Source organism: Vipera berus (genome assembly GCF_964194415.1).
Source record: "Vipera berus genome assembly, chromosome: 2".
NCBI lineage: Eukaryota > Metazoa > Chordata > Lepidosauria > Squamata > Viperidae > Vipera > Vipera berus.
In genome coordinates this window covers 156,515,469-156,637,081 of record NC_138203.1, presented here as the reverse complement: position 1 = coordinate 156,637,081, position 121,613 = coordinate 156,515,469, and the positions used below count along the sequence as shown (strand labels likewise).

The 121,613-nt window shown below is 42.2% G+C and overlaps 1 protein-coding gene across 1 annotated transcript; it reads right to left on the bottom strand.

The window, feature by feature from the left end:
- Nucleotides 1–17,753: 17,753 nt before the first annotated feature.
- On the bottom strand, nt 17,754–78,782 carry LOC308662845 (ATP-binding cassette sub-family A member 9-like). The gene is given in 27 exon segments (XM_081318989.1): nt 17,754–19,001; nt 20,251–20,306; nt 23,465–23,544; nt 27,569–27,723; nt 35,135–35,219; nt 35,553–35,719; nt 36,218–36,307; nt 36,507–36,641; nt 37,620–37,832; nt 51,137–51,250; nt 52,097–52,273; nt 52,603–52,719; nt 53,337–53,474; nt 57,876–58,003; nt 59,130–59,293; nt 61,047–61,135; nt 61,340–61,458; nt 61,946–62,085; nt 67,989–68,079; nt 70,510–70,620; nt 71,806–71,864; nt 72,217–72,349; nt 72,352–72,387; nt 73,103–73,242; nt 76,791–76,981; nt 77,911–78,049; nt 78,587–78,782. Coding segments are annotated over 27 exon segments (3,339 nt in total). The 5' UTR covers nt 78,760–78,782; the 3' UTR covers nt 17,754–18,902.
- Nucleotides 78,783–121,613: the final 42,831 nt, after the last annotated feature.

The window sequence follows — 121,613 nt, the reverse complement described above, 5'->3', positions numbered from 1 at the left end:
CAGAAGCACATATAAAATATGCATGGGGAGCAGTTGTAATGCTAGTGAGGAAGCTCTGCTCCCTTTTCATATACACACATTTATTCTTAACCCCAAAAGGCATCCTGAATTCAGCATACTGGTGTATGGCAGATGGGAGGACACTTTTTAAAAAAAATGCTTTTAGAACCACCCTTATTCCTAAAGCATTACAATTTTAATTTTGAGACTCAAAAGATTACTCTATTCTCCCTATATTGCACAGAAAGGAAAGCTTTTGAATGGGTGGCGTGTACTCTCTTTTTGGTTGTAACAAAGAAATGTTAGCAGCTCAAGAAAGTTGCTAAAATTCCTTTAGCAAGGAGTTAAAGATCCTTTAACTTTCCTTTCTTAAACTTATTTATTGGACTTTTTGGCCTTCACATTTACAAACTGATTTTTCTTCTTCTTCTGTCTTTGTACCCTGGAGGTCCTCCCAGTGTGAGACCATTCCTGCTATGACAGTGTACAGTCAAATATTGGTGTCCATCACTAAGCTGAAGCTGAACCCGTTCCATCTTATTCTGTGCCCTTATCTTGCATGAACAGTTCTTGAGACATCAAGGACCGTTAGCAGAGTCTGTTGCTGATCTAGAACCAAAAAACAGATGCTAGTTCCCACATGAGTACCTTCTCCTCTTTCCAAAACCAGTTATATTCATCAAGTTGTACGATAAACACAACACAAATCGTCCTTAGTCCAATTTTTGGCATTAGATTCACAACTTTCATCCTTTAGAAACAAGAGAAAGGAAACCAGAAGAAGAGGAGAAGCTCAGAGGAGAGGAGAAGTGGGGGAAGGAGGGGTGTTTTCACTGAAGTGAAAGTTGCTGCTTGGCACTTGCCTGAAAACTCTGCATTCTCATCCTCCATTTCAGAATTATATTTTTCCACAAGAGCACTGCAGTCTGTCGGCAGACGCTTCTTTTTCGCATGTACTCCATCTGCATGGTAAGGCTTGCTTGAAATAAAAATAATGATAAAAAAATCCACCAAGAAATCTTAACATCAAGCAAGCTGTAGTGGGAGGCACAAGTTAAATATTGCAATGCCCCTCCTTTCCTTGCTTATGGGGTCATGTTCTATGCATGTATTTATTTCCTAAACAGATCGATATAGGTTAAAGCCATGCAGGGTTTTGACTTGGAATTATTTGACCAAGAGTATTTGAGTATATCTCTTTTTCTTTAGCTAAATACAATAGGACAGACAGACAAAAAACATGAAGCAATCTAATCTCTCTACAGTATCCACATCTACTCCACTGCACTTAGCATTTCCAGGTGTCCAAGCAGAGGTCCATATTAGCATCCAACAATGCAAAAAGCAATTTATCCATAATCTTTAGACCATGCCAATAAAAAAACAATGTTCTAAGAAACTTCACTAAATAACTTTCTATTAACATAGTTTAAGCTGACACAGCTTTACTCAGAAGCAGGATCCACTTCAACAAGATCCAGGGAAGGCATATATGCAGATTGAGTCGAACTGAATTTATAGTAGCTTTCAATGAGTTAAATTGCATTACGCTTGAAATCTAAATATAGTATTCTGTGTAACTGGATTATTGTTTTAACGCAGTCAGGAAAAAGTAACAAAAGAAAACCTTACCTTAAGCAATTTGAACAAAAAATGGAGGAGAGGAATTAAAGATAGCTACAGAGGTAGAGGACAGGAAGGCCTGAAGGAACATTGTCCATGGGGTCGCGATGGGTCGGACACGACTTCACAGCTAACAACAACACAATAGAATCAAACCAATGTGCATCGAGAATGTGATTTCTTTGGAAAAAAAAAGTCTACAGCAGCTTATTTTTTTCATGTCTTCATTCCTTCAATTCATTAAACCAGACAAAAAGCCACAGTCTTTCACAATACTTTGGTGTTCTCATTTTCCCTCCTCCTATTTTTCCCTCTCAGGACAGCTGAACAGATTTCTTTGTTTTGAAGTTTTCATCAGTGTTCACACAGCTGGATCTCTGAGAAAGAACTCAAGTTATATTCCAGAGTTTGAGAGAGACAAATAATATATTAACAATTACACACACACACACACACACACACACACGTATACATATACATTACATACATATACATTACATACATATACATATACATACATATATATATATATATATATATATATATATATATATATATATATATATATATATATATAGGTAAAGGTAATAAAGGTTCCCCTGCACATGTGTGCTAGTCGTTTCCAACTCTAGGGGCCGGTGCTCATCTCCGTTTCAAAGCCGAAGAGCCAGCGTTTGTCCGAGGACGTCTCCGTGGTCATGTGGCTGGCATGACTAGACGCCAAAGGCGCATGGAATGCTGTTACCTTCCCACCGTAGTGGTCCCTATTTTTCTACTTGCATTTTTACGTGCTTTCGAACTGCTAGGTTGACAGAAGCTGGGATGAGTAACAGGCGCTCACTCTGTTATGCGGCACTCGGGATTCAACCCTTTCTGAGGTTTTCGCGGGTGTTTGTATGTAGATCTTTGGTGGTCATTCGGGTTTTTTCCCCACATAGAATTGGAGGTATCAGGGCAAAGTTTCGACAAAATCTCATCCGTCATCCTCAGGCTGGTGACTTCAGCTGAAGTATGTATGTAATGTATATGTATACGTGTGTGTGTGTCATAAAACTTTTAAGGAGCTATCTGTGAGTTCTAATAGCTAAGTGCTATTAGAAGAGCATGATAGAATACAGAAATGTCTTCCTGTTATGGAACTCCTAGTAAAAACTCATTAGAGCGATGAAGGAAAAAGAAGATAGACATTTCACTTCCTTTTTATGATTGAGTGGGTTTTGTTCTATGAAACAGTTTCAAAGAGACACTCTGCTTCAGTCTGTGTTGAATCAACAAGGCTAGTAATTTTCCTTTTGTGTCATTGAAGAATTTGAGATGAGATCCTATGGCAGTGTCTCTCAACCCTGGCAACTTTCAGATGTGTGGATTTCAACGGCCGGAATTCCCCAGCTAGCATGAAGTTGAAATCCACACATCTGAAAGTTGCCAAGGTTGAGAAACATTGTCCTATGATGTAGCAACTATACTAGGAATAACTGCAAGTTGAATCCCAATCGGCTTAGGAGTAGCCTCATATGCATGAGGAATACATTTATCGGGGGGGGGGCGATGTTCACAAAAAATGTTGCAATATTTCTTTGGACATTTCCTTGATATGTTCATCCCTAGACTAAGGGAGGGATCTGAAATAATGCAATAAGTTGAGGCTGGAAGGAGTCTTATTCTCATACACCCTCCCCTGTCACCCTGTCATCAGAACTGCAGGCAGTGGCTTCTGGAATATAGTGATAAATGGTAGGTTGATCTATGGAGTCCTTGATACTCTCTTAGCTTGGTGGTTTTCTTGCAGACATTTCATTACCAAACTAGGTAACACCATCAATGCCAGTAGGTAGAATGGATACAGACGGATACCTGCTGGGGAGTTGTGAGAGGGGAAAGGAAGGAAACCCCAGACAATAGAACAATAACATTCCCTGGAGTTTCAGTTTATGAGCTAGGATTATGCCATCTATTTTGTCAGCCAACCCTCAGGAGTTTTATTTTTGGAGAAGGAAGAATCTTTTGTTCTTTTCCTCCAAATTTGAAAGAAAGGAATAATGATTTGGATCATCTCCTCCAAATGGTCTGTACAAGTGGATCTAGAACAACAGGCCACAATTGCTAAAATCAGGGTTCTGATAACATCAACCATGAAATCTACTAATGAACTCAAAATTCAGGGTGTGAGAGGTGAGGTGAGAAAAAGTTCTTGTGAATGACAAGGTGGCCCATCCATGAGATCCTCACAGGTCCAGGATTGTGTCTTGCAAAATTGATGGTTTTTTTTTAGTAATTTGTGCTGTTCCAATGTTCCTTTCCAACTATGCAGTCACTATGAAACAAAAGTTCTTCCACAATTTTCAAAACAAATTATAAAACAGGATTGTCCAGTGAACTGCAAAATCCCCCCAAACAACCAAATTCTTACTTTATAATGGCATCTGAATGAGTATTGCTTTGAATTTTAAAGAAAAGTTTAAATGGTCCAAAGTACAATAAATGTTTGTTTTTACTGTCTGTTGCTAGCCATAATTCCTGTCCACTCAAATGGTTTGGTCTAACAAGGCAATAGATTTGGCTCAGATTCACAGCACAGCAATGGAGGTGGTGTGGGGGGGAGTAGAGGGATTTTATTAAATGGAACACAACTGCAAACATATACAGAGTAAAGGTTACTTTGTGTCTTCAAAAACAACTAAAGTTATGCCAACAGGCAATGCCAACCCATTGCAAATAGAGAAGTTGAGATAGTTGCAGATTTTATCTTTCAAGAGTGGCTCAATCATTCACAGGGACAGTGATTGTAGCTCTGAAATAGTAGCTAGGAGAAAGGCTAAGACAAATCTGGACAAAACACAAAAGGATGAAAAAATCAAATTGTCATATGGCCATGAAAGCTCATCCACCGAGAGGCTGAATAAGGAAAATTATTGATAATATTTGGACCACAAGAACAAACTATTCAATACAAGATGAAGTAAGACCAGGTTGCTCACTGGAAGTACTAATATGAAGCTACAACTTACTTAGTTTGGAGACATCATGTGAAGGCAAGGGTCACTGGAGGAGACCATGATGTTTGGAAAAATCAAATGCAATTGAAGGTCATTTTTAAAAAGGGGGCCAAGAGAAGACAAGATTACTTGATACTATCACAAATGGCACCAGCCTGGGCATTCTAGGGCTCAGGTAATTCCTGGCCAATCATCTGGATAAAATCATGTCCATCACATCTCATAAAGTCAGAAACAACAGAATGGCTGAACAGCAGCAAAAAGTTGTTAGCCACCCAGAGTCACTGTGGTAAGATGGGTGGCCATATAAATTAAATAAATAAAATTAAAAATGACCCTTGACCACTGAGAAAAGAAAGGTCAAACAGAGACACGAGCCTTGATTTTTTGTGCTTAGTCAAAATCACCCTCAGTAAAAATTAATTTACAGTAGATATATTGAAGAAAGTATAGAAAGTATGGCATCACTGATTATTTATCCTTCAAACCAGGTAATATTGAAATACTGTATTTTCTCATAAAGTTAAGTACGCACACGCTAAGCAGAATGCCATCATTCATTGTAGCACACACAGAAGTGAATGATATGAGGGTGCTTCAAAGAAGGCTATGTCCAAATGACCAGATGGTCAGACAACAATTACAGATTGTTCTAGCATAGGACCTTTCCTAGTTTAAGGCTTTGATGTCTCAGAAGCTGCACCTGTACACACCAGGAAATGATAGAACAGGCAGGCTGTTGAGAAGTCAGAAAACAATTCAAGAGACCCTGTTTAGATTGCTGTTCCATAGAGATGTCAATAAACTTTTTGGAAATATTTAAAAGAATGGCACCAATTTCTATTTCCGCTTCATTAAAATCCCATTTTTTCCCCATAAGACATGAAAGCAATACAAAAACAAACATTTTCCTTGCAATTGCAAAATGTTCAAATATTGCAGTACAGATCAGTATGCACTGTTTTAAGCAGACAGGAGATCACAGAAATGGCAGGGAAGGACCACTTTCCATATATTTTAAGTTCAAAAACCATTAAGGTATTTGCATAAAACTTTCCAATTTGGTGTCTGGAAGGGGGCTTTCAAACTACATCATGTTATTGGTTTAGTCCAGGGGTAGGCAACTTTAGCTCTTTGGCTGGCTCAGGAATTCTGGGAGTTGAAGTCCACAAGTCATAAAAGAGCCAAGGTTGCCTACCCCTGGTTTAGTCAAACCAATTGCCTGTTCCAAAGTGTTCAAAGAAAGGCTGTACTGCTCAAGACTGAAGCAGTGTTCTACTGCATAAAAACATACACCACTTCATTTAAGCCTTGCTTGAAAACCAATTTGCTTTTCTTCCCCTGTGCATGCACTACCTATGTCTTTCTCTATCCATTCGCTTGAGATGATGCCTCCCCATAATTTTGAAGGTAGCCTAGCCCCTGGTCCAAAGTGCACATTTTATCATGGAAGATTTTTCTTGTCAAGAGAGTCATAGGAAGCTGGGAGCAAAATGTTCAAGATTTAACAGTTGAGTCCCTACTGAATTATCCGCATTTTACTTCTTCACCCAATGCTTATTTAAATCATATACTGTACACTACAGCAACTATATGGAACTAAACATTTGCAGCAGGTAAACTGGGACAACAAACAATGACATGGAAGTGGGCAGAAATTCATGTAATTCCAGGCCTACAGCTGTTCCAGAAGTCATTAAAAACACGGCTGTGCTCTCAGCCCTGGGGTTAGCATGGATGTCAAGTCTTTGTTAGTTTTTTGCAGCTTTGGTATGTTTGGGTGTTCCTCGCTTCCAGATGTATATGTGTGTTTTAATTATTTGGTTTTCTGTTTCTTTGTCTCTACTGTAACACACGGACACGCACTCCAGGATCTTGTAGAGGTTGTGTGGTCTCCAAATGCAATAAGTAAATAAATAGGCTCAAGTGGCTAGTTTAAAAATCTGCTAGGAAAAATGCTAGCAGTCGTGAGGCATCCTCATTTCTGCAAAGTTCACTAGAACTCCCTGGACATCAGTGTTAGAGAGGCTATCAGGTGCTTTACCTCTTGCAGCAATACTTCAAAAGTCTTCATTTACGAGCTTATTTGCCTATCCCAATCCAATAAAAAAAATTAAGTCACCAGAAACCAGACTGTTGAGCAAGATTAACCTTATGGCAATGAAGATTCTCAGTCATCCGGGTTGTCTGGAAGTTGAGTCATGGCTACCAGAATCCTTTTCTTGTCAGTTTGAAACATTTCTCTACTTATCCAAATGGAACTGAAGAAGCTCCTTATATGAGCAGCAAAATGTTTTGAACCAACAAGAAAAGAACCCCAGTTGCCATGACTAAACTACCAGACGATTGACCTAATGGATTAATTTTGGCAAGGACATTGTGAGTGAACCTCTATAGATGCCCAGTATTATTGCCCATGTCTTGTGATTCATTCCTATCAATATTTTTAATTTTCAAAGAAATTTTGTTTGTTTCCCACCTTTATTACTTTTATAAATAACTCAAGATAGTGAACATACCTAATACTCCAAGAGCCTTGGTGGAGCAGTGGGCTGATGCCTCCTTAAGTAACACCAGCTGCCTGCAATTAGTGCAGGTTCGCATCCCACCAGGCTCAAGGTTGACTCAGCCTTCCATCCTTCCGAGGTAGGTAAAATGAGGACCCAGATTGTTGGGGGCAATTAAGCTGACTTTGTAATAATGCCGCTTGGGGTGTGTGTGTGTGTGTGTGTGTGAAAGCCCTAATAAGCAGGCATATACATAGAATGAAGGCTACTGCTAAGCTTGTAAGCCGCCCTGAGTCTTCAGAGAAGGGTGGGATATAAATGGAAATAAAATAAAAAAAATAAAATAAAATACTCCTCCCTCCTCCTACTTTTCACACAATAACCATCCTGTGAAGATTCTCAATAAGCTCAATCTCAGCTAGCCGGCTTTCAGAGATAAGGTGACACTAAAACTCAGAGTCTCCTGGTTTCTACATCAGCTTTTTAACCACTTCCAGAGATCATGTCTTTTTCTACATGCTAACCTTACCTTGCTACTTTACCTTGTTGCTAGATCCCCTGTGAAGCATTCATAGCTACACTTAGGTAATTTGTACTGACAAACCACATCAGGGGAACTCAAGGTAGGTATTTTAGGGACTTTTGAATTGTGACTCCACTCCTGTTTCATAGAATAATGACCATTAAATCAGGGTTCTAGTGTAGTATTTATAATAATAATAATAATAATAATAATAATAATAATAATAATAATAATAATAATAATAATAATAATAATAATAATAATAATAGGAAGGGACCTTGGAGGTCATTAGTCCAACCCCCTACTCAGGCAGGAAACCCTATACCATTTCAAACAAATGGCTGTCCACTCTTTTCTTAAAAACTTCCACTGTTGGAGCATTCACCGCTTCTGGAGGCAGGTTGCTCCACTGGTTAATTGCTCTAACTGTCAGGAAGTTTCTCCTTAGTTCCAGGTAGTTCCTCTCCTTGATTAGTTTCCATCCATTGCTTCTTGTCCTGCCTTCGGGCGCTTTGGAGAATAGCTTGACTCCCTCTTCTTTGTGGCAGCCCCTGAGGTATTGGAACGCTGCTATCATATCCCCCCTCGCCCTTCTCTTCATTAAACTACACATACCCAATTCCAGCAGCCATTCGTTATATGTTTTAGCCTCCAGTCCCCTAATCATCTTTGTTGCTCTTCTCTGTACTCTTTCTAGAGTCTCAACATCTTTTTTACATTGTGGTGACCAAAACTGGATGCAGTATTCCAAGTGTGGCCTTACCAAGGCATTGTAAAGTAGTATTAATACTTCACGTGATCTTGGATTCTATTCCTCTGTTAATGCAGCCAAGCACTGTGTTGGCTTTTTTTGGCAGCTGCAGGAACTGCTGGCTCATATTTAAGTGATTGTCCACTAGGACTCCGAGATCCCTCTCACAGTTACTACTGTTGAGCAAGGTACCCCCTATACCAGGGGTCAGCAACCTGAAACAGTGAAAGAGCCACTCGGAACCGGTTCCCTCACAAAAGGAAAAACTGGGAGCCGCAAAAAATGTGTCCGCATGCGCAGAACAGGGTTTGACTGAAGAGTGGAGCCAAGGCAAGATATGCACCTACCCTGCATATTTGAATTGATTGGTTGAACTTTTTTAGTCCCACTATTTTTTTTTTTGGACTGCACATGGCAGAGGACTGGGAGCCGCTGGAGACGACTGAAAGAGCCGCATGCGGCTCCGGAGCCGCGGGTTGCAGACCTGTGCCTATACTATACCTGTACATTTGGGGATTTTTGCCTAAATGTAGAACCTTACTTTTTTCACCATTGAATTTGAATATTAGTTATACAATATAATTACACAAAATAAGGTAAAACCAGATTAACAGACATTCAGATTCCATAGATAACCCCCCCAAAAGTTTCATTAAATCATGATTTACATGGTTGAATGAGATTCCAGCAGGAAGTTAAATAGAGAAGCCACAGTTTTGAGCTACATTATATCCGTCCATAGTCTTCCACTAATGTTTCAAGGGATTAGACAATCATAGGGTTGAGTTTAGTAAAATATGGCAGAGTTCCAAAGATAAAACTCAAGTATTAGTGAAGTCTAGATCAGAGTTCAAGTAGATGCAAAATACAACTAAATGGCTCAAGTTGTTTTAGCAAGACTCCATCAATTGAAGAACTCTTAAATATCTTAGTCCTCTGTAATTCTTCAGCCAAGGCTTCCCATACTGTGGTGGGCATACACTTCTTGGCACCCTTTCATGGAAATTTACTTTCAAGTAGCACCAACTTGGCCTGGACTTTTACAGAGAAAAAAAGGAAGAGATCACATGCAAGAGTGAAAGCAATCAAATGTCTCAGACAGCCCAATTGTTATTAAAGGTGCTATCAGATATGTACCAAATCTTTAACATCTGTACATCTGTATCTGATTAAAAAAACACTGAACTGGTTAATCCAGCTGCTAAGGTCTTTATTTTTAAAAAGAGAGCCCTTGGAGTTGTACAGCACAAACAATTCTAAAAAGAAAGTAGAAATGACAATGTTTGATCTATTTCTTATACTACAACTGCAAACAAATACATAAAGAAAATAAACAGCATGGTACTGTAATAACATAGTGCATTGTACCAGGAAATAGTAAAATATCTTGTAGCTTTCATGATTAAAAGGATATTTTTGGCCATACCAATCTATGGCCATAAGAACAGCATCCTTCATTATCTCCTTCACATCTTAGCGCGGGAGTTCAGGGCCTCCATGACGGCCATGGACCTGACCCAGATAATTCAGGGCCTGACCCATGGAGGGGGCCACACTCTCGACCTGGTTTTCCTATCTGGGCAGTGGTTTGATGATCTGGGAGGGGGTACACCAAATATTGTCCCCCTGTCATGGTCCGATCATTACCTCCTACGGCTGGTCTTCTGATACGCTACCCCTCGCCGTTGGGCTGCGGAACCGACCAGGTGGTTCCGCCCCAGGCGCCTAATGGATCCTGAACGGTTCCAGACGGCGCTTGGGTCTATACCTATCTCCCTCACTCACAGCCCGGCTGATGCCTTGGTGGAGGCTTGGGAGAGAGCCGCCACCGAGGCGCTTGACCAGATTGTACCCTTGCGACCCCTGATCCGGCACAGATCCCGATGGGCTCCATGGTTTTCTGTGGAGCTACGGGAGATGAAGCATCGGAGACGGAGTCTGGAGAGCTGTTGGAGATCCAGCCGGTCTGAATCTGACCGATTGCGAATAAGATCCTTTACTAGGTCTTATCTCGCGGCGATGAGAACGGCGAAGTCTAATTACTTCGCCACCCTCATCGCGTCCGCAGATAATCACCTGGCCGCCCTGTTTAGGGTAACTCGCTCCCTCCTCTCCCAGGAGGTGACGGAGGAGCCCTTGCAGGGGCAGGCCGAGGAGTTTAGCCAGCATCTGGCGGACAAAATCGCTCAGATTCGGACTGGTTTGGACTCTGACTGGGCAGAGTCTGATGGGGAGGAATCGAGCGGTCTTGAGAGTATTATCTGGACTGAGTCTGATCCTGTGACTCCCAAGGAGGTGGACAGGATTATGGGGAGGCTGAGCTCTACCACCTGTTTATTGGACCCGTGCCCTTCCTGGCTGGTTAATTCAGCTCGGGAGGAGACACGAGGCTGGTTCCAGGCAGTGATATCTGCTTCTTTCAGTGAGGGTGTCTTTCCCGCTGCTTTGAAGGAAACGGTGGTGAGACCCCTTCTCAAGAAGCCTGCCCTGGATCCAGCTATTTTGAATAACTATCGTCCGGTCTCCAACCTTCGCTTTTTAGCGAAGGTTGTTGAGAGTGTGGTGGCGCATCAGCTTCCTCTGTTCCTGGAGGAAACCGATTATCTTGACCCGTACCAATTGGGTTTCAGGCCCGGGTACAGCACGGAGACGGCATTGGTCGCGCTGATGAATGATCTCTGGCGGGCTCGGGACAGGGGTTGTTCCTCTGTCCTAGTCCTATTAGATCTCTCAGCGGCTTTTGATACCATCGACCATGGTATCCTGATGCGACATCTCAGGGGGTTGGGAGTGGGGGGCACTGTTTTATGGTGGTTCTCCTCCTACCTCTTGGGCCGTTTGCAGTTGGTGTTGACGGGAGGGCAGAGGTCCGCCCCAAGGTCTCTCGTTTATGGAGTTCCTCAGGGGTCGGTCCTCTCTCCCCTCCTGTTCAATATCTATATGAAGCCGCTGGGTGAGATCATTCGTGGTTTTGGGGTGGGGTATCATTAGTACACCGATGATACCCAACTTTTTCTTTCCACCCCAAACCAGCTCAGTGATGGCCTCGACGTGATGTCCCATTGCCTGGAGGCGGTTCGGGTTTGGATGGGGAGAAAAAGGCTCCGACTCAATCCTGCCAAGACTGAGTGGCTGTGCGTACAGGCATCTCGAGTGAATCATCCTATTCCACCTTTAATGATGGGGGGTGAGGTGTTACCCCCCCGTCAATAGGGCTCGCAACTTGGGTGTCCTCTTGGATTCACAGCTCAGTTTTGAAGATCATATAGGAGCCGTGACCATGGGGGCTTTTGCCCAGGTTCGCCTGGTGCACCAGTTGCAGCCCTATCTGGACCGGGATGCCTTGCGCACAGTCACTCATGCGCTCGTGACCTCCCGGTTAGACTACTGTAACACTCTCTACATGGGGCTGCCCTTGAGAACCACTCAGAGGCTTCAACTGGTGCAGAATGCGGCCGCGCAAGTTGTGATGGGGGCTCCCCGATACTCCCATGTAACACCTCTGCTCCACAAGCTGCATTGGCTTCCGGTTGCCCTCTGGGTGAGATTCAAGGTGCTGGTGATGACCTATAAAGCCCTAAATGGCTTGGGTCCGGGATATCTAAGGGAACACCTGCTGCCGGCGTCAGGTTCCCTTCGTCCTGTGCGCTCCCACAGGGAGGGCCTTCTCAGGGTGCCGCCGGCAAAGGATTGCTGGAGGGTGACACCCAGGGGGAGGGCCTTCTCTGTGGGCGTGCCTGCCCTTTGGAACCAGTTACCCGTAGAGCTCAGGACTGCCCCAGATTTTCGTTCGTTCCGCCGGGACCTGAAGACCTGGCTCTTTGAGCTTTCCGGCCAGGACTATAGTAGTAGTGACTGGTAGTCAACCGATCAACAGATAGAAATTTCAGACAGGAAATTGGTAGGTGGCAGTAGAGGAACAGCTTGATATTTCCATGATAAATAAAGAGAAGAATAGAGAATTTATTAACTCTTGGCTCCTGGTGTCGCTACTAATCTGGAACTATACCTTAACCATCTGCTATTATTTAATCATCTTACATTGGCAGCATTGAAATTCAAGAAAACAGACTAGCACATGCTATATTCATATTGTAATTCAGTTACTGGGAATGGCAGAACGTTTACAGGGGAGAATCAGTGCTAATTAATGAGGGAGGAGATGAAGATATTTCCCCTCTTTTTTCTTCTCTAGTAATTTTCCTTGCATTTTCATGTTAATTTAACATCTGTTAAAATGATGGAACTGCTTCTCAGAAATGTATAGTTCTAGATTTATATGCTCTGTTGGAAGAAATGGAGAATATCTATTATGTGATTGCCAAGAGCTGACACAAATTTGATGGCACATAATGAATTATAATTGTGTATTTTGTCCAAATATAAAAATAGTAAATAGTGAAAATGAAAATAGAAAAAGATTTTTTTTTAAAAAAGTAGCTTTCAATATTCTTGACAGCAGTTATAAATACATAGTGTGTGTGTGTGTGTGTGTGTGTGTATACACACACTCATATATATATACCTTTCTCTCTAAAGCACAGATCGGAAACCCATGGCTCTGCAGCTGCATGTGGCTCTTTCAGCCTTCTACTCTGGCTCCCATTCCTCCTCTGCCATTTGCAGAGAGGGGGGGCACTTGCGCTTCCTCTCTCTCTCTCTCTCTCTCTCTCTCTCTCTCTCTCTCTCTCTCTCTCTCTGGGTTCCTGATTGACCCTGCGCCCAGGCGCCCCGCCCCTTGGGAGAAGCACAGCCAGGAAATCCCTTGGGAGCCACATGGGGGAGCCCTGGGATCCCCCCTGGGAGCAGCCTGCAGGAGCCTCTACTGACTGGGCCAGCCCTCCCACAAGCCGCGGCCCCGAGGGAGCGCAGCCCCAGAGATCCCCAGCTGGCACTACCATTGGCCCCGCATCCTTGGAGCTGGCAAGAGGCAGACAGAAAGGAAAATTTGCTGCCTCCCACCTTGATCAGTTTTGTTCCCCTCGGTTCCCTCCTGGACATCATGCGTGGACCTGAGCAATGTTGCTAAAAAAAAAAAGCCCCATCGTAAGGGATCTGCTTTTTCTGCTGAAAGGAAGTGCCGTCAAGGTAAGGTCGAAGCTGGCGTTGGCTTTTTAAGTTTCCTCTGGCTTGATTTCTTGGTGCAGAAAAGCAGATTTGTTGGGTTGTTGTTGTTTTTGCAGTATATGCACAAATCGAGGCCAAAAGAGAGAGAGAGGGAGGAAGGGAGAGAGGGAGGAAGGGAGGGAGAGAGAGAAAGAGAGAGAGAGGGGGAGAGAAAGAGAGAGAAAGAGAGAGCGGGAGAAAGAGAGAGAGAGGAAGGGAGGGAGAGAGGGAGAAAGAGGGGGAGGGAGGGAGGGAAAGAGAGGGAGGAGGAAGAAAGAGAGAGGGAGAGAAAGAGAGAGAAAGGGGGTGGGAGGGAGAGAGAGGGAGAAAGAGAGAGAGAGGGAGGGACAAGAGAGAGAGAGAGAGAGAGAGAGAGAGAGAGAGAGAGAGAGAGAGAGAGAGAGAGAGAGAGAGAATTCATATATGTGGTTGTCCTTACTAGAAGAAGGACAAAGAATGTTTAATGGAATATTTTTAATTGAGAGATGAGATATGGGGGTAATTATTCTGTATTTAAAGATTGTAGATAAGCTACTAAAATTGTTTTCACCTGTTGGGATAAAGGAGAAAGCGTTTTTCCCCCTCTTTCTCCTGTCCTTTTCTTTTTTACACCCCCCCCTACATTTTTTTCTTTTCTATTTTTCTATCTATTTGCACCAGCTTTTTATTTCATAAATATAAAGAGGACTCAAATAAATATTGAGTATTTTATTTGAGAGTAACCTTTGACCCAGCATCTTTTTTTTTTGGAGTTCAAAATGTTTTTGTTGCAAGCAGAAATAAAAATTTGTTTTCTCTGTAACAGTTCATTGCTTTCATAAATGCAACACACTATAGTTTTTTTATACATAGCATAAAGCTAAAAAATGATATATTCATTGTTTTATCTTCATTTTAGATGTCAAAAGGGTTTTGTGGCTTCCAGTGTTTTCTTTTCGGAAACGGGTCCAAGTGGCTCTTCGAGTGTTTAAGATTGCCGATCCCTGCTCTAAAGTTACTTCATAAATTCCTTCTTTCCATAAGCTTTCCTTTCTCACCTTAAAGCCCACAAATCAAAAGTTCATTTTTTCTCCACTTTTTAGCAAAAAGTCTATAAGGTGAGAGTTGACAAGTCTTCAGCAGATCATTAAGAAATGTATGAGTCTGAGAAAGCTTATTGTCCACTGATAGATTTAGAGGCTCTTATGAAATATTTTCAGTTGATTGTTGAAAGACAGTGGTATAGGAAGGTAACAAAGCATGCGTAAGAAAGGATGGGATGTTTGACAAAAAGGTCCAACATTGAACAAGGGAGTATAATAAGGATGTGTAATATCCTTTGGATGTATAAAATTATTCATGTTAAATGTGTAAGGGGGATGAATATGGTGATATTAGAAGTGTATTGCTTGGGAATGTGAGTGGTGGAAAACCTGAAAGATTTGTGCTATTAAATACATTGAAGTTCGGCAGTTTGGCGGGTCGAATCCCGAGTGCTGTGTAACAGAGTGAGCGCCTGTTGCTCGTCCCAGCTTCTGCCAACCTAGCAGTTCGAAAGCACGTAAAAAAAATGCAAGTAGAAAAATAGGGACCACTGCAGTGGGAAGGTAACAGCGTTCCGTGCGCCTTTGGCGTCTAGTCATGCCGGCCACATGACCACGGAAGACGTCCTCGGACAAATGCTGGCTCTTCGGCTTTGAAACGAAGATGAGCACCGGCCCCTAGAGTCGGAAACGACTAGCACGCATGTGCGGGGGAACCTTTACCTTTTTAGATATGAATGAATGAATGAATGAATGAAATATAGAGTGAAAATCTGAAAATTAATGTGCCATGTTTCGTTTGGTAGGGGCTAGGGGGGGAGAATTAATGAAATTCATCATTTGTTATAATGACGAAGTAGGTCAGGAAGAAAAGGCTGTGCTTTCATGGGAGTGTGTTTCATACAAATATATTAAATAAATAAATGTTTACTAGAGGTGAAAAATGGATGGAGACGTGTTAAGATGTACAAATCCTAATAGAATTACAGTGGTTATTATATGTTCTATAATGAGGAATAAATGTTTGGCAAAAGAAGCCAAAATAGCTTTTGTAAGCTATTCAGGAGAATTGAATGGTTAAGTGAACCATAAAAATAAGTTGAACACTGTAGGAGCAGATTACTTAAGCCTTTTGTTTGATTAAAACAAAAAGAGATAGGATGAATAATGAATGGATGGGACTGGATACAAAAATAAGTGGTCAGTATGAAAGAAATGCATTGAGGTGATTTGTCCATACAGAGAAAATTATTTAGGATTGAATAAAAAAAACAAATATGAGGGAAGAGGGAATGGGTTGAGAGAAAGAAAACCAATAAAGTTGTGGTTTGATGGAATTGAAGAAATTCAGAAACAGAAAGACATCAATAGGTAAAAGCATAAACGGTATGTATGCAGCTGTGTATTGATATGGTGAAGGACGGCTTTTAACTATAGATGTGAAAAGGTGAACAGGGTGTATAGCAAACTAGTTTTAAGTATACTTTTTTTCTTTTTTGCCTTTAATGTTTAGGAAAATTATTCTTAACTACTTTGTGTATTCATTATAACACAGCACTGGTTACAAAATTTGATTTCTGAAAATAATTCAGCACTTCTTTTTTTGCAAAAGCTGTCTTTTTATAAACGCAAATTCTTCTATTTCATAGATTCAAACAATGATTATATTTAAGTGTGCATATCATATATTTATATACTGTATTAAGGAGGGAGAAGACCACATTCTTATGGTAGATGTTTGTTTATCATAGTATTTATATACCATTCTTTACTGTAGTATTTATATCCTCTTTGGAAAGCAACTTTAAGTAATGAGATTTGCTTTGTTATTCATTTCCAGAATATATTTACTTGTTTTGGAGAGTTAACTAAATAATTATACTGAGGTTTTATGAAAATAAAAATATTATTATTATTCTTTTACCTACTCCCACCAAAAAAGAGTTTTGACAGTGGAAAAGAAAGTGTGATATGAACAACTCACTCGCTGAAAAGAAAATGCAACTCACCAACCTCAGACTAAGGAGCAGACTAAGAAATCAAGTTTACAACTAAGACAACTTTTATTGAGATTGGCCATAATAATCAGAATCTTTGGAGCCTGATTATGTTGTACTTCCTATTACTTATAGTCAAGTGAATTAGGGAGGTGTTTCAGCCTCCTCCAGATCTGTCTGTATGTTGGGGACTTAAGATATGTTTTAGCCCTCATCGCTCTGGCAACAGATTTTGCATATCTGTGTCAAGGTCATTTTCTTTATTCTCTGCAAGTGTTGGAAAGACATCACACAAATGATGAGGTCTAAATGATGAGATATATAAAAAACATAAGAAGATTCATTCTCAACTCCCATGTTGGAAGGTACCATTATGAAATCAAGACTCAAATAAATTTAAATAAGAAGTTTTAATGCATGAATTAAAATGAATATAGGATATATCAATATAGAATCTTGGAAACCATGTTAGAACCTCCAATTCTTTTTTATAAGTCATAGTTGCATATCTGAATTTAAGTTGAAGAATTGTATAGAATGCATTGTTGATAATTATGTGAGGTTAAGACTTTATGTACTAATATGCATCACTTTATACATATTATTTTATAGTCAATTTTTAATATAGAGTTCCTCTAGTTTAAATATACTGGAAACATGCTTAATTTTCAACACTTTCAGTTTTCATTTTAATTATAATCATTGAACAGAATAAGTGGTTACTGTTCTGTACCAGCCTGCTACCGGCCCTGCAGAAAAGGCAGGGACAACCCCTTTACAAACGGCAAGAGGCTGGAACTAAGCCTGCCAAATTTATTAACATAAAACAGAGCAAAACAAGACACGAACCATGAAACAGGAGCTATTCAAGCGGTTGCCTTCAGCAAACCAGCCCACCCATGCATTCCCCTTTTATACAGTTCAGGGCGTGGCTTCTCTCTGCCTCCTTCCGAGGTGCCCCATTGCCTTCCTCTGTTTACTCCTGATTGACTGCCTCCTGCATCGGGCGTCCTTGAACAGGGCCAGCTGTGGGTCATCTTCATCCACGCTGTCAGACTCACACAGCTGGGTCTGTGTCGTGACCAGGTGGGAGGGGCCTGGCTGAGGGCTCTCATCAGCAAGCTCTCCAACCCCCTCAGCAAGCTCTTCAACAGCCCCCTCCTCCTCCTCTGAGTCGTCCGACCCAACTGCCGAACCCACAGGCTGACCCTGAATAACAACAGTTACATTATAGAGCTCCTCTTTGGCTCAGCCTCAAAAAAAATGTTTGATTCTACATAAATCCTGGTAGGTATTGAAATTCTTATTAGTTAAGATACCCTTAATGTTTAATTCATAAAAAATTAACATTACTAGCTAACCATACCCTAAAAATAGCCAGTAAATTCAATGATGGCTATTTCCAGCCACAGCCAACATTAAAACTACCCAATTAATACTTCCATGTTTCAATTTAGGGAAGAGACAGAAAATAACTATGGCAGACTTCAGTTGATCTATTATTTCTCCAAACTAGACAATGCTGGAAGTATCTATTTTAATGTAAACTCTACATGTGACAAACCCTGAGACTTGTATTATAATTCAAGATAAAAATGTTCAGACTTTTAGTTACTTGGGAAACTGTACTTCATATAAGAAAATGATTTGATTGACTTTGCGCTTTCTTCATTTTCAGTAGGATTTAAGAACTGTCATTTGCTTTCCTGCCTCAGGCACTGACATATATTAATCCCAGAGTCACCTCTGATGAACAAAATAAACAAAATTTTCTATGCTCTCTTCTTTTTCTTAGTATTGCTAACAGTATGGAGAAGGGGCATCCCCCCCCAAAAAAACTTCCTTTTTTCCCCTCTGCACTGTTGATATTTCTGTGTTCAGTTTTTCACTGTTGTAAGTTTGAAAACGTAGGATAAAGGAGAGAAAAATGCTTAGATATTTAGAAAACAGCAAATTATTTGTCATATTAACATTGGGTATACTGTAAATATAATATCTATTAGAATTAAGGCATTTACATATTTTAATCTGAAAAATATACCATCTGTTCACATTTTAAAAAAACAGATCTCAATAATATATTTGAAAATATTATGTATACTTTAATTTACACCCACAATAAAAGGTGAAATTTACTTTCCTGAAACATGAAATAATGCAGAGAAACCCATGCTTCTTCTTGGTGGAAAATTTCCTGAACTGTAAATTCTCTAGATATGGCTAATATAAGGGTTAGTCACCATGCTTTTTCCTTAAAAGGCTTCCATTCTAAGCAGCAGATTATAAACTCCATTATCTAGAGATTATTCTCTCTTCCAGATCAAGGCATCAGTGTTTGCGTCAGTACTGTTCAGTTTTTAAAATGCGTTGATGAACTTTAGAGATCAGCCTCCTGAAGTTTCTTCCAATCAAAAGTTGTATTCGGAGCCAAATCAACATAATCTCGCTCTTGCTCTTTGCAAAGTTCTAGGAAAACCTACATAAAGCAGACAATATTTAATAGGTTAGTTGATGGTGGATGGATGGTATAAGAGATAACGTTTGCCTAATATTTATCTTTCCTTGGAAAAGATTAGTTTTAGTTTCCCACACTTTGTTAAACAAGGATTTTTTGGGTGAAGAATCCTTGAGGGATTTCTGATTGATATCATTTGGCCATTGATTTTATATTCCCGTCCAAGTAGTGTCTTTGCTATAGCGTACCCTTCCTGTTTATGGAAGCACTTCCACTCCTTCTTCGCTTTTTGTGGCAAAAAACAAGATGATCTTTTGAGTGGAAGTGTCCGGCTCCACTCCATTTCATGCCTAAGATATCTAAATGTAGTTGAGTTATTTCATTTTGTATTGTGTTGAGCTTTCCCATGTTTATGCTTCTTATGTTCTATATTAGTTCTGTCTAACTAGATATCCCAAAGGCTTTAATGTAACTGAATTATAGACATCATTAATGCTCTGAAATATTTTCAGCTCTTTCTCAGTAAGATGGAGTGTCATCCAACCACTAGAGTGGGGAGGCAAGGAATGTTGTGGGTCCTTGTCCCCTAAGGAGGCAGGACTCAGAAGAAGGGCCTTCTCCATGGTGGCTCCTTCCCTCTGGAACATCATCCCTCTGGAAATTAGATTAACCCCCACACTTTCGGAATGTGTGGGTTGGAGCCCATTAAATGGCTGGTATGAGTGTGTGTTGTCGCTGGGGTGGGGGGATGGGGGGTTATTATTATTTTTTATTATTTTTTATATTTCTTTTATATTGTGTTTTATCTCCTGTAAGCCACTTTGAGTCGCCGTGAGTAGGCGGTAATATAATTGTTTAAAAAATAAATAAATAAAATAAGTAAATAAAAAAGGGGCCTGTCATCCAGCACTATATCATCAATCATTTTATCTTGTCTATCCATATGGTTTTCTTGATAAAATACATGAATGATTTCCCATTGCCTTCTCCCATGCAGCAGAAAGTGATGCCGTTGCCATGGACACTAAAGAGCATCTCCTTCCAACATCTTCCTAGTTTACTGTGGCCAGATAAAGGTACCTGGTTTGGACTGACCTTCATGCTTTGAGCGACCCTATGGAGAATATAGGGTCACTATGGAGAATATAAATTCTTCCTGTCCATCGCAAGTGCTCATCACTTGGACCCTTTCTGCCATGATAAGGCTGCAAGACCTGGGAGGGGGTGTATTAAGGGGGGGTTGTATAAGCATATTATGTAAAGAGATTACCTGTTCCAAAGTGTTCAAAGAAAAGCTGTACTCCTCAAGACTGAAGAGTTGTTTAGCTATGTAGGGGGAAAAAAGTAGGCTTAATTGATTTAGGCTTTGCATGGAAAAATTGTCTTCTGTGCATAGCATATTCATTGTCTACTCAACACCCATATAGCCATTACCTTTAGAAAGGTCGATATATTTATTTCTGAAAATTCATTGGAAAGAATGGAATATTCTGAGAACAAGAAGGGATGTTTATTACATTGCAGAAGAAAAGCAAGGACATTCCATTCTTATGCCTTGAATGACTAACTAGTTTCAGAGAGAGGGAGGGAGGGAGGGAGAGAAAGAGATCTGGAAAGACGTTCAACATCCTCACCCACCACATGCTCACTGTGGAAGTAAATCAACTTACCAGTTTCCACGATTCTGTAATCTTATGTCTTTTTCCTCACATTAAACATGGCTGATGAAACGATATGGGAGTCTAACTTTCTTAGTTACTAGTAGGGGTCAGATGATAAGTTTATCTTGACCATTGTGCATTTGGCATAAAATAGAGAAGGTCATTCTCAGCCAAAGCAAAACATTCAAGGCATACCAATAGCTATAACCATCCAATAATTAAATATTGATCTTTACTACTTTTACTGATTAAATTATCAGGAATTGATTCAATTCAGATACACTACATATACAAAGGCAAGATAAACTAAAGTGCTCTTCTGACACCTGGGTCATTCCTGTAATAAAACTATCCATAACAGATGACCGCAGGATGGTCATTAAAAACTCTGGTGAGATAATTGTCTAATCCTGATACATCACCATTCTGGAAAGGTGGCAAGTAGTGACAATCAGGCTAAAGATTAGGGCTATATATACTTTGAAATTAATTTGGCACATATGCTTTAGACCTCACACAACTATGAACACCCAACTCTGTGCTATTCATTAAAGCAGTTTGGCTTCTTGGGTCTGAAAAAAAATGCTGCTTCTGAGTAAGCATCACATTAATGAGTCAACTCTTTAAAGTAGCAGCATCCCTCTTTCAGACTTGTGCAGCAGCCTGAAAATAATGGCTGAGTTGAAGTCTGGGAGTTGAAGTCCACAAGTCATAAAAGGGCCAAGTTTGAAGATCCCTGTTTTAAAGCATTTCAAGGAGGTGCTATTCCATGTAAGGCCCAGTTTTCAAAACATTTCCAAAAGACTAGTAGTGCTTTTTAAATATGGTTGGGCTGCTGTAGCATTACTTTGCAATGTTTCATTTCTCTGTCTATTCATCTGTCTTAACATGATCATAACATGATCAGAAATCTAGTCATCCTGAAGGCAAGTTACTAAATAAAGTTGACCAAATAAAGTGAACTGTAAGAGTTGATGATTTCTCTCAAAATAAGGAGCATTCCTCAGAATAGACTACATAGCAGTAGGGACCACATAGTAGGCATAATAGCATAAGATGTCAAAAGGGAATGGTAAAACATCATGCCAATAAGGAGTGAACCAGGGAGTTTATAGCTGGGTTTACCTCAACAATAAGGATAGAACGCCAAATATAGATATATTTGGTTTCCTAAAAGTAACAGTTTCAAATCTCTACAAGGTGGCCCTTCCAGTACTGGCGGTCTGCACACTGTTTGTTCATCTCCTTGACTTGCTTCAGTTGACTTTTGTAAACTCGCCGAAGGGCTGCATTTCTGAAATAGGCTCTGCCATGCAGATCTAGTGCTCTCATTCCTTTGGGCTCAAACCAGAAATTTGCAGATTTATTTCTTCCGATGAAAATTGCCACCAGGGACCGTAAGCTTTGGACTTACAATGGAAACTCACACCTGGTTTGGGAAATCAGCTCTCAGCTGCAAAAATTGAAAGGCGCCGCAGTAAACAAAATATTTCAGCTGACATCTCCTGAGTATTATCCATACACATTGTACTCAAATTTGCTGCTGTCCTGAAGAAAACCACACATAGTTCAACCTTGTGCTTTTTCTAGCACAAGGACTCTGAATCATTTATTTCTCTCAGGGATACCTTCGTAGTCCAAAGAGAGGCAGGTTTCCATCGGGTTACCAGAAGATGAGAGGTTTGGGATGGAAGAAAATATGTGGTGGTTGTTTTTTTTATTATTATTAACTCTTCTTAATTTTCCATTCTTCATCAGTTTGAACTAATACCACATTCCTGGGTGGTGACTGAAAGCAGAATTCATAGGTAAGGAGAAAAATAACTAGTTCCTGACCTTGATTGTGAGTGGTGACCTGAGATCAGCAGTTCGGGGCTGTTTCTCAAGTACTTAGAGATAGTCCTCAAGTTACACCCATTCATTTAGTGACCATTTGAAGTTACAATGGCATTGGAAAAAAGGTGACTTGTGAATGTTTTTCACCCTTCTAACCAGTGCAGCATCCCTGTGTTCACACGAATAAAAATTCAGACGCTTGGCAACTGGCCTGCATTTATGACGATTGCAGTGGCCTAGAGATGTATGATCATTTTTTGCAAATTTCTCACAAATAAAGTCAATGGGGAAGCCAGATTCAATTAACAACCGTGTTACTTGCTCAACAATTGCAGTGATTCACTTAACAACTGTGGCAAGAAAGGTCGTAAAATGGGGAAAATTCATTTAACAATTGTTTTGCCTAGCCGCAGACATTTTGGGCTCAATTGTGATCGTAAGTTGGGGACTATCTATATTTAAGTCAGCGGAATATATCTGTATATTATGTATTAGCATTAAGAGTGAAGAAATATTTTATATTTGTCGCACTAACTCTATTATAAATTCAGGGCTTTAGTTTCCAGTGTGCAATTTGTACTGTAAATGCCACTTTTGCAATTTGTAGAGAATAGAGCTAAGAGTCTGAATGTTAACTTTAAAGAGGCAACAGGAAGAAAGATATTTGACGAGGCAGGTTAAAAGCAACAATGTGCTCTTGACATATTGAATATTGGTTGTTCTGTACCCATTCCTAGGTTGGATAGAAATTGGCTAAGCTCATTATTTTACACCATTTGTTGATGGGTTTTATTATAGGGTAGATTTTTTTAAATTTTGTAAAACACACAGAGATATTTATGTGTGAGTTGGGCAGCTACATAAATTGGTTAAATAAACAAATGAATAAATTCAAATTTCACACTGTTGATGGATGTTCAGAGATGCTAAAGATTTTTTTTTATTCTGAGTTTATGTGTTCACATTTCATAAAACTTTCAGACGTACCTTTTTCTAGCATGGAAAAAGCTTTAGAGAGAGGCAGTGCATCTTCCATTGGAATCTTGTAGACCAACAAAGTGGATATCCTAAAAGGAGGTGGAACCATACATATCCTAAGTGGAGGAGAAATAATAATATCACCTCTGCAACTGGTTGTTCCAACTTGAGTCGGCCCATTCAAAATTATCTTCCTTGGCAAAGTTATTGGTGGTTCCTCACTTTCTGGACATGAGTGGGGTTGAGACTATAAAAATGTGTGTCTCTGTGATGGCCTCAATATTATGGAATAGCCTGTCCTGGAAACCAGGTTAGCTTTTTCAGTGATAATGGGGGAGTATCACACTGGAGGTGGTTGATTAATTAAGACCTCCTTCCTATCCGGCTCCGCCCTTCCCCATCTTGTAACTATGATTTAACTTTGATTGTACTTTCATTTTATCCCAAATGTTTTTAATGTCTTGATGCTGCAAGATGCCAAGAGTCAGATCAAAAAGAGATGGCAACAAAAGATTTTAATAATAAATAAAAACTAAAAATTAAAACTTTCTAGAAAGCAATTATACCAAGATTTGCTTGAGGACCTTCAAGCCTTGATAGTTCAGTGTTTCTAAGTGTTTGATGCTGGTATTGATCATTATGTAATATCTTTTGCTTATTGACTCTTTACTTTGTTTATTTCATTATTTATATAAATACTTGTATTATTTTCTTCTTTTGTATTATGCTTTGATTCATACAATGGACATTTAATTCATACTTTATTTTATGGTTGTTAGCTGCTAGGAAGCCAGAAGAATTCAGCAGCATACAAATACAATCAATCAATCAATCAATCAATCAATCAATCAATAGATAATACAATACAATACAATACCATGATAAACAATAAACTGTATCACTGATAATTCTGACCCACAAGACTATTGGGCAGAGCAACCCAATTTGTATATACAGAAACTTTAAAAATAAAGGTGCAAGGAGGAGTAACAAACATTTTATTTATTTTATCCCACCTTTATTATTTTAACAAATAACTCAAGGTGGGGAAACATATCCAGCCTCCTCCTATTTTCCTCACAACAACAACCCTGTGAAGTGGGTTGGACTGAGAGTGAGTGACTGGCCCAAAGTCACCAAGGCTAAGGCAGAACTAGAACTCACGATTTTCCACTTTCTAGCCTGGTACCTCAACCGCTAGATCAAACAGGCTCTCCACATTACATATTTCTCCGTCTTTGTCATAATAATGGCAATTAATTTTGAGAAGCAACTGAATCCAATAAGCAAAGCATACAGATAACCATCTGGATCAAGAGTACAAATTTGTCCTCAGAAGCAAAATCTTCCTAATTGGAAATTAAATAAAAGAAGGTGTAATGTATTGGGCTTTGTTTTACTAAGTGTATCACGTGGGTTTAAGTGCTGGAAGGTTGCTTAAGCAGGGAGCTAGCCAATGGCTCCCATCTCCTCAGACAACCTGTCTCCAGCGCCGCCATCGGCTGCTTCTAGGGTGGCAATAGGTTGCTTTAAACCTATTGGCCGCCACCTAGAGGCCAGGGTATAAATAGCTGCATTCGCAGCCCTGTTCCCCAGTTCGGTTCCTGCAAGCAAATAAAGAATGTTTCTGACTGAACTCACTTGCCTCGTCTCTTCGCTCAAGCAAAGAACCCAGTATACAACACTGGCGATGAAGGTGGGATCCTGCTTCTCCAACAGAGCTGAGAGTCACTAGGGGAGAGGCCAGAACACGCCTGGTGGGAAAGCAATTCCCCCCTCTACGGTCGGCCTAGCACAGCCACGTTAGCGACCACGCGCCCAGAGGATCATTCCCTGGGCACACAGAGAAGCAGGACAAGAAGACGATGAACTCCAGCTGTGAAGACCAACCCCAAATGGCGAAGGTCGGAAAGCTGGAAGAATTTGATATAGCTCTATCCAGGGTCGAGAACTGCCTCTGCGCCAATCAAGTCACTGAGGATGGCCTGAAGGCCGCTACACTCCTGTGTGTTTGCGGCCCAGCCACATTCGACATTGCAGAGAACTTGTTCGCACCAACGCCATTGGAGTCCATAATGTTCATGGACTTGAAGAAACGAATTGGCGACCACTTCCAGCCCAAGCTGTCGGTAATTGCTTGGCGCCACGCGTTTGAACAGAGGGTTCAACAGCCAGGTGAAACAGCATCCGAATTCATCGCAGCATTGAGGCAAGCTGCATGCCTGTGACAGTTCTCCAACGTAGAGGAGAGGCTCCAGGACCGACTCATCTGCAGCCTCTGGAATCGAGAGTTGCAAAAAAAGCTCTTTGCCAAAGAGACCCTGTCATTTCCAGACGCGCTGAAAGAGATCATGGCAGACAAAGCCACCGGCAGGGCCGTACAAGCTATGCAGCCCACCAAAACAGCACAGCATGAGGAGGCCATCCAGCACAAGGAGGCCATCCACCATGAGGATGCTGAACATGATGAAGACTCCAACGACAACACAGAAGTTGATAAGCTCCAAAGGCATGACAACCAACAACATCGCAGCAACAAGCAACAAGGGACGACTTACAAGGCAGGTCCATGGTGAACAAGGCTCCCCTTATACATGATCTTATTGAGGAGGAGAACGCGGACCTGGCCTGCATCACGGAGACCTGGTTGGGCCAATAGGGGGGGTCCCCCTCTCAGAACTATGCCCACCGGGCTTCCAGGTGCTTCACCAGCTGCGGGCCCAGGGCAGGGGTGGTGGTGGCGGTTATTATTAGGGAGAGTCTTTGTCCGCGAGTGGCCACTGTCCCTCAGATAGGCAGGTGTGAGTCTCTCTTTTTGAAGTGGGGTCCTGGAGTTCAGTTGGGCCTATTGATTACGTACCTGTCTCCCAGCTGCATGTCATCGGCCCTGCCCAAGCTCCTCGACGTCTTGCCTGGGTTGGCGATTGAGTTCCCCAGGCTTATAGTTCTGGGGGATTTCAATCTGCCTTCCACATGTGAGGCGTCTGAGTTGGCTCAGGAGTTCATGGCTTCCATGACAGCCATGGACCTGACTCAAGTAATTCAAGACCTGACCCATAATGGAGGGCAAACACTCGACCTGGTTTTTATCTCTGGACAGTGGATTAATGATCTAGGTAGGGGGGGGGATTTAACCATCCAACCCCTGTCATGGTCCGATCATTTTCTTCTCTAGCTAGACTTTCAGTACACCACCACCCACCACTGGGAGGCAGAACCGACCAGGTGGTTCCACCCCAGGCGCCTGATGGACCCTGAGAGGTTCCAGATGGAGCTTGGGACATTACCTGCTTCCCTTGCTCACGACTCTGCTGAGGCCCTAGTAGAAGCCTGGGAGAGAGTGGCTGCTGGGGCCTTGGATCGAGTTGTGCCTTTGCGGCCTCTGACCCGGCACAGATCCCGGGTGGCCCCCTGGTTCACTGAGGGTCTCCAAGAGATGAAGCGCCAGAAAAGATGCCTAGAGAGCTATTGGAGGTCCAGCAGATCTGAATCTGACTGAACACAGCTAAGAACTTATCTTAAGTCTTACCTAGTGGCGATGGAAGCGGCAAAGCATGTTTACTTTGCCACTCTCATTGCATCCGCAGATAACCGACCAGCTGCCCTGTTTAGAGTGACCCGCTCACTGCTTAATCAGCAACCAAGGGATGACCTCTTGTAGGGTATGGCTGAGGAATTTGTACAGTATCTGCAGGACAAAATCGCTCAGATCCGGACTGGTTTGGACTCCGACTGGGTGGAATCTGGAGGAGTGGAGAGGACAGGTCTTGGTTTTACCATTTGGGGTGAGTTTGACCCTGTGTCTTTGGATGATGTGGATAGGATAATGCGTAGACTGAGCGCTACAACCTGTCTATTGGACCCATGTCCCTCCTAGAGGCCAGGGTATAAATAGCTGCATTCGCAGCCCTGTTCCCCAGTTCAGTTCCTGCAAGCAAATAAGAATGTTTCTGACTGAACTCACTTGCCTCGTCTCTTCGCTCAAGCAAAGAACCCAGTACATAACAGAAGGAATTTTCTTTTTCATTGTTAAGCCATCCCAAAAAGCACAAGGACTTATATTTCAAACAATTTTAAGCGTTCTATCAAGTTGTAGGTAAATATTGCTGTTACCTTTCCTGACGAGCTGCCTGTGGGAACATTTTTAGAATCTGAGTATTCACAAGATCCCCTTGTTCTTCTCCTTTTACTTTTATTTGCAGCAAATAATTTTTTCCAAATTTGCTTTTCAGATACTGAATTGAACCCAGGCACCTGCAAATAATAATAATAATAATAATAATAATAATAATAATAATAATAATAATAATAATAATAATAATAATAATAATAATAATAATAATAATAATAATAATATAGAACCGAAGCGTACAGTTGATTGATATTGCTGTACCAGGAGATGCCAGAGTTGAAGAAAAAGAACTGGAAAAAATTACGAAATATCGTGACCTGGACATCAAAACTGCACGATTATGGATGAAACATGTAACAGTGATACCCATTGTCATCAGGGCACTGGGAACTATGTCCAAAAACTTTGCAAAATACTTCAAGAAATTGTAGCTTCTTGCAATAACTCCAGCAAAGCTACAAAAAACTGCGCTACTCGGAACATCTTACATTTTTTTTTATTGAAAAGTTTTAAAATACATTTTATCTTTAACAATCCCCCCTCCCCCTCCCCTACCTATCCCTCCCTACCCCTCCCCCCCTTTCCCCCCTCCCCCCCCCCCGACTTCCCAGAGCTAAGTACAGGGTATAAAAACAAAGAACAATCATAAACATCCATATGCTACCAACAATAAATTCTTAAATCTATCACTCTCTAGCTCATATAAGATAACTACAAACAATACTAATATTTCATATATATAGAGAAAAAAAAAGAAAATAGAAAGGAAGACTTATTCAAATGCTAAATGAAACTTTTTAGTCCCGTATTTCTTCTGGATATATTCAATCCATTTTTTCCATTCCATAATATAACGTTCTTGCGAATGATCTTTCAAATAAGCCGAAATCTTTGCCATTTCTGCCAGGTCAGAAACCTTTAGAGTCCATTCTTCTATAGTCGGCAGTTCCTCCTTCTTCCAATACTGACCTATTAAAAGTCTTGCTGCTGTAACTAAATTTAACATCAACTTAGTGTCCACAACAGTAGCATCTGTAATTATACCCAACAAAAAGAATTGCGGACAAAACTTTATCTTTTGCTTGAAGATCTTCTGCATATTCCACCAAATTTTTATCCAAAAAGCCTTGACCTTTTTACAAGTCCACCATATGTGAAAATATGTTGCATCTTCACCACCACACCTCCAGCATTTTGGCTGATAGTTCGGATACATACTTGCAAGCTTTTTAGGATCTAAATGCCATCTATAAAACATTTTATAAAAGTTCTCTCTTAAGTTTTGAGCTTGTGTAAATTTTACGTTCCTCACCCAGATCTTTTCCCACGTATCCATTGTAATAACTTCTTGGATGTTCTGGGCCCATTTTATCATACAGTCTTTAACCAGTTCTGTTTCTGAATCAATTTCTATCAATGCAAGATATATCCGTTTGATATGTGCTGGACCCTGATTTCTAATTTGCTTTATCAAATTTTCATCAGTCATTGCAAAACCAGTTTTCTGATCTTCTTTCCACCTGGCCCGTAGTTGAGTATATTGAAACCAGGTTTGAACAATCTTCTCATCTCGCAAGAAATTATACGATTTTAAACACCATACACTTCTTTCCAAGCTTAAAATCTCCTTATACGTGGTCACGTCATGTCTGAAACCAACATTTATGTTTTCTATTGCGTGTTTTGGAATTGCCCACAATGGTATCTTACAGTCTAACTTGTATCTATACTTCTTCCAAACTCTCAACAATGCCTGTCTTAAAATATGCACTTTGAACACATTATCTACCTTCTTATCATACAACAAATATGCATGCCAGCCAAATAACAAGTCATGGCCCTCAAGATTTAATAATCTCTCTTGTGTCAAATTAATCCAATCACTTATCCCTGCTAACGCAGCAGCTTCATAATATAATTTAAGATTGGGCATTTTAAGACCACCTCTTTCACGATTATGGATGAAACGTGTAACAGTGATACCCATTGTCATCAGGGCACTGGGAACTATGTCCAAAAACTTTGCAAAATACTTCAAGAAATTGTAGCTTCTTGCAATAACTCCAGCAAAGCTACAAAAAACTGCGCTACTCGGAACATCTTACATTTTTTTTTATTGAAAAGTTTTAAAATACATTTTATCTTTAACAATCCCCCCTCCCCCTCCCCTACCTATCCCTCCCTACCCCTCCCCCCCCTTTCCCCCCTCCCCCCCCCCCCGACTTCCCAGAGCTAAGTACAGGGTATAAAAACAAAGAACAATCATAAACATCCATATGCTACCAACAATAAATTCTTAAATCTATCACTCTCTAGCTCATATAAGATAACTACAAACAATACTAATATTTCATATATATAGAGGAAAAAAAAGAAAATAGAAAGGAAGACTTATTCAAATGCTAAATGAAACTTTTTAGTCCCGTATTTCTTCTGGATATATTCAATCCATTTTTTCCATTCCATAATATAACGTTCTTGCGAATGATCTTTCAAATAAGCCGAAATCTTTGCCATTTCTGCCAGGTCAGAAACCTTTAGAGTCCATTCTTCTATAGTCGGCAGTTCCTCCTTCTTCCAATACTGACCTATTAAAAGTCTTGCTGCTGTAACTAAATTTAACATCAACTTAGTGTCCACAACAGTAGCATCTGTAATTATACCCAACAAAAAGAATTGCGGACAAAACTTTATCTTTTGCTTGAAGATCTTCTGCATATTCCACCAAATTTTTATCCAAAAAGCCTTGACCTTTTTACAAGTCCACCATATGTGAAAATATGTTGCATCTTCACCACCACACCTCCAGCATTTTGGCTGATAGTTCGGATACATACTTGCAAGCTTTTTAGGATCTAAATGCCATCTATAAAACATTTTATAAAAGTTCTCTCTTAAGTTTTGAGCTTGTGTAAATTTTACGTTCCTCACCCAGATCTTTTCCCACGTATCCATTGTAATAACTTCTTGGATGTTCTGGGCCCATTTTATCATACAGTCTTTAACCAGTTCTGTTTCTGAATCAATTTCTATCAATGCAAGATATATCCGTTTGATATGTGCTGGACCCTGATTTCTACTTTGCTTTATCAAATTTTCATCAGTCATTGCAAAACCAGTTTTCTGATCTTCTTTCCACCTGGCCCGTAGTTGAGTATATTGAAACCAGGTTTGAACAATCTTCTCATCTCGCAAGAAATTATACGATTTTAAACACCATACACTTCTTTCCAAGCTTAAAATCTCCTTATACGTGGTCACGTCATGTTTGAAACCAACATTTATGTTTTCTATTGCGTGTTTTGGAATTGCCCACAATGGTATCTTACAGTCTAACTTGTATCTATACTTCTTCCAAACTCTCAACAATGCCTGTCTTAAAATATGCACTTTGAACACATTATCTACCTTCTTATCATACAACAAATATGCATGCCAGCCAAATAACAAGTCATGGCCCTCAAGATTTAATAATCTCTCTTGTGTCAAATTAATCCAATCACTTATCCCTGCTAACGCAGCAGCTTCATAATATAATTTAAGATTGGGCATTTTAAGACCACCTCTTTCACGATTATGGATGAAACGTGTAACAGTGATACCCATTGTCATCAGGGCACTGGGAACTATGTCCAAAAACTTTGCAAAATACTTCAAGAAATTGTAGCTTCTTGCAATAACTCCAGCAAAGCTACAAAAAACTGCGCTACTCGGAACATCTTACATTTTAAGAAGATACCTGGTTGATACCTTAGATGCTGGCAGCAACCCATGTCAACCATTAGTGCCAGTCAATTTGAGTGTTCAGTTGACTGAGGTTCCTGTTTATTGAATAAAAGTGTAATCATCATCATCATCATCATCAGTAGCAGCAGCAGCAGCAGCATGCCATGTATGGGATCAAATTGTTATCAGGTAGCAGGATTCTGATCCATGTCCCCACACACTGATTTTAAAAGATACCAGACCACTGAGCCTCCATTGCCAGGATCATGTGGAGAGGAGAAAGGACCAAGGGCTTGTATTGATAGGAAAAAGCACAAAAGAGACTTCTAACACGTAGCATGGGAACTTTTCCTCTTCTGTAAGCACTGATGATGTTACCTACTTTGGTAATGAAATGTCTGCAAGAAAACAAGAAAGCTCAAAGAGCACCAAGGACCCGATGGTTCAATCCTGAGCTACAAATATTTGGATCTTCTATAATTTGAACTGTCAGGCAACAATTGCAACTGGAAGGAGGCTGGGAGAGGTACCCAAAATTTTCCATTGCATGCTCATGTCCCTCAATCGATGTTGTATCTGATACTTGGAATCCTGCTTTAGTTTGGTTATGTTTTTCCCTTACCCTTTCCATCCAATTCACATCTAAGAACTCTGTGTCTGGACTGAAGTGAATGAAATAAGACTGGCAGCTTGCTTTGCAAATTTACAGGAAGCTCCTGATGGTTTGCTGAAAGCTGGCAGGCTGGGTTTCACTCATAATATTAAAACTAGTAAGACCGTTCTGAAGCCCCCATTATTATGTGGATGTAAGATTTAAGTATGTCAAGAGAGATACACAAATACGTTGAATATAGTTTAAAAAGTGTAAGCTAAATGAAGAAGAAATTAGAAGACAATAAACAGACTAAACATACCAGTGGTGGCAAACCTATGGCACGGGTGCCAGAGGCGGCACTCAGAGCCCTCTCTGTGGGCGCCCACGCCATGCCCCAGAGGTGGCAACTGTCCCTCTTCAACCAGCCACCTGTTAATTCACCAAGATCCCATGTGGCTGAATGCATCCCAGCACTGCTGGTTTCCCTCCCCCCCATCCTGTCCCTCCTGGGTTCACATGCTCTCCTTTTCCCAGGCACGACCCACTGCATCACCTCCTCAGCTGTTGACCGACCATCCATCTCGGAGGCGGCTTCTTTGAACTTCTGGCAATGGACTGCGGAGCCCCAGAGTGCACTTGTCGAGGGGCCGGCAGACTGTGGCTACTGACAGACACCGTTGGCCCCCATGCACTCACTGGCCTCTGTGTGCAGGAGCTGATGGTGTCAGGCAGAAGCTGCCCCAGCCCTTGCCTTGCCCCATGGCAATGGCACCCCTACCCTGCCTCGCCTCACCCCACAGGATGAGTCTCCTGCCTACCACCCCACCTGCGAGAGACCTCCTGGAGCTCCCCCAATCCTGCCCAACCCTCACAGTTGTCCCTCCACGCGAGCAACATTGAGGTGACCACACCCACCTTGGCCACACCCACCCAATCTTCCATGACCACCACAGCCACTCCCACCCAGTGGGCCATGCCCACCTGACACCCAGCGATAAATAAGTGGGTTTTGGGTTGCAGTTTGGGCACTCGGTCTCTAAAAGGTTCGCCACCACTGGAATATACTATATGCTTTACTGCAATTGGTGACTAATCACATATGACAAAAGGACATAAATCAATATTAAAAACACATTTTCTGTCATTATAAATCGGCAGAATTACAACAGTATGTTCCTGTGTTAAGCAATGGCAGCTGCAAGAAATTTTGCAAAATGTTGGCGATGTTAAGATTTAGTACAATGACATAAAACAAATAAGAAACTCCTTGGAACTTGTGCAAGTGACTAGAACAATTAATAATCCGCTAAACCCCTTGTATTTAACCTTAATAGTGGCCTCTCCCACTAATTCTATAGGTGTTTTTTGGAAGTCGGCTAATTGTAGTTTAGTGGGTTTTAGGGGAATTCTATGGCCACTTCTTTTTTCTATGTACCTAAGGGTGTCCCTTGAAATTATAGATACTGAGGCCCCGGAGTCCACTTCCATCTTGCAAGGGATGCCTTGCAGTTGGACTTCTATTCTTAATTTAGGCCTCAAAATGTGGTTAATTCTAGGGGTGTGAATTAGTCTAGGGGTCCCCACGTGATTGACCCCTGCCCCTGCCCCCAGGTTGGAAGTGCGTGCCTTAGGCCTAGGGATCTCTCCGCCACTCCGTTCGGGGTTTACCTCACCTGAGGCCTAAGCGTCGAGCTCGTGGAGACGGTTGTCGCGTGGTCGGCTTCGGCAGATGGCCTGGATGTGGCCCGTTTTTCTGCACCCTCGGCATTTGGCATTTCTGAATCTGCACGTTGATCTTAGGTGATTTCAGCTGCAGCTTCCGCACCTCGTTTCTGGGTCGCGAGGTCTGGTTGGGTTGTCCCTCTGGGGTCGTTGGAATGCAGGAGGTTGCTGTCTTCTGCTCTGGTCGGGTCCGTCGGCGCGCGGTGGTCTCGGCGCCATCTTCTTGAACCTTCGGGCAATCTCGGCAATGTCGGCTTCCCACTGGTAGTCCACCTCCCCACCGTCCACATGGCTCTCAAGGTTTACTTTGGACGAGGCAGCCATGCTGTTGTAGGGGGGGTCGCGTCTGCTTGTAGACTCGTACGTGAGTAGCTCGTCTAGGACTTCTTGGAGGTTGCCTGTGGGCTTGGAGATAATCCAGTTTTGCAAGTGTTCGTCTCGCAGCTCCAAAACCACTCGGTCCCTAATGCGAATCTCGAGATTGTCGTATTTACAGCGCAGGGCTGCTTCTCTGACTGCCGCCACAAACTGTTGGATAGATTCGCCCGGCCGTTGGTTCTGCTTCTCGAATATCCTCCGCCAGAACAGTTCCAACCTTTTAGGGGTGAAATGGACCCTTAGCTTGGCCAACAGGTCGGCGTACGATACGCTGGAGACCGGCAGAGGTTGGCACAGGCTGACGGCCACCCGGTAAACCGGTGTGCCGCTGATGGTTAGGAGAGCCGCCGCCTTCTTCCTGTCCTCCGTGATCCCGTTGACCAGCATGTACCCCTCGACTTGACCGACATATTCTTCCCAGTCTTCAGGGTAATTAGGGTCGAACTCCTTCAGGGAACCGACTTGCGCCATCCTGTAGGCTCAGTTTGCTTGCTGCTCGGTTGACTGTGATTCAAATTTCCCGCTTTTCGCTCCGTCGGCTTTCCGCGGCTCCTTCGCTGTTCTGCCGTCAGATCCCACCTTCGTCGCCACTGTTAAGTCCGGAATGACGAGCGGAGACAGCGAGGTAGAACAAGGAACGTTTATTCAAACTCACATGGGTCAACTGGCTAACAGCCGTTGAACCCTACCTTATATACTAGGTTCCATTCAAACATAACCAATCCCCGGCTCAGAATCTCCCGCCGGGAAGTAACAGCCAATGATTGCGCTAGGGTTTCCCGCCGAAGGGAAACCACTCCCATGACTATGGACACAACAATGTGAAAGACTGACGTATAAGCAAGGAGCTTATCACACAAATTCTAGTTAAGTATGATGGCTTGCCAGCTGTAAAATGCAGGTCTCCATGGTGTCCTAGCATGGCTCCTCATGCCAAAAGGCCTCCTGTCTCCTCTTCAGCCATGTCTCTCCTTTCCTCAACTTCATTTCTTTATTTTATGGGAATACTTTAAGGGAGCAGACAAGCTGGACAAAACTGCATTGAGGAAGAAGTTTAAAAGGAGGAATGATAAAGCGCAGCTGGATATGGTATCACAAGACTTGTGGCTAAAATACAATGAATCACAGAGCTTACTTTTCTACTGAATCCAGCAGATAGTGTCTTAGTTGTCTTTTTTAAATGCACTTCAAGGTCCAGAACTCGAGTTATTCTGAAAAAAGCAAAAATTTTGCTCTTTTATTCTCTACATGAGCCTCTTTGTATGACAGTTGCAAAACACAGCACATTGCAGTAAAATAACTGGAACGAATATGTATGTATATATGTATGTATGTATGTATGTATGTATGTATGTATGTATGTATGTATGTTATTCGGAGATATGCAAGAATACCTGTTTTTTGCTAACTACTCCAAAAGCAATTTCATACTTTCCAGAGTATTGTTAATTTCAAACATACAGCCTGAGAAATTCATCTCCTAAGAATGAAAAATCTTGGGAAATAAATTTTATAATAAAAACAATATCCCAGGCTGTTACTACCGATCAATGGCCATGGTGGCATCGTCCTTCCTTATTCCTTTTACGGCTGCAAAAATCTCAAAATGTTCTTTCACGGTCAGGTTGGACCAGAGCGCATTCTCCTGAGGACAGTAGCCAAGAGCAGCCTTCTCCTCTGTCGCAGCTCCCTCAGCTACTTTGATCCACACCTGTTCCAAATAGGCAGCATAAGGACCTCATTTCTTTTTGTCCAATGTAAGAATATACTTTGAAATATCAAAGATGTGACCAGGTGCATTCCTGATCAATAAGGGCTGCCGTTAATATTAAATCGGTAAGTTTATTAAGGCTCTTGATGTAATCCAAGAAGGAAGATGAGATCTAGTACAATACACGAATAATGCAGAAGCAGACAATATGGCAGATTATAAGGTCTGTGGAGAATTAGGTTGCAATGAAGGTAACTCAGGAATCTCCACAGAAAGTTTTCTCTCCAATCACTATGCCTTTGATAAATTAATAAATAGATTTTCTCCACGGGTCTCTGTCTTTCCTTCTTACATTCTCTGATATATTACAGTAATATTATTTAAAGCGGTGATATTGCCATTACCTTCCTAAACTGGATTCACAGTTTTACTGTCCAATAATAAATAACAGAAAGACCATAATAAACATTTCTTTTTAAAAGCACAAGTTACACTTACTTGCCCGGCAGTTGGATCCACATCTCCCATTATCATGCTAATTGTTGTACTTTTACCAGCACCATTTGGACCCAGAAGCCCCAATATTTCTCCTGCAAAGAAAGTATTGCTATTAAAATATAGTTGTTTGTTGTTTTTTTTAAAAAAACCAATGTACTGCATATGCTTCATTAAGGAAACTCAGTTATTTTTTATTTTTCTTAAGAACTAGGGTTCAAAACATAGAGGGATGACTTCTCTCATTAGAAAGAAGCTGCTGTTGTATTAGGTTAAATACATTTGAGCAACATGTTACCTTTTTAACACAAAAAGAAACATTTTTGGTAGCCATTTTTCTCCTCGGCTTTCTGTTGAAACATGGAGTAGAACAAGCCTTCCCATATCTGTACTCTTTGCACAAGTTGTGGACAATGATCATTGGTTTCTAAATAAAGAGGACAGAGACAGAAAGATGTATATGTGTGTCTTTGTGTGTATACACATACAAATACACCCAGAGTGTAAATGTAATACAGGCAAACACACATATGCAGACATATTTCCATCATTTGTTTATTAAGAAAAAGCCAAATAGGCATTATTTTCACCTGGGACAGAAACACTGACAGTTCCCTACGATACTGGTTTCATTGAATGAGTGTTTAGTTTTTCAGCATCCAGAATGCCATGTAGCCTCACTGAAGCAAACAACATTTTGGTGGTTTGGACATCACTTTTATTGCTGAAAAATATTTTTGGCCTCTCAGAAACTGTCTGCATTTTAGAGTTTTAAAATATTTGTATTTTCATAGCTAAGGACAAATCATCTGACTCATAACCCTGATGCTTCCATAAATCATTTTAAGAATAGCTCAATGATCTTCTTGGTCATTAACACTAGTTAGCCTAGTTCTAATGTCAATGGCAATTAACCTCTTTTGTAGGAGTTACGCTTCTGCTCATAGTTTACTCATTACCTGGCAAGCCTCCCAATATTCCTATCTGTACCGTACATAGAACTAATATTTTGCAAAAGGAACAGTTACTAATACAAGAAAATGTGTAAGTCAATTTACTCCAGAAGCGTGTAAACAATCTACAAAACAAGGTAACAACAATAATATAAATACAAGGTAAAATTGGAACACAACAATATCCTGATGACCTGGTACACGGGGCACCTAGGTTTTCTGAAAGTTCCACCTTGGCAGCTCTGGACTCTGATGTTTTCTTTCTTCTACTGTATCTTGGTATCCCTGCATACAATCCTGATAAGTATGTCCTTGCCCAGTGTAATTAAGCCATGCAAAGTGATAGGCAAGGCTGTGCATTTAACCATACTTCATCAGTAAATCACAAATATAAATGGAGCAACCTATATGTATTTTTTCAAACTATGAAAACCCCAATAGTTGTGTTTTACCTCTTCTTCATTGGCAGAATCCAGTGCACTCTGAGCTCTTCTCCTTTCATCTAGGACGTCTCTATCATTCTCTTCGCTGAGCTCCTCAGGATTCTGATGGCTTCTTTTTCTTTGCGGAGAAATCCTAGGGATCAAAGACACAAGAAGTCTGAAGTGACTGATTACCAAAGGATAAATGTTGACTCCAACTACAAAAGCAATCAGCAGTCCAACCTTGAGGTGGGAGATGGATAGAGATCTCATGTGGTAGCTTACTCAATATCTGTGCAGGTCTATTGTTATATTCCCCTTCATTGATTACTGCCTTGTCGTGGCGAAGGGGCTTGCATAATTCAATGAAGCTATGAGCTATGCCGTGCATGGCCACCCAAGAGGGACAGGTCATAGCAGAGAGTTTTGACAAAACGTGATCCACTGGAGAAGGAAATGGCAACCCACTTCAGTATCTTTGCCATGAAAACCCCATGGACAGTACCAAAAGGCAAAACGATACGACGCTGGAAGATGAGCCCCTCAGGTCGGAAGGCGTCCAATATGCTACTGGGGAAGAGCAAAGGGCTAGTACTAGTAGCACCAGAAAGAATGAAGCGACTGGGCCAAAGCCGAAAGGACGCTCAGTTGTGGATGTATCTGGTGGTGAAAGAAAGCCTGATGCTGTAAAGGTTTTTTCTCCATAGGAACCTGAAATGTAAGATCCATGAATCAAGGAAACCTGGACGTGGTCAAACAAGAGATGACAAGGCTGAATATCGACATCTTAGAAATCAGTGAACTAAAATGGACAGGATTGGGTGAATTTAATTCAGATGACCATCAGGTATACTACTGTGGGCAAGAATCCTGTTCTGAACCAGCCCTCTTCTGGCCTTGTAAAGGCAAACCCCTATTTAAGAAGAAGAGACTGGAGAGCTTCCAAGGCTAAAAGGCATCTGCCAAGATTTAATTACGCAGTTAACAAAAACACAAGAGCTTGTCTTCTCAAGCGGAAAAGTTGCTTTCAGCAACCAGCCCCTCCCCAAACACTCCTTTTATAGAGAGCTCAGGGCGTGGTCTCCCTGTGCCTCCTCCCGAGGAGTCTCACAGCCTTTCTTTGTTTGTTCCTGCTCGACTGCCTCCTGCGTCGGGCGTCCTTGAACAGGGCCAGCTGTGGGTCATCTTCCTCCGCACTCTCGGGCTCACGCAGCTGAGAAGAGGTCCCCGGCTGAGGACTCTGCAAAGCCTCCAAATCATCATCAGCCGGTTCGTTTCCCTCCTCCCCCACATCTGAGTCATCCGATACATCGGAGCCGGCTGTCGGACCCACAGGCTGGCCCTGAGTCACAACACTATCCCGCACCGCAGGGCCCTTCCCCCGGGTCTGCCGATCCGGATGCGGTCGGGATGGGAACTGTTCGTGAAAAGCAGTCACCAACGCAGGGGCATGAACGGCGGTCGCGTCTTCCCATGTGAAGTCCTCCGGCCCGTACCCTTTCCACTCGATCAGGTACTGGAAGCGACCTTTCAGCCAGCGGGAATCCCTGATGCTGGCGACCTCGTACTCGGGGGTGCTGTCGCCATCACGAGGTCCTGATGGGGGAGGTTCCGCTTGGCGAAGTGGACAAGCCGGTTGTTCGGGGACCAACAAGGACCGATGGAAGACGGGGTGCACGCGCAGGGAACGTGGCAGAGTTAAACGATAGGCGACCGGGTTGATGACGGCCTCGACTGGGAACGGTCCAAGGTAACGGTGGTCCAGCTTCCTCGCCGGCCGAGTGGATGGTAGGTTCCTGGTGGACAGCCAGACCCGATCCCCCACCGATAATGGAGGCGTATCCCTTCTCGACCGATCGGCGAACCTCTTGTAGTCGGCCTTGGCCTTCTCCAGCTGCCGTTGCACCAACCGATGGATCGCCTGTAACTCCGCCATGAATTCGTTCACTGCCGGCTCCGGTGAGTCCACGGGAGAAAGGGGGAAAAACCGGGGGTGATAACCCACGTTGGCCAAGAACGGTGTCATCTGCGTGGAGGTGTGCTGCGAGTTGTTAAAGGCAAACTCGGCTATGGCCAAATAGTCCACCCAATTGTCCTGCTGCAGGTTAACGTAGCAGCGCAGATACTGCTCTAAGATGCCGATGACCTTCTCGGTACCCCCGTCGGTCTGAGGATGATGCGCGGACGAGAGGCAAACCTTAATGTCCAACGCCCGCATCAACTCCTGCCAGAAGCGGGCTGTAAACTGGGCCCCCCTATCGGAGACGACTCTATCGGGAAGGCCGTGCAGCCGGAACACCTGTTGGATGAACATGCGACTAGTGGCGCGAGCTGACGGTAAGCCGCGACAGGGGATGAAGTGCGCCATCTTGGTCAACATGTCCACCACCACAAACACTGTCGTGAAGCCGGAGGATGGGGGTAGATCCGTCAGAAAGTCCATGGACACAGCCCCCCAGGGTCTCTTGGGCGTTGGCAAAGGTTGCAGTAAACCAGGCGGGGCCCCTGTCGCTGACTTGGCCTGCCTGCATGGGACGCAGGAGGTGACATAAGACTGGACATCGTGTCGGACTCGGGGCCACCAGAATGTACGGGAGACCAGGTTCAGAGTCTTGAACAGGCCAAAATGCCCCGCAGCCGGGTTATCATGACATTGGCTGAGGACGAGTCCCCTGAGTGGCCCTCCTGGAACATAGAGCCGGTCACGATAATACAGGAGTCCATCCGTGACCGACCAAGGCGAATCTGGCCCCACCTCTTCCTTCCGCTGAGCCACCCACGCCTCCTGCTGCTGCGCCTCCCGGATCCGAGCCCGTATATCCACCGGCTCCCGCACCGCAGCAAAAGACTCGACGGGGATCACTGTCCTGGGCGGAAGCTTGTCTTCCACTCGGGTGTACTCGGGCTTCCTGGACAGAGCATCCGCTCTCTGGTTGTGCCCGCTTGGTATGTACCGCACCCGGAAGTCAAACCTCGCAAAGAAGAGGGACCACCGGATCTGGCGTTGGTTCAAATTCCGAGCGGTCTGCAGGCTTTCCAGATTCTTGTGGTCCGTCCGGACCTCGATTTGATGCCGCGCCCCCTCCAGATGATGCCTCCAAGCCTCGAACGCCGCCTTGATGGCCAGCAGCTCCTTCTCCCAGATGGTATAGTTGCGCTCCGAGGGATTCAATTTCCGAGAGTGATACGCGCAAGGGAAAAAGGTACCGTTGGGCGTCGCTGCCTGGAGTAACACGGCCCCAATGGCAATGTCGGAGGCGTCCGCCTCCACGACAAACGGCCGTTGCGGGTCAGGATGCTTCAAGATGGGCTCCTTCATGAAGGCGTCCTTCAAAGCTTGGAACGCCTGTTGTTCGGGGGCGTTCCACTGGAACCGAGTCTTCTTCTGCAGGAGCCGGGTGAGGGGGGCTGTCAAGGCAGCAAAGCCAGGGATGAATGTCCGATAGTAGTTGGCAAATCCAAGAAGTCGCTGAACATCCTTCACGCGACGCGGGGGTTGCCAACTCTGCAACGACTCAACTTTACTCGGTTCCATGGCGATGCCCTCAGGAGAAATGCGGTGGCCCAAGAAATCAATGGTCACCTGGTAGAACTGGCACTTCTCCAACTTGGCAAACAGCCGATGTTTCCGGAGGCGCTGCAGGACCTGACGGAGATGCTGATGATGCGCTTCACGCGACGGGGAGTAAATCAGGATGTCGTCCAGGTAAATCACAACAAACTGGTCCAACAGATCCCGAAAGATGTCATTCATAAAATGCTGAAACACAGCGGGGGCGTTGGTCAGGCCAAACGGCATCACCGTGTACTCGAAATGTCCATAGCGAGTACCAAACGCCGTCTTCCACTCATCACCCGGCCGAACCCTGACGAGGTTGTAAGCTCCACGCAGGTCCAGTTTCGTGAAGATCTTAGCCTCCCGGAGTCGGTCCAAGAGCTCGGGGATGAGGGGCAGCGGGTAGCGGTTACGCACCGTGATAGCGTTGAGTTTCCAGTAGTCACAGCAAAGCCGTAACTCGCCCGACTTCTTTTTGACGAAGAGCACGGGCGCAGACACTGGCGAGGACGAGGGCCGGATGAAACCACGAGCCAAGTTCTTTGTCAGGAAGTCCCGCAATGCAGCCAACTCGGGCTCCGACATGGAGTACAAACGCCCCACTGGGAGAGGCGCATCAGGGACTAGGTCAATGGAGCAGTCGTAGGGCCTGTGCGGGGGTAATTGGTCCGCCTCTGACTCGCTGAACACGTCAGCAAAGTCGGACAGTTCGGGAGGCAAGGAAACCCCTGGGGAACCCTCCACCTGGCCGGCACAGATATGGCGGGTGTGGTCCACGCACTGCAAACTTGGGAAGGTGACCAAGTTCTGAGACCAATAGATCTGTGGATCATGCGCCCGGAGCCACGCCAGTCCCAAGACCACGGGGAAGTGCAGTTCCGAAGTGACGTAGAACTGAATGGCCTCCACATGGGTACTGATGGCCATACACACGGGTTGCGTGGCGGCCGTAATAGGCCCGGACAGGAGCACTCGACCATCGATGGTCTCCACAAGCATGGGCGGATCCACTGGACACTGGGGAACAGCCCATTTGGCCACAAAGGCCGAATCCATAAAGTTAGTGGTAGCCCCAGAGTCAATTAAGGCATGGACCGGAATCCCCTCTGGCTTGCCAGGAAGGATCAGACGTGCCTCCAAAATCAAATGCCGTGAAGGTTCACAGGCACCGTCGGAACGGCATCGCTCGGCGTGGTCGTTGTGGGTCGCCCGATCTTTCACACCGTCTAGATCGGGCTCGGGCCGTTTCCCGACAGCAAAGCAGGGGACTTTCTCAGGGCCGGCTTGGTCACTGATGCCCGCTGACGCTTCTTTGGACAAGAAGCAGCCAAATGTCCAGGGTCCCCACAGTAAAAACACAACCCCTCCGATCGTCGTCTGTCCATTTCCGTCACCGATAGACGGGACCTGGCGGCACCCAGCTCCATTGGCTCCTCCCTCTGGACTGGGGGCTCACGCACAACAGGGGCGGCAGGGGTCTGTGGGGTGGCACGGCGACTCTTTCGCTGCTGCAACCGGGCATCGATCCGCAGACAAAGATGGATCAGCCCATTCAGATCTGAGGGAATGTCCACGCGGGCCAGCTCATCCAACATCTCCTCTGACAAGCCATCCTGAAAGGCATCCACGAGCGCAGCCTCATTCCAGGCGGAATCCTGGCTAAGCAGCCGGAAATCGCTGATATAGGCCTGTAGAGGGCGCTGACCCTGCCTCAAAACTTTCAGGCGTCGGGTGGCAGTCTGCGCCTTAATCGGGTCCTCGTACATGAGGCGCATATGGTCACAAAACCCCCCAAAGTTATCCAACAAAGGGCTAGGCTGTGCCAACAGAGGCGTGCCCCAACGAGCTGCATCTCCCGACAGAAGGCTCAACACGAATCCCACCTTATCTCGGTCAGTGGGGAAATCAACTGCTCTCACGCTGATAAAAAGCTGGCATTGTCCCAGGAAGGCAGGAAACAGTTCTGGATTACCAGCAAATTTATCCGGCATAGCTATCTGACATTTCCTCCTGGGTGGGGGTGCAGCATGTACCTGAGCTTGCAGTTGAGCCACCTGAGCTGCCAGCAAAGTAAGTTGCTGAGTGAGCTGGGCATTCTCGGCAAGAAGCTGCTCCATCGTAGTAATAAGGGGTGGGGGCTGAAAGCAAACTGTTCTGAACCAGCCCTCTTCTGGCCTTGTAAAGGCAAACCCCTATTTAAGAAGAAGAGACTGGAGAGCTTCCAAGGCTAAAAGGCATCTGCCAAGATTTAATTACGCAGTTAACAAAAACACAAGAGCTTGTCTTCTCAAGCGGAAAAGTTGCTTTCAGCAACCAGCCCCTCCCCAAACACTCCTTTTATAGAGAGCTCAGGGCGTGGTCTCCCTGTGCCTCCTCCCGAGGAGTCTCACAGCCTTTCTTTGTTTGTTCCTGCTCGACTGCCTCCTGCGTCGGGCGTCCTTGAACAGGGCCAGCTGTGGGTCATCTTCCTCCGCACTCTCGGGCTCACGCAGCTGAGAAGAGGTCCCCGGCTGAGGACTCTGCAAAGCCTCCAAATCATCATCAGCCGGTTCGTTTCCCTCCTCCCCCACATCTGAGTCATCCGATACATCGGAGCCGGCTGTTGGACCCACAGGCTGGCCCTGAGTCACAACAAATCCCTCAGAAGAAATGGAGTAGCCTTCATAGTCAATAAAAGAGTAGGAAAAGCAATACTGGGATACAATCCCCAAAATGACAGAATGATCTCAGTTCAAATCCAAGGTAAACCTTTCAATATCACAGTAGTCCAAGTCTATCCCCCAACCATCAGTGCTGAATAGGATGAAATTGACCGGTTCTATGAAGCCCTACAGCACCTTATAGAACTAACACCCAAAAATGATGTCCTTATCATCATGGGGGATTGGAATGCTAAAGTAGGAAGCCAAAAGATAACTGGAATAACAGGCAAGTTTGGCCTTGGAGTACAAAATGAAGCAGGGCACAGGCTGATAGAATTTTGTCAAGAGAATACGATGGTCATAGCAAACACTCTTTTCCAACAACCCAAGAGACGGCTCTACACATGGACATCACCAGATGGTCAACACAGAAATCAGATTGACTATATGCTCTGCAGCCAAAAATGGAGAAGCTCTATACAGTCGGTAAAAACAAGACCAGGAGCTGACTGTGGCTCAGACCATGAGCTTCTCATTGCAAAGTTTAGGCTTAAACTGAAGAAAGTAGGGAAAAGCACTAGGCCACTCAGGTATGAATTAAATCATATCCCTGTTGAATATACAGTAGAGGTGACAAATAGATTTAAGGAATTAGATCTGATAGACAGAGTGCCTGAAGAACTATGGACAGAGGTTCACAACATTGTACAACAGGTAGCAACCAAAACCATCCCAAAGAAAAAGAAATGCAAGAAAGCAAAATGGCTGTCTGAGGAAGCTTTGCAAATAGCTGAGGAAAGGAGGAAAGCGAAAGGCAAGGGAGAAAAACATAGATATGCCCAATTGAATGCAGAATTCCAGAGAATAGCTAGAAGAGATAAGAATGCCTTCTTAAATGAACAGTGCAAAGAAATAGAAGAAAACAATAGAATAGGGAGGACCAGAGATCTTTTCAAGAAAATTGGAGAGATGAAGGGAACATTCCATGCAAAAATGGGCATGATAAAGGACCAAAATGGCAGGGACCTAACAGAGGCAGAAGAGATTAAGAAGAGATGGCAAAATTACATAGAAGAACTATACAAGAATGAGCTTGTCCCTGATAATCACAATGAGGTGGTCACTGACCTCGAGCCAGACATCCTAGAATGTGAAGTGAAGTGGGCCTTAGAAAAGCTGAGCAACAACAAAGCTAGTGGAGGTGACAGTATTCCAGCTGAGCTATTCAAAATCTTAAAAGGCAGTGCAGTAAAAGTGCTACACTCAATTTGCCAGCAAATTTGGAAAACTCAACAGTGGCCACAGGATTGGAAAAGATCAGTTTACATTCCAATTCCAAAGAAAGGCAGTGCCAAAGAATGTTCAAACTATCGCACCATTGCACTCATTTCTCATGGTAGTAAAGTCATGCTTAAAATCCTACAAGCTAGACTTCAGCAGTATGTGGATCGAGAACTACCAGAAGTACAGGCAGGATTTCGAAGAGGCAGAGGAACTAGAGATCAAATTGCTAACATATGCTGGATCATGGAGAAAGCTAGGGAGTTCCAGAAAAACATCTACTTCTGCTTCATTGACTATGCTAAAGCCTTTGATTGTGTGGATCATAACAAACTGTGGCAAGTTCTTAAAGAGATGGGAGTACCAGACCATCTTATTTGTCTGGTAGTGCAAAACTTGGGTTGAAACTTAACATTAAGAAAACCAAGATCATGGCATCTGGCCCTCTCAATTCCTGGCAAATAGATGGGGAAGAAATGGAGGTAGTGACAGATTTTGTTTTCCTGGGCTCCAAGATCACTGCAGATGGGGACTGTAGCCAAGAAATTAAAAGATGCTTGCTCCTGGGAAGGAAAGCCATGGCAAATCTAGACAGCACACTAAAAAGCAGAGACATCACCCTGTCAACAAAAGTGCGTATAGTCAAGGCTATGGTCTTCCCAGTTGCAATGTATGGCAGTGAAAGTTGGACCATAAGAAAGGCTGAGCGCCAAAGAATTGATGCCTTTGAACTATGGTGCTGGAGAAGACTCCTGCGAGTCCCTTGGACTGCAAGGCGATCAAACCGGTCAGTCCTAGAGGAGATCAACCCTGACTGCTCTTTAGAAGGCCAGATCCTGAAGCTAAAACTCAAATACTTTGGCCACCTAATGAGAAGGAAGGACTCACTGGAGAAGAGCCTAATGCTGGGAAAGATCGAGGGCAATAGAAGAAGGGGACGACAGAGAATGAGGTGGCTGGATGGAGTCACTGAAGCAGTAGGCGTGAGCTTAATTGGACTCCAGAAGATGGTAGAAGACAGGAAGGCCTGGAGGAATGTTGTCCATAGGGTCGCGATGAGTCGGACACAACTTCGCAGCTAACAACAACAAAAAAAATGAAATAAGAAAGTATATCAATATTTTTAACTTACTAAACCTCTTCACCCAGGTATTCCTTTCCATTAAGCCTTTACTCTTTACATTTCCACCCCAGCTTGATACTCTCAATTTTCATTTCTTTTACGTCTGCAATTAAATCTCCTGCGGAAAACTAGGCATGAATTCTTCACTTTGCTAATTTGATTGTCTCAGTTGTGAAAAGTTGTCAGTGATTGTTGTGATAAAGCAACTGCTGAAAAGATGGCAGCTGGAGAGGGTCCAAATTATTGCTCTCTGACCTTCCACCAAAGGTACACCAAAGAAACACACAAACAATTCTAGTACACATTCTGGAATAGCAGGTAAAGCATATATACATCTATAAAATAAGTTGCAAGGTGATGAAAAAAATCAGAACAGTCTCTTTGCAATTATAAAGGCAAGGAGAGAGGGAGATTGAGATCCACAGGGATTCACAAACCTATGCATTAAGGGGGAGCATCTTTACACAGGTACCACTTGCCTTGGGAACAAAGAGATAAATAATCTTCCCCTTGTAACTTATGCACACAAATACTGGAGGGCCGAGGGTAGACTTTTTTTAGTTAATACAAGGTTACTAGGAAGATCTAATGATAAGCTTATGCCTATTGTTTTGAATGACCCAGAGTGAGTGCATGGTTCTGGCAATATTACCTTAGACAATTATCTTTTTATTTATTTATTCATTTATTAAATCTGTTTGTCACCCATCTTGATGCAAGATGTCTTTTTGCTACATCTGTCATTGTTTCACCAGCCGCTAGCAATACATTGAATCTACTCTTAGCAACAGTAATTGGGACTGGAATTTTTCTGGGGTTGATGAACATGTGTTCATCCCAAGCATGTTTAAACTCAGTTACTGATGATTAACACACTACCTTTGCTGGATGTTGCTTCTACACTTGCACTCTTTTTCTGTGAAGTAATCATCATCGGAGGTTTAAAAAATTAGCAATATGTGGAAGCATTGGATTCCTACGACCTCTAGACATTTTTAATGAATTGATATTTCTTTTCTCCACCTCTCAGTCTGGGGGGACAGGGATGGAGCTATCCAGCCTGCTTTCCCAGGCCAGCTGTTCTTCACAATCTCTTCAAGCATAGAAACAATATACTCATTCTGAGCTAAATTACATCATTGTCCTTCAAGCGCATAATATATAACTGTGTTTCCAATGTTCTCTGTATAATCTATTCTCTCTCTATCGAGAAAGAGAGAGATAGGGGAGGTGAGAGAGAAAGAGGCAGAGTGTACTTCAGGTCATCTTTGTCTTACACCCAGTTGTTTAGTGACTGTTCAAAGTTACCATAGCACTGAAAAATAAATGATTTTGACCGCTGCCTGCACAACATTCATGGCATCCCCAAGGTCATGCAATCAAAATTCAGATGCTTTGTTGGTTCCTGGCATGTTGGGTTGTAAAAACTGGGCACACACAACACACTTAGCAACCGCCTTGCTTATCAATGGAAATTCTAGGGCCGTAAATCAAGGACTGTTGAACAGGAATCTGATGAATTTGATGATTGGCTAAGGGGAACATATGTGGAGAGGGCAGAATTTAAATTCAGGCCTCAGCAGACCTTTGAGGCCATGGAATGTTCCATAGGAAACCACTAGCCTGTGGGTTAGGCACGTGACCAAAACTACAGAAAGTGTGCTTGAGTATGTTTATAACCTCTGTACTTCTATACCTTATCGGTTGTGTGCCACTTCCTCTTATGCAACTAAGTAAAAACAAAGAAATCTATAAATATCTGCCTTACACAGTGTTGGGGTTCTTCCACTTTAACGGAGGATTCATCTTTTTTCAGCTGAATAAATATGTCTGGCTTATCAGGACAAATCCAGACTCCATCTTTTACTTCCTTTTTTTAACCAAAGTCACACCTGTCTCCTCGCATAACGTACTACCTGCATTCCTGCTTCTTTCAGGCGAATATTGCAATTTATTTATTTATTTATTTATTTATTTATTTATTTATTTATATTTAAATTTATATACCGCCCTATTCCCGTAGGACTCAGGGCGGTTTACAGGGAAAATTAAAAGTTAAAATACATCATATACAATTAAAAATGATTAAAACTAAGATTAAATTAATCCCTGAACTTAACTAAAACCCCATTAATTAAAAATTAAAACCCCTCAGTCTGGGCCAGACAACTCAAAAAACCAAGTTTTCAAGTCCCTACGAAATGAGCGAAGGTCGGGGGCGGTCCTAAGCTCCGTGGGAAGCTGGTTCCAGAGGGCCGGCGCACCCACAGAGAACGCCCTTCCCCTGGGGATAACCCGCCGGCATTCCTTAACTGGCGGTACCCTAAGAAGGCCCTCCCTGTGGGAGTGCACAGGACGATGGGAAGTTAATGCCGGCAGCAGGTGTTCCCTTAGATAATCTGGACCCAAGCCATTTAGAGCTTTATAGGTCATTACCAGCACCTTGAATCTCACCCGGAGGGCAACCGGAAGCCAATGCAGCTCACGGAGTAGAGGTGTTACATGGGAGTATCGGGAAACTCCCATAACAACTCGCGCAGCTGCATTCTGCACCAGCTGAAGCCTCCGAGTGGTCCTCAAGGGCAGCCCCATGTAGAGAGCGTTGCAGTAGTCTAGCCGGGAGGTCACAAGCGCATGGGTGACTGTGCGTAGGGCATCTTGGTCCAGATAGGGCCGCAACTGGCGCACCAGATGAAGCTGGGCAAAAGCCCCCCTGGTCACGGCTCCTATATGATCTTCAAAATTGAGCCATGAATCCAAGAGGGCGCCCAAGTTGCGAGCCCTATTGATGGGGGGGGGTAACACCTCACCCCCCATCATTAGTGGTGGAACAACCTGGTTTGTCCGAGATGCCGATATGCACAGCCACTCAGTCTTGGCAGGATTGAGTCGAAGCCTGTTTCTCCCCATCCAAACCCGGACCGCTTCCAGGCAACGGGACATCACGTCGAGTGCATCACTGGGTTGGTTCGGGGTGGAAAGAAAAAGTTGGGTATCATCAGCGTACTGATGATACCCCACCCCGAAACCACGAATGAGCTCACCCAGCGGTTTCATGTAGATATTGAACAGGAGGGGAGAGAGGACCGACCCCTGAGGGACTCCACAAATGAGAGACCTCAGGGCGGACCTCTGCCCTCCCGTCAACACTGACTGTGAGCGGCCCAGGAGGTAGGAAGAGAACCACCGTAAAGCGGTGCCTCCCACTCCCAACCCACTGAGACGCCACAGTAGGATACCATGGTCGATGGTATCGAAAGCCGCTGAGAGATCTAAAAGGACTAGGATAGAGGAACTTCCCCTGTCCCGAGCCCGCCAGAGATCATTCATCAGTGCGACCAATGCCGTCTCTGTGCTGTACCCGGGCCTGAAACCCGATTGGTACGGGTCCAGATAATCAGTTTCCTCCAGGAACAGAGGAAGCTGATGCGCCACCACACTCTCAACAACGTTAGCCAAAAAGCGAAGGTTGGAGACCGGACGATAGTTATTTAAAACAGCCGGGTCCAAGGCAGGCTTCTTGAGGAGGCAGCGGGGAAGATACCCTCCTTCAAAGAAGCAGTTATTACTGCCTGGAACCAGCCTCGTGTCTCCTCCCAAGCCGCATAAACCAGCCAAGAGGGGCACGGGTCCAGTAAACAAGTGGTGGAGCTCAGTCTCCTCATAATCCTGTCCACGTCATTGGGGGAAACAGGGTCATACTCAGTCCAGATAACATGCTCAAGACTGCTTGATTCCTCCATGCCAGACTCTGCCCAGTCAGAGTCCAAACCGGTCCGGATCTGAGCGATTTTGTCCACCAGATGATGACTAAACTCCTCAGCCTGACCCTGTAAGGGTTCCTCCCTCACCTCCCGATTAAGGAGAAAGCGAGTCACCCTAAACAGGGTGGCTGGGCGATTATCTGCGGACGCGATGAGGGCAGCATAGTAATTAGACTTCACCATCCTCATCGCAGCGAGGTAAGACCTTGTGAAGGCTCTTAGTCGCAATTGGTCAGATTCAGACCGGGTGGACCTCCAACCGCTCTCTAGACCCCGTCTCCGACGCTTCATCTCCCGGAGCTCCACAGTAAACCATGGAGCCCAATGGGATCTGTGCCGAGTCTGGGGTCGCAAGGGTACAACACCTTGCCATAATAATGTTTCCAACCAATGTGCTATGGAAAAGGCAGTGGTACTGAATAGTTAAAAGCCCGGCCCAGCCCAGTGGGGCTCCAGGCGACCTGTGTTCATAGTAAACAGTTATTGCATCCCTGATATGGGGAAGGAATTAGACACATAAATTGCCTTCTTATAAAGTCCAGAGGTAGACCGAAAGGGGAGCCCTCCCAGAGGTCCATCTTTGAAAGCACAACTCCCAGATTCAAGCATGCCCTTCCAGCTGACTTCTTGGAGGAGTGTGAAGGCGTCATGTGAAGACCAAGTCACCTAATCTTCATCCAGGAAGGATGCAGGCTTTTCCCAAGGACATTATCCCATACAATAGAGCAAACTGAATTTTGCAGGGTAACTTTTCAGACATGTGACCACCAATGAGCCCAACATTTACACTGCTAAGCAGGACAGCTGTTAAGTGAATTTTGCCCCATTTTACAGCTTTTCTTACCAGTGTTAAGTGAATCATTGTAGGTATTAAGTTAGTAACATTGTTGTAAAGTGACTTTGCCTTCCCCCATTGACTTTGCTTGTCAGAAGGTTGCAAAAGGGGATCATATGATCCCAGGTCACTGCAACCACCACAAATATATGCCAGTTGCCAAGCATCTAAATTTTGATCATGTGACCATAGGGATGCTGCAACAGTCCTAAGTGTGAAAAACTCATAGGTCACTTTTTCCAGTGCCGTTGTAACTTTGAACATCCACTAAATGAATGTTCGTAAGTCAAGGACCACCTGTGGGGGTGGAAGGGAGAAGAAGTGAATGATTTGGTTGTATACTTACTAATACCAAGATGAATGACCAAAAACTGGCAGTATGCATATTTTTACAAAATATGAAAGCAATCACATATAGGAATAGGACCACAGAGGTACTATAACCAAGCATAAATATCACCTGTTTAAAAATAAGGCCTTAAATTAATGGTATGCTAATTTTGGGGGGAAAAAGAAACAAATTATTCATATTAATATGTGCAATATTTTAAATATTTAAGTATAAGTAACATTTAAATAGTAACACAAAACCATATTATATTAAATATTTGATTAAAGGACCTCAGTTTATCAGACTTCAGGTACAATCTACAAAAATCTATGTTGGGGAAAAAAGATATAGATTTGCCAAGTCATGTCTGACTATAGGGGGCAGTGCTCATCTCTGATTCACAACAAAATACCATATCCAGCATTGCCCAAAGACATTTCCCTGGTCGGGTGGCCAGCATGACTACATGCTGAAAAGATACAGAGCACTGTTACCTTCCCACAAAGTGGTACCTATTTAACTACTCGCATTTGCATGCTTTGAAACTGCTGGCTTGGCAGCAACTGGGGTAAGGACAGGAGCTCAGCCTGTCACGTGGTATTTGGATTTCAAAAGGCTAATCTTTCGATTGACAAGTCCCACTTCTTAACCATTATCTTGAGTCTGCTTCACACCCTAGTAACGCCACTGGCTCTGTTGGCTAGAACTGTCTTATAATGATGTTGCCTGAATAATTATGGAGTTGCCATCTCAGCTGATTTGTATCCATTTTGAGTAGCCTCTCTTTGCTACTCTTCAATCATTTATTGAAATACTTATTTGTGACTAAAGACAGAAGCCTACCATTCAAAGCCTGAAACTGGACCGTTTGCTCCATATTATTAAGTAAGTTACTGATGTCCATCATGCAAAAATGTAAACATTAAAAGCTATTAAAAGACACATTTTAAATGTTAATTAAACCATTAAACTTACCAAAAGTAACCATAAAATGCTCAGATTCCTACTGGTTACAATAGTTAATTTTAGAATCCATGGCCATAACCCCAAAACAAGAAGGGCACAGTGCAGAGGAACATCTGTCAGAGCTTGTCCAAACGAATAGGCAGAAGGAAAAAGCCCTGAGATCCAAAGCTGAGAGTGAGTTTTTATCTAGCAAAACAAACAAATAAATATTTGAGGTGAGGGGAGAGGAGAGGAGAGGTTTTGAGGTCAAATTGTAGAATCAGACAGAAAGAAAACTACACAGAATTCAGATTTATTTTTTAAATGGTTTTATAATCTATCCAGACTTGTACGATTGATTTAGGACAAAAAAAGGGAAAAATAACTAAACAGTACATACCAGAGTAAATATCGGTAATTGGACTTCAATATAAAACATAAACACATTTGTATCTCCACAGTGATCTGATGTTTCCTTACTAATCAGCACAATGCAGTGGAATATTTTAACATACCGTAAATTCAATTATTTTTACCTTGTAGTCTTTCATGCTCATCATTGCAAACTGAGGTGGAAAAGCAGGCAGCAAAATGAAAACCTCTAACATTTGTATTTGCAAAAAATAAAATGGAAAATTTTCATGTTGAAATTCCTGAAAAAATGGATTTTTTAAAAAAGCTTTATATGTGCACTGTGATAAAATGTTATAATGAAATAGTTGTTCTAAACATGTCTACTTGGCAAGCTTAGATATGACTGATAATGAAATTTAAAATAGTTCTAACCAATTGATTTTTCCACATTTTAATGATTTCTTAAAATCTATATTAATTCTTTAAAAAAAAGATATTCCTATACGTTCCCATTTATTCTCTGCCTCTATATTTGTGATCTTATTGGAATAAGTAAAGGTAAAGGTTCCCCCGCAGATGCGTGCTAGTCGTTTCCAACTCTAGGGGCCGGTGCTCATCTCCATTTCAAAGCCAAAGAGCCAGCGCTTGTCCGAAGATGTGGTCATGTGGCCGGCATGACTAGACTCCAAAGGTGCACAGAATGCTGTTACCTTCCCACTGTAGTGCTCCCTATTTTTCTACTTGCATTTTTACATGCTTTCAAACTGCTAGGTTGGCAGAAGCTGGGACGAGTAACAGGCGCTCACTCTGCTACACGGCACTCGGGATTCGACCCGCCAAACTGCTGACCATCTGATCGACAAGCTCAGCGTCCTAACCCACTGAGCCACCGCATCACTCTTATTGGAATACTTACCTCTAAAAATATTTGACTCCAAATTTGAAGACGGGCAGTGGAATTAAGCATGTGCAAAAATGCATTGCTGATGATGTTGAGAAGCACAGGAAAGCAGTTAGTTTTTTCTACGTGGCACATAAGTGTGAACCTGTATTTCTGAACCAAGGCATCAAGTTAGAATGTAGATGAATCAAGGGAAGAAAGTGATCAAAAACAAGTTTGAAAAAGAGGCAAGAGGTAAGAGCTCATGACTGACACATTCTGACTAATAATCAAACATAAGGTTCTCTTTTATAGCCTACTGTAAGAGCCTCATCTGGTTTTTGAGTGACAGCCAGGTTATAAATTATTTAAATTTAATACAATAATATTAAACTTGCTTAATACTGTGTTCCTTTTGGTACATTAATAGTTTCAAATGAATAATAATAGAATTTCTCAACTTAGCAACTTTAAGATCTGTGGACTTCTATTCCCAGAATTCCTCAGCCAGCAAGGAACTCTGGGAGTTGAAGTCCACTGATTTTAAAGTTGCTAAAGCTGAGAAACATTGGCAATAACATGTTTCAGAGAAGCTGTGCCTGAGAGTGGGGTTGCCAACATATTTCATTCTACACAGCTTGCATTGTAAGGCCATTCATGCACCTGTTCCATCCCTGTATTCCTTCATTAATGTTACACACAAGCATCTCACAGATGGGTTTAACCAAATTGCTCTTTCCATCTACTATTACATTCTTGATATGGATTGGAAACTCTCCTCTCAAAGCCTTATATCATTGGGGGGGGGGAACACATACACTCTTACAAAAAGCAAATTTTAAAATTTCATGGTATTAAAAGATCTCTAGTATTCTATCCATTGCAGCATGAATATCCTAATTAGCCTTCATTTTTCATTAACATTACCATTCTTGAAGGATAAGATTACTATAATGAAGATTATACTCTAAAATATACTTTTGCCTAGAAGGTTAATGTAGTGATAGATCATGATGCAACATTTGGCCATTATTGTATCCAAACATGAAGTGTTCCTATTTATGCCCCACTAGTGTCCTTTCTATAGGGACGCGGTGGCTCAGTGGGTTAAGACGCTGAGCTTGTCGATCAGAAGGTCGGCAGTTTGGCGGGTCGAATCCCGAGTGCCGCGTAGCAGAGTGAGCCGCCTGCTACTCGTCCCAGCTTCTGCCAACCTAGCAGTTCGAAAGCATGTAAAAATGCAAGTAGAAAAATAGGGACCACTACGGTGGGAAGGTAACAGTGTTCCGTGTGCCTTTGGCGTCCAGTCATGCTGGCCACATGACCACAGAGACGTCCTCGACAAGCGCTGGCTCTTCGGCTTTGAAACGGAGATGAGCACCAGCCCCTAGAGTTGGAAACGACTAGCACGCATGTGCGGGGGAACCTTTACCTTTACCTAGTGTCCTTTCTGCTCATTTTAGGTTACAGGAGGTCTTTGACTTACCACCAGTCATTTAACAACTAGTCAAAGTTACGACAGACTCCTCAGAGCTACTTACAATACGTTTTTGGAGTTATGACAGTTGCACGATCTCCCATTTGGTGATTTCCGCAACTGGCTCAACTGACTACAATTTGAGGGAGGGGTTGCCAGTTTTTAGCATTTATTTCCAGTTTCTGGGGGGGGGGAAGCCTCTTTGGCCAGGGAAAATGGATTTGCTTAACAATAATCATAGTCACTTAGCAACTGCTGTGGTTGCTTAACAACTGTCATTAAGAAAGTCATTGCAACTTTGAATTTTGTCACATGATACCTCGACTTATGACTCTAACTACTTATGACCAAAATCCCAGGCTCATTTATAGTCATAAGTCAAGGACTGTAAAAACAAGGAACAATCAGACTTCTGGTTTGCTGCAGGACCGCTCGGAAGAAGAGTGTAGTCTTCCCTGTTCAGTTTTGCATCGCTGGGGGACCATGAAAATGGTCAAAAGTCGCCCCGTAGAGGTGAACAGCAAGGAGGGGCCCTCGCTGGATCACAGGAGAGCGTCAACTCTCCCGTTAGAGCCGTCTAATCCCTCCAAACTGGCGGATGAAAGACCAACCATAGAGATATGATCCATCACAAGGTTGCAGACAGCCAAAGTCACACCTACTATCTGGCAACTCTAAAGCAGCATGGAAGAGACTGAGTGAGATCTACCTCTCTTATATCCTAATTACTTACTTACCTGCATAAGCTGCTAAAGTACTTTTCCCCCTGTGGTGAGGGAAGGGAGATTTTAGCCCTCCCTCCAGAAACAGTGGCAATTGACTACCCACGGGAGCTTAAAACATTGAAAAAATCCTGGGATCCTAATTGGAACTTTACTTCCTAAAATTGGTGGATTACAAGATTTATAATTGTCTATTCTTTATTTTTCTCTGATTTTTATTCTCTATTTTTACTGAAGATCTGGGGTTTTTTTCTTTTAAAATAGAAGGAAAAACTGAAAAGATCAAAATAACTCTGGGGTGACATCTGGTGGCTAAACCTGAGATTGCAACCTGTTATTGTCCAAGAGAGATTTGTTGACAGCTTAGACAATAGATAAGATATAAGCAACCTTGAAACACCAGCTGCAAGAAACTCAGCTCTGCTTTTCACTTAGTGGACTTTCTGACTGTAAGCTTTTAGTTTAATACACTACAATGGAAGAAGAACAGGAATGGACTTTTCCTACAGAGGAAGAACAGGAACAAACTCTTTGTATGTTAAAAGCGATTGTCCAAACTCTCCTTACAACTGGTGATGAAATAAGAAGTGGCAGGAAAAAACAAGAAAGCAGCCTGGATATGCAAACTCAAATTATGACTTCAACTAAAGAATCATCTATACAGAATTCTATAGAGAAAGTAGAACAATCAAATGCTATGACAGAAGATTCAGCTACTCAACAAATACAGATAATGGAAAATAAAGAAAAGAAATTGATGATAGAGAAAAAGGAAAGGACTTTTCTTATAAATCAGAAGGAACCTGAAAATCCAAAAGAAAAACAGATGAAAAAGATGATAAAACACTTTGGGACAACCACATCGTGATGGAAAAACAAGGAGACCAGCTAGTCCTCTTGAAAAAATGGCAATTGGGTGGTCTTTTCAACATCAAACAATAGCCACAACAACACAAGGAGATCTGTTTGATGATTTAATAGCAAAGACACGAAATATGATTTGGCAAAGAAAGAAAGCTAGAATAAGACTGAAAAGGAATGGGATTTTGATTTACACATGAGATTTAAAATAGAATATACCCAAATAGATAAAACGTGTGTTTTGAATATAAGATATTGTAACAACTTGAGATAAAGAAAATTTTGGTTATGTAAAATTAAGAAGTACAAATATTAAAATAAGAATATTATATTGTTTTATTAATTTGTTAAGGTAGATGGTAAGAATCTATATATAAGGTGTGTATCTTAAACATTAGATTGTGTGATGAATTGTGATAAAGGAATTGTGGTTAGTTAAAAATCTGGAAAAATAAATATTAAACGTTAAATTTAAATATTAAGGGAAAACCAAAATGGGGAAAAGCTTATTGGCTAAAAGATTGAATGTTTAAAAACAATTAAGATTTGAATTCAAGATATTGTTATGAGTCGAGACGAAGAAAATTTTTGTTAAGTAAAACTTAGAAATATAAATACTAATAATTAAATTTGTATATTGGTTTTTGGTATAAATGATAATAGTTTAAAAAATTAGTCTCAAATATGAGATAGGAGATATAAGGGGGGAAAGAGGTAATACTAAGGGTGGAAATAAAAGAAATTTTGGCTATTAAATTTGAGATTCTAAGATACTTGAGAATTATTAGAAAAATAAGATCACTTTTTTATTATTAATTAGTTGATGTAGATGGTGAGCATCATGTATAGATAAGAAGTGAATCCAGAACTTTAGACTGTGGGGGAATCGTGATAGAAATTGGGGTCATTTAAGATTTGGAAATGATAAAAATTAAACATTAAATTTAACATATTAATGAAAAATTAAAATTAAAACAAATTATTAGGTCATTGTCTGTCTAAAGGATGGAATATTAAATTAATTAAGATATGCATAAACTGAAGATTATTTATTATTGAATGCTAGAAAATTATTTTTGTTTGATTGATAGAATAAGAATTGTGTTGGTTTGAATATGAGACAGTATATATTAAGAGGGAAAGAGAGGGAATTAGTTGTTGTAATATTTTAAGATTTGTATTGATGATATTTAAATGTAATGGAATTATTATACTCTGCCGCCATGTTGCTTTTCAAATATGTAAATGTAATATTAGAAAATTAATAAAAAACTTAAATATAAAAACAAAACAAAACAAGGAACTATCATTCTTTCCTTTTTTCAAATCTGATATCCTACATACATGGTGGACCCTAAATATAATTAAATTATATTAATTAATATCATTATATATTATTTATAGTTAAAATATAGTTAAAATTATACTCCTCAAAGGCAGTTATAATCTTCTCAGTCAATTCTATTAAATCCATTGTTTCATTTTTCCAAAAAGAGGGAAAGAATTCAATGTTACCTTGTCTTCAATGTCTACTTGTATGGCCCCATTGTGAACCAGCTGGTCACTGATATTGTTACCTGAGATTACGTCCATAAGAATGTTCTGATTCTTTACTGCCTGGATAAAATTGTCAATTTTTTCACCTAGAAAATAAAACAAAGGAGCACAAGATAAATTTATGGGGTATTTACTTTCCAAACAAAGAAAAGAGTACCAAATAATCACCAATACAATATTTAAATATAATCTTATATCTAATATTTTATTCACATTTAATTGTAGATAGGGATGGATAACTCTGACACTCTACATTTATTAAACTCTAAATCTGTCTGTCTGTCTGTCTAGCTAGCTAGCTAGCCAGTGAGATTTTGGAAGTAATTACAAAGACTCCTTGCCATGGGAAAATGTTTTTGTTCTGAATTCTTAAAAAAATTTTTTTAAAGATTGGGCACTAGAGGCAACTAGAAGGAATTAAAGATTACAAGTAATGGAGGAGACGACTCAAATCTGACTTATAGATACAGAGTAAATCAAACTATTTTAACACTGGACATATTGAATCATATTTTTGAACAATGGACCCAGAAATCATTTTATTAAGAATGTCTGCCTCTATAGATAGACTGTAATGTAAAAGATGTTATGGAAGAGGAACAGGTTTTACCTGAGAAGACTGACACTGATTTGAAAGTTTATTTTAAAACAACCAGCTACAAAAATGGTAAAAAATATGTCATATTGGACATAGAAAAGAAACTGGCAAATAAATGTCTTAATAAATAAAAGCACTGTACAAATAACAAAGCAAAAGAGTGACTTGAATAATTTTCCTAAAATTGGATTTACAAAAGAGGTTTGTTAAAGCTTTGAAAAATTTTGTAAGAAGGAACAAAAAAGAAGAAAAGAAATGAAGTTCATTCAAGTAATGAAGGACATTACTTGAAGGGAAAGTTCAAAATAGTCAGAACTAAAAGGAATGAATATAAAGTTGGTTTATTTGATCAAGGTTAAAATATGTTATTACCTCCGATAACCCTTAATGGAGTTTTGGTGATCAGGGCTGAAACGAGGTTTTAAAGATTTCTTTATAGATAAGAGATGGGATATAGGAAGAAAAGATCATTTGTTGTACTTCAGTAGATGGTGAATTGTTTCTTTTTCTATTATTTCTTTTCTTTGGTTTATTTCTTTTTAGTTTTTATCATTGCACTTGTAATTTGTAATATAAATACTATGAAAAAAGAACATTATATTCTTCGCCCTTACCTGTGTTGTTAAGGATCAGAAGTCCAGAGTTTTCCTTGAAATGCCACTTTCCAGGCTGAAAGTCTAACCCAGGATGAAGCTCTGCATAATGCATGTTCAATGAAATAGCAAAGGAAGCAATTTGAAATATAAAAGGTAATAAAATGATTCCAGAAATTAGTAAACTGTAACAAAAGAGGAAAAACAGATTAAGCATAATAGAGATGTGACACCCAACCGGTGCCATTCTACTTAATTTATTAAGCTAGTGAGAGCAACATTATTTAGAGGAAAAGTGATCTTTATTAATTCCCCTAAATTTTGAATCACTGAGGAAAACAAATTGCAGTTCTACCTATTTAAAATCCTATTTTTTTTAAAAAAAATTTTTTTTACTGTATATGAAGCAAATGGCATCCTGGTAATACAAAACAAAACAGGTCTTTCCCAACCCATAATTCTGTGTATTTTATAGTTTTATAATATCTTTATATGAGGAAAAGTAGAGGTATTTTTCTAATAAAATTTATAATTACTTAACGAATAACATGGACAGAGCAACTTCATAGGATCAAAAATTACATTGACAAAATCTGGTATATTCAGAGTGAAATAGGAGTATAGCAATATTTGCACAAATATTCAGGGGATTATCCATGCCCTGTCTCTGAGATCATAATTTGTCTCCATCCTTGGAGAAGAAATATTTTATATCCTTGGACCTTTTAATGATAATAAGAGAGAGGGAGGGAGAGGGGGAGAGGGAGAATGAGAGAGATAGAGGGAGGGAGGGAGGGAGGGAGAGGAAGAGAGGAGAGAAAAGGAAAGAAAAGAAAAGAAAGAGGAAGGGAGGGAGAGAGATTACCTTTAGAGAAGTAATCCTCGAGTTACAACAGTTCACTGTTCGAAGTTACGACAACCCCTCCCCCAAGTACTTACGACACAGTCCCAAAGTTACGAATGTTGCAGCTCCATGGCAGTCATTCACCCTTACAAACTCCCGCAGAGGCACTGCAACATTCGCCCTGCCTATTTCCCTCCCCCTGCTGGGTCTCCACAGGCACTGGGCCTGTGGACACTCACTTTGCAAATATCTAGTGAGCTTCCAGTTTCTTGGGCTGCTTCAGTGCTTCAGGCCTTTGATCGCGCTACTGATCTCACATGATCTCATGGTACTTTAGGCCTCTGTTCTCTGCAAACAGAGGCCTGGACAAGATCTGCGGCAAAAGGCTTTGCAAATGGAGGGAAGGCCTGAAGCACCGAAGCCTTCCCTCCATTTGCAAAGCCTTTTGCCATCTTTGCAAAAGGCCTTTGCCACCGAGAACAGAGGTCGGGAAGGGCTTGTGCGTCCTTGAGGAAAGCCCTTTGCTGCCGTAAACAGAGGCCCAGAGGGGCACGCACACTCCTCCCAGCCTCCATTCTCGGCAGCAAAAGCTTTTTGCAAAGATGACTGGAGCCTATAAGGACACAATCTCTCATCCCTGCAGGCCTCAGCAAGCCTTTGTTCAAGGCGAAACCACAGCAGAGGTTTATGAAAGGTAAGTGACCCAGTTGGGGAGGATGGGGGGGTGAGGGGGAAGCATGAGATATCTCAGTGGGTTGGGGGAGGCCTTGCGTGGTTGGAAGCACTAGGCCCCCATGGACTTCCCCACCCTGAGATACCTTGTGCCCTTAACGATCTGTGCATTTGATTAGCAAGCGCGTGGGTGAAATCAGGGAGTGATCATGTTCAAGTTACATGATTCACTTCTACGAATCCTTGGGTTATGAATGTAATTGGCAGACTCCATTACATTTGTAACTCGGAGGATTACCTGTATTTTGTTCAAGACTCATGCAGACAATTTTTTACGTCAATGATGGCATATATTTTGGCCCTTTTTCCATAAGAAGATTGTACATTCCACATGCTTCAAATATAATTAATAAATCACTCACAGGGCTCCCCAGAGTTTGCATTCCCTCTTGAGATTTAAAAAGTGCATTCTTGCAATGGCATTAACTTGTTGTCTCCAAAGTCCTAAGCCCTTCATTGGACTCCATAATCTAAGATAATTTTCAAAAATATCTTTCAGTGTGCTTATTTCAGTTGAAGAAATTCTTTGTTTTCTAACCTTCATCCCTCTCTATTCCCTTCTAGCTTCTCACACCCAAATCTCTTCATTACACTCTTTGCTATATCTCTTCAGTTATTGCCCTAAAGTACTTCTAGCAGAAGAAAGTCCAAATACTTTACCGGAATTTTTTTCATTGCCTTCTTGTTTCAAAAAGACATCTTCCAGAGTTGTCATAGTAACTCCATAGTCAAGTATTCCTAGATTTGTCTGTTGATCAATTTCACTGAACAAATCTGAGTGGACAAAAACAAATCATATGCTTGACTTTGATTTGTCCTTCTAAATTAAAATAAGGTTTTAAATTAAGGTCTAAGGGTCTGCCACAAAGAAGAGGGAGTCAAGCTATTCGCTAAAGCACCCGAAGACAGGAGAAGAGGCAATGGAAACTTATGAAGGAGAGATCCAATAAAAAAAAGTAATGAGAATGTGTAGAATGGCTTGCCTTTAGAAATTCTGGGTGCTCCATCTTTGGAGGTTTCTAAGAGAGATTGGACAGCCATTGGTCTGAAATGATATAGGGTTTCCTACTTGAGCAGAAGGTTGAATTAGAACATATCTAAGGTCCTTTTCAATTCTGTTATTCTGTTGTAAGAGTCCTTCATAGTTTTACACAGGTCCATTGGCATATAATAGAAAGCAAGTTAAATACAGGTAACTTCAACTATATGGGCTCTTTCAGAAAACAATAACTAAATTCATTTTTATTTACTCGATAATTACCTGGAAATTTATTCACATGTTCTGAAGGCAGGATGTATCTCAGCTCATGTTTATGTTGTCCTGATAATTTCACCGAAGGAATGTAGTGTTTAACCAGTGACGTTGTTCTTTCAGAATCACAAATTTCATTTATATACATCCTGTTCATGTTAAACAAACATTTAGGCAGGCAGCAATGGCGAAGAGTTGCATTTTTTCCCAGTAAACCCTTCAATTTATGGATTTCATTTTTATTTTCATTTATTATTTTCTTTTTGTTAAAACCTTATGTAAGTCATCCATAAGGCTTTCGAGTTTGCGCATGCCCAAGATGGCGGACGTGCTGGGCTGAGCTCCATGGTGAGTTCCCAGTTTTTGGCGTCCGCGGTGGTCTTTCAGGGTCCGACGGGTCCGCAGAGATGTTTTTTCTCTGTGTGAAGGTTTGAAGGGACGAATGACCTGAGAAGAGAGATTACCGGCATTTTCATTGGAGTTGCAGCCCTCCTTTTTGATTTCCATCTAAGAGCCTCGGCGTTTCCATCTGAGAGCTTCGGCGTTTTTTCGGAGGTCCCGGTGGAGTTAGGAGGAGCCGCGGCTTGGAGGGCTCTGAGTAATCGATCTTCGGAGCCGATAGAGCCGCGGCCTAGAGTGGCCTCCGGAACTGCCGTTTGCCTGAGGAATGCCGTTTGCCTGCCGTTTGCTTGTGGAATGGAGGATGCCCAGCGTTGCTGTGGAGTGTCGGGCCGAGAGTTGCATGGGAGCGTCATGTCGTCATGGGAGCGTCATGTCGGCTTATGGTTTCTTCGCGGTCTGTTTCCGTGGTTATCTGAGACTGCTTTATGCCCGTTTTCGGCGGAGGAGACCTATGGCTGGCGCTGGACTCTTAGACTGCTGGCGCTGTGTGTTGCTGGCCAGACAACACGGGTTAGCTCGTGCCTTTTACGTTCCGGCCATCTGGACTTCAGTTGCCTGTGTTGGGTCCATCCATCTGTTGCTCAGCCTCTCCTGCTCTCCCTGCTATGAGAAGAACTGTGCTCTCCAATTTGATTATTGTCACCTCCAGGTTGCTATGCCTGGGAACTGCTGTTCTTCTTCTCTTTCCCCCTATGAACCCACTGGACTCAGAAGGTCTGTTTCAAGCTGCTGTGAGAGGGTGGCTCGGATGTACCATCACCTATACCAACCTATGTTATCTGCTGCCTCTCTAGAGGTGAGAGTTCTAGGGAGGTATGCCTCGTTTGGGTTGGTATTCCGTCCGCTCCAAGATGAGCCCTCCGTGAGAGGGAGGTGCCCAACCTACTTTGGAAGTTACCTGAAAGGTACCCAGCTCAGTGGCAGGGAGCTGGTGGACTGGACATTTTCGACCTTCTTTTGTACATCTTCCTGATTGGTCTGCCTATGGGACTGCCTGACTGGACCTACCCGGAAAATGGTCCGTTTGTTCTATTCCAGCACAGACTTGTTTGCGCTCAGGGGTGCCCCCCTTCCTGGGCACGACCCGCCTTTGTTTCCATAGCTCCTCTTGATGACGGGCCCAATTATTGGGACCCCGAGAGATGGTTGGGCAGGGACAGGAGCCTCTATCATAAATTTAATAAGAGGCCTCTAGTGCGCTTTTTAGCAAAGGTTTTTGTGGGGTTAGGGAGGGGGGTGGGTTCACAGGTTTGGTTGGATACTGGGGGGGTTCCATCAACCGTTACTCAGACCAGGCCTGGGATTGATCGTGCCATGACGGGGCTTGGGTTGGGTGCCTACGGGGCCCCGGAGCGGGGTATGGGATTGCCTATTCCCACGACGGTAGGGAATGACCGCAGGTGCATGAACAGAGGACCGTATCAACATCTGGGAGCACGTCCCCGCTGTCTCCAAGCGGTGATGCGCTCCGACCCTCTGGTTCAGGCCCGAGGTACCGGGAGTGAGGGTGAGCAGCCACCTGAGCTCAGGCTGGTGTATTTTAATGCCAGGTCCGTAACGAATAAGGCTCCTCTCATTCGTGAGTTGGTTGAGGAGAAGCATGCGGACCTGGCTTGCATTACGGAGACCTGGTTGGGCCCAGAGGGTGGTGTCCCCCTGGTTGACCTTTGCCCATCAGGTTTCCGGGTGCTGCACCAGCCTCGGGCTCAGGGTAGGGGCGGTGGAGTGGCAGTAGTGGTGAGCGAGACCTTATGTCCGCGGGAGGCCACCATGGTCCAGATAGCCGGGTGTGAGTCCCTCCTCCTGAGATGTGGCCCTAGAGCTCAGTTGGGCTTGCTGCTGGTGTACGTTTTGCCTAGTCGCGTAGCAGCAGCCCTGCCTGAGCTTCTCGATATCCTCTCAGGGTTGGTGGTTGAGTTCCCCAAACTTATAGTTTTAGGTGACTTCAACCTACCATCCCTGGGGGGATCATCTGAGTTAGCTCGGGAGTTCATGGCTTCCATGACAGCCATGGACCTGATGCAGGTTATTCAGGGCCCAACTCATGGGGGGGTCACACGCTCGATCTGGTTTTTCTATCCAGACGGTAGTTAGATGATCTTGGGGGGGGGTTCCCCAACTATTACACCCCTGTCATGGACCGATCATCATCTCCTGCGGTTGGTCTTCCGTTTTGCCACTCCCCGTTGTGGGGTTGCTGAGCCAATAAGATGGTTCCGTCCTAGGGGCCTGATGGACCCTGAGTGGTTCCAGATGGCCCTTGGGCCCCCACCTGCCTCCTTTGCTCACAGCTCGGTCGATGCCCTAGTGGAAGCCTGGGAAAGGGCAGCCACAGAGGCACTCGACCAAGTTGTACCCATGCGGCCCTTGACCCGGCGCAGATCCCAATGGGCTCCATGGTTCTCCATGGAGCTCCGGGAGATGAAGCGTCGGAGACGGGGCCTAGAGAGCTGTTGGAGATCCAGCCGATCCGAATCCGACCGGTTACGACTAAGGTCATTTACGAGAACTTATCTCACGGCGATGAGGGTGGCAAGGTCTAACCACTTCGCCACCCTCATCGCATCCGCAGATAATCACCTGGCCGCCCTGTTTAGAGTAACTCGCTCTCTCCTTAATCAGGAGGTGAGGGAGGACCCCTTGCAGGGTCGAGCCAAGGAGTTTAGTCGATTTCTGTCGGACAAAATCGCTCGGATCCGGACCGGTCTGGACTCCGACTGGACAGAGTCTGACGATGAGGATACGGGCAGCCTTGTCAATTTAATCTGGGAAGAGTTCGACCCTGTGACTCCTGAAGAAGTGGACAAGATCATGTGGAAGCTGAGCTCCACCATGTGTTTGTTGGACCCGTGTCCCTCCTGGCTGACTTATGCGGCCTGGGATGGGACACGAGGCTGGCTCCAGGCAGTGATTACTGCCTCTTTGAGTGAGGGTAGCTTTCCCGCCGCCTTGAAGGAGGCAGTGGTGAGACCCCTCCTCAAGAAGCCTGCCTTGGACCCAGCAATATTAAACAACTTTCGTCCGGTCTCCAACCTTCGCTTTCTGGCAAAGGTTGTTGAGAGCGTGGTGGCGCAACAGCTCCCTCTGTTCTTGGATGAAGCTGATTATCTAGACCCGTACCAATCGGGTTTCAGGCCCGGGTACAGCACGGAGATGGCATTGGTCGCGCTGGTGAATGATCTCTGGCGGGCTCGGGACAGGGGCTGCTCCTCTGTCCTAGTTCTTTTAGACCTCTCAGCGGCTTTTGATACCATCGACCATGGTATCCTGCTGCGACGTCTCAGGGGGTTAGGAGTGGGAGGCACAGTTCTCCAGTGGTTCTCCTCCTACCTTCTGGGACGCTCGCAGTCGGTGTTGGCAGGGGGGCAGAGATCGACCTTGAGACCTCTCATTTGTGGAGTTCCACAGGGATCGCCTCTCCTGTTCTCTCGCCTCTCCTGTTCAACATCTACATGAAGCCGCTGGGTGAGATCATTCGTGGTTTTGGAGTTGGGTATCATCAATATGCTGATGATACCCAGCTTTTTATTTCGACCCCAAACCACCTGCCTGGAGGCGGTCCGGGTCTGGATGGGGAGGAACAGGCTTCGACTCAACCCTGACAAGACTGAGTGGCTGTTCGTGCCGGCATCCCGGGAAATTCCAATTATCCCATCTCTGGCCATGGGGGGTGAGCTATTACCCCCTGTAGATAGGGTGCGCAACTTGGGGGTCCTTCTAGATTCACAGCTCTCTTTAGAAGAGCATATTGGAGCTGTGACTAGGGGGGCCTTTGCCCAGGTTCGCCTAGTGCGCCAGTTGCGACCCTATCTAGACCGGGATGCCTTGCGTACAGTCACTCATGCGCTCGTGACTTCTCGTCTAGACTACTGTAATGCTCTCTACATGGGGCTGCCCTTGAAGTCCACTTGGAGACTCCAACTGGTGCAGAATGCAGCCGCGCGAGTTGTGCTGGGGGTTTCCCGATACTCCCATATTACACCTTTGCTCCGCGAGCTGCATTGGCTGCTGGTTGCCCTCCGGGTGAGGTTCAAGGTGTTAGTGATGACTTACAAAGCCCTACATGGCATGGGTCCGGATTACCTACGGCAACACCTGCGGCCGGCGTCAACTTCCCTCCATCCAGTGCGCTCCCACAGAGAGGGCCTCCTCAGGGTGCCTCCGATCAAAGAATGTTGATTGGTGGCCCCCAGGGGGAGAGCGTTCTCTGTGGGCGCACCAGACCTATGGAACCGCTTGCCGGTTGAGCTCCAGACGGCCCCCGACCTTCGCTCCTTCCGGCGCGATCTCAAAACCTTCCTTTTTGAACAATCCGGCCTGGCCTGATGGGATGGGGTTGGGTTTTATAAATCGGTCTTAACTTTTAATGTGTAATTAATTTATTTACGGGCATTGCTGTTTAATTACTTTTTAATTTTTGTATCCTGTTTTTATTATGTATTGCCCTGTTCACTGCCCTGAGTCCTTCGGGAGAAGGGCGGTATACAAATTAAAATAATAATAATAATAATAATAATAATAATAATAATAATAATAATAATAATAATAATAATAATAATAATTACAAACTGCAAGATGGGCAATCATATAAATTATTTAAATACATACATGCACATATAAATACTATATAAATTATATAAATTTATATAAATTATATAAAATATCAGTGCATAAAGATATTCTGGTTTAATGGACATTCAACTTTAACATCTATCACTTTCCCCCCAAAATTTCCTAAACTGGGGGGTTTCTATATTTGAGAAAATCAATTAAGAAAGAATCTGTTAATTTCTGATCAAGTTCAATCATTTAAAGTTGGCTAAATTTAAATCCAGTATTTAATTTCTTTCGACATTTAACCTGTAGCTATGAAACACATCATGTGATATTATCTTTTTGATATTTTATCTAAATCTCTCCATTCATTCATAGAACTGATTATTATATCATATCACATTTCATTAAATACACTTTTGTATAGATGCATCCTAACTATATAGCTAAATGTCATCTTCCAGCACCCCTCATTACTAATCATGCAGGTTAAGATTGCTTGGAGTTTTGGTTTGGCAACTTCTATAAGATCCCATATTAAACACAAAATTGCTAAATTTGTAGCAGATTTATTAATATTTCAGTTCCTCTCTCAAACTAAAAATGTCTTTGTAGATCTACTGAATTTGTCCATTTGTTTATTTTTAGATTTATATATTCCTCAATTACCCTTTTGTCTTCAAACTTTATTAGGAATTTATAGATTCTAAGAATATCAGTATTCTCAGTGAGGGCCACTTGTTCAATTCAGGAATTCATGACCACCATGACAGCAATGACTGACTAGATCTCAAGTTCTGTCTGCTTCAGTCATCAGGCAGGATACTTCCTGGATTTGGAGCTTTTTGTTTAATAAGCTGAAGCTGCTCTTTGTGCTATTTTTACTTTTTATAGCACTTTTCTTCCTTTATTAATTTAATTATTTTAATGGCTAATCAATAAGTGCCTTGAGAATTCCATTTTGCAAATGGAAAAGGGTGAATGAATGCTTGCAGAAATTAATGAAAGTTAAGTTAACCAAGATTGCATAGGATTGATAGGAAACAAACCACCATTGCCAAGCAAATAAAGTGCAATGTTGCCATAGTCCTAGTACCTTAAATGATAGCCAATTCCCCATTTTTTCTTCAAGAACAGAGATGAGCCGACACAATTCAGCCTGCCATGTGAGATAATAGCTTTGCGATCTAGAGAAACAGCAAGCAATAGCATTTTTGTTGTTATCTGTTTAGCAGTAAGATTAGATAATCTTTATCGCCATTTTTTACTGTGGGCACAACGGCACACATCAAAAATGAAATTTAGTTGCCCACTCTCAAAGTGAAACACTTACATGACACACATTAAAACATACTATATCCAACATATGTATAGACCCACACCCCTACATATACATAACAATAAAATATTAAATACTGTCCATCTTGAATATATAACGGAAGGAGGAAGCCTGAGAGTTCACAAGGTGAATGCTGTATGGAATGAAACTATGGCTGAATCTGGATCTTCTGCTATGGATACCACGAAGCCTCCTGCCAGGAGGTAACAAGGAAAACAGGTTGTGAAGAGGATGAGTAGTGTCCCAGATAATCTTACGGACCCTGTTCAAACAACGCTTCTGTGCTATGTCCTGGATGGGAGGGAGGGAACTGCCAATGATCTTTTCGGCCATCCTCACCACTCTCTGCACCACCTTCCTGTCTGAAGCAGTGATGCTTCCAAACCAGACTGTGATGCTGTATGACAGGATGCTCTCAATTGTCCCCCTGTAGAAAGTGGTCAGGACAGGAGAAGGAAGATGAGCTTTTCTCATGCGATGCAGAAAGTGCAGGCGCTGCTGTGCCCGCTTCACCAGTTTCTCACTGTTGAGTGACCAAGCCAGCCTACTATTCCAGCACACCCAGGAATTTGATGCTGTTAACCATCTCCACAGGTGAATCATTAATGCACTGAGAAGTGTGACTGTGCCTGACTTTTCTGAAATCAACAATGATCTCTGGTTTTTCTGGTATTTAAAACTAGGCTGTTTTCCTTACACCAGTTCACCAACCCCTTAACCTCCTTGCGGTAAGCTTCCACATTGTCATTATGAATAAGGCCCACTACTGTTGTATCATCTGCGAACTCCACAATATGGTTGGTGGCAAACCTAGCACAACAGTCATGAGTCAACAGGGTGAACAGCAATGGACTTAGGACGTAGCCCTGAGGAGAACCTGCCCTCAAGAAAATGGTATTAAAGATATTTGTTCCAGCTTGCACAGATTGGGGCCTGTTGGTAAGAAAATCAAGAATCCAGTTGCACAAAGCGGTGTTTAAGCCTAAAAGGCCCAGTTTGTCTACTAGATCCTGGGGAATTATTGTTTTAAACGCCGAACTGAAGTCGACAAACAACAAATGCACATGAGTACAAAGCCCTCTATGCCAAATTCCAATTGTCAAACGAATAGGTGTTTTGGAAAAGTGAGTCAGCAAAAGAAAACCAACAAATACTTTGATGTCAATTATTCCTTATGATACGCATATGCATTGTAACTGGTTTTTATTACTATATAACAGCAGATTTGTTCCCTTGCAGTAGAATAAGCCTACACATAATGTATGTATGACTACAATATCCCGTATTCCAAATCTCTGCTCCAGTACCATGATTTCTGAATGGTCCCAGTTAACCAAAAATATATATATGGTGAGTTTTATCACTGTGCAAGCTAGTAATATTTTAATAGAGGTTGATGCATGTACATAATGGAAATGGTAATTTGTTTTTGCTTGTGTTGACTTTCAGTGGTTTAGTTGATTGTATTACAGTTTGAAGGGCTCAAATGGGGGTTTGTGATCATGGTAAATTGTAGTGGTAGCTTGTCTCTGAATGCCATTTACTGGAAAGCAGACAGGGCAATGGCTCCTATACCTTACTTGGGGCTGCCAGGAAGTTGACCATTGTGAGAAAAAGACTGACTGCATCATCATCATCATCATCATAATTTGTAGTAGTTTGAAGGGACACTGGAGGTCATCTAATCTAACCCCCTGCTCAGGCAGGAAATCCTATACCATTTCCGACGAATGGCTGTCCAGTCTCTTCTTAAATACTTCCAGTGTTGGAGCATTCACAGCTTCTGGAGGAAGGTTGTTCCACTGATTAATTGTTCTCACTGTCAGGAAATTTCTCCTTAGTTCTAGGTTGCTTTTCTCTTGGGTTAGTTTCCATCCGTTGCTTCTTGTCCTGCCTTCGGGCGCTTTGGAGAATAGCTTGACTCCCTATTTATGTGGCAGCCTCTAAGATATTGGAACACTACTATCATGTCACCCCTCATCCTTCTCTTCATTAAACTAGACATACCAATTCCAGCAACCATTCCTTATATGTTTTAGCCTCCAGTCCCCTAATCATCTTTGTTGCTGTTCTCTGTATTCTTTCTAGAGTCTCAACATCTTTTTTACATTGTGGTGACCAAAACTGGATGCGATATTCCAAGTGTGGCCTTACCAAGCCATTAGAAAGTGGTCTTCACATTTCACGTGATCTTAGTCTGGTCCAGATGAACTATTCTTATGTAAACTAGGTTAGGATTAGTTATGCATCTGACCATTTCTTAAAGTCCAATTCTTACCATCAGTTGGCTTACAAAATCCAGCAAGGATATGTAGCAATGTTGTTTTTCCAGCTCCACTGTGACCAAGAACTGCAGTGATCTGACCTTCATAGATATCCAAAGACAAGCCTAATGTAGAAGAACAGGTGTTAGCTCTAGAGGTTCAGCGATACATGAAGTTTCAAAAGAAGAATGCAAGCTGCTTTCTAAACTGATTTCTGTTTTCAGTGAGCACTTCTCTGCCATTGTTGTCTTGAAAAAATGGCCAAGCCAAAGATCTGAAGGATTGCTAAGAATGAAAAGACAGCTTAGAGATAAGCTTGTTTCTTGTTTTTAGGCAGTCCATGAACTCAAAACACTATCTGCAAATGGGCATTTGAAATCCTTGGCCAACCTGCCCAAACCTAGTAAAAGAAATGTATTTTCAAGTTATCTACAAATGAAGCGTGTTTGCTTTCACAAATCAGGATAATCGTCATATTTGCTTATTATTCAGGTATTTTGTTCAACTTGAGCACAATCTCAAAAACAGTATTTTTTGTCCCAAACTCTGTAATGAATTTTAGCCAGTGATAATTTTTCCCTCTTGACTGGGAATCTTTATATATATATATATAAAGATTGGGAAGAAGAAAAAAGGTGTTGTGCACCCCTCCACAGGAGTCTAGTGATTTTCTCCCAGCATCTATTGCCAGTTAGGATGCTGATGGGAACCCTAGCAAAACAGATGCAGAAGCCCCCATGATGGACCTTGTAAAACTGCATGAAGTTGGTATACTACAGATTGAAAAGGACCTTGGGAAGTTTTTTTCCCAGGGAAGGTTACCTGTTTGTCATCAATCTTTCAGATTCCATCATATCATGTCACCTAAAAGCTTGGGTTCACTCAAGTTTTAAAATACTGGAATTTTGTGAGGTTAGTCAAATCTCAAGAATGTTTGGTTCCCTCCGGATATCCCAAAAATATTCATGAAATATTAGTGCTTATATTTAACATATTACAAAACTTCAGCATTTTCAACAAAAATTTTTATGAAATCTTATACAAAAATAATATATTGGTAAGAATCTATTGCCTTTTTAGATATTTCTAATTTTGAAAAATGAAGGTGCAACAATGTCATCAAGTGCTATCATGGACACTCAAGCATGGACTATCTGTACAAAGCATAGGCTGATTCCTGGGTTAAATTTAGCACTAAAAGGCAGCATATATATTCAAAACCAGTGCTGTGTTAGAACAAATCCTTCTTGAATTTGAGGAAAGAAAATGAAGAGAAAAAGATTAAGACATGTATTGCAAATATATCTTACCTCTCAAAGCTTCCGTTTTTGTGTTTTCCACTTTATATGTTTTTTTAATGTCATTTAGTCTAAAAAAATGGAAAATTTTGAATTTTTTAATTATTCATATATTATTCTCACAAATGTTGTGATCTTACAATATACCATGGGGAGGGGGAGAGTAATTTTACATCCTGCGCTTAACTTTTGGCATGTCACTGGAAATATTACATGAATCCAGTTTGGATTTCAGGAGTGATATATTTCTTATATTAGTTTACTTTGAGAAGGAAATCCTTAGTATGCTCCGAACGTACAGTACTCTAGATTGTCGTGAATGGAGTTCAGGCAAGACTTACGAATAAGAGAAATTTACAGCATAGTCTTGTTAGAATATCTTCCATGGCTCCAATATTTAATGCCATATTTCTAGACTCTTACCGAATGGCTTCCTTCCCATTGAATTCAGGAGGCACAGGTTCAATATTTTCACTGAAAATATTTCCACGACTTTGTTCATTTGTAGGAACATCCCTGGTGTAAGGCTTTCTTGATTTAAACCAATAGTTCTTCAAAAAAAAAATAAGGGAGGATAAGGCAGCCCGTATTTGTCTAAAAGATATTTTTAAAGACCATCAAGTTCTCATTCATTTGAAATAACTATAAATTCTTACAATCACAAGCAAGAAAGTTCCATCCACCCATCATCAGTCAAGCAAGATCACAAATTGCCTATTTGAAAAACGTAAAAACAAACAAAGCCAATGTGCTGTCAGAAAGGATTCACTTATAGTTAGAAGTGGCTTTCTTCCCAAACAAATAATTCTTATTTTCCATAACAGATTAAGTGGAATTATATGCAGGGAAGTGGAGAAGGATACTGCCAGTGCAGAAGTGTAAATCTACCTTGCAAAACTACTTAAAAGCTTTTTTTTTATTATTGCTAGCACTGATAAGGAGTGCCCCTTCATACTATTCTAAATTTATCCTGAATGTCAGAATTAAGACACTGTATCATTTTGGTTGTGCATTTTGTTTTTAAAGAGTTTTTAAAGAGATTTTGGATGAAAATAGAATAGGGAGCAAAGATCCAAAAATGCAGACTGTCTATATTTGAGGGAACAAATTATATCTAGGAGACTAAAGTGTACTATAAGCCAATAAATCTAAAGAAGTAATGGACTTCCTTTTTCACAAAGGTATTTTGCAGACAAATTGCAGCATGAATGTACATGATCAGTTCCAGAGAAGTACACCTTAAATAAAGAAATGCAACTTGCAGAAAGGCAGTCTGCTAATTATCATATGTTCGTCACAATATGCTTACCAGGCACAATCTTGTCAAAATAGAAAGTCAGTAGCATATATACACGTAAAACAATATCAAAAAGCAAGAACAAAGTGAATGACTCAGACATTATGTCTGACAAACTGAAGGGATTGTCCACATTGTTGGAAATGAAGAACCTGCATGAAAAAACAAAGTCCACAGTGTCATAAACATCAGGCAAGGAAGAACAAATATTTGGAATCTAACTAAACATTTAACAAATCTGACTTTAGTCTCCTAGAAACATAAACATGAACTCAGTCTATGAAATTAAAAAATGGAATGGAATGGAATCAAAAGCTATTTTGTATTTATGCAGAGTTATTTGTAGATTCCCCTTCATGGATTACTGCCTTGTTGTGGCGAAGGGGCTTGCGTAATTCAATGAAGCTATGAGCTATGCCGTGCAGGGCCACCCAAGACGGACAGGTCATAGCAGAGAGTTCTGACAAAACGTGATCCACTGGAGAAGGAAATGGCAACCCACTCCAGTATCTTTGCCATGAAAACCCTATGGACAGTACCAAAAGGCAAAACGATATGACGCTGGAAGATGAGCCCCTCAGGTCGGAAGGTGTCCAATATGCTACTGGGGAAGAGCAGAGGGCTAGTACTAGTAGTGCCAGAAAGAATGAAGCGACTGGGCCAAAGCCGAAAGGACGCTCAGCTGTGGATATGTCTGGTGGTGAAAGGAAAGTCTGATGCTGTAAAGATTTTTTCTCCATAGGAACCTGGAATGTAAGATCCATGAATCAAGGAAAGCTGGACGTGGTCAAACAAGAGATGACAAGACTAAACATTGACATCTTAGGTATCAGCGAACTAAAATGGACAGGAATGGGTGAATTTAATTCAGATGACTATCAGGTATACTACTGTGGGCAAGAATCCCTCAGAAGAAATGGAGTAGCCTTCATAGTCAATAAAAAAATAGGAAAAGCAATACTGGGATACAATCCTCAAAATGACAGAATGATCTCAGTTCGAATCCAAGGCAAACCATTCAATATCACAGTAGTCCAAGTCTATGCCCCAACCACCGGTGCTGAAGAGAATGAAATTGACTGGTTCTATGAAGCCCTACAGCACCTTATAGAAATAACACCCAGAAATGATGTCCTTATCATCATGGGGGATTGGAATGCTAAAGTAGAAAGCCAAAAGATAACTGGAATAACAGGCAAGTTTGGCCTTGGAGTACAAAATGAAGCAGGGCACAGGCTGATAGAATTTTGTCAAGAGAATATGATGGTGATAGCAAACACTCTTTTCCAACAACCCAAGAGACGGCTTTACACATGGACATCACCAGACGGTCAACACAGAAATCAGATTGACTATATGCTCTGCAGCCAAAGATGGAGAAGCTCTATACAGTCAGTAAAAACAAGACTAGGAGCTGACTGTGGCTCAGACCATGAGCTTCTTGTTGCAAGTTTAGGCTTAAATTAAAGAAAGTAGGGAAAAGCGCTAGGCCAGTCAGGTATGAATTAAATCATATCCCTGTTGAATATACAGTAGAGGTGACAAATAGATTTAAGGAATTAGATCTGATAGACAGAGTGCCTGAAGAACTATGGACAGAGGTTCGCAACATTGTACAACAGGTAGCAACCAAAACCATCCCAAAGAAAAAGAAATGCAAGAAAGCAAAATGGCTGTCTGAGGAAGCTTTGCAAATAGCTGAGGAAAGGAGGGAAGCGAAAGGCAAGGGAGAAAAAGAAAGATATGCCCAATTAAATGCAGAATTCCAAAGAATAGCTAGAAGAGATAAGAATGCCTTCTTAAATGAACAATGCAAAGAAATAGAAGAAAACAATAGAATAGGGAGGACCAGAGATCTTTTCAAGAAAATTGGAGAGATGAAAGGAACATTTCATGCAAAAATGGGCATGATAAAGGACCAAAATGGCAGGGACCTAACAGAGGCAGAAGAGATTAAGAAGAGGTGGCAAAATTACACAGAAGAACTATACAAGAATGAGCTTAACGTCCCTATTAATCACAATGAGGTGGTCACTGACCTCGAGCCAGACATCCTAGAATATGAAGTGAAGTGGGCCTTAGAAAAGATGAGCAACAACAAAGCTAGTGGAGGTGACAGTATTCCAGCTGAGCTATTCAAAATCTTAAAAGACGATGCAGTAAAAGTGCTACACTCAATTTGCCAGCAAATTTGGAAAACTCAACAGTGGCCACAGGATTAGAAAAGGTCAGTTTACATTCCAATTCCAAAGAAAGGCAGTGCCAAAGAATGTTCAAACTATCGCACCATTGCACTCATTTCTCATGTTAGTAAAGTTATGCTTAAAATTCTACAAGCTAGACTCCAGCAGTATGTGGATCGAGAACTACCAGAAGTACAGGCAGGATTTCGAAGAGGCAGAGGAACTAGAGATCAAATTGCTAACATACGCTGGATCATGGAGAAAGCTAGAGAGTTCCAGAAAAACATCTACTTCTGCTTCATTGACTATGCTAAAGCCTTTGATTGTGTGGATCATAACAAACTCTGGCAAGTCCTTAAAGAGATGGACATACCAGACCATCTTATTTGTCTCTTGAGAAATCTATATGCGGGCCAAGAAGCAACAGTGAGAACTGGACACGGAACCACTGATTGGTTCAAAATTGGGAAAGGAGTCCGGCAAGGCTGTATACTGTCACCTTGCCTATTTAACTTATATGCAGAGCACATCATGAGAAAGGCAGGGCTAGATGAATCAAAAGTTGGAATTAAGATTGCCGGAAGAAACATCAACAACCTAAGATATGCAGATGATACCACTCTAATGGCAGAAAGTGAAGAAGAACTAAAGAGCCTCCTGTTGCGGGTGAAGAAGGAGAGTGCAAAACTTGGGTTGAAACTAAACATTAAGAAAACCAAGATCATGGCATCCGGCTCTCTCAATTCCTGGCAAATAGATGGGAAAGATATGGAGGTAGTGACAGATTTTATTTTCCTGGGCTCCAAGATCACTGCAGATGGGGACTGTAGCCAAGAAATTAAAAGACGCTTGCTCCTTGGGAGGAAAGCCATGGCAAATCTAGACAGCACACTAAAAAGCAGAGACATCACCCTGTCAACAAAAGTGCGTATAGTCAAGGCTATGGTCTTCCCAGTTGCAATGTATGGCAGTGAAAGCTGGACCATAAGAAAGGCTGAGCGCCAAAGAATTGAAGCCTTTGAACTATGGTGCTGGAGAAGACTCCTGCGAGTTCCTTGGACTGCAAGGCGATCAAACCGGTCAGTCCTAGAGGAGATCAACCCTGACTGCTCTTTAGAAGGCCAGATCCTGAAGCTAAAACTCAAATACTTTGGCCACCTAATGAGAAGGAAGGACTCACTGGAGAAGAGCCTAATGCTGGGAAAGATTGAGGGCAATAGAAGAAGGGGACGACAGAGAATGAGGTGGCTGGATGGAGTCATTGAAGCAGTAGGCGTGAGCTTAGATGGACTCCAGAAGATGGTAGAGGACAGGAAGGCCTGGAGGAACATTGTCCATAGGGTCACGATGGGTCGGACACGACTTCGCAACTAACAACAACAATTTGTAGATTATGTATCAGAATAGAAACAGAAAGAGTGACCGAGTGGTGGCCAGAATCTCTGCATTACCTTATATCAGGCATCTTCTACCACACTTAGAAGGGTGAGATTTAAATACCAGGAACATCATCATACTCAACCTTTGAAAGCCCAGGGCCAAAAGCAAATGTGCAGAATATGTGCAAAATTAATTCCAAAGCTGAAGGCATTATCCTGAATGTGGTTGTGGTGCTAAGGATTCCAAAACAAAGACTGAAGAGGATGACAACAAAGGCAGTGGTTTTGGGCTTCTTTAGGAGTGCACTCATCATGAAACAGAAGCATATCTGAAAGAGAAAAATCTACCAGTTTAAGATGAAATGATTTCTTTGCCAATATCCAGTTCAGTCAATGAAGTAGTAAGCTTACAAGTTGTTGTTTTTTAATCCCATTTATATCCCGACCTTCTCCGAAGACTCAGGGCGGCTTACAATCTAAAGCACAAATCAATGTGCTTAGCAATAGCCTTCATTCTATGTATATGCCTGCTTATTAGGGCTTTCGGGGGGGCCAAGTGGCATTATTACAAAGTCAGCTTATTGCCCCCAACAATCTGGGTCCTCATTTTACCTACCTCGGAAGGATGGAAGGCTGAGTCAACCTGGAGCCTGGTGGGACTTGAACCTGCACTAATTGCAGGCAGCTGGTGTTACTTAAGGAGGCATTAGCCCACTGCTCCACCAAGGCTCTAGGTTACATTTTTTCCTTATATGTATCTATAGGGGACGGTCATCTGGCTATATACACATTCATACACTATGTAAAAAGAATATTTCTCTCTCTCTTTCTCTCTCTCTCTCTCTCTCTCTCTCTCTCTCTCTGTCTGTGTGTGTGTGTGTATGTTTGTGTGTGTGCGTCTGTGCATGCACATACAGTCACAATAATTATTTTCCCTGAAACCAGTCCCTGCTACAAATAAGGTTGGAGGCCGCTGCCTTAAAGGGAATAACCTACCCATTTGGAGCCATTTTTGGCACCATAAGATCCTTCAAACCCTCCCATTATGGATGTTTCATATGAAACAGAAAAGCAAAGGAAAAAGCAGAGGAAGGAATCCTTTAACTTATAAAAGTTCCTTCTCACCCGATTCCAGGAATTTCCCTCCAGCAAAACAGAAATGTATATTGAGAAAGTTCAATCAGACATTGAAGCAGTTTAACTATTATGAATTTCAACAGTTCAGTAAATACGCTGAAAGCAAACATGGAGGACTTACACATGATATGCCATAAAGGAAGAATTGAACAAACAATGTAGAAATGTTGCTCAAGTGGAAATAGAAATGTTTTAAAAGAAATGCCAATGCACAGGACAAAATCAATATGTACACACCATACAGCAAACCCCAGGAAAGCCTACGAGAGAGAGAGAGAGAGAGAGAGAGAGAGAGAGAGAGAGAGAGAGAGAGAGAGAGAGAGAGAGAGAGAGAGAGAGAGAGAGAGAGAGAGAGAGAGAGAGAGAGAGAGAGAGAGAGAGAGAGAGAGAGAGAGAGAGAGAGAGAGAGAGAGAGAGAGAGAGAGAGAGAGAGAGAGAGAGAGATACTGTTAACCTTGTTAAAATGAATGTCTATAGGTCACTGGAATAACTATGAACATTATGCCATTAAGAGAAGCCCAAAAGGATCCTGTAACCTGTGTTTCTTGAAAATTATTTTGTAAAATCAAAAGTGAAAGAATATTTAGGCATATTTAACTGCATCACTCTAAGGTACAGAGGAAGCAAGGACAGGTAAATGTCTAAATTGGAGAGAAAACAACACAGAATCACTATTTTCAGCAACCGTTTCATGACCAGTGCTTGGCTTAATTCTGTGCTAAGTCACAGTGGATTCCTGCTTTCTTTGCTCGCATGAAGTTGCTGGTTTCAGGTGACAAAAAGAAACCACAGCTCACCAGAATGCTGCATCTCGTAGTCCCATCGTCTTCATCACCTCCTTTAATTTCCTTTTCTCTCTTGAAAGAGTTTGTGCCAAGAAATACATAAACGGTGAAAAACATAGTGATAAGACCCATGTGAGTAGACAATTCTCCAGTTCATTTCCTGGCATAACAGACAATGATCTCATACGGATGCCATTAATAGATTGCATTTCTTCCCAAACAGAATGAGTGGTGATCCGCTAAAAATAAAAAACAAAACATTTCCGAAATCACTGGTAGCTTCCCTAGGAGATGGAAATACTCACCTACACAACACCGCACCAGTTATGTTATTATACCAGTTATGACTGCACCACTTATGGTCATCAAATTTCCATTTTCAGATTAAGAGGAAATATTAAAATATGAAGAACGTATAGGAAAAATGCAAAACAACACCAAAGGATTCCCTCCCCCTCGTCCTGACATATACATTTGACAATCTTAACGTATTTTCAAAAGTATTTTTAAAGTATCCCAAAGGCAAAAAAGCACCTTTGGGACAACCATGACCTGGATGATTGAGAATCTCCATTGTGATTTTTAAACTTTTTATTTTTAAACAATATTTATTAGTATTGTTCATATTTTTCTATTAGTTGTTTTGAATCCTTTGCACATTTTCTTTTGTCCCATATCTTAACAGATAAATCTACCTTCACAGCAGTCCGTATCCCCTGGCCAATTTTGACTGGGCTAGGAAGCTAAGCAGGGTCATAAGCTGATGGGAAACCTCAAGGCATATTAGGGCGGTAAAGAGGACTAAAGGTAAAGGTAAAGGTTCCCCTGCACATGCGTGCTAGTTGTTTCCGACTCTAGGGGCCGGTGCTCATCTCCGTTTCAAAGCCAAAGAGCCAGCGCTTGTCCGAGGATGTCTCCATAGTCATGTGGCCGGAATGACTAGACGCCAAAGGCGCACGGAACGCTGTTACCTTCCCACCGTAGTGGTCCCTATTTTTCTACTTGCATTTTTACGTGCTTTCGAACTGCTAGGTTGGCAGAAGCTGGGACGAGTAACAGGCGCTCACTCTGCTACGTGGCACTCGGGATTCGATCCGCCAAACTGCCGACCTTCTGATCGACAAGCTCAGCGTCCTAACCCACTGAGCCACCGCGTCCCTTTAAAGAGGACTAAGAAGTTATAAAATGTATTCCAGAAGGTGGCAATGATATTGTTTTGCAGAAAACTACATGGGTATGTGACTAAAGGGATAGACCTCAAGCTCCGCTTGAAGGAGGCTCAATTTTTATTCAGCCCATGTTTGTGCAATCAAAAAATGACTTTTTGTTTCATTGCTTTCCTTTAGTTCTCTTGCCTCCCTTCTCTTTTTTCCTGTGACACATCTGCAAAACATCACCTACATAAAGCTATGTAAAATGTTGTTGTTTATGGTAACAGTGATAATTTATGACCTTTAGTAGCAAAAATATAACAAAAATAGAAATTGATTGAGTGGTTGATTGATTGATTTGTTCATGCTTCAATAAGGCGCCAGTCACAGAAGACTATGAGTAATTTCGCCTAATAGTTAAGGCATCAGGCTCTAAGCCAGGACACTGCGAACTCTAGTCCCACCTTAGGCATGGAACTGGCTGGGTGACTTGGGGGCGGTCATTCTGTCAGCCCAACCCACCTCACAGGGTTATTGTTGTAGGGAAAGTAGGAGGAGGCAGGAGTATTAGGCATGTTCGCCACCTTGAGTTGCTGATAAAAATAATAAAAGGATACAAATATATAAATATCAACAAATAAATCATTCTGTATGCAGCAATCATGGTGAATACAGTACATAGCAACCCAAGACAATTAACACAACCCCCTCAAAGCCATCACCGTTGGACGTAATTCACTAGAGCCTTGGTGGAGCAGTGGGCTAATGCCTCCTTAAGTAACACCAGCTGCCTGCAATTAGTGCAGGTTCGAGTCCCACCAGGCTCAAGGTTGACTCAGCCTTCCATCCTTTCGAGGTAGGTAAAATGAGGACCCAGATTGTTGGGGGCAATAAGCTGACTTTGTAATAATGCCGCTTGGGGGGGGGCGAAAGCCCTAATAAGCAGGCATATACATAGAATGAAGGCTATTGCTAAGCACATTGATTTGTGCTTTAAATTGTAAGCCGCCCTGAGTCTTCGGAGAAGGGCGGGATATAAATGGGATTAAAAATAAAAAAATAAAAAAAATTAAACATATCTCTGACATGAATGTGTCATAAAACAGAAGTCCCCAACCTTTTGAGCACCAGGGACCAGTTACGTGGGGAGAGGTTTTTCCGTGGACCAGAGGGGGCATGATTTTGTGTGCTGACTGCATCCCGTGGATGGGGCTTTGGTTGTTTGTGTGGACCGGTTGCTGGTGTGCCGCAGCCTGGTACCGGTTCACAGACGAGGGGTTGGGGACCCCTGTCATAGAACATCAGAAATGTCCATGGAACTATGTGAATCAGAAAGGGGACATCTTATGAGTAGCTTACAATTCAATGTTTGAGAGAAAAGGAAGAGAAACAATAGCGCTAGGGGAAGTATGAAAGAATAAATAGAAAAAAGCAGTTGGAAACCTGTTGACTTTGTTTGGCTTTTCTTAAATTCTTATGGCATTCTGTGTGGTTTATGTGGCACTGCAGAGTGGAGCCTCAACCAAGATAGCAGGTAGGGGATGCTATATTCAATTTTTATTTTTCAATTTTAAAAAAAGGATCCTGAATCCTGCAACATGCGGGATTATGTCTGAAACTTTTAAATAGTTGTCTATCTTATTTGAATTTTAAAAATGACTTTGCCCACTGCAGGAGACTGAGGAATCTGCTGACTAACTAACGGTTCTTAAGTGAGTTGCCTGCTGTTCCACTGGTGATTTCTAAATATTATGTAACTGCAGCATCCACTGTCCTATTCCGATAAGAAGCAAAGGATGGGATTCAGGGGGAATTGTTTCACAAACACACAGAGACATAGACACACACAGACACACACACACAGAGACACACACCTAGCAGGCTGAGCAGATAACAACAAGACCTAGCAATGGCTAAGAGCAAGAAAGTTGAAGAATGAGACAGAGAGGCTAATTCTGACTTTTATCCAACTTCCAAAGAAATTGAGGAGGGTTTTCGCCACCCACGGGTTGCCCGATGTCCTAGTGTCCGACAACGGCCCCCAATTTACCTCTCATGACTTCCAGATTTTCACCAGGGACAACTTAATTAGGCACACCACGTCTGCACCCTTTCACCCGTCTTCGAACGGCCTCGCAGAGGTCATGGTGAAGGCCACCAGGGACTCCCTGAAGAAAATCATCTCCGGAGACTGGCACTGCCGGCTGGCACAATTCCTCCTAGCCCAACACTCAACCCCTTGCTCCTCCACCGGGAAATCACCAGCCGAACTCCGCTGGGGCCGCCGCCTGGTCACCAAGCTGGACCGCTTGCACCCTGACAGGACAGCCACAGAAACTGACCATACACCGCCCGTCAAAACCTTCCCTCCCGGACAACTCATCTGGGCCAGGAACTTCAGGGCTGGCGACAAATGGGTTCAAGGCGTAGTACTAAACCAAACAGGACCAATCTCCTATCTAATTGACTTAGGGGGAGGACGGCACATCAAACGGCACGCCGACCAGTTGAGACCCAGGGTGCCGCAAAACCGCCCCCCCTAAACACCCCCCACTACGCTGCATAACGCAACTCCACCACAAACGCCGCCAAGCCCACTGACGCACATCTCCGATCCCTCCGACGCTTCCGAACCTCCAAGCCCAACAACTTCCATCACTGGGGGAAAGGAAGATCAGCCCGGAAAGAACCTCCGCCACTCCACCAGACTGCGGAAAACACCAGCATACTTAGCCGACTACGAATGGGCCGGAAGCAGAAGCAGCAAAACCCAGCCAAGTTAAAAACTTTCAAGGGGAGGGGGAAGGGGTGTTATATATTGACTGTTAAACTGTTTATTCTCCTCACACATTCGTGAGGAAGAACACGGCAGCCCGATGACAGCTGTCAAAAGGGCTGCCGCCTCTCATCCACGCAGGCGCAGCGAAGCGGCTGACTTTGACAGCTGTCAAGCTGCCGCGCAGGCGCAGCTCACTGACATCTGTCAAAGTTGCCTGGGCCGCGCATGCGCAGAGCAACCAGAGCTGTCAGAAGTTGCCAGCTGGCCGGAGCAACAGCCTGTTGACAGCTCGCGGCTGCTGCAGCTGACCACACCTGATTGGCTGCCGCCACGCGGCGGGAGAACACCACCCACTGATTGGTTTAACGTTTACAGAGCTAGAGTATAAATAAGAGGGAATCCCGGCGGTGCCTCGCCCAGGACACGATCCCAAAATAAATCGTTTTAAAATGTGCCTGCTGTCTCCTGGTCTTCCCTCAACTACAAAACATAGGGTATTTGTTTAGTCAACAAAACAAATTAAAGAACATCAAGGTTGATGCAATTTCAAGTTATTATTGTAAAAAACAGTGGAAAAAAATAACATGAACATGCTTACCTTAAGTAATTGGTTTAAGCCAGAAGCTCAGCAGAAGAATTCACAAAATGCTAATAATGGAGATGTCTTCTGTCTGAAATATCATTGGCTTTCTGTCTACAACAGCTCTTTCTGTTGCTTTAAATCTTCGTTCCTTCAGTCTTTTCCCACAGCCAAAAGACCCAAGGACTTTCCAAACAAATGTGATATTGTTGTTTTCTCAATATTACCCCTCTTCCAAGTTTTTCTCTCAGGAAAACTCAAGGGATTTACTTGCTGCAAATGTTTCATAAGTATATTGGAAGAGGAAATTATACTGTGAGAGGGCAAAAAATGTACATACTTTCTGTGCCAAACTGAACAAGAAACTAAATTAAAGGGGCTCAAAACAATTAGGAAAGTTAAAGCAGTGCAAAAATATCAATGGGGTAAAAATAAAGGCCCAAAATAGGTCAAGCTCTATTTGTCACTTATTCAGTTCAAATGGAATGTTCTGTTCATGATATTTGTTTGGCCGAAATAGGGATTAAGGAATTTGAAATATAATTAGGCAAATGAAGAATATTATCTGAACCAACTGAAAAATAAAATATGGTTCCTAACACAATGCACAGCAGAAACCCATGTTTTGATGATAATTTTGGTCTCAAAATTAATACCAGGATAATACAACAGATATGTTTGATTTGGGGCATTGGATACATTCAATAAGATTTAATGCAGTTATCTCACTGTCAAAAATTGTTTCTTTCCCATGTCATTTTTTTGTGCTGCAAAACTCCGCATTTCCTGAGATGTCCTGTCCCTGATATCACTCATATTTCACACAAAATTTCATTGGGATGGTAGGCAATAAAAGCAAAGAAAAAAAAATAGGTCCAAGGGACGCAGAGAATCAGAGAGCAGAAGTAACTCTTAATTGAATCCAGAGATATCCGTCCAGCACAAGACAACTCTGTCGATTAATGATATTGGATGTTTAAATGCTCCTCTTGAGCATTTCTTTGCTCAATAATCCTGTTGCTGTGCTTCAGGAACCAACAGGTTAGAAGGGCAAGCCAGGAATAGAAACTTATTCCCAAGTGAATTGTTACTCAAAATAAGTGGGAGTTGAAAAAAGTGTTTTGCAAACCAGGTTAGTATGAGTGAAACACCTTTTCCTGATGATTAAACTAGCCTTCGTGACACTGTTTAAAGAACTGTATCCAGAAGACATTTAGCCATGTACCTACTAACATTCTCCCATCTGCAGGTTCTCCTTCTCAAAATTAATTGTGGGAGTGAATGTTTTATTCTTCTATTCTAATTTCTATAAAGCAACTTGTTCATTGTTTGCACCATAAATTTCAAACGCAACATCCAAAAAAATAACACACAGCCCTCCTTCAAGGTAAGATGGAACAAGAGAACACTGGAGGACTGCAACAGTTGGCAAAACAGTTTTGCTTTTTATTTTAGATTCTTTAAATTCTTAAGCTTAATTAAAGTCTTCTTTCATGCAAGACTGAAGGCAAATTCACCCAGTATTTTCAAACTTGACAGTCTGAAACTCTCTTTCAGGCTTTAGAAGTAAATAGTGAACAATTTCCAAAAATGATTGTAAAGTGCGATTTGCAAACTTAGTGTCCTTTAAAAGCCTCTGCCATTAGCAAAATGGCTAATCCCATTCTTTCCTCATACTCAGACCTGCAGAAAAGCATTGTGCTGTTGTCGCCTCATGAGGAGCAACTGTCTGGAACACATGTGGGCAGTCTCCATTCTCTCCATATCTAGAGATGTTCTAAATAACTGGGCTACTCACTGGGTCTTTGGCCATTGCTGCAATCACTGACTCTTCTCTCATAATTGTCTTCAGTTTGCCACACTTCTTCTGGAAGTCCCTAACCTAAAATCTGTGTCCTGTAGCTCTAGTAAGTATAATGCAAAACCTTGGGAGTCATTGTCTCTCCTATTCCTGGGCTCTAGGTGTGGCTAGCTAGATGTGGCAGCCTAAAATACTGTATGTCTCTTGTTGAAATGAGCAGTAAGACTATTAGAACAATGCTCAGTTGAGTCACAAACTCCAATATCTACCCTGAAGCAAGTAATCAGTCAGGACTCTCCAGCAAATCACAAATAAGTAAAACATGCCTTAGAGCAAAACATAGCCTTCTTCTTCACAACTCTCTTTCAACATTACATGTAATGTAGTGGGTCCGACGCAAGGAAGAGACACCAGCCGGAGTACGTGTTCAGCTCTTTATTGTGGGGGGGGCATACTAGCGAACAAGGGCTACCTGGCCTCCTTAAATACCTGGCCAGGTAGGTGGCCAGCCAATGGGGTTGGCCCTAGGTTTCCCACCAAAACTAGGTTTCCCGCCAAACCGTCCAAGCCAATGCCCCCTAGTGGCCGCTGCTATGCAGATGCCTGCACCTGGATACATAACACCCCTCCCCCCTTAGAGAAGAACCATCCTACAACTATGTACATACATAACTATATACAATGTGTGATAATACATATACAGCGAGTTGGTGGTCACTTGCAAACATAGTCCGCTAAGTACGCTGGTGTCCTGTGGGGCCTGGTGGACCGTCTGGGTGCGGCGTCACCCAGGCCTTGAACGTCTGGCTCATGCTGCTCCTGTGCTGGGTTGAGTCTGGCCGCCAGATTCCCATTTCCGATGATGCCCTGCTGCTGCTGCAGGGCCAGCTGCAGGAGGCCATCCTCCTCTGGTTCAGGGACTGTGCTGTTTCCAGTTGGTCTGGCCTCCTCTGGGGTGTGGCTATCTGGTTGACCGTGGTTGGTGCACTCAGAGGCCCTTCCTCTGAGCTGGTCAATGTGCCACCTGATGTGTCGATCCCCTTCCACCCCCACGATGTATGATAGAGGCCCCGTTTTTTCAACCACAATCCCTGGAATCCATGGGTGACCTGGATTCCTTACTAGCCCAAACCAGGTCCCCCACGTTGAGTACCCTATGTGATGAGGGCCTTTCAGTCTCTGCCGCCACTTGGTCAGGGTGCAGCCGGTCAAGCTTGGTGATGAGGTGCCGTCCCCAACGTAGTTCTGCTGGGCTCTTCCCTGTGGCAACGCATGGTGTGGTGTGCTGTGCAAGCAAAAATTTTGCCAGTCTGTGATGCCAGTCCCTGCTCATGATGCGCCAGAGTGCGTCCTTGGTCGTCCTTACCATCTGTTCAGCTTGCCCATTAGTCGACGGGTGGAAGGGCGCGGAGGTGGCGTGTCTAATCCAATTCGTCTTCAAGAATGCCTGGAAATCATTAGCGGTAAACTGAGGCCCGTTATCAGACACAATTACGTCGGGGAGGCCGTGTGTGGCAAAGAGAGCCCTGAGCACCTGGATTGTCCTAGCTGCGGTTGTGTTGGGGACAGGGACTACCTCCAGCCACTTAGAGTGGCTGTCCACTACCACTAAGAATTGGCCCTGGAAGGGCCCTGCATAGTCGATGTGAATGCGGGACCAGGGTGTGTGTGTGGCCTCCCACCTGTGCACAGGGGCGTGTGGCATCTCTGGCCTGGATCTCTGGCATGTGTAACAGGCCTTGACCCGTTCTTCAATGTCCTTGTCCAGCCCTGGCCACCAGAGGTAGCTTCTGGCCAGTGCCTTCATCTAACGACTCCCGGATGTCCCTCGTGTAGGGATTCCAGCACTCTGCCCCGGAATGCTGTGGGAATGATGACCCTGCTTCCCCAAAGGAGGCAACCCCGGTGCGTGGAGAGCTCGTGCCGCCTGATGAAGTATGCCTGGAATTCGGGCCCCGGGGACTTATCCTGCCAACCAGTGCAAACCCACGAGTGTACCCTGCTCATGATGTTGTCAGAGGCTGTCTTGGTTGCAATGTCCTTGGCATGCACAGGGCACTCTGGCAGTTCCTGCAGCGCTAGGATCTTTGTTGCTGGCACCGGGTCTGGTTCAGTGGTACCTATGGGTAGCCTACTTAGGCCGTCTGCGTGGCCCATCTCCTTTCCTGGCTTGTGCACCAGCTTGCAGTTGTAAGCTGCAAGGAAAATGGACCACCAGAGCATTCTGTGAGATAGTATTTGGGGGGTCTGCTTGTCTGTTGTGAACAGGCCTAGCAGTGGTTTGTGGTCTGTGTAAATGATGAACTCCCTGCCATATAGATAATCATGGATAATCAAGCCACTATTGCCAGGGCTTCCTTATCTATTTGGGCATAGTTCCTTTCTGCTCCAGACAGTGTCCTGGAATAGTAGGCGATTGGAATTTGGGCCCCAGTAGGTTCAAGGTGGCTTAGTACAGCACCCACACCGTAAGGGGATGCATTGCATGCAATGCATATGGGCTTCGTTTCTATGAAGTGTGTTACTGTGGACTTGTCAGACAGTAGTGCCTTTAAGGCTCTGAAACTTGGTCGTGGACGACAGTCCAGGCCCATGCTGCCTTCTTGTCCAATAACCTGTGTAGTGGTTCTGCTATTGCTGCCTTGTGTGGAAGGAAGGTGTGGTAGAAATTGAGCAGGCCCAGGAATGCCTGTCGCTCTGCTTTGTTCCTAGGTGTGGGTGCCAGTTTGATTGCCCTTACCTTGGACTCCGTGGGGTGGATTCCCTTGGCATCTATCCTGAACCCCAAAAATTCAGTAGAGGGAACACCAATGCTGTACTTTTCCCTCTTCAGTTTGAGGCCAGCAGTGCACAGCCTAGTTAGAACCTCCCTAAGCCTACCTGCCAGTTCTTCAGCTGATGCTCCTGCAATCAGGACGTCATCAAAATAGGGGCAGACTCAGGACTTCCGCTGGCGGCGCGGCGCTGAAGACAGCCTCCCCTGGCTGCCCGCGGCTCAGCTGTTTGTTTTTTTGCCTGAAACAGCGCCGATCAGCTGTTCGGGCGAAATTGAAGCCCCCTCCTCGGGAGAAGAGGAGGGGGTGAGGCCCCAGGTAGGGGTAGAGTTCTCCGAGGCCGCCTGAGCTTTGAGCTTGGGCGGCTGAAGGATCGAACTCCCCCGAAGCCTGGGTTGCTCCCAGCTGGCCGTCGTCTCTGCTCCGAACTTCCTGGAGCAGAGCCAGGCGTCTGCGAACCAGCCCTGCCTGATGAAAGGACTATGATTTAAAGGAGCAGGCAGAGCGGTACAAGAGGAAAAGGTGAAGAGGACTATTTTACTGTACTCTCTAACTTGTTGGACTTTTTAAACTTTAATTGAAAGTGCGTCATAATTGAGGATTAAAAGATGGCGGCTAAACCTCCCTCTAAAACTCTTCGGAGTGGAGGATCCTCGCCGGTGCAACAATCATCACTACAGGCATTGCACCCTCCTGAAGTGCTGACATCGAAGGATTTGCGAGATGCCTTGGATAAACATGCCCAGGTACTTTTGGAATCAATTAATCAATCAATTGCTGATAAATTTGCACAGATGGAGGAGAAATTGGAGAAATTTGAGGAAAGAATGGAAGAGAGGATGGAACAGAAGTACAGCGTGATGAAGGTAGACATTTTGACTTCAGTGCATAAAGTGGCGGAATGTGTGGAAGATTTAGATGAAAAAGTGGATGATTTGGCTCAAAGGAATGCTATACTAGAAGTAAAAGCACGGGAGAATGAAATTGAAAGAGGCAAGTTGGAAAGGGAGTTAAGCCATGCCCAACATTACCAGATGCAGTTTGCTGTCAGAATTAGAGGCTTAAAAGAGAATGTTAAAGAAGATTTAAAGCAGCTGATCTCTGAGGCTCTCGAAGGGGTATTGAACCAGCCAGCATCTGAAATAAGAGCAGCTATGGATAAAGTGTTTCGGGTGAATTCATGGATTGCCAGACAGAGAAAGTTGCCTAGAGATGTGGTGGTTTATTTTGCAAAAAGAGAAATTAGAGATCAAGTTATACAAGCTGCCTATGATGTTAAGGTTGTGATTGCTGAACAAGAAGTCTTGGTTTTAAAAGAAATTCCTCCAAGGATTTTAAGGGGAAGAAAGGACTATACATTTCTTGTGCAAGAGCTCAAGCAAAGAGATATAAGGTTCAGATGGGAGATTCCAGAGGGGCTGATGGTGATGTATGAAGGTAAAAGGTATAGGCTGACTACTGTGAAACAAGCACGTGATTTCTACAATAATGTCTTAAAAGCAACCTCATTAACGCTCTTGGAAGCTGGAAAGGGATCTGGAGAAGAAGAACAACAAGAGGAGGAAACAGAGGAAAATGGTGCTGGAGGAGATCAAGCTACAATCTCTTTGGATGATCCTAGAGAGCAAAGAGTGACGCGTGCTGCTTTAAAACGAGCAAAGAAAATAAAAGAACAAGATCAGCAAAAGTCTTCAGATTCTTCATATCGCATTCATAGCCAAGCTGTGGGAGGAGCACGGCCTAAAGTAACCAGTCCTATCAAAGCTGTGGTCCAAGAGCTTTTCGAGGATATACATGGCAACTAAATTTTTAACCTGGAATGTTAATGGACTAAACTCACCGCAGAAGAGGAAGAAAGTTTTTCAATATTTAAAACAATTTAAGATAGATGTTATATGCCTGCAAGAAACGCATATTAGAGTTTTGGATCAAAAGTATTTATTGAACTCGAGGCTGGGTACGCAATTTGTTGCTTCTGCAGAGAATAAGAAAAATGGAGTGGTTGTTTATGTTAAAAGTGCCTTAACAGCGGACCTAATTGAAGCAGATAAGCATGGAAGATATGTTATGATCGAGCTGTTGTTTGAAGGTAAAAAGACGCTTTTAGTTGGATTATATGCTCCAAATCAACAACAAGCTGACTTTTTTAGTTTACTTCATACAAAGCTTACCCAGTTGGATTATAAATCCTTTATTTTTATGGGGGACTGGAATGGAGTTATGGATGTACAGTTGGATAAGGCTGGAGCCTTTAAACGCATTCCAAGTCACGCTAGACTGCCTAAATCTTTTTTTGAAATGAAGGATGACCTGGAATTGCGAGATATTTGGCGTGAGAGACATTTGCGGGAGAAGGATTATACATTTTATTCTGATAGACACCAATCTTTTTCGAGGATTGATTTTATTTTGTTGACTAATGATCTTCTTTTGAGAACTAAAAAGGTGAAAATCTGCGCAAGAATTATCTCTGATCACAGTCCAGTGTGGTTGGAGATTGATAAGGAAAGAGGAGATAGACGCTCATGGCGCGTAAATGAGAATTTGTTTAGAAATCAGAGAAATGTGGAAGAATGCAAACAGCGGATGAAGGATTTTTTTGAGATGAATATGAATAAGGGTACCTCTATGGATATGGTTTGGGATGCTAGCAAGGCCTATATGAGAGGGGTGTTGATATATATGAATAATAGACATAGACGTGCAGTGGAAACTAGAAGGAAAGAACTGGAGAATGAAATAAAGGAAAAAGAAAAGGCTTTGATTTTGAACCCAGAGGAGGTGAAGATCAAGGAGGCTATTAGACTGTTACGAGGACAATTTGATAAATTAATGGCTGATCAAGTGGCGACCAATCTGCGGTTTGCTAGGCATAATACTTTTTGCAATGCTAATAAGCCAGGCAGATGGTTGGCTTATAGACTGAGGAAAAAACAAAGGGCATCTAATATAGATAAGATTGAGCATAAAGGAAGGGTTGTGTATCAACAGAATCTTATTAAGGATGCCTTTGTGGATTTTTATTCGAAATTATATACTAAAGAGGACATTAATGCAAAAGATATTGATACGTATTTGGAGAAGGCTAGCATCCCGGTTCTTACGCAAGTACAAAAAGAGGGGATTAACCAACTGATTACAGAAGAAGAAATTTTTACAGCTATTAAGGAACTGAAGGTGGATAAAGCACCAGGCACTGATGGCTTGACTGCGGCCTATTATAAAAATTTACAATTAGAGATGATAAAACCGTTAAAGGAACTGTTCCAGACAATCCAGAGGGGGGGAAAGGTGCCCCCGTCTTGGAGAACAGCTTTTATCTCTTTGATTCCGAAGGAAGACCAGGATGCTACTTTAGTTAAAAATTACAGACCGATATCGCTTTTAAATACAGATTATAAGATATTTGCTAAGGTTTTGGCTAATAGACTGATGAGGGTTCTGCAACAGGTGATTCATGGGGACCAAACGGGGTTTATTAGTGGAAGACAAATGAAAACCAATGTGAGACATATAGTTGATGTGTTAGAGTTTTTGGAAAGGCACAACCAGATCTCTGCTGCGCTAATCTTTTTAGATGCTGAAAAGGCTTTTGATCAATTGAACTGGCAATTTTTGTTGAAAGTTTTAGACAAAATGGATTTTGGGGAAAAATTTTTACAACCGATTAGGGCATTATACCAAAAACAAACTGCCCGAATTATAGTTAACAATAGTTTGACAACAGTATGTAATATTGAGAAGGGCACAAGGCAAGGCTGTCCGCTATCGCCCTTGTTATTTATATTAACATTAGAGATACTATTGGTTAAGATTCGGAATTCGGAAAAAATTAAGGGGATACAAGTTGGAGATCAGGATTACAGATTGAGAGCATTTGCAGATGATCTGGTTGTTACAGTGACCCAGCCAGAGAACTCTGTTGTGGACCTGATGGAGATAATAACACAATATGGGAAGGTTTCTGGATTTAAAGTAAATATACAGAAAACTAAAATTTTGGCTAGAAATATGACAGTTTCGCAGAAGGCTCTCTTAGAAGGATTAACTGGATTTGAGATTGTTAAAAGGGTTAAATATTTGGGGGTGATTTTGTCGCCCTCTAATACAAAGCTATATAAAAATAATTATGAAAAGTTATGGGGGAAAATTCAAAAAGAACTGGAGAGTTGGGAAAAATTGCAATTGTCTTTGTTGGGACGGATCGCAGCAGTGAAAATGAATGTCCTGCCCAAATTTTTATTCTTATTTCAAATGATACCGATTCTTAAGAAAGATTCTAACTTGGAGGAATGGCAGCGTGGTATCAATAAATTTGTGTGGGCAGGGAAAAAGCCACGAGTTAAACTTAAGATTATGCAGGATACTCGTGAGAGAGGTGGCCTTAAAATGCCTAATTTTAAATTATATTATGAAGCTGCTGCACTAGTAGGAATAAGTGATTGGATTAATTTGACACAATCGAGGTTATTAAATCTTGAGGGCCATGATCTGTTGTTTGGCTGGCATGCATATTTGTTGTATGATAAGAAGGTAGATACTGTGTTTAGGATGCATATTTTAAGACAGGCATTGCTGAGAGTTTGGAAGAAGTATAGACATAAGTTAAGCAGCAAGATACCATTGTGGGCAATCCCAAAACACGCAATAGAAAATATACATGCTGGTTTCAAACATGATGAGACTACTTACAAGGAAATTTTAAGTTTGGAAAGGAATATTTGGTGCTTGAAATCATATAGTTTCTTGCGAGAAGAGAAGGTTGTTCAGACTTGGTTTCAATATATTCAGTTACAGGCCAGGTGGAAAGAAGACCAAAAAAATGGATTTGCAACGACTGATGAAAATTTGATAAAGCAAATTAGAAATCAAGGACCAGCACATATTAAACGGATATATCTTGCATTGATAGAGATCGATTCAGAAACAGAGCTTGTTAAGGATTGTATGATAAAATGGGCCCAAAACATTCAGGAAGTTATTACAATGGACACGTGGGAAAAGATCTGGGTGAGGAATGTAAAATTCACTCAAGCTCAAAGTTTAAGAGAGAACTTTTACAAAATGTTTTATAGATGGCATCTAGATCCTAAAAAGCTTGCAAGTATGTATCCGAATTATCAGCCTAAATGTTGGAGGTGTGGTGATGAAGAGGCAACATATTTTCACATATGGTGGACATGTAAAAAGGTCAAGGCTTTTTGGATAAAAGTCTGGTGGAATATGCAGAAGATTTTTAAACGGAGGATAAAGTTTTGTCCGCAATTTTTTTTGTTGGGAATAATTGTTGACGCTACAGTTGTGGACTCTAAGTTGATGCTGAATTTAGTTACGGCAGCAAGACTTTTGATAGGTCAATATTGGAAGAAAGAGGAACTGCCGACTATACAAGAGTGGATTTTAAAGGTTTCCGACTTGGCAGAGATGGCGAAGATTTCGGCCTATTTGAAAGATTACTCGCAAGAACATTATATTATGGAATGGAGAAAATGGATTGAGTTTATCCAGAATAAGTATAGGGTCAAGAAGTTTTATCTAGCATTTGAATAAGTCTTCTTTCGTTTTCTTTTTTCTTTTTTTATTTTGTCTTCTATATATATTTAATAATGCTAAGTTTTGTTTGATCCTATATAAGTTAGAGAGTGATGGATTTTAGAATTTATAGTTGTTAGTATATGGTTGTTTATGATTGCCTTTTTATATATATATACCTTGTATTTAGCTCTGGGAAGTCCGGGGGGGGGAGGGGGGTTAGGGGGAGGTGGGGGGGAGGAGGGAGGGGGGGAGGGGGGGGAAGGGGGGAGGTAGGGAGGGGAGGTAGGGAGGGGGAAGGGGGTTTTTTAAAGGAAAACTGTATTTTTAAAACTTTTCAATAAAAAAAAAAAAAAAAAAAATAGGGGCAGACTCCTGGGATGCCCTTGAGGGTTTTTTCCATGATCTCCTGGAAAATGCCTGGAGCTACGCTGATCCCAAATTGCAGTCTGTTTACCCTGAAAGCTCCCCTGTGAGTTACTATCGTCTGTGTGTCAGCCGTTGCCCTGGTAACCGTGAGCTGTTGGTATGCCTGCGCAAGATCGAGCTTCACAAAGATGGTGCCGCCTTGGAGGGAAGCGAGAACGTGGCTGACCATGGGGACCGGGTAAGCGTGCGGGTTTAGGGCGCAGTTCACCGAGCATTTGTAGTCGGCACAGATCCTCACCTCCCCGTTGGCTTTCAGTGGGGTGATATCGGGGTCTCCCACTCTCCCCCATCTATGGGCTCTAAGATTCCCTGGGCCACCAGCTTGTCCACTTCGCTCTCAATCTTATGTTTGAGCGCAAAGGGGACTCGCCGCGGCCTGACCCTAATGGGGGGGGACACTCGGGTTCAACTTGAACGAGATGGGGGCCCCTGTGTACCTGCCCAGCTTCCCATCAAAGACGTCTGCAAACTCCTTGCAGACGGCCTCGATGGATTCTCCCTGGATCCAGTGGATCCCGGTGACTGTGATTCCCAGGGCCTCAAACCAGTCTAGGCTGACTAGGCTGGCTCTCCGGCCCTCTACTACTACTACCTCCAGGTGCTCTTCGCAACTCTTAAACCCCATGGAAAGGGTTGCCTCCCCCCTTACCTTGACCGGTGTATTCTGGAAGTCAGTCGGGGCTAAATTTGAGGGCTGTAATTGAATCCTCTGCTTGCTCCAGCTGTTAATATAGTTAAGGGTCTCATCAGAAATGATGGAGACCGCCGATCCGGAGTCAAGCTCCATGTTGCAGGGAATGCCCTGCAAGCGGATTGTTAATTTAATTTTTGACTTGAGCAGTCGGTGGCTACCAGTGTGGTGGATGGCCAGCCGGCTCTCAACATAGCCAATTCATAATCGGGTCGGGGCCCCAGTACCTCTCAGCAGCAATTCATCCGGGCGCAGCTTGTGGATCTCTTCCCGGAGACGGTGGCTACGACAGACCACGGCTATGTGGCCTGTCTTCTTGCAGGCCCGACACGTGGCCGACCAGAACTTGCAGAGGCTGCGCACGTGGTTTCCGCCGCAGTCTGCACACTTCTGCGAGTTGTTGGCCGGCTTGGGCTAGTCCGGGCATCTATCTCATTGGTCGGGGGTTGACTTCTGCCGGAGAAGGTCGACGCTTTGTTCATCCTCCTCGTCCTCGGCCAAGATGACCTGCTGGTGGATGCTGCCCGTCTGGCTGCAGGTTCTGGACTCCTGGACAGCCTGGACAGCCCCGCAGGCTGCTTTGTGGGCCAGGATGGCATCCTGGGCCTCCTGGAGCGAGATCTCATCTTTCGCGAACAGGTGCTCCTGCAGGCTCGTGTCTCGTAGGCCGCAAACCAGCCTGTCGCATAGCCGCTCCTCCAGGTTCGAAAATTTGCAGGCGATGGTGGCTTCTCGCAGGGCGGCGATGTAGTCAGCCCCGGACTCGTCAGGACGCTGGTCCCTCTTTTCAAACTGCGACCTCGAAGCCAGTGCTTGGCGACGAGGTCCCACTAAGAGACGGTTTCTATGGCCTCCGGAGCGAACAGGTTCGCGGTGACCTCGAGGAGTGCGGGTCCACCTATGCAGAGCAGGGCTGCCGCCTTCGAGCCGTCCTCCAAGATCTGATTAAATCTCATGTACAGCTCGGCGTGCAACAGGTATCGGGCCCATTTCTCTGGGTGGCGGGTGTCGAATTCGCGGGGTTTCCCTGTTCATGCCATCGCTCTTCCGTCAGTTGCTGCAGTGTATAGGTTCAAGTCGCTGTTGCGGTGGCCGGAGCCAGTCTCGGGTCACTCGCGGTGGCCGGTCGCGGTGGCTGGCAGTCACGTTGGGGGAAAAAAAAAGATGCCTCTTTTCCTTCAGCACACGGTGCATTCCCCTAGTGACTTCAGCTCTTTTGTCGGCAGAATCCCACCTTTGTCACCACTGTAATGTAGTGGGTTCAACGCAAGGAAGAGACACCAGCCGGAGTACGTGTTCAGCTCTTTATTGTGGGGGGGTGGTGTCCGTACTAGCGAACAAGGGCTACCTGGCCTCCTTAAATACCTGGCCAGGTAGGTGGCCAGCCAATGGGGTTGGCCCTAGGTTTCCCGCCAAAACTAGGTTTCCCGCCAAACCGTCCAGGCCAACACCCCCTAGTGGCCACTCCTATGCAGATGCCTGCACCTGGATACATAACACCACACCTTGTATTTCCTTCTCTTCTAGTAATGGTTCACTCTCCATCTCCATCACTAGATGGGGTGTGTTCTCTCTTCCTCTTTAAATAATAATAGGTAATAATAGTTGGATCGATGGGAATATGGATATTAAAAGATAGTGTCTATGTCTTCGTGTCCTTTACTCTGATTTGACTGTGGAGATTGCCCACATGTGCTCCAAACAGCTGCTCCTCATGAGGCGACAACAGCACAGTACTTTTCTGCAGGTCTGAGTACCAGGAAAGAAAGAATAGGATTAGCCATTTTGCTAATGGCAGAGGCTTTTAAGGGACACTAAGTTTCCAAATCTCACTTTACAATTGTTTTTGAAAATTGTTCATTATCTACTTCTAAAGCCTGAAAGAGAGTTTCAGACTGTCAAGCTTGAAAACATTGGGTGAATTTGCCTTCAGTCTTGAATGAAAGAAGAGTTTAATTAAGAATGTAAAGAATCTAAAATAAATCTAAATCTAAATAAATATAATATATGTATGCATATATTTGAACATGGCTAGCATGCCCATTCTGGGAAATAAACACAATCCCATGAATATTCCTGGCTTACATTCCTTGCTTGTGTATTTTCTTTTGGAAGTTTTCTATTCCTATATTAAAGGGAACGTCTGATTCTACTGAAAGTCCCTTGGGTTGAGAATAATGGAAGCATTTTATGCTCTGCTTTGTCTTCTCTTTCTAGCTTTCTAATGTAAAGGCATTCTCTAAAAAAAGGCATTAACAATGGCCAAAGAGAGAGATGGAGAGAGTGAAAGAGAATACTAGGCGCAATCAAGACTGTATTGTACATTGATTAACATGTTAGACATTTATTGTTTTTTTTAAAAAAATTGTATCATTGCCAAACTACAGTATTAACAAGAAATTGACATGGATACATAGGTGTCCAAGGGGCACATAAGTCCTTGATTTAGGACCATAATTGAGTCTGGAGTTATAGATGTAAATTGTGCTGGTCATTAAGCAGATCACCATGTGACTGCACCCAATTTTACAACCTTTTTTGCAGTGGTCCTTAGGTGAATGCAGCATTCATTAAGTGAACACAACAGTCATTAAGCACAGTCAGTTTCTTCAATTAGCCAGAAACCGGAAGTAAACACTGGAAACTGGCCAAGCTGCTAAAAATTGCAATCACAGCATTCCGTAAATGGCCATAACTGCAAATCAATTGCCAAGTCTCCCAAAATGGAATCATGTGACCACTGCGGCTGTGACTTTCAGCACTCCAGAACCAAGTCATAAATAGCTGGGGAACTCGGTCATAACTTTGAATGGTCAGGCAATGACTACTTGATACAAAACCTTGTGGACTCAAGCAAATTACTTGCACCAAGAATGAGAGCCTAAGCACCAAACAGCCGAGTCTGCATCATCCACCCACGTGTAATGTTTTGAGCCATAATTTTGATTTGTAATGGACGTTGCTGTACAGATGTGTTCATCAAATCACCGGGACACAAGCTTGAGTTAAATACAGTACGATTTTGCCTCTTGAAGGAAGAAATATAACTTTGATGCTATAGTTTGAACTAGTACAAAGTGTGAACAAAATATGTGTGAGCTACTTGCTTTTCAAATATATGCAAACCTCTAAGTAGGATTAACTAAAAAAATGAGCATTCACAAATGCATGTTACATTTTTTTTCTCCAACATTTTCTTCCTTGTTGTTGTTAGTTGCAAAGACGTGTCCAACCCATCGCGACCCCATGGACAACATTCCTCCAGGCCTTCCTCTCCTCTACCATCTTCTGGAGTCCATTTAAGCTCACACCTACTGCTTCAATGACTCCATCCAGCCACCTCATTCTCTGTTGTCACCTTCTTCTCTTGCCCTCAATCTTTCCCAGCATTAGGCTCTTCTCCAGTGAGTCCTTCCTTCTCATTAGGTGGCCAAAGTATTTGAGTTTCAACTTCAGGATCTGGCCTTCTAAAGAGGAGTCAGAGTTGATCTCCTCTAGGACTGACTGGTTTGATTGTCTTGCAGTCCAGGGAATTTGCAGGAGTCTTCTCCAGCACCATAGTTCAAAGGCCTCAATTCTTTGGTGCTCAGCCTTTCTTATGGTCCAACTTTCACAGCCATACATTGCAACTGGGAAAACCATAGCCTTGACTATACGCACTTTTGTTGGCAGGGTGATGTCTCTGCTTTTTAGTATGCTGTCTAGATTTGCCATAGCTTTCCTCCCCAGGAGCAAGTGTCTTTTAATTTCTTGGCTGCAGTCCCCATCTGCGGTGATCTTGGAGTCCAGGAAAATAAAATCTCTCACTACCTCCATTTGTTCCCCATCTATTTGCCAGGAATTGAGAGGGCCGGATGCCATGATCTTGGTTTTCTTTTTTTAAAAAAAAAGTTTAAAAAAAAGTTTAAAAAAACCAGTTTAAACTAATAAATTTCTAGAAATAGCATGGTCAGTTGAAAATTTCTCAATTCAATTTCATTGAAATATATCTATGTCCTGTTATTAAAGTTTAACTAATTTTAATTTTAATTATATTATTCAAATTTAGCCTTTAACATCCTAAATAATATTCACAACCCAAATTTCCCTTATTGCATTACAGCAAAAACTATAGCATCTAACATGTACGCAGTGGCTGAGTAGCTGTGTTCTACCTAATAAACATCATCTGTTTCACATCCTAATACATCACACGTTACTGACAGGACCACAGCCTATGTTTATCAATCTACAACTATTTATACACACCAGATTCTCTTTTAAATTTTAGATAATTCTTAATTCTTAAATAGAATAATCAAATGTCTTTTCACATCAAAAGTGGGATCTATAAACCAAATTTCCATTATGTTGGTGCACAAATTATAATGTCTAAAATAAGCCTAATAGATACATAAACACATTCTAGTTCTATCTCATAAACATTTTCTATTTTAGATCCTGATAGATTACTGATTACTAAAAGGATAACCTTTAATGGTTCTCTAAGAACTCACTTTTTAATAACTCTGGGTTTCTTTTTTTGCCAATCAGGTTTCCAAACCAAGGCCTTTGAATTGTCAGATCTTGGTTTTCTTAATGTTGAGTTTCAAGCCCACTTTTGCACTCTCCTTCTTCACCTGTGTCAAGAGGGTCTTTAGTTCCTCTTTACTTTCAGCCATTAGAGTGGTATCATCTGCATATCTTAGGTTGTTGATATTTCTCCCGGCAATCTTAATTCCAACTTTTGATTCATCTAGCCCTGCCTTTCTCATGATGTGCTCTGCATGTAAATTAAATAGGCAGGGTGATAGTATACAGCCTTGCCAGACTCCTTTCTCAATTTTGAACCAATCAGTGGTTCTGTGTCCAGTTCTCACTGTTGCTTCTTGACCCGCATATAGGTTTCTCAAGAGACAAATAAGATGGTCTGGTACTCTCATCTCTTCAAGAATTTGCCACAATTTATTGGTCACTTAAGGTGTCAAATTTGGCAGAAATGGCTAAGATTTCTGCTTATTTGAAGGATCATTCACAAGAAAGATACATTTCGGTCTGGAGAAGATGGATAGATTATATTCAGAACAAATATGGGACTAAACAGTTTCATCTAGCTTATGAATGAATTATAGAATGATATTATTAATATTATTATGTTTTTATGGTATTTTTATTAGTTTTTATTATATTTTATTATTAGTATTGTTTAATAATATGGATATTATCTTGTTTTTATGTTCTTATTATTATTATGTTTACTTTTATCTTGTTTGTGTTCATGTTAAAGGGGAGTTAAAGTGCGTTAGGAACTTGGTTACATATATAGTTGGTTAATGTTATTTAGATTTTGATTGTTATTTTTCTAACCCTGTATTCAGTTCTGGGAAATGGGGGAGGGGGAGGGGGTGGTTTGGGGGTGGGTTTGTATTATGACTTTTATAAAACTTTTTAATAATAATAAAAAAGAACTTGCCACAATTTGTTGTGATCTACACAATCAAAGCCTTTAGCATAATCAATGAAGCAGAAGTGGATGCTTTTCTGGAACTCCCTAGCTTTTTCCATGATCCAGCATATGTTGGCAATTAGATCTCTAGTTCCTCTGCCTCTTTGAAATCCTGTCTGTACTACTGGAAGTTCTTGATCCACATACTGCTGGAGTCTAGCTTGTAGGATTTTAAGCATAACTTTACTAGCATGTGAAATGAGTGCAATGGTGCGATAGTTTGAACATTCTTTGGCACTGCCTTTCTTTGGAATTGGAATGTAAACTGACCTTTTCCAATCCTGTGGCCACTGTTGAGTTTTCCAAATTTGCTGGCAAATTGAGTGTAGCACTTTTACTGCATCATCTTTTAAGATTTTGAATAGCTCAGTGGAATACTGACACCTCCACTAGCTTTGTTGTTGCTCAGATTTCCTAAGCCCCATTTCACTTCATATTCTAGGATGTCTGGCTCGATGTCAGTGACCACCCCATCATGGTTATCAGGGATGCTAAGCTCATTCTTGTATAGTTCTTCTGTGTAATTTTGCAACCTCTTCTTAATCTCTTTTGCCTCTGTTAGGTCTCTGCCATTTTGCTTGTTTATCATGCCCATCTTTGCATGAAACATTCCCCTCATCTCTCCAATTTTCTTGAAAAGATCTCTGGTCCTCCCTATTCTATTGTTTTCTTCTATTTCTTTGCACTGTTCATTTAAGAAGGCATTCTTATCTCTTCTAGCTATTCTCTGGAATTCTGCATTCAATTAGGTGTATCTTTCTCTTTCTCCCTTGCCTTTCACTTCCCTTCTTTCCTCAGCTATTTGCAAATCTTCCTCAGACAGCCATTTTGCTTTCTTGCATTTCTTTTTCTTTGGGATGGTTTTAGTTGCTACCTCTTGTACAATGTTGCGAACCTCCATCCATAGTTCTTCAGGCACTCTTTCTATAAGATCTAATTGCTTAAATCTATTTTTCACCTCTACTGTATATTCATCAGGGATATGATTTAGTTCATACCTGAATGGCCTAATGTTTTTCCTACTTTCCTCAATTTAAGCCTAAATTTTGCAATGAGAAGCTCATGATCTGAGCCACAGTCAGCTCCTGGTCTTGTTTTATTGACTGTATAGAGCTTCTCCATCTTTGACTGCACAGGACATAGTCAATCTGATTTCTGTGTTGACCGTCTGGAGATGTCCATGTGTAGAGCTGTCTCTTGGGTTGTTGGAAAAGGGTGTTTGCTATGACCATCAAATTCTCTTGACAAAATTCTATCAACCTGTGCCCTGCTTCATTTTGTACTCCAAGGCCAAATGTCCCTGTTATTCCAGTTATCTTTTGGCTTTCTACTTTAGTATTCCAATCCCCAATGATGATAAGGATATTATTTTTTGGTGTTGATTCTATAAGGTGCTGTAGGACTTCATAGAAGTGGTCAATTTCATCCTCTTCAGCACTGGTGGTTGGGGCATAGACTTGGACTACTGTGATATTGAATGGTTTGCCTTGGATTCACACTGAGATCATTCTGTCATTTTGGGGATTGTATCCCAGTATTGCTTTTCCTATTCTTTTATTGACTATGAAGGCTACTCCATTTCTTCAGAGGGATTCTTGCCCGCAGTTGTATACCTGATGGTTATCTGAATTAAATTCACCCATTCCTGTCCATTTTAGTTCACTGATTCCTAAGATGTAAGATGTTCATAGCAAACACTCTTTTCCAATAACCCAAGAGACTGTGGTTCAGATCATGAGCTTCTCGTTGCAAAATTTAGGCTCAAATTGAGGAAAGTAGGGAAAAACACTAGGCCACTTTGGACTTCCAAAGGGATGCAGAGCTCATCTACATCAGGGGTGTCAAACTCCCAACATTGTGTGACATGTTGTGACGTATCGTGGCTTTTTTGCCATTGCTGGCAATGGGGTGGGTACAGTTTCACCATGACGTATCCAGCCCATGGGCCGGCAGTTTGACACCCCTGATCTACATGAAACTGATGGGGTCATGCCTTGAATCACCATATACGTCCAAGCTTTCCCAGGGTCATAATTGTGCTTCATTGTGCCTGCACTATAGTTGAAAGTGTAATCAAGAAACCCCCAAATAATGTGATTTAAGCTATATAATCTTAAAACAAAATTGATACACATTGCAGGTAGACCTCGACTTACGACCACAACTGAGCTCCAAATTTATGCTGCTAAGCGAGACTTCTGTTAAATCAGTTTCACCCCATTTTACAACTTTTCTTGCCAGTGTTGTTAAGTGAATCACTGCAGTGGATAAGTTAGTAATCTGGTTCCCCATGGACTTTGCTCAGTTATGACCCTTGGAAAGCTTGGACGTATAAAGTGGTCTTCTGCAGTCAGTTTGGCTTGAGCCCAAAATTTAGAGTCCTAGTTATCCATATTGTCCATATGAGTAAAGAAATGTTTGACTCAAAGGAGAAAGATATTCTGGTGCAGATCCCTAGAATTGACCACCTGACCTTAAATCTGGCTCAGGAAATTGCTGAACCTCACACAAGTTGCAACAAAAGCAACCTCCTTGCTGCACAGTCAATATATTGTGCTACTTTGGACCACCTCAGGCTCGCCTTCTCCATTAGCTTTTTATTCTTTCTGAACTATTCATTCAGTTCAGAAGTAACACAAAGGGTTTCTGATGAATGATTTCTCTTCAAAAAGGGAAGTCAAGAAGAGAAGGAGAAGAATTTATATGGGGTTATGAACTTCACAGCTTTGCTGTACTGACTAAAAGGTCATGTAGAAAGAAAGTTCTGTCCTGAAGTTTAGACTGAATCCTTAGTGCACGTACATGAACAAACCAGTGTTTCTTTGGTTGTCCTTGGATAACACGTTCATTCTTAAGTGGAAGGCAAAAATTTCCAGAAAAATCATAAGGGATTTGTTCATTTCTTAAGTTACTTGGAAGAGGAACAATTTCTAATATTATATAAAAGTGGCTCTTGCTACTGGGTTTTACACAGCTTTATAAAGACTGAGCAATAAGGCTGCATTTTCAAAGGCTTTTCATAGACTGACCTCTACTGATGATATGTGGACAGTGGATGGAGATACTCTGTTTATTTGTTCACATTAAATGATTTATTGCCTGCTTTCTTTTGTGATTTCCAACAATATGAAAACAAAATAACATAAAAACCGCTCAGCTGAAGCTTTTCCATGTTGCCTTTAAATTGTGCAGCAGGTTTCAGTGTATAATTTGTCTTTATAAATGTATTCGTGATCCTAAAAGCCGCACTGGGAACTTGTTTGAAGGGTAGGGCAAAGATTGCCAAAGTAAATAAAGATCAAAAAATAACATCCCTGAATAAAACACGCACACTTTTATATAATTTTTCATCCTATCAATTTTATTAAAAATTGTACTCAGGGGTGTTCTGAGTTTTCTAGAATGTGCAGGGCTGTTATGCAGATTTTCTAGATGGACCAGCTTTAACAAAATGCAATTGAGACAAAAGAGAATACCTCCCATATACTCAACTTCCTTTCCAGATCGACAAGGTGGTGCAGAATGAAAACACTAACAGTAGGATCCGGTGGTACCTTGGTACTCATCGTTAATTGGTTCAGAGAAGCATGTCAAGAACCAAAAATGATGAATACCAAACAAATTTTCCCCATAAGGAATAATGCAGTGACTCACAAGGCAGCCAATACCGACAAGTTCTAGCTCGTGCAGGTTCTAGCTCGTGCAGCATTAGAGGGTAGGTAGCTAGGTTTCTTCTCCCTGTTTTCTTAGGCACAATTATTGATGCAGGTGGATTCCAAATAATTAGATCCTTGAAGAAAGCAAAACCTCTCCTAGATCCCTCAGAATATACCCTTAATTTGTAGCCCTAATTATAATATTGCTGTAAAGAGTAAATATGAATGCATTTGGGTCAATATAAAAAGGGGGGGAAATGACATTTCCATAGGTGTATACTATAGGCCGCCCAACCAAACAGAGGAAATAGATAAACTTTTTGCTAGTCAGCCTACTAAGGTATGTAGGCAGCATATCACAATAGTAATGGGGGACTTTAATTACCCTGACATCAACTGGGAGACAAACTCTGCACCAAGTGGAAGATCAAACAGATTCCTGACAAACCTAGCAGACAACTTTGTCTCCCAAAAGGTAGAGAAGGGAACTAGGGGATTAGCCATGTTGGATCTAATCCTCACTAACAGAAATGAAATGATAGAAGGTGTTGAAGCCACAGGAAGCTTGGGGGGAAGTGATCATGCAATATTGGAATTCAACATTCTGGAAGCACAAGCAATAGAACACAGTCAAACTACAGTCTTGGACTATAAAAGAGCTAATTGCAATAAACTTAGAGAGAGCTTGGGAAGAATTCCATGGATGAGAATCCTAAAGGGGAAAACAACTCAAGAAGCTTGGGAAACTTTGAAAAGTGAGATAATAAAAGCCCAGTCTAGTACAATACCAACAAAGAAGAAAAATAACAGCTCTCAAAATAAACCAGCATGGCTGCATAAAGCAGGGCTTTTCAACCAGTGGTATGGGTACCACCTGTGGTACATTGGGACCTAGCAGGTGGTATGTGACCATCCTAGAAAAGTGGTAGCCAGGGACAGAAATGAGCTGAACTGGTGGCAGCACTGCACAAGCCTAAGCGAGAGATGGCTGGAGCTGCAGGGCTGTCAGGGCTGAGCGGAAGTGCCAGGATCAGTACTGTTTTCCAGCTGATCGGCGCTTCTTCGGGGCTGTCAGGGCTCAGTGGAAGCACCAAGATCAGCGCCAGGCTCCAGCTGGAGCTTGGTGCTGATCCTGGTGCTTCTGCTGAGCCCTGAAGAAGCACCAATCAGCGGGAAAGCAGCACTGATCCTAGCACTTCTGCTGAGCCCAGAAGAAGTACCGATCAGCCGGAATGTTGCAGCATCTCCAGGGTCTTGTGATTTACATTCAGATGCTTGGCAACTGATTCATATTTATGATGGTCACAGTGTCCTAGGGTCATGTGAAGTGACCAAAACCTGCTGCAACTACCCAGCAGATTGGGGGGGGGAATAAAAACCAAACACCCCCCCACCCCACCCCTGCTGCCAATCCTTAACAGAAATGCTCACAACAATGAAAATCTCAGACAGGAGGAAGAGCGCCACCAGGTGGGCAGGCAGGTGTCTTGCTCAGTTGTGACTTGGGGGCACTTTTTTCAGTGCCACTGTAAATTTGAACACTCACTATGCGAACTATTGTAAGTCGAGGACTACCTGTACTTCATCACTTTTTTCCTTTTTTTTTTGGTCATCAAGTTTTTGACACCTTGCTAGGCAACTGATGGTACTTGGATATTGCCATATTCTAAAAGTGGTACAATGAGTGAAAAGGTTGAAAAGTCCGGGCATAAAGAACTCTCTGATAAATTGAAAGATAAAAAGGACAAGTATAAAAAGTGGAAAGAGGGGCACATACTGTAACCAAGGCAGAATATCAGCAAATAGCCCTTGCCTGCAAAGATGAAGTGAGGAAAGCTAAGGCTCAAAATGAACTAAGGCTTGTGACCAAGGTCAAAAAGTAACAAAAAAAGCTTCTTTCAACATGTAAAAAACAAGAAACAAGTTAAGGAAATGATTGGTCCATTAGTGGGGGGAAGTGGCAAGAAGGTGACAAGCAACAGGGAGAAAGCCGAACTATTTAACTCATTTTTGCATCTGTCTTTACACAAAGGGAAAAAACAGCCCATCCTATCAAAAACAGTGCCATAAAAAACAGAATAAAAACACAAGTTAAGGTAGGCAAGAAAATGGTAAGTAAGCACCTGTCCAGCCTAGACGAGTTCAAATCACCAGGACCAGATGGATTACACCCCAAGGTTCTCAAGGAACTGGCAGATGTGATCTCAGAACCACTGAACTATATTTTTCAAAGATCCTGGAGCACTGGGGAACTACCAGAGGACTGGAAAAGAGCTGATGTAGTTCCCCTCTTCAAAAAAGGATGGATCCAGGAAACTACAGACCTATCAGCCTGACCTCAATACCTGGGAAGATTCTGGAATAGGTAATCAAACAACAAATCAGTGAAGACCTAGAGGCAAACAAAATCATTACTAAAAGCCAACATGGGTTTGTCAAAAACAGATCATGCCAGACAAATCTTTGACCAAGTGACAAAATTAGTGGACCAGAAGAATGCTGTGGATATAATTTACATGGACTTCAGTAAAGCATCCTACTGATCACAACCTACTACTTGATAAGATAGAAAAATGTGGGTTAGCCAGCATCACCACTAGATGGATTCGTAGCTGGCTGACTGGTGTACTCAGCATGTGATCCTCAAGGAACTGCATCTACATGGAAGGAAGTGTTGACTGGGGTGCCCCAGGACTCTGTTCTGGGCCCAGTGCTATTCAACATCTTCATCAACGATTTGGATGAGGGGATAGATGGGGAACTCATCAAATTTGCAGATGACACCAAGCTGGCAGGAATAGCCAATACTCCAGAAGATAGGCTTAAGGAGGATCTGGACAGACAGACAGGAGGATCTGGACAGACTTGAACACTGGGCGCTATCTAACAAAATGAAATTCAATGGTGAAAAAAGTAAGGTTCTACATTTAGGCAGGAAAAATCAAATGCACAGGTATAGTATAGGTGGTACCTTGCTCAATAGTAGTGGCTGTGAGAGGGATCTCGGAGTCCTAGTGGACAATCACTTAAATATGAGCCAGCAGTGTGCTGCAGCTGCCAAAAAAGCCAACACAGTGCTAGGCTGCATTAACAGAGGGATAGAATCAAGATCACATGAAGTATTAATACCACTTTACAATGCCTTGGTAAGGCCACACTTGGAATACTGCATCCAGTTTTGGTCACCACAATGTGAAAAAGATGTTGGGACTCTAGAAAGAGTACAGAGAAGAGCCACAAAATGGTTAGGGGACTGGAACGGTTGCTGGAATTGTGTATGTCTAGTTTAATGAAAAGAAGGACAAAGGGTGACATGATAGCAGTGTTCCAATATCTCAGGGGCTGCCACAAAGAAGAGGGAGTCAAGCTATTCTCCAAAGCACCTGAAAGCAGGACAAGAAGCAATGGATGGAAACTAGTCAAGGAGAGAAGCAACCTAGAACTAAGGAGAAACTTCCTGACAGTTAGAACAATTAATCAGTGGAACAACCTGCCTCCAGAAGCTGTGAATGCTCCAGCACTGTAAGCTTTAAAGAACAGACTGGACAGCCATTTGTCTGAAATGTTATAGGGTTTCCTGCCTGAGCATGGGGTTGGACTAGATGACCTCCAAAGTCCCTTCCAACTTTATTATTATTATTATTATTATTATTATTATTATTATTATTATTATTATTATTATTATTATTATTATTATTATTATTATTATTATTATTATTATTATTATTATTATTATTATTATTATTAGAATAGGAGGAAGCACCAAAAAGAAAGCAACCAATAAATTCTTGCTAGCTTACCAAGAATTTTCCTCTGCATAGGAGTCAACTATAAAATCACAGCAGTAATACTGAGCTATATTAGATGGTTAGATACAAATGGAATACCAAAGGGGTCAGTGGGGGTCCTTGGTACTCTCTGAGCTTGATTGTTTTCTTGCAGATGTTTCATTATCCAACTAAGTAACATCATCAGTGCTAGAAGGGAGTGGGATATCCATCTTTAGTTCTGAATGAAGTTGCACTTCATCAGATGGAACTGATATACAATTCAAGGGTCCCCCTGAACTCTCAGCTTCTGAATGAGGAACAGGTGGCAGCTGTGGCCAAGAAAGCTTTGCACAGATTCTTCCTGTGCCTCAAGTGTTCTTATTTGTTTGAGCAGTCACCCACACCTTGGCAACTTTGTGGATTTTTGTCAGGTGGGGCTGCTCTTGAAAGCCTGCTGGAATCTACAGCAGAATGGGGCAATATGTGCAGTAAGCAGTGTTTCACAATATGTTTGTGCAACACCTCCACTTTGTGAGTCACATTGGTTAATAGTTGCCTTACAGTTACAAGACTCCAGTAAGCCCATATGACATCTCTGCTGTGTGAGCCGCATACAATGCAGTGTGAACTTCTGGAAGCAATTCAAGGTGCTTATTATTGCATACAGTATAAAGCCTTTCTTGGCCTAGTGCCTGGTTACTTAATGGACTATTGGTCTCCTGTGGTTTCTGCTCATCTGCTGTTGGCATTGTTTGAATCCCATCTCTTAAACAGGGTCATCTGATGGGACCTAAAAAGCAGGCCTTCTCTGTTTCAGTGCCTGCCCTCTGCACCAGCACTCCTATCCTTATGTGCTGCCTACCCTGGCCTCATTTAAAGGTAAAGGTAAAGTTTCCCCCGCACATGCGTGCTAGTCGTTTCCGTCTCTAGGGGCCAGTGCTCATCTCCGTTTCAAAGCCGAAGAGCCAGCGCTTGTCCGAAGACATCTCCATGATCATGTGGCCGGCATGACTAGATGCCAAAGGCGCACGGAACGCTGTTACCTTCCCACCATAGTGGTCCCTATTTTTCTACTTGCATTTTTACGTGCTTTCGAACTGCTAGGTTGGCAGAAGCTGGGACGAGTAACAGGCGCTCACTCTGTTACGCGGCACTTGGGATTCGACCCGCCAAACTGCTGACCTTCTGATCGACAAGCTCAGCGTCCTAACCCACTGAGCCACCGCGTCCCATCTTGACTCATTTAACTGGGCCCTAAAAACTAGGAGCTGAGTGTTTCATGTGGAGTAAGTAAATACAATGCAAGCCATCACTGTGCAGAAGCCATGTTCTTAGAGAGTGAGAATACATCACAGGAAAATACATCACAGGAACTGAATACCTGGGATGCAAAATCAACAAAGAAGGAAAAAAGCCAAAGAGTGCACCACAAAAATGGAAGATTAAACTGGAAAATAAGATCAGCAAGTTGAGATCAGATGCATGCAAGCTAGAACAGATAAAAGAAAAGAAGCTGAAGAACAAGAAGACCAAAGAATACCTAATCAAGAAATACAACTTAGAAACAAGGAAGATCAAGGAAGCACCGGAAATAATAAAGCAGCAAATAACAGCTATAGCCAAGAAGATTGGCAGATACGAAGCTCGAATTATAAAATTTAGGCAGAACCTCCAATCTCAATCCAATCAGAAATGTTTCTACCAATCCATCAATAGAGAAACTGTAGTGAATCAGTCAGTATCTGACAAAGAAGAAATGGTGCAGTCCTGGGCACAGATATCAGATAACCCAAAGAAATACAACAAGAACACAGCTTGGTTAAAAGAGGTGGATGCAAATAAAAAAGAAATTGAAATGAAAGAACTAGTAATAACAGCAGAAATTGTAGAAAAAAAAGCAAAGATGATCAAGAATTAGTCAGCACCAGGTGAAGATGAATTGCATGGTTGAAACATCTAACTGGTCTATATCCATATATTGTCAAGCTGTTCAACAACATACTACAAGGAGGTGAAATTGAAGAGTGGCTAACATCTGGGAAAACCTACCTGATAATGAAAGATCCAACAAAAGGGACACACCAGGCCAATTACCTGCTTACCAACCACTTTCAAATTGCTAACTGGTGTGGTAGCTGATGCAGTCCAATAGCATCTAGTTGAAAACAATTTCTTTCTACCTGAGCAGAAAGGAAACTGCCCCAATAGCAGAGGAACAAATGATCAACTCCTAATTGACAAAATGATCTTGGAAAACTGCAAGAGAAGGAGGACCAACCTGAATATAGCAAAGAATGACTGCAAAAAGGCATTCAACTCTCTGCAACATGACTGGATAATCAAGTGCCTAGAAATAACAGGAGTCAGTAGAAACTTCAGAAAGCTTGTACAAAGATTGATGACACAATGGAAGACATAGTTGCAGGTCCGTGCTGAGAGACTGGGAGAGGTTAATATCAAGAGAGGAATATTTCAAGGAGATTCACTATCACCACTACTATTTGTCATTGCACTATTTCCTCTGTCAACAATATTGAACAACTCAGGCCATGGCTATCAAACATCAAAAACCAAGCTCAATGGAGGAAATACCATGAAGGCAATCAACACCTCGGCAATTCCATTTATTAGATACACAGCTGGAATAGAGGACTGGACTCAAGCAGAACTAAAAGCAATGGATAGGAAGACCAGAAAAATAATGACAATGAATCATGCCCTTCATCCACACAGTGACATTGACAGACTCTACCTATCAAGGCAAATAGGTGGGCATGGAATGTTGCAAGTACATCCGATGGTTGAAGAAGAAAAAATGGCTTCGGAAGAATATCTGAAGGACAATGATGAAGATGCACTGAGGTTAGTATATCAGGAAGGCTTATTGACTACTGGAGAGACCAAACTGGCCTACAAGAAAGACCAAATAAAGAATAGAATGAAGGCATGGGAAGACAAACACTATACGGACAGTACATTTAAAAAAATAGAAGACAAAGCAGATAATAACAAGACATGGCAATGGCTAAGAGCAGGAAAGTTGAAGAAAGAGACCGAGGGACTAATTCTGGTTATACAAGACCAAGTCTTAAAGACAAATACATACAAAATCAGAACTGAGAATACAGCAACAGACAGTAAGTGCCATTTATGCAACGAAAATAAAGAAACAGTTGCCCACTGCAAAGTAGCTTACCACTGTAAGCTACTGCAAAGACTGATTTGCCTATCCCAAGTCTTCAGTAAGGACTCAATAGGTGGACAAAAATGCCAAACCAGTATGAACATCTGGCGGTGATTAAAAATAACAATAATAAATTGTTTGGTCCTCATCTTTTCAGACCAATAGTTCTTCTGTGGAGGCTCACATTTATAACTAAGTCTCTGAGGCTTGTTAACATAAGAGAACTGGCAACTTTTCTTTGTGTTTGCCAATTTCCTCCCATTTTTGCCAAATCTTCTTTATTTCTCATTTTTTTAAAAAGTAAAACAGAGATTTATATCACTATAATACTGAGAGTAAGATAATGTGAAATATATCCTTAAAACAATCATTGCTATACAAAATTAGTATGAAGGAAGCATTTAATACATGACACTAATTAAAAACAACACAGTATCAAGTCTTGCATAGACATATTTATTTATTTTATTTTATTTATTTATTTATTTTAATTCCATTTATATCCCGCCCTTCTCCGAAGACTCAGGGCGGCTTACAAGCTTAGCAGTAGCCTTCATTCTATGTATATGCCTGCTTATTAGGGCTTTCACACACACCCCAAGCGGCATTATTACAAAGTCAGCTTAATTGCCCCCAACAATCTGGGTCCTCATTATCTGCACAGTTTTTCAGTTTTCAAACTATTTCCATCTTGGCACATATGAGTTCCCTCTTCATTGTCAGGTTTAATATATTCCGATATAGTTTTTCGATTTGGGGGGGGGGGTTGTTTCCTTTTGTCCTTTAACATTTTTAAGTAATTCCTTATATGGGAGCGCCCTCATCTGGTGATAAGTATAATCAATATTATTATTTTTTCTGAATATCAGGGGCTCTTTAAGTTATGAAATATCTTTCTGCCACAGTACATGCAGCCTACAAGTAAATGCCAAGTATGTAAGGCATAGTGCAGATAAGTCCAATTTAATAAAAAAGTAAAGTCCAAATTAGAGTGTTTTAACCATAATAAAGCACAATAAACCTAATTCAGCTTATAACTGTTGCTGATGCCTCTTTAAAACTAAATGCAATCAGATTTTTATGATATTATTTAAAGTGAACTACAAAAAGTCATATTCTTCATATCAACTTTTCTTGTCAGCCTAAAATTCAGCAATATGCTGTCTCTTTGATATACATAACATAGCCAATATATCCTTTGTGAAGTTATAAAAAAAATGCAGTTTCCACTATCAAGACATTTTTTCTTTAAGTCTGGTGTGCTATGTGACAGATGCTTGTCTTTTTGAATTCTAAAGTCCCAGAGCACTTTAGCTTATTCATTTTCTATTACTTTGTCTATTTTGTGGTACCACCTGTTCTTGTTTGCAGACAAATGGTATTTCTTGCTACTTTATCATGCTGTTGTTTATAATCAGCTTGTGCAATCTTCTTGCAGCAGCTTACCAGGTGGTCCACTGTTTCTTCAGCTTTTTTGCATAAGCAGCACTTACTCTCTGTTACTGTTTTCTCAATTCTGGCTTTGTATACATTTGTCCTTAAGGCCAGGTTTTGTGCAGCCAGAATTAGCCCCTCTGTCTCTTTTTTCAACTTTCCTGCTCTTAGCCATTACCAGGGCTTGTTATTATCTGCTTTGTCTGCTATTTTTTTTAATGTGCTGATCATGTAATACTTTGCCTTGCCATATCTCTTTTCTATTCTTCATCTGGTCTTTCTTGTAGGCCAGTTTGGTCTCTCCGGTAAACCTTCATACTGTAGTACAGGCGTGTCAAACTGCCGGCTTGTTGGGCGGATGCATCATGCTGAAACTACACCCACCTCATTGCCGGCAATGGGGAAAAAGTCCCGTGACATCATGAGTTTGACATGTCTGGTGTAATGGCTTCCATGTATCTTTTTCATGGTCCTTCAACTATTTTTCCAATGCCCTTTTTTCTTATTCAACTGTCTGGTTTACTTGGAACATTCCACGCTCACTAACGCTCCTTGGTAAATGGAGTCTGTCAACATCACTGTGTGGATGAAGCACATGATTTGTTTTTATTATTTCTCTTCTCACACTTCTTCCTATCTTAGTTCAAAATCTCAACCACTGAATTGCATGGGTTCATCCTTTAGCAAATGAGGGTAGCTTAAGTGTTTTGCATATTCTGTCTCATAAGAGTGAAACAACTCTGTAAAAAAATTGATTGGACCTTCTCTATATTTCAGAAGAGAAAGTCTATTGGCAGTTTGCTTAGTATATCTCAGGCACACTCAGACTTATGACTTTGTTTCTTTATTTTATATTTAGAAGGCATATGACTCCACAGAAATTATCTAAGATGTATAAAGGTACTTATAGTCATCATTGAAAAACATTTTACCATGCATGATGGACTTGAGAAAAAGCAACAAAATATTGAATGCAAATACATATGACACAAAGAATGTTAAATATTAATATTCAGATGAAATCAGAAAGTTTTTTTATTGGGGCATATGGATCGCCACTTGAGAAAACACTAGTGTGAAAGTGTTGCAGCAGCCATAACCTTCAAAACAGGGCTACTAAGTAGCTTTGGGGTGATCTGTCAGAACATTAAATGGTCACTAAGTGACCAGTCGTACCTCAAGAACTACCTGTAGTGAATTAGGGGATTATATTGTAAGGGCATTATCTGAATGCCTCTAAAACTTTCAGTATCAATAACCTACAATTAGGACATTTTTTTCTTACTCTTCTTCCATTTGTTACATGCTTAATAGACAATATATTTGCGTTTCATTTGATATGTACTATATGTACTTAAATTTTTAAAAGATCATGAAATTTTAACATAAGAACTGACCAATCTGTCATTCTTTTATGTCTGAACTTTTGGAGAGTAAAGATCACCTGATCAATTAATTAGTGGGACTCTAAAATACTAATACTCTATTTACTTTGGCCTGGGATATGGAATCATGTTTGTTGTTCATCATTGAAACAATGAGCAAAACATGTTGTGCTTTGTCCAGTTTGTCAAAATTATAATATTATTCTAAAATCCCAGATATATGGCATTACAATGACTGGGGGCTAGGACCTCTGCCATTAATTGCTGCAGTTTAATTTTGTGGTCCTTGCGCAACCTTAGGTAGCATCTGTTCATTTTTTTATTCATCCCCCACTTGGCTGAATGGAGTCGGTCATCCCTTTGAAATCTACCTCAGGAAGCAAAACATTTCAAATTTATTGGCAGATATTTGACCTTTCATGGCAAGAAGCAGGACATTTGATTCAGAGCTATCCTTTCCTTTCAATGCAAACATAACATTTCTTTGCTGCCAATTCATCCAGATGTCAAATTAGGGCACTATATTAAAATCTTCCCTTTTTTTCTCTTCAGGTTGCAGAGTTCAAGCTGCGGTTTGGTTTTATACCATGTCATGTTTGGCTCCAGTGGGCACGCCCATTTCTTATTTTGTGGATGTGGGATTGGAGGGTTGGCAAGAGGACAAGAAATGCTGAGGAGATTCTGAAAAGTCCAAGGGGGGAATTTCTCATTGGTTTCAAGGCCAATACAGTTAAGACAGCTAAGCCCTTCTGTCTCAGTCAGTGACAGATCTGCCTCAGCTTGAACCTCTCAGTAAGAACCAGTGCTTTTTTTGTAAAAGAAAAAGGTGCCGGAACTCACACATGTCATACAACCCACTTTGCCTACCCTACAAGGTTCCATCCAAAAAAGGTGCCGGAACTCCGTTCTGAGCGTTCTATGAGAAAAAAAAGCCCTGGTAAGAACGATCCTTAACTCCATTTATCGAGAAAGGTATAGTTTACTAGAAGTCAAGTGAATTGCAGTAATGCATAGAATCGTGCACCAAATTCCCCAAGTCTAAATTTTCCCTCCCTTAGTCGCCTCCCATTGCTGGCCCCACCCCATCCAATCCAATTCAAACAAGATGTTTTCAAAACGGTCACTTCAGGTGTAGGTTTGATAAGCAGCTGCACTCCATTTCCAACCCGTTGTCCTTGAAGCCCATCTTAAAGAGATACAGTGAAGTTTCGTTTTCCTCAAAGCATCCCCTCCCCCTCCCATCCAGCCCTCCCTGAGTTTATGGAGCTGATACTGAATGGTTGTGAAACACAAGCATGAGGTGGCAGCTGACAGCCAAGGGTGCTCTTGCCCTCACCTAGCCATAATATAAAGTCTGCTGGTTATATCACTTAATTGTTGTCACTATTGTCACTATTATTTTCACATCTCCTTTTCTTAGGTTAGGTTTTAAAGTGATCCTGCATATCTCTCTTTCACTTTGCCAGTCCATATATTATGGCTGTAACAGAGCAGACCAAGCTTATTTTGACATAATGCTCCGCAGCAACTGATCTCCTCTGCCTGATCATCCATGGACTTACTGTTCAGTTTTCACACCCATGCAAAACACTGTTTAATGCCAAGGTTCTTTACTATGGTCCATTACTATTAGTAATGGAAAGCATGTAAAGAGTGAATAGGAGCATACTGATATTTAAAATGCGGGGAGCAGTGGGAATACAATTTAATTTCATGATGTCAAAAGTTTTTATATCCTGTTGGCTTTCCTGGATTTGATTCTTCAATATACAGCATTAACATAAATGTTGCAATCCATTCTCTGAAATGTTAAGAACATCAATATTGCGGGGCGGGGGTGTTCTGTACCAGCCTGCTACCGGCCCTGCAGAAAAAGCAGAGACAACCCCTTTTACAAGAAGGCAAGAGGCTGGAATTATGCCTGCCAAATTTATTGATACAAAAATAAATAGAACAAGACACGAACCAAGAAACAGGAGCTTTTCAAGCGGTTGCCTTCAGCAAACCAGCCCTCCCACGCATTCCCCCTTTTACACAGTTCAGGGCGTGGCTTCTCTCTGCCTCCTTCCGAGGAACCCCATTGCCTTCCTCTGTTTACTCCTGATTGACTGCCTCCTGCGTCGGGCGTCCTTGAACAGGGCCAGCTGTGGGTCATCTTCATCCACGCTGTCAGACTCACACAGCTGGGTCTGCGTCGTGACCAGGTGAGAGGGGCCTGGCTAAGGGCTCTCATCAAGCTGTCCAACCCCCTCAGCAAGCTTTTCAACACCCCCCTCCTCCTCCTCCTCTGAGTCATCCAACCCAACTGCCGAACCCACAGGCTGACCCTGAATCACAACAGCGGGGAAGTCTTCCACAATGGGATGGGCATGTTAGAGCAGCCAAAGATAACAGCAGATTAAAATTGCTTTTGAGGTTTATGTAGACTTTCAACTTGCCTGGATGCAGACTTTTGGTCCCCATGTACCTCAACTTTTATTATTATTATTATTTTTATAGGAACCCTATTTTTGTTAGAGGAAGAAGAGTAATAAAAGACATACAGAAGGGAAAGGGTATAAGGAACTGTCAAGAGACGAAAAAGGAATGGGAAATAAGTCTCCTCATGGAGAGAAGGGCAGCAAATAAAGACATTCAATAAATTATCAAACATCATAAAGTACATAAGATACCACTTTGCCCAGCTTTCATCACCTTTGAAAAAGTGACTCTATATTTGAAGCCCTACTGTCAGGCTCAAAACCACACGGCAATTCTTCCAAGCTGAGTTCTTCACATCTGTAGGTAAAATCTTGTCAGACTAAAGACTCTACTATCTGCCTCTGCATCTACACTATTCTCTGTGAACTATTTAGGGAGGTGCTTTCTTCACCCTCTTTCTCTCACACATAACATCTGGACTGAGTTGCCTCTTACTCCTCTGGAATGCAGCCCCTCCCTCCTGGGGATCCAGCTGCTTAACTACATTCAAGATATGGAGGAATCTTGCAGCAGTGTCTTGAAATCGATATGCAGTAATATCACAGTTAGCCACTACATACAGCAAATAACAAGACTGCCATAAAAGTTTGACAAAATGATCCTGTTTTCACCAGAATTACTCTCAGCAAGCCTGGAGGAAAGAGTCAAATGAGAGAATTAATTGAAATAGATATTAAAGGTAAATGGTAATGCCTTAAACATTGCCAATAAGTTGATATAGATTTAGAAAGAGATAGAAATATGTGATGTGTTGAATCAGTGTTGGACAACAGCCCTCAACTGGATATTAACTGAGCTTAAAACATCCAGAAAACGCCCAAAGAAATCCTGAACATATGGTATAACTCAGTTAACAAGTATTAAATGGAAAAGAGTCGTAGAGCTGAAAAGTAACTGAAGAGGTTTCATCCTCTTCATGTATGGTTTCCTGTTTGAGCAGGAGGTTGGACTAGAAGACCTCCAAGGTCCCTTCCAACTCTTTTATTCTGTTATCCCACAGTGTACTGATGAGGATGGTGATGATGAGGATGAGTGAAAGAGACTTTACTGGGCAAAAGTGGTTGCCAGACAAATTTCCTTATAAAAAGTGTTCATAGAAAAATCAGTACTTGTAAAATGACGGGTATGGTGGACAAGAAACTGGGAAGCTCTGTGCAGTGTTGGATTTAGATTTGTAAGGCCCTAAAGCTTGGAGATCCCTTGTTTAAAAAGTTGCACTAGAAGCTCTCACTAAGATGTGTATCAAAACAGGACCTTGGGTCACCACAAATAACTGAAACTGTATATATTTATTTATTTATTTATTTATTTATTTTAATCCCATTTATATCCCGCCCTTCTCCGAAGACTCAGGGCGGCTTACAAGCTTAGCAGTAGCCTTCATTCTATGTATATGCCTGCTTATTAGGGCTTTCACACACACACCCCAAGCGGCATTATTACAAAGTCAGCTTAATTGCCCCCAACAATCTGGGTCCTCATTTTACCTACCTCGGAAGGATGGAAGGCTGAGTCAACCTTGAGCCTGGTGGGACTCGAACCTGCACTAATTGCAGGCAGCTGGTGTTACTTAAGGAGGCATTAGCCCACTGCTCCACCAAGGCTCTTATATGTCTCTTAATTGTTTAATAGTAAGATATTTAATGTGAAAAACATACAAATTATAAATGCATTTACTGTTTATCTTTTGTGTGGCTTGATCTCACTCATATAGTGTACCCTGACAACAGTACTAAAATAGAACAGAATAACAAAGTTGGAAGGGACCTTGGAAGTCTTCTAGTTCAACCCCCTGCTCAGGCAGGAAACCCTATACTGTTTCAAACAAATGGTTGTCCAATCTCTGCATTGGAGCATTCACAACTTCTGGAGGCAGGTTGTTCCACAATTACTCAAATGTAACCAAAATTTACCAAAATTACTCAAATGTAATTTTAAAAATAATTTTAGCATACATTAATATATCTATACACACAAAATGGTGACAAAATAATCAGGATCAGTTTTATTAATATGTAACAATGAACTTATTGCAAAATCAGAAAACTGATGTTCTGAAATTTTATGCTTGTTGTGAGGTCCTAAGCTGTAGCATGTTTAGCTTATGCGTAAATCCAGCAGTGGCCATGAGTCTTAGTTCTCCCTTAGCATGGAGACTGGCTAGCTATCCTTGGGGCAGTCACTCTGTCAGTTTAACTCAGGGGTACCCAACCCCTGGTCCGTGGACCAGTACCAGGCCGTGGCATGCCAGCAACCAGGTCGCACAAAGAAGCAAAGGCCCATCTGTGGGATGCAGGCAGCACACAAAACCATGCACCCTCCAGTCTGCGGAAAAACCTGTCTCCACGGAACCGGTCCCTGGTGCCCAAAAAGTTGGGGACCTCTGGTTTAACTCACCTCAGAGGCTTGTGGTGAATAAAACAGGAGGGCGAATTATGAGTGGTACAAAATAAAGGTGGAATATAAATCTAATTAGTAAATAAAAGGTGAATGGATTACAAAATCTCAGAGGAGTGGGGAGAATTGTGTGTAAAAGGATTTAACTCCTTGATAGATCTATACTTAGGGACCCTTGTTTTCAATCTGCTACCAATGCTTGTCAAAGCCATCAGACATTTTACAATTCAAGAGAAAAGACAAGATGGGTCATTGTTTCCTGTTTCAAGTAGAGGAACCCGTTTGAGTTTGCAAATGACTCTTATTTCATCTTCTACTTGCATTCCATTAACAATGGGATTTTGTCCTCCACTTTGTGTGAGAGTTGTGTTGGGCTGTGAAGGGTTATGGTCACATGATGCACTTAGTTCTGTCCTCCTGATATTGTTCAGTACTCTCATCCCCATCATCTACCGCCTGATGGGGCCATCAATTTCTGTATAGTGGGGGAGCCACTATTAGGTACTCAGCAAACCCAGGGTGAACAGTTTCGACCTTTGCAGAGAACTTTTTTCTTATATTTTTCCAATATTCTCATTTATGTGGTTGAACTTGTAACATTCTCAAGATACAATGGCAAGCTAAATGCAAAAGTGGCCATCAACATACCAACATATGATTACAGTCTCCTACGTTTCACATGTTTAATACAGCCATTTGGTTGATTGAAAAGAGTTCTATGGAATTAATCATAAAACATGGCACTAAGTTCAGAATTGAAGAAATTTTGCTGTCCCTAGTTTTAGAGATCAGAGTGCAATGCAAACTGCAGCAAACTGCTTTGGTTAAAAAAAAACTACAGCCTTGAACATGCTTTCTTTTCAGCTTCAAAGCATTTGACAATCATTCATTATGTTTGTAGACATGAAAATGCATTGGCAGAATAATTAGTATTTATCCTACATGGTGAGATACTGTCTGAGAATGAAAAGGGAAAGATTGTTTAGCACAGGGGTCTTCAAACTTGGCCCTTTTATGACTTGTGGACTTCAACTCCCAGAATTCCTCAGCCAGCTGCTGGCTGAGGAATTCTGGGAGTTGAAGTCCACAAGTCATAAAAGGGCCAAGTTTGAAGACCCCTGGTTTAGCATAAGACATGCCTCTGTTACAAATGTAGCAATAAAAATTGGAAACAAATCCTGACAGTATCATAGTACCGGAACATATTAAATGTAATATGTACAGACTATTGAGCTTTGCACAAAATATATGCTAATGTTTTAAAAAACCAAATACTCAAAATGCATAGGTGGAATCATGGCCCTTCAAGACTGTAAACAGCTTTATGCTTATTGAGAAACTTGAAAGGTGGATACATAGCGCATGAATCAATATTCTACTCATGGTTGTTGGTGAGAACAAGTAATGTTATATATATCATTGTTGTACCAATGATGCAATTTATACATTTCACATCATTTGAGTAATGATGACATATTTTCCATCATCATGGTTTCTAAATGAACATTTGTAAATTTACCCTAAGAATTTCAATTTTTGCTTCTCAGATATATATTAGGTTCGTGAGGCTTTCCAACCTATTGTTCCTATGACTATGACAATTGGGGTCAAGCAGAAATATACCCCATGTCAATAGCATTCCTGCTAACCTCAGTAGCAACATACCTTTGAAAATTTCCTTCATTTTGGGGAAAGTTCCAGATAGATATTTTGAGCTTAGTGTACAGAATTTTACTGTGGAAAACCTTTTTCTTCCATAGCACTTGTAGTACAATTTTGCTAATATTGACAATAATAATAATAATAATAATAATAATAATAATAATAATAATAATAATAATAAAAAGTTGGATTCGTAGCTGGCTGACAGGCCGTACTCAGCATGTGGTCCTCAATGGAACTGCATCTACTGTACATGGAAGGAAGTGTGTAGTGGGGTGCCCCAGGGCTCTGTTCTGGGCCCAGTGCTCTTCAATATCTTCATTAACGATTTGGATGAGGGGATAGATGGGGAACTCATCAAATTTGCAGACAACACCAAGCTGGCAGGAATAGCCAATACTCCAGAAGATAGGCTTAAGATACAGAAGGATCTGGACAGACTTGAACACTGGGCACTATCTAACAAAATGAAATTCAATGGTGAAAAAAGTAAGGTTCTACATTTAGGCAGGAAAAATCAAATGCACAGGTATAATATAGGTTGTACCTTGCTCAATAGTAGTAACTGTGAGAGGGATCTCAGAGTCCTAGTAGACAATCACTTAAATATGAGCCAGCAGTGTGCTGCAGCTGCCAAAAAAGCCAACACAGTGCTAGGCTGCATTAACAGAGGGATAGAATCAAGATCAAGTGAAGTACTAATACCACTTTACAATGCTTTGGTAAGGCCACACCTGGAATACTGCATCCAGTTTTGGTCACCACGATGTAAAAAAGATGTTGAGACTCTAGAAAGGGTACAGAGAAGAGCAACAAAGATGATTAGAGGGCTGGAAGCTAAAACATATAAGGAACGGCTGCTGGAATTGGGTATGTGTAGTTTAACGAAGAGAAGAGTGAGGGGTGACATGATAGCAGTGTTGCAATATCTCAGGGGCTGCCACAAAGAAGAGGGAGTCAAGCTATTCTCCAAAGCACCTGAAAGCAGGACAAGAAGCAACGGATGGAAACTAGTCAAGGAGAGAAGCAACCTAGAACTAAGGAGAAACTTCCTGACAGTTAGAACAATTAACCAGTGGAACAACCTGCCTCCAGAGGTGGTGAATGCTCCAACACTGGAGGTTTTTAAGAAGAGACTGGACAGCCATTTGCCTGAAATGGTGTAAGGTTTCCTGCCTGAGCAGGGGGTTGGACTAGATGACCTCTAAGGTCCCTTCCAACTTTTATTATTATTATTATTATTATTATTATTATTATTATTATTATTATTATTATTATTATTATTATTATTATTATTATTATTATTATTATTATTATTATTATGTGGCTCATATTTAAGTGATTGTCCACTAGGACTCCTAGATCCCTTTCACAGTTGCTACTATTGAGCAAGGTACCACCTATACTATACCTGTGCATTTGGTTTTTCTTGCCTAAATGTAGAACCTTACTTTTTTCACTATTGAATTTCATTTTGTTAAATAGTGCCCAATGTTCAAGTCTGTCCAGATCCTTCTGTATCTTAAGCCTATTTTCTGGAGTGTTGGCTATTCCTGCCAGCTTGATGTCATCTGCAAATTTGATGAGTTCCCCATCTATCCCCTCATCCAAATCACTGATGAACATGTTGAAGAGTGCTAGGCCCAGAACACTTCCCTCCATGTAGATGCAGTTCCATTGAGGACCACACACTGATTACAGCCAGTCAGCCAGCTATGATGTCAACGCTGCTAACATTGGTTGTTCCCACTCTGACAACTGATGAAAATGCAGCCATTTTCTGTATTCCTTTAACATGCTTTTTCTTACTGTAGAAATTAGGTGCAGCAGAGAGGGGGGGTGGGTTGG